The sequence below is a fragment of the Nyctibius grandis genome, chromosome 10 (genome assembly GCF_013368605.1).
Source record: "Nyctibius grandis isolate bNycGra1 chromosome 10, bNycGra1.pri, whole genome shotgun sequence".
Classification (NCBI taxonomy): Eukaryota; Metazoa; Chordata; class Aves; order Nyctibiiformes; family Nyctibiidae; genus Nyctibius; species Nyctibius grandis.
Window position 1 is genome coordinate 27,639,241 of NC_090667.1, and position 120,510 is coordinate 27,759,750.

The 120,510-nt window shown below is 50.0% G+C and overlaps 1 protein-coding gene across 1 annotated transcript; it reads right to left on the reverse strand.

Moving 5' to 3' along the window:
- Positions 1-3,140: 3,140 nt before the first annotated feature.
- Positions 3,141-110,753, reverse strand: PRICKLE2 (prickle planar cell polarity protein 2). The gene is made up of 9 exons (XM_068409412.1): positions 110,680-110,753; positions 110,262-110,347; positions 35,521-35,704; positions 23,334-23,447; positions 21,451-21,588; positions 20,889-21,092; positions 18,319-18,505; positions 15,146-16,009; positions 3,141-4,009 (listed from the first exon to the last, which is right to left on the reverse strand). The coding sequence occupies exons 1-9, from the start codon at positions 110,719-110,721 to the stop codon at positions 3,141-3,143; spliced, it is 2,688 nt and encodes an 895-aa protein (XP_068265513.1). The 5' UTR covers positions 110,722-110,753.
- Positions 110,754-120,510: the final 9,757 nt, after the last annotated feature.

The following is a 120,510-nucleotide window of genomic DNA, read 5'->3' on the forward strand; positions in this document are numbered from 1 at the left end:
CCCCCCGACGGGAAACTGGACCTGCTCACACTCATCCTCGGCTTCAGGTGGTGGCACCTTCACCAAGTTCTTGGAGATGTGAAAGAAAAGGGCTGCACGTGCCCTCATGCAGTGTGCGCAGAGAGGCAAACCAGCGGGGCCAGATGGCGACGGAGCAAAATTTTACAGGCTTGTAGCTCCATCCCTCCAGCTCAGCGGGTTTGTCAGAAATGGTTAATCATACCCTGAATAGGCTAAGGAAAAAAAAAAAGCATTCTTTTTTTTATTAACCACGTATCTCGAAGTGTATGGGACTTCTGGAGCCCATATGAAAAATAAAAAAGGTTTGGAAGCGGCATTTGCGCTTTTATTGCTGAAATTTGTATTGACTCGTTATTTTGCCAGCACCATCTTTCTTACAAAACATGACCCGAGCCCTTTCTGCAGCGCTGGTGAAGGGCCCGGCGTAGGGGAGCATCGCCTAAGGTACCCTTCTCTCCGCAAGTGGTTGCCTGTCTGTTGTGATTCCAGTGTTGCATTAAAGCTGGGTCACACATCAGCAGGCTGCAGAGATGCTCTCTGGTGAGAACCGGCTTTTGGAGAGCTGCTTCCAGCAGCAAGACCGTCTTGTGCACAGGGGCACCGGGCCCTGGATTTCGGTACAAAATGGCATGGGAAAAGGTGCTGCAATTCTGCTGCAAGGAGTCTTTAAAGCTCCTTACATTACCCTGGGGAGAGGCAGCAAGCAGTTACAGGGATTAGTTTTCAACCATTTGCCGAGCGATTCAGGCTCCCGCTGTACCAAGAGCAGCTCAGCTGCACTAGAGCTGACAGACAACATTCATTGTGCTTTTAATCACTGACAACGAATTAAATTGTACATATTAATTGCCAATTATATAATAACCTGTAGTTAGCGTCATACTTGTCGCTGAAAGCAATACCCCTACCCGACTTACCAGGTCTGTTTTGGAAAACACAGAAAGATCTGTGATCTTGCTAAGAAAAAGGCTGTTATTTATCAGTTACAGGTCGAAGCCTCGCCCAGAATAAGCCAGAGACCCATGAGGGGTTTCGGCTGAGCTGCACTGACTTACACCAGGTGAAGACTCGACTTTTTTAACACCAAAAAATGGGTCTGGGTCACCAAGGCCGGGGAAGGCACATGGTGTGCAGGAGATGCTCCTCCGTCGGCTTTCCCTGCCCACCTAAACCGTGTTGGAGATGGGGCTGAGCTGGTTCTTGGGCTTTTGTTGCAAGACCAGCTAAATGAAAATCCAGTTCTCTACTCACAATTAACCAACACTCCTTAAGAGGAAAAACACACATGAGACTCTGCCCTTTGGATGAATACTTCCATTTATTCCAACTGGAAAAAACATTTTTTTTAAATATACTTAAGTGTCATTTCTTTTTTTTCTGTTTTTCTTTTTAAAGGAATAATAATTATCACATTGTCCTTTACAAACAACAAAAGAATTCCTAGCAAGTCTGTGGTATGGAGACATCCATCTTCAAGATTTTTCTGCATCTGCTGCTTTGAGTAGGCAACGGGGTGTCCCCGTGTGCGCCCAGGGGTGCCGCAGCGGGACCCTCCTCCCCGGGGTGCAGGGGCACCCTGAGATGCCGGCAGCGCGTGGGGCGAGGGCGATGCAGGAGGTTAAGCCTCTCAGCCCTCCTGCAGCTCAAAGTCCAGCTTTATCTTAACACCCTCCGGCACCAACCCACATCTTTGGGTGCCAAGAGCCCCTTTTGTAAACCTGCTCCTTCCCGGGAAGCACCGGGACAGCCAGCATCAGCTTGCAATCCTCTGGCGCATCCCCAGGAGGGTTTAAAGCATACAGAGAACAAACTCACATCCACCATAACACAATACAGCTGAGCCCTATTTATAGAACGCTCCGCCACGGCGAGGATGCTGCAGGGCTGAGCCCACCCAGGGACGAGCCCCGCGGCCACAAGCGGCCTCGAAGGGGCGAGGGTGTCTCACCAGGGGAGCAGTTCGCAGTCGTTCTCTTACGTGTTAGGCAGTAGGCAATATTGAGACTTCCACTTGGTAATGAACAGCAGTTAACATAACCCAGGAGACTAGAGCACCATAAGACAAGTCTATATTCAAAACAACGTCATGCTGACATCACACAATTGCACCATTTACACTTTTATTTACTCCAAATAATAGTTCAACGTTTAGTAACTTCAGCGTTCTCTACAGAGGTGTAAAATTCCTTCTCTGGCTTTGGTCATTTACAACGTTGCAGACATTTGGTAGTTCTGTTCTTTCCTATTTAATAATAATAATAATTAAAAAAAAAAAAAAGTCCTTTTTGCAGCTGTCAGGATTCCTCTATCTGAGATGGAGCATACCTGAAAATCACAGGCACGAGCAGACTTCAAAGTGCCACTGAGGCCTCTTCAAGATTTAATGAATCAGAAAATGTTCTCTTTATTTACCAGGAATGAAACAAACAAACAGAAAAAAGGGTTTAAAAAAAACCCAAACCCTCAAAACAAATGACAACTCAAACTCTCACTGATATACTTAAGAATTTTGATGATGAAATGGAAAGGGGGGGTCCAAAGTACTGTTTGGTTAGCTCTGGCTGAAAACAACTCTGAATGTGCATGCATTGTCCCAGTGACTCCTAAGATATAGAAATTCCTCTGATATTACAAAATACAAAAATATTTTCTCCAAACTCTCATTTACATTGCATTTACAACAATCATGGAAATAACTTAGGCTCCCACACTGTCCGAGAGAGACAATTACCTACCAACGTGACTAATGGAAAACAAAAACATGGTGGAAAGCAAAAGCTACCGGCAAACTGATGCTGAGAGTCAACAGTGGTAACCAGAACGTACGGACAAACAGATCTCAAAAGGCTGGCAATATTTGGGAGAAAGAGGAAAAACTACCAGGTAAATATTACAGGCTAAAGTGAACTGTTTTTTTTTTTCTTCTCTAAAGTAAGATGTGCAAAATATATTCACCGTGCCCAGGATTATGACTATTTATAGAAGCCAGTCTACAACCTTCTTACAAATCCCTACTCTGCAGGTCTTTTTTTGTTACAATAAAAGCGCTTACATGATCTAAAACAGTGCAAGTTTGAGAGTTAATTTACATTCTCCCAAGGTGCCCGGCAAGGATGCCGTTAGGATATGATACAGTTTTTGCTCTTCTGTCTTTTCCGGCTGTGTAACTGTCCCCTGCCACCCAGCGTGGAGGACTTGGGCATGCTGTACGAGCCGTACTTGTGCAGGAGCTCCTCGCTGGTCACGTACCGCAGGCGGGCGGGCTGGGGAATCGGCTCCCCGAGGAAATAGCCCTCGTTGTCGGACTCCGAAGAGGAGGAGCAGGTCGAGCACCAGTCGTATTCGGCGAAGTAGGGCCCCCATCTCTCGCCCAAGTGGTTCTGCAAGGCGAGATCCGACACCGTCCGGGGACAGTGGCCGTAGACGTCCCTGCGGGGACCCTGCTCCACCGTCTCTCTGCAGCTCCTCTGCTGCAGGAACTGGTCGTAGTCTTCCCTGGCTCGCAGCGAGGGTCTCTCCTTCAGGCGGCAGCACTGCTCGCTGGCCAGGTGCAGGGCGTTATCCGACCGGGAGCGGCGGGACCGCCGGGGCCGGTGCGGGCGGTAATGCCGGTCATCATCCCGCAGGTTAGTTCGCCGTCGCGTGCGCTCGCTCATGGGAGCATGCCTGGAGCCCTCCTGCACCCCCAGCTTGCCCCCAGGCACCCCGCTGCCATAATCGAAGCTCTGGTGCATCCGCCCATGGGACGGCCGCTCGCGGTACCCCAGGGGGCTGGCGAGGTCGTGCAGGTTCGGCTCCATGTCCTGGTACTGCTGCACCGACAGCAGGCTGCGCACCGACTCGGCGCTTCGGAATTGCATGGAGGAGTTCAGGGTCCCCATGTTGCTCATCTTCTCCGAGACGTTCATGCCTGAGTCTTTGCTCAGGTCAGGCATCGAGAACCTGGAGAGATGCTCCTGGCGCTTGGCTCCACCGTCTGCAGAGAGGCCTTTGCAGGGAAAGGGGAAAGGAAGAGGAAAAAAGAGAGTTAAGAAGGAGAATTTTCTATCAGCAGAGATGCAGGGAGAAGGCTGGGTTTAGCCCGAGACTTTTGCTTTAAAAAATAACTCGGTAGTTTAGATGCTGTCCTGAAGAGCCCTTCAAGAGGATGACTTTTTTTTTTAAAGAGCAGGCAGTTCCTCCTTTGGGGAACTCACACCAATTTAAGGTGTTTTGAGTTGGACTCCAAGTTGCTTTTCACAACTTCCTTCCCCATATGTCTACGCTGTCTGCGACTTGATAGGAATAACTAGTGATGCCAGTGAGAAATTATGCATCAGAGGTAACCTGAGGCCTCCTGCACGCTGAGATAACTAGGGTGCCATGATCTGGCACCCACACCTTGTGCAACAACGATGTGCTTTGAAGGACTGAACAACGTCCAGGGCAGCTGCAAAATGGGGCCACTGACTACTTCAGGCTTGTCACCACACTGGTCCCAGAATGACACCCGTGGGGGGACCGAAGGCGCAGCCTTGGCTGTGTACATGCAGTCAGGTTTCCCAGGAGGTGAGGAAACACCCGAGCCCCAGAGGGTTTGCCGGAGCTCCCCATAAGCAGTGCGAGGGTCAGGCTATCCCTGTGGATATCCAGGGAGCTGCATGTGGGCAGGAGCCAGGAACATCAGCTCCAGCTTGATGGGCTGCTTTGCTTGGGAAGGTGGCTCTCTGGGTCACTCTCATGTGCCAGCCAGCCCTGAGCTCCTACAAGGTGCCTTCCTCCAGCCCAGAAAGCCTTAACTCGGCAGCAGAGAAGTGGGGTGTCTGCTCAGCACCTGCCCATCAATGAGAAACTCAACATACCCCACATCGCTCTAGTCTTTGGCCTGTTTTCTGGGTGTTTTCTGACTATTTTCAGACTATCTCCATGTTGGCTTGACAACCAGCAGCAGTCAGCACTTGCTCTGGAAGCTCAGGACATCATGTTTCGCAAGCCGTTTCAAAGGAAATCCATTTCATCCCAAATCAAACGCAGAGTGTTTGCTTTGGCGCTCTTCTCCCCGTCCCTCTCCGACAACCTCCCCGCGCAGACCGAACGTGGAGAGCTCTGCACCATCAGCAGGATTTTCAACATGACGCACAGCCCTTATGCAATCACCGAGAATTTACGACTTTGTAAATTAATTTGCAAAAACAACCCAGTCCACAATTCAAGAATAAACTTCTTTCCCCCTTAACAAAAGCTGCTCACATTTCATTGAGAGCTCAGCTCCTTCGGCATCTGCCACTGCCTGCCAAACCTGAACAAGAACAGGGGCTGCTGTCACTGACCCTGCTCACAAGCCGCTTCAGCGTTTCTTTGGACTCAGCCTTAAAAAGACCAACAGATCCTGCAAAGATGGGCAAGGTTTTCCAAATCCTCCCCTCGGTGGCACCAGAGAGAGCTTTAGCACTCGAGCACAAACTGCCGCGGGGTCTCGCATGATTTGGCTTTGCTCCCCGAGTCCCAGCCGCCGCAGCCATTTCTCTCTGCTCATCTGCTTTTAATGGGGATGTTTCTGGAGTTTATGATTACAGAGGAAGGTAAAGTGAAGACGATCTCTGAACGCCGCAGGAAAAGGGAGAGGCTGGGTTAAAAAAAAAAAGTTAAAGCCATGTTTTGTTTCGAAAAGGACACGCTTTTCAAGCCAGCTTCATGCCTTTTTTTCCTAACCCATGGTGATCTCGAGGGGGCTAACCCAGCCCTGGCACTGCCCTTTGGAAACAGTCCCACACAGGCTCCCCGTCCCCTCTGAGGACCTGCCCGCCCGGGCTCCCCGCTCCCGTTATGGGAGCGAGCGCTTCCCAGCGCACACCACCTCCCCGCTGGAGCCGTGATCGTCTGCCTTTGGTCCCAGTGATGCCATCCATCACATCAGGCACTGCTCCCCACGTCCCTTCTGTGCCACCACAGAGGAGCCCAGCAGCCTCTCGGGAGGGAAAAGCAACTCGGTAACATGCACAAAGGCCTCCCGAAAGGCCAGAATAACAGCGGGATTGCTGGCGGAGCTGATCCGAACGTGAATCACAGCCGCTGACAGCCAAATGTGGCCTTAATCAGATCTGTCAGACAATAGCTGACGCCAAAGAAAATGAGCCCTTGGTGACATTTATGCAGCCATTCGTTAAGAGACCCAGTGCGGCTCCACAATAAGAGCGAGCGACGGCAGCGCCGGGCAGGAATACAGCTCCAAACGCCACGGGATGCTTCTGCAGTGTCAGCACATCGATTTTGGCAGCATCGTTTCAAAGGGGCCGAGCTCGTCCTGCCTCGCAGGGCCACGGGGCGAGCCGGTGCTTCGCCCCAGTGCACAGCCAGCCACACCGGGTGGTACCCACAGGTCTCGGCTCCCCCACCGCGGCCATCTCTCTCGTCTGGTCCTGCATCCAGCGAGAACAGAAACGAGCATCTGCAGAGAGACTCTGGAGACGTGCAAAGAGCAGAACAATATTTTCAAATTAAGCGAGACATATCTGCGTCCTCTACATCAGCGGCAGGAGCGTTGCATGGAGCCGCGGTGACCGAGGAGGACGACCTGCGGTGAAACCTGTGTTTCTTTATGCCGGGAGTAAAGCAACCTGCAATAAGCTGGGAGCTCCGGGAAAGGCAGAGCCAGTGCTTCACAGGTTTAGTTTGTGCAGGCTGAGGGTCTCCAGCCCCTTGCACACACCTCCGGGAGACACCGTGAGTGCTTTTGTCAGCACCGGGTGCAGCGGTTTCAGACGAGGAGCCTGCGATATATGTACGGCTCGTGCTCGGAGCGCAAGGTTTAATCAGCGATTATTAGGTCCAGGGAATGTTCTGGCTGTTCATCCAGACAGCCTGATTATAATTAAGCACACACATTTTAAGGTCTTGAATCGCTGGGAAAATGTGGACTGTAAGAGGAACCCAGCATAGAGCACGTACACCACCATCGCCAGCGCACGCTCAGGGCGCGATGGAGCCCGTGCTCGGGAGGCTGCAGCGAAGCCACCCCGAGACCCAACGGCTTCACTTGAGTGGGAAACACTCCTTGCTGAGGGACAAATGCACCCTCCCAGGCAGATCTGGCAGGCTGCACGTGCACAAGCTTTTTTTTGGGAGCCACACCAGCAAGTGACCCAGCAAGCAGCGCAGCTTGGCCAGGGAAACTGTGCTTTATCTGCTCACGGTGGCAGCGAAGGATTTCTTCCGCTCACTCAGGAGCAAAGCTGTGCTTTTACAGCATCACTGAAGGCATGGAGAGCTCTGCACAGCTCTTACGGTGCCCGGAGCAGGTACCAGGTTGAGGATGCAACTTCCAACCCACGCAAAACACAAAGGTGCCTCTAGACTTAACTTCACATTTACACCAATGCAAGGTGTAAAGCATCATGGGGGGGTTAGGCCTAGATTAGTCTTTCAAAGCTCCCCAAATGATCCTGCCCCTCTCTGCGGAGCTGCAAAGCCTCAGCAAGGCATAGTGGGAGGAAGCCAGGAGCGCTCCAGTCTGACCGCAGCGAGTTCAGAGGACAGCAATAACTGTTTGTCTAAAAAACTTCATCTAGAAAATATAACATAGGAATAAAGTTTGAAAGCGGAGGGGTTGTTTAGTCTAGAGAAGAGAAGGCTGAAGAGAATATAATAACAACCTTCAGATACTGAAAAAGATGCTTGCAAAGAGGAGAGGATACGTTATTCTCCAGGTCTGCTGAACTCCTGCAAGGAGAATTTCAGCTTGGAGAAGAAGAAAACTCTTCCTATGCAATCCCAGCAGTCGACTGGGAGCAGCCCCAGGCCGGGGCAGGCTGCGGCACCAGAGGGTTTCGCAGGCACCCAGAGGCAGTGGATGCCCAGGCGGGCACATGCAGGGCAGCTCCAGGTCTCTAGCCCCACACCGCCCTGGACGGGGCGAAGGTGGCACTGACCCTCCTCTCCTGCAGCCATTTGCCATTTCAGAGCTACACCAGTGCACTGAGGCCCAATCTTCTTGAATTACCAGTTATTTATTTACAGCCGCTGCAGCTCCCTCTTAATGAAGTGTTTCATCTGGGAACACAGCTAATAACCCTGCGAGGTTAATAACACAGTGAGCCCTAACCTGGAAGAAAGAGCAGGCGAGGCGAGAGCCCACCACACAGTGATGATTTTTTTCTAACAAGGAAATATGAGAATCTGTTTCCCGAGGCTGTCCAGGGGATCAGGAGCTCTGCTCTAGCCCACGGTGGTTGTTACCACCTCACTGAGCCCTTTCCAAGGGTGCCAACCTGGGGGTGACGTGCTGACCCCACCGACTCTCCTTCTGCAAAGTGATGCTCTGTGACACTGAGCGCATCCGTCAGCAGCTGCCCCAGAGGTTCTCGTGCTGGAAGAGGAGAGATGGCACCTGCGGTGTGTTGGCCCGTGGCTGTCCCGCGGCCAGATTGGAGCCCGCACCACGGCACACGTGGGCACAGCAGGTTATTTGCTGCCATTCTCCGCTGCTGGGGCTGCCAGGCTCAGTATTTCACCCCAGAGCCATGGAAACGCACGGCGAGCGTTCGATATACAACTCAAACTGGCTACAGTGCCAGGAACACAAAGCAGGTTTCTGGTTAACATTAAGGTCTGCTAAGAACATACTGTATGTTCCCCTCTGAAGTCCTTCCCCACCCCTATTAAGAGCCATGTTTATCCCATAAAACATTGCCAAGGGAAATAACAACCCAATAAACAAAGCGATGGCACAAAGATATTCCTTGTGAGCATCACCTCTACAGCCTTGCCACAACAAAGCACTCGGAGGAGCTTAAATCTCACTGTGTGCTTTGCTAAACCGGGGCTGCAAGTTGCATTAATTATGAATTATTAAACCGCTCGGCAAATGACAGTGGAGGGCCCGCAGAGAGCACATACGCTGGGTGTGAGGCTGGGAACGAAGCCCCCTGTGAGGGGAACCAGCTCCCGGCCCCCATTAAATGAAAGTCCCCATGAGGCTGGGCTAACACAGGGCGAGGCCCTGCCGCAGCAGCATCCCACTGCAGAGACAGCATCAGCTGCTTCACCCCGGCGGGGGAACGCAGAGCGCCCCGACTTAGGGCACTGCACACAAACAGGGCTGTGCTGATGCTCTTCTCAGCCTGGAGAAGAGAAGGCTCCGGGGAGACCTTCTAGCACCTTCCAGCACCTGAAGGGGCTACAGGAAAGTGGGAGAGGGGCTTTTTACAAGGGCATGGAGTGATAGGATGAGGGGTAACGGTTTTAAACTGGAAGAGGGGAGATTTAGATTAGATATTAGGAAGAAATTCTTTCCTGTGAGGGTGGTGAGACACTGGCACAGGTTGCCCAGAGAAGCTGTGGATGCCCCCTCCCTGGCAGTGTTCAAGGCCAGGTTGGATGGGGCTTTGAGCAACCTGGTCTGGCGGAAGGTGTCCCTGCCCATGGCAGGGGAGTTGGAACTAGATGATCTCTAAGGACCCTTTCAATCCAAACCATTCTATGATTCTTGCTTTTACATTGATCATAGTGCACACACATACCTGTGCACCTCAGCCCTCACCACCCCATACCCACATAGGTGCCTGCCTGCAGCAAAACCCTGCGCCCACCCAGCCAGTCGGTGTTCAAATGCAGCTATAGAGGCACAGAGGGGACGGTGCAGCATCTCTCGTGTCCAGCCCCCTGTGTCAGAGCCTTCTCTCTCTCATAGCATCAGGCAGGCACATCCTCACCACCCCTGGAACAGGGTTTATTTCAAGTTCAACCCCAAGAACTAAAAAGGAACTTAAGGAGGAACAGCCTGCGCAGGGCTTTGTTTATATCTCGGCCTCATCTCACTTCTGAGCGACCTCGGGGTGTGCAGAAATAAAGCAGAACCCTTCTGTAACTGGAAATCATGGGAAGGAAACAATTCAGGGGAAAGCAGAGCGCTCGCCAAGCGGGTCGCGGTGCCGACAGCCTCCCCGGTGTGCCCCCGTCTGCCATCCTAAGGGTGTCAGGGCATATTTCCTACCTGATCAGTCCCTCTGTCTGGCTCGCTGAAAGAAGTCCCTACACGGGTGCTGCCTGAGCAAGGGGTTGGATTTTAGCCTAGCAATGTTCCCATAACCCTGTCACGGGCACCACCAGCTCCTACGCCCTCCCCAGACAAGGCAGGATGGCCAACACGCCGAGTAGGCCGTGACGTGCTATTGCTTCCCCCGACATCTTCTTCCAGAAGTCCATTTTGGTTCTGCCTCTGGTTTGGTCGTTACCCCACATGCTTTGGGCACATCCCTGTGTGACACCGAAGGGGTGAAGGTGTGCACATGGCCGGCCCTCAAACTTCCCACTGCTGAGCAGCAAAAGGCACGCGAGGGGGAGAAGAAACATTCCTGGCAGTTTTATGATGTTTTGGCATTAGCCCTTTGGGAAGGAAAACCTCTATCTTCACAACTTGGGCTTCGAAATGACCCACCTTGGATTGGGGAATGTTATACTTGGGTCTCAAAATTGCAAGAAATCCCCCTAGGCATCCCATCTTCTGGCTCAGAAGCAGTTTTATGCTGCCAGCGTCTGAGGGAAAGAGGATGGTAGGAGCGTGCTGTAGAGCTGGGAGCCTCCTTTTTCTTAGAAAAAGTCAAGAACAGGCAATGTCTCATTTTCTGGCTTGTGTAACTTGGCTGAAGCACCCGGGGCAGCCGCCCACTTCAGCCCAGGGGGGAGAGGAGCATCCATGGGATGCTGTGCTGCTGAGAGCACGGGGATGGGGACCAGCCCCTGGACCCCGAGCCCTTCACTGCCGTCCCTGAGGGCATTCAGCAGCTGGCCCCAAGCCCTCGGTGCAGGAGAGGCTGGGCCATCGCCTAGTTGAAGATGTTCCTGCTCACTGCAGGGCGGTTGGACTAGATGACCTTTAAAGGTCCCTTCCAAGCCAAACTATTCTGTGATTCTATGATTCTATTGTACACTTCTTGGAAAATATATCCTGGCCCTGAGAAACAGGGTTTTTTCCTTCTCCCCCTCCCCCACCCCGCCACAGCTCCAGCCCTCCTCAGGCAGAGGAAGAAGAGGGTACTGGAGACAGACGATGCTGTCAGGTCACTCTGCAACTCAGACGTGCAGGGATCAGCGCTGACCCACGTGCATAGTCATACGTTTTTTTCCTCTGCTTTCTGGGTATATCACCGTTGCTGTCTAGTCCTGGCAAAACAAGCTGCTTGGGGCCTTTGGGCACCTCACTACACAGATGACAGGAGAAATGCGTGCCATACATGTGAAATCACATTCTACCCTGTAACGGCACCAGTTTAACATGTTTTTTTTTCCCTGGATTTATGCCTGTGACAGATGAGCCTGTTACCCTCACCCAAACTCATTTTCTCAAGCAATACTTAAAATCTATTTCTCCTTTTGCACGTGACAGTGTCACCGTTCTCCCTCCAAAGCACTCCTGCCCTCTGCAAGCTACACACAGACGCTGTTCCCAGTGAATGACATTTAGCCCGCAGGTACTTTCCTAAGTGGGCTATTTGACCAGCTGGCACTTTGTGGAAATGACTGCTTGGAATCAGCAGAGATCAGCTCTTGATTTCTAATTCAGCTGCTAGGCACATACAGCACCTGCAAAACCTTTTTAGAGGGCAACACAAGCACAAGCAAGCAAGGCAGAGCAGAAGCACTGGGAGCAGGGCTGTGACGGACCGAGTATCTTCTGGGCAGAGATTAACCTCTGGTAGGACCAGGCTCCTCCCCATGAGAAAAGCTTCCTGGACAAACTCCATCTTAGCATCATCCTGATTGCTTAATGAAGGGAGTCACAGGGTAAACATTGCTACAGCATCCACTGTTCTGTATTGTTTCTAGTGCCATTAAAAAAAAAAAAAAGCAAAAGCAGCCAAAGGAAATAAAATATAAAAGACAATATAAAATCCAGCAAAAATGAGCTCTCTCTTGGAAAATGTGCTGGGAAATATTTTTTGCTCTTTGCCTCTCTATCTAATGCCATGTTGGGCAGGAGAAGGACCAAGTCCCCAAGAAGAAGCTCTAGCGAATTGGAGTCAGAGGAGGGCTACTCAAACAGAAATGCGGGAAGGAAGAAGAGATGCCCTCCACCAGCAGGAAACTCTGCCCTTTGCTGGTGCCCCTGTTCAAATCACATCAGCATTTGTGGCAATTATACCAGCACAACCAGAGGACGGCAGAGACACTCCCGTATAATTCGAACCCTGAAAGGGAGCACAGGGAGGGTCCCAGCTACTTCTGCAACTCAGGTGTCCGCGGCTGCACGACTGCCCACGGTGAGACAGCAGAGCACAACCGAGAACTTTAAGGGTTAATATGGTGTCACACCTCTTTACTAACCCATGAGGAACTGCCTTTAAAGTGATTAAGTAGAGCCTGGTTCTTCACTGAAAGGGTTATCAGGCATTGGAACAGGCTGCCCAGGGAAGTGGTGGAGTCACCATCTCTGGAGGTATTTAAAAGATGAGCAGACGTGGTGCTTAGGGACGTGGTTTAGGGGTGGACTTGGCACTGTTAGGTTAGCGGTTGGACTTGATGATCTTAAAGGTCCTTTCCAACCAAAATTATTCTGTGATTCTGTGGTTGGTAAGGTGAAAACCTCGGGTCCCACAGGACACTTGGGCTGATGCAGATCTTGACCCACCCAACAGGCGACCCCTGGTCTGGACAGAGAAGGAGGCAGCCTTCTGGCCAGGGGACAGGGACTACTGCTGCACACCTCGTGAGTGATCTGCTTTTACTGACGTCTCCAGCTAATTAGTAGTTAAGTTGTAATAGAAACATCACAGCAAAATCTGCTGCCAGGGAGGAACAGGCTTTTAACGTGTGCTCTGCAGGTCAGGGACTGTTTGCCCTTCAGCTGCCTATAAAAAAAGAACGTTTTCAGCAATGCCATAAAACGTCAGATGGATGCAGCGCTCATTATTTCACTTTATAAGGTGGAGCAGCTGTGCAGCATCAGTAGCTCAAAGGGACCTTGTATCTGGATGCCCGGGAGTTTCTTGCAAAGCAGAGCTGGGGTGTGCGGGGTGGAGGGCACGGGGCGAGCCGGACCCCGGCTGTGCTGGGGGGAGGCTCGCAGGGGATAAGGGAAGCCGGGCAGCGGGGTGCTGCGCCCTGACACCCCCTGACCCAAAAACCTGCTCTCCCGCAGACCTCAGCCAGGTCACCGAATCTCCCTGTCCTCAAAACGCTGCCAATTAAATGGGATGATAATTGTGACCTCCATAATTGCACACACGGCCCTGGGGGAGCTGCCTGTTACTGCCGCAGTGCCCCCCAGCTCGAGACGAGCCAGGTCCCAGAACAAGGAAAATTATTAGAATTTTACACATTAATAAAAATGTTACCACTTCACTCTGCAGAGGAACTGCTTAAATTCGTTGCAAGCCCCATCATGCTGAGCATCTGCTCCAGAGAGCAGGAAAGAAGCGAGTCGTTAAGGCAGGCACTGCCCGTAAGGAAATTCATACTCTGGCTATGTATGGGGGACAGATGCCTTTGGGAGGTCTCCTTTGCAGCACTTTAAAAAGGGGTTTCTAAAATGAAAGACGGAACAATTTTCACTCTAATATGAAGGCCCTGCCACGTTTTCCGTCTCTTGACCTGTATCCCCGATAACTCGTAACGCTTCAGCTCCAAAGCATGCAACAACCCCTCCAATACTCAGGGATTGCTCATCCGACCTCGGTGTTGCTCAAGACTCTTTGTACTGGTGGGGTTTACACAACATGAGTTTTCAGGAACACGAGCGGCTTTGGCGACGTGGAGCTTTGCTTAGGGAAACCTTGTTTGGAGAGCAATTCCCAACTCCCTCACCATTTCACATCTCTTTTTCCTCCGTGTGTATCTGAGGCTGTGTAAGCAAAACCCTCTCCAGCACATTAGCTTCTCCTCTCCCTCCCTGCTTTACCACTTGCTGGCTAGGGAGATCCTGGCTGAACACAGAGATCATTTCACATCTCAGCACGGGGCTGGCAACTTCCCTAAACAAACACACCGAAACCCAGGAGCGGGGCGAGGAGGCACGGGTGTAGCAGAGCAAACCTGCCCATCCAGGCAAGGCAGAGCACGGAGCTCGGGTTCAGAGGTGCTCAGCTCTCCGGGGGCCCGGCGATGCTCGTCGGCGCATCCCCACCACCCGGTGCCAGCATCCCGCGGGGGGCCCTCGGGATCCAACACCCCACAGGCTGCTCATTGCCTGTGACACCAAGACAGACGGACACCATTTTGCAGGGGCAGGCACAGGATCTGCCCAAAGCCAAGCAACGCTTGGCTTGAACAGAGAAAAGCCGTGGGAGCAGCAAAGAAAAAGCAAGGCAGTATCTCTGGCGAGCAAACTAGGCTCAGTATTTTCTTTTCCGAGATGTTTTCTGCTGAGGGACTCGGAAGCAAGCGATAGCCATCCGATAAGGCACGCTGGAGCAGGCTGCAGAAGGACAGCGTGCGCAGGGGGCTGCGCATCGGAGCCCCACCGCAGGCACGCCTGTGCACGCACACCCAACCCCGCAGCCACAAAATGAAACCCAAACACACTTGGGGTGAGAGGGCTGAGAAATAACGCCCTGGGACGCGCTCATGAGGAATGGGCTCAGCCTGACAGGACAAGCATCTCGCCTGGCTCTTCCCTGCAGTTTCTACCAGAGGACTGGGGAAGAGGAGAAAAAGAGTCGTGCGTAGAGGGGGAAGAATTTCTTTTAACAAGTCACATGCTCGAGGACTGCATAACATGCAAAAGGGGTTAACTGGGCCTATTTCAAAGCATTTGAAAATATTTTTAGCCCCCAAGGGCAGCTGACAGCAGTCCTTCAAGCGCTTGAAGGCTGGAATCTGCCTCTGCGTTAGCAGCTGGCCTTGATTTTTCCACCCTCTTCACAAAAGGGAGGATTAAAGAGCTTGAAAACATTTGTTTTGAGCTACACGGAGAGGCTGGCTGTCTATAAAGCCCTGCATTTGGTAAACAAGCAAGCAAAGCAAGAGCAGGCTTCCAGGTACACTGGGGCCGGGCAGGCAAGCCTGTGGCACCAGTGGTGTTCCCCAAGCTGCCAGTAACCCCCGTAACAGGAAGACACCTGTGGTGGCACTGACCCGGAGCACAAGGGACCCCATCGCACGGAGGAGGTCCCGGGGTTGCCACAGGGTGACAGGAGTGGGGGTGACGTACCTGTTGCATTGGAGAGCGCGAGGGACTCCATGGAGCCACGGGGAGTCTGCTCGGTGGGTGTCAGGTCCTCTGTGAACTTGAGGGCATTGATGGGGTGCCGGGTGCGGCACTGCGGCGTCGGCATCCCACCTTGCTCCTCCTCTTCGTACTTGGGGACTTTAAGACTTCCTCTGGTCTCGGGGAAGCTCTGGTTGGACATGTCGCTGTAGCTCTCCTGTGAGCGAAGCCTCCCCGAGTAGTAGTCCTCTCTGCAGTCCTGGATGAAGCTGCCGCCGTGGCTCTTCATCGCCAGCGAGGAGCTCCTCTTTGGGTTGCTGAAATGTTTCGCCCATAAATCCGGCTGCGAGCCCGGGACCTGGCCGGGGTTATAGGAGGTCCTTATGTTGCACTGGCTGAGAAGCTGCAAAGGGCTTTGGGACTGACTTTGCTCCATTTTGCTGCCATAATGATAGAGCTCGTCCCGGCTCCTCCACAGATGCTCCCTGTTGAGGCTCGGCGTCTGGCTGGCCAGGCTCAGCAAATCCATCTGCAGGGACAGCGGGTCCACGTCGGTGGAGAGGCGGTTGGAGGTGACCTGCAGCTGGTTGCAGGGGCTGCGTGCTCCCTCCTCGCCTTTCCCCTTGTTCTTGCCGATCTTGGCACTGCGGCGGGACTCCTTGGCTCGCGCGCTCTGGAAAGCCGAGTCAGAGGAGTCGGAGCCGTTGGGGTCGTCGCCGACGCTGCAGGCCCTGGAGCAGAAGATCTGCCCCTGCTTGGGCAGGAAGGGCCGTCCCAGCAGGGACTTCTTGCACTGCGCGCAGCAGAAGCAGGTCTCGGTGGCGTGCCAGTGCTGGCCGTCGTACGTCATCTGGCCCTGGTCGATACCTTGAGGGGGAAGACGCACAGCATCACAGTTAGCCCACGTCCATCACTTCACGCTGCACTTAACGTGTGTGTCCTCTATAAGCGACACGCACCTGGGCTCGCTCTCGAAAGCCCTTCAGCAGGGTCTCTCCGATGTGTGAAGTTAAGCCCATTCCTAATTCCTTGCAGGCTGTGTGCCTTTGCTCAGGAGTTACTCAGTGCTGAGAAAGGCAGCAGAACCGCGCCTGGAGCTATTTCATATTAAATGGGGATATTTCCGATCATAAAGCAAAGGAATGCAAGAAGTTCTCCATAAAGTCCTTGAAGTCAAAGCAATAATATGCTGCCTATTTAAAAAAAACCCAAAAAGCCTCCAACTGAACCATCATGAGGAATTTGTGCTGCCTTGGGTAAGTAGGTAACAGAGCAGATGACATCCCTGCCCCTCGCTGCTACTGCAGCCCCATCCTAACTTTATTTTGGCTACTGGGGCCCCTTCCCCAAAAGGGAGCAGAAAGAGCTGGCCCCAGGGATCCCAGCGCACACCCTTGCCTTGCACCCAGCCAAACTCCCTAGGTTGTCCCCACCAGCCCCCCTTGGCTTAAGTAAAGGAACCGACACAGAGGTCTGTCCCCCTCCAGCAAACCCCCGAGGAGCGCACGCCTGCTGCGTGCACATCGCTCTCGGTCAGAGCTGTGAGCAAAGCTCCCGAGGTTTCAATTATAACGTTTATTCACTTGTTTAAGCTGCCGTTCACGGCAAAAGCCCCTGTTACCTGAGAAACTGCCGCGCACGGTGCGGGCTGGCCGGCACGGCGGGGTGCTGCACCCCACGTGTGCGCAGCCGGGGCTTGCACACCCGCTGCGGCCGGCCGTGTCACTGCCAATTTACAAATGAACGGTATGTTAATGGTCCGTTTTATTCCAAGCTAAATTCTCTTTAGTGTAATTGGATTTTTTTTCTCCCCTTATAATGACCAAAATGCTTTTATATAGACCAGAGTGCTATGCTTGTGGACAAAAGAGAGACAAGACGGTGGGTGGGATTTTATCCGCTCCTTTTCCAATGCCCCAAAGCCATCTCGCAGAGGAAGAGCACAGCCTCCTTACTCCGAGCCTTGGCTACCCAGCGCAAGCCTTGCAAGTCTTAAGCACGCACTTACCTCTGATCTACGCGGCTCTTTGCACAACGCTCAGTGACTACTACGAGCCACTTGCAGCAAAATGGCTGCAGTCCCTCCTTTGCTAGAAATGTGCAGATATGCACCAAAACAGGCATTTTGCCCCAAAAACCTGACAGTCGGCAGGCTCTGGACGGATGGACAGAGGGAAGGAGAGCAGATGGGGGAAGCACAAGAGAAGGCAGCATGCAAGAAGTGTTAACAGCTGCTTCTCCACCGCTCCACAGCTGAGCTTTTGGGAAGGATGTGCTGCAGGTCACAGCAAACGCGTCCTCCACGTGCTTCACTGAAGCCCTGAGTTTCCCACCCCCCCCCATGCCATCTGGCTGCTGCACAAGAGCAAAACGGTTGGTTTATTTTTCCTTTCCCTGCAGCCTGTGTTCGAACACATGAGCTCACCTCCACGGACAAAGAAAGGGCTGCCCGCCCGCCCGCCTGTGAGCGCGCGCGAATGCTCAGCCGAGTGGCAAACGGGACCGAGGAGAGCAGCGAGGTGGCTTCCCAGCCCCCCGGGCTGACCATCCCCGAGTGCTGGGGGCACAGCTAGACCCAGAATAAAGTATATTTTAAATCACTGTTCTAGAAATGGAGATTGACTCTGATGTGTTATTTCTTTCTGTCTGAGAACATCTGTCTGTGGGTTGATTTAAAAAGGCAAACAGGAACAGTAATGATGCCTAACGAACAAGCACCTTTGCTGTCAGTAGCTCATTAACTCCTGCGATCCTTCGGTGAGCTTGGCTGGGAATAACCTGAGAGTGGAAGAGCCAGGCTGTTTACAGGAAAATGAGATTTAAAGGAAAAAAAGCATGTGTTACATTAGGCCAGAGAAAGCTTTCACTAGTTGCAACAGCTCCTGAGGCTGCTCTCTGATAGTCCTCCCCTCTCCGACCACAAGAAGGGATAAGCAGTGGTTTAACCGAACAAATTACCCTGCTGGCTCCTTGGCGGGACGCGAGAGGGGCACGAGCCTCTCTGGATGCCGCAGGGCTGGTGCAGACCCCAGCGGCAGGCGGTCCTGCCCACAGCCCCGCGTCATGGTCAGAGACTTAATGCAACAGCTCCTGTTGCCAGAAATGACCTTCCCAGCAGAGGTTGGCCCCGCTCCCCTCCCGCGCTGGCCCTGGGGCTGAGGGATGGTGGCACCTACCGATGTGCTGGGCACAGGTGTCGCAGTACTCGGCGTAGAGGGACTCGAAGCAGCTGCAGCAGTAGGGCCTGCCGTCCTTCATGATGTACCTCTGCCCCCCCAGCACCGTCTCGCATTCAAAGCAGCAGAAGTGCTTCATGTGCCAGTGCCGTCCTTCGGCCTCAGTGCATTCATCGGCAAAAATGATCTGGAGGAGGGGAACACAAACGTGGAGCAGAGTCGGTCAGAAAGGGGACCTGGGATGCGGGCATCAACCTTCGTGTCTCCTGCTAGTGCACAGCACCCGTGTCCCTTTGCTCATACAACCTCCAAATTTTGCAGGTAACCCCCCCGTCCTGCACGGGAAACTCCCGTGGTCTGCCTCGCGGCAGGGACACCCATCACTTCTTGAGGAAACCCATTAAAACGCAGATACCTCAGGACCACGTTAGCACACGGACCACAAAGCGTTAAGGCAGAGCTCGCAGTAACGTGCTCATAAGCACATCCATCAGCAGGAGGGGTCGATCAGGGTAATAAACACGCTTATATACAACCTATCGATCTGGTGGACTTCTGAAGAACAGAGCAGCCACTTACTAAAACACATTTACCCGTCTCTGAAACAGGGACCCGAGTACAAAGGATGAGCAAAAACACAAGGAGAAGTGGCAGCTCTCTGGAGGGGAGAGAAGACGGAGCTACCAGGCTCCTCACCATCGCCTCTACCCCAGCCTGTGTGCTTATAAAGATGATCACAGTCATTATGTCAGTGGGGAAACTGAGGCACGGAGTGCTGTTAAGGGTGGGCTGGTGAAGCAGCCATCTAAAATGTTTTTAGCAGATGTTTTCTTGCTGTCTCTGCTTCCCAACCCCACCCCATCTCCGCTCCCAAAGCCAAGCTGGGGAGCAAGCAGTGGCCCAGCTCTGCTCCCCGGCTCTCAGCCCCGGCACAGGTCACATCAAAAGCTTTTCCTCTGCAGTTTCACTTACCCCTGAGTTACTCTTTCTCACAATTAGTGCTGGATGTTTCAGGGGAAGAAGTGCATGTTAAAGAAGGAGCTGAATGAAAGACTTGTACAAGAATTTGCAAGGATAAAAAGTACATGAAAAAAAAATTACCCAGCCTAAGCCCAAAGGAAATGGGGCCAGTCAAATGGTTAGGAGTTGTTTTTTTACTGGTAACGTTACAAATTTAATTGGATACATACGTCTATGTTCTTTATATTTGAAGTGCATATAGCCTTGGATTTTTACTATTACACGCTTGCATAGATGGGACGTGGTATTTTATAGTCCAAATGGTTTTCCACACTATGGTTTTCATAACTTTAAAAGCCAAAACAAATTCCTTCACCAATCTTTTAAACAGAGTTTGACACTTGAGAAACGCTCAGAGGCGACTCTGCACGGTTTTCTACATTCGTTTTGTATTCCATTTGTTCAGCTTCCTATAGCCCCTTAATCTCCTCTCTTAAAGCCTATTTCAGCTCGGCGTGTACTCAGACACTACTGTCTTGTAGGAAACACCGTACTCATCCCTCCAGAGGCTCCTTCTGAGGAGACAGAGTAGAAGGGAGGACCACCACACACAGCTGGGCTAAAATCACACCGCTTAGTGGAACCGCTCATGAAAGCCTCCCCGGCTCCCTGCAGGTGGACAAGGATCTCTCTCAGAACAGCCCTAGGCAGACTGCAACTAAAAATCCCTGAGATGCTCACCTGAAACCCCAGAAAAAGCTTGCATGAACCCTTGGCAAAGCCGAACCATTGTATTTCTTGGGGGACTTGGGGGTCATGGTTGACAAGAAGCTCACCATGAGCTGGCAATGTGCACTCGCAGCCCAGAAGCCAGCTGTATCCTGGGCTGCATCCCCAGCAGCGTGGCCAGCAGGTCGAGGGAGGGGATTCTGCCCCTCTGCTCCTCTCTCGTGAGACCCCACCTGCAGTGCTGTGTCCAGCTCTGTGGCCCCAACATAAGAAGGGCACGGAGCTGTTGGAGTGAGTCCAGAGGAGGCCACGAAGATGATCAGAGGGCTGGAGCACCTCCGCTATGGAGACAGGCTGAGAGAGTCGGGGTTGTTGAGCCTGGAGAAGAGAAGGCTCCGGGGAGACCTTCTAGCACCTTCCAGTACCTGAAGGGGCTACAGGAAAGCTGGAGAGGGGCTTTTTACAAGGGCATGGAGTGACAGGATGAGGGGGAATGGTTTTAAACTGGAAGAGGGGAGATTTAGATTAGATATTAGGAAGAAATTCTTTCCTGTGAGGGTGGTGAGACACTGGCCCAGGTTGCCCAGAGAACCTGTGAATGCCCCCTCCCTGGCAGTGTTCAAGGCCAGGTTGGATGGGGCTTGGAGCAACCTGGTCTAGTGGAAGGTGTCCCTGCCCATGGCAGGGGGGTTGGAACTAGATGATCTTTAACGTCCCTTCCAACCCAAACCATTCTGTGATTCCATGATTCTGTGTGCACGCCTCTGTGCAGTGGCCAGGGCACATGGAGGGGAAACACCATCCAGCTGGCAAGGGGAAACCTCTCATGCTATCCCCGCGGGCAGCAGCCGTGGCAGAAGCCGGGGCAAGCTGGCTCTTACCTCGTCGCAGGCCGCGCAGCGGGGCTTGAGGCACTCGGCGTGGTGCCTGCCGCAGTAGATCTTCCCGTCTTGGTAGAAGTAGATCAGGTCAACCAGCAGCTCATTGCAGACACTGCAGATGAAGCAGGGAGGGTGCCAGCAAATGCCGTGTCCCGCTCGCGAGGCGAAGACGGCCATGTCCCCTCCATTGATCTGGCCGCCGCACTGTCAGAAAAGCCGGTGTTTAATGGGGGGTGGGTGAGCCCGCTGCCGCCCATCGCCAGCCAGCTGCCTTCACAACCACGGCAGAAGAAGGTGCTGATTCACAGCTCCTTTCTGCTGTCTCTTAATCTCTCCCCATTTTGTGGCCAGGATATCAACGGCCTCCCCCCGGCACGAGGCCAGGAGATGGAGTGACTGCTCCACACCAAATATTGCGGGGTGCTCTGGGCACGCGCCCCGAGGGACCCCAGGGCTTGTAGCTGGCAGGGAGCACGGGGCGGGTGCTGATCCCATGAGTTTCGCTTGACTTTGGTGATTAAAAAACTGTCCTGCTCGTGCCAGTTCGTCAGCCGCTACCCACCTGCTCACAGATGGCCCCCGTCATGGTTACAGGGAACGGCCGGACATTGCCTCTCCCTAAATTCTCCCTCTTCCTTTGATTGCTGAATAGTTTGAGCTCCCTCTTCTCCTCCTCATCCAACGAATTGCAATAGCGGACCTAAAAAACACAAGCGATGCTCGGTGTTAGGGGTGTCCCTGGCTCCCCGGCCAGCGAGCCGCAGTCCCACGGGCTCTGCAAACCTCTGCAAGGGGGTTACACAAGTGGACTCTGTCCTTGGCTTGGGGGAGGCTGGAGAAGCGCAGCTGTCTGGGCTTCAGTCAGCCCAGGGTTTGGCCAGAATTTCAAGAGGTAGAGATGAGAATGGTGGGCAGGAGGAAGGTTGCTCTCCAGGAGCCACGCTTCTGGGAAAGTCTTAAAAGTTGGGTCCTCAGAGTCCCACCCAGACCCAGCAAACAGACTGATGGTTTTCCTGCTTTCTCCCTACAGCAGAGGCCTTACAGCAGCTTCAAAATATTTTATTGGCATTTCAAGAGCACCGCCGGTTTTCCCTGTGCAAATGAGGGAGTTCCAGCTATTTGGGAACTCCAACTATTCTTCCAGCGTAGGGTCAAGTTTGCATATTTGCAACACCTCTGTGTTGGAAGGTAATAAGGAAATAAGTAAAATAAAAGGATATAAGCAATGAACAATGCAATTTCCCCGAAGCTTATGAAAGTCTGAGGTTTTCCCGGCTATTTTCATCCTGCAGGCTTAGCTCTTGGCCGATGGCATCTCAATGGAGAATGCGACTGAAGAGCCAAGGGGGCCACGTGTAGCACCAGTGCCCAACCCAGCCTCCGTTACTTTGGAGAGCAGGCTCAGGGAGCCGAGCAGGGTTATTCACGTGAGCAACCAACGCACCGCAAACTTGCAAAGAAGCAAAACTGAGCATGAGGGGGAACTGGATGCAAAAATCTGCCAATTTGCAGAAAATACAAGCAGGCTCGTGCCTCCAGCTTGCAGCAGCACTGGCTGCAGTAGCAGCATTCGTGTGTATTTATTCTTACGTTTTTTGGCTGTTGGAGGCTGTGGATTCTCAGCAGCTGCCAGGGAGGGCAGGTTGGGGCCCGAGGGTGCACGGGAAGAAGCCCCTGCCTGGTGCCTGGAGCTCCCCCGGCGCTGGCAGCACCGCGCTGGGCCCGTGGCACCCAGCCACGCACAGGCAAACTCCTTAAAATCTGACCTAGATCAAACAAGTTACCTGCACGTATTTTCCAGAGCGGCTTCTTCAGAAAGCAGCACGAAAATCATTTGTTTTGTTTACACAGGGAAGTTTTGCGGGCTACCAGAAGCCAATGTTCTCACCCGTGAGAACGGGACGTCAGAGACCGGACCCTTTTTGCTGCCTCACATCTTTCTTGTGAGACGTAAGATGGTTTATTTGCTCTGACTGGTCTTGACTCAACCTCTAGCTTGCCCAGCTTGTGAGGCTCAGCCCGAGCAAACCCCTCCTCGGCACACGCACTCCCACTCCCAAGTAAGTCGGAAGCAGCACTCGGGAAATGGCTTTTGCAGCTCTGGATTTGGCTCTAGCTGATCTCAACAGCACTTCAAGCCACTTTTAACGTGGCTTTGGCCTCCGAGGGCTAAGAAAGTGCTTTTATTTCAGAGAACTGAAGAAAGATTCCTTTAAAAATTTTAACTTTAGAACAAACAACTCCCTCCCCACCTTCGACACAATCCAAGCAGGGAGTAAATACGGCACTTAAATAGCAACACGACCAAACTCCAAGTAAATCCCCCTGAAAAGCAGAAAGGGCTGAGAAAGGAGCAGTCACGCTTCCCACAAGCAACCCCCGGAGGTGCGTCCCCCTCCCCACCCACAGCCCTGACGGACGTCTACCCACTTTTTGGGTACTAACCTCATTGTCGTGCGGTGGCAGCTGGTGCAAAAGCTGCTTTATGCGAGATTTTTCTCCCGGGCTGTTGACGTAGGGGACCTTGTCCTCGGGCAGGCAGCTGTAGTACTGGTGCACCTACGGAGTAAGAGAGGGGACTGCAGTGGGGCTCCCCGGCCGAGCCCGTGCCCGGCCAGCAGCCACCCCCCGTGCCAGCGGGTGCCGGGTCTTCCCGATGATTTTGAGTGGGGAAACGCAACCACGCGCTGCTTCGGTTTTATCGCCTTTTCTCCCCCGAGAAAGAGGGGTGGCAGCCCCGGAGCTCGTTACCGTTTGCTCGGTCAGCCTCCATAGCGTTAGCATGTTTCGCCAGCTGCGGGGATGTGTCGGCACCTGCCTTGGCAGGGGAGGTTAAAAAGGCTGCGCCCCGGCAGCCTCCGTGTTGCCGGCTATCTCAGCCTCCACCTCCATCAAAACCCTCCGGGCTTTTTTCTGCAGCAATTTGTGGAAATAAACAGCAGATAAAAATCTGTTGGAAGGCTTGGTTTTTCTCTTTCGTCTCGGAGCGTATAATTAAAATCAGCTATTAAAAAGGCAGCGCAGCGGGGCATGGCGTGCCCGGCGCTGGAGGAGCCCGGTGGCAGCCCGGAGAGGAAGCACGCCCCGAACCCCAGCGTCTCTCCTCCGACTGCCACACCTGGGACACGCACTCAAGGGCTGTGCCAGGCACCGGGATGGGACTCCTTGGCTGAGGATCAGCTCCCAAATGGCCATGGTGACGCTGAACAGCTTGGGAAGAAGCAAGAGAAGGCAAAGGTAAGAGAAAGCTCTTGCTGCTCAGCTGCGATCAGGAGCCTCTGCATCCCCGGATGCCTCCAGATGCTCAGGTAGGAGCAGGGGCTGGATGGCTTCCTTAAAACTGCGCTTGGCTAGAAAGATGCAAACCGTTTTCCCACTGCATACAGCTTTCTGCCTTTGCCGTGGCGGCATTAACCCCCCGAGATGCTCCCCCAGCTCTCACACACTGCTGCGGTTTGTTTCAGAGCAGCTGCACTGCCTGCAGCTTTCGCAGGGCTCTTCCCGAGCGACACTTGCTTTGCCGTGGCTTCTGATCGACTTTTTCCCTCGCTGTACGTTTTGGGCTTTGGCCTAGAAAGCACCATCTGGGCTGGCTTTCCCCAGAGAAGCCCCCTCTGCCCGCACAATCCCACAGCATCTGCGGGATGACAAGCTACCGCGTGTCACTTCAAGGGACAGGGATGGCGAGGCAGGTAATGGGGCTGGCTGGCAGAAGAGCTCACCTGCGAGCTTGTAGGCTGCTGGGGTTGGTTAATACGGGCAGTTACCTTCATCAGGAAGAAATCACTTTTTATTCCAGAATAAATATCCCAAACTGGCATTATTCAGGAATAATTACTCTGCATTCAGCTCACTCCCTGGTCTTGTTCAGAGCTACTTGCAAGCAGAGCTGCTCCAGTGCTTGCAATCGCTTTTCTTCTCAATTTATGGTTCCTCTCCAAACCGACCCTAACATCCACCTTTCCCATCATCAGGTTTTGTGAAAAGCGAGATTTTTAGCAAATTTCTGCCCATAAGTGCACTGCTGACGACAAGGGAACTGCCCGCGTCACGAAGCTGAGGAACACGCTGAGCCTAAACCCTAAACACCACAAAACCTTAAATTTGTTTTACTAAAGCACAGCAGAAACAGACCCATCACCTATGGAAACTGTCAAAGAAAGAAAGGCTGCTAAGTATTTTGTTATGTTAAAAAGAAAACAAAACTACGTACATTAGAATACTTACTTTGCATTTATAGAGCATCCTTCATCCAGGGACATCAAAGCACACTAAAAACACTTAAATTCTTACGACATGCCACACCAGGTAGCAAATACCTGCACTGGAAAGGGCTATTTTTGCAGCAAAACGACGTTAAATAAGCTCCCTGAGTTCATGCAGCTAGTCCGTAGCAGCTGAAAATCTCCCGACGACGCCCCAGCTGCCATAGCTTTTACTGGGCTGCCATGCTGCACCTTCCTGGCTGGTACAGACGCCTGCTGACTTCTCTCAGCCAAGTTCCCCACGTGCGATGGGCTGCTCGCTTTCCCCGGCGCTCAGGTTATTGGTTTGCGTTTTTTTGTTGTTGCAACTGAGTCCTTGAAGTTGGCGGAGACCAGAAATGACTTTTTTTTTATTTTCTGAAGAGCCGCCAAATTCCATCAGGCTGCTCCAGTCCCTAAAGCAATGAGCTGTAAGACGCTCACCCTAGGCGGAAAGCAGGGATGCGAGTTTTCCCTTTGGCAGCCCGGGCGCTGCCTTCCCGGAGCCCGACGCGGTGGGATGTACGTGCCCAGCTCTGCTCCTGCTTCCGCTGGGAAGTTTTTCATTTAGCTCAGCAGGTCCGCGGGAACTGGCTCCCATCGCACCAGCAGCATAGCTCAGCAGGGATGGGCAATTTGGTTTGAAAAGCAAAACAAAATAAATATAACAGGCTCCAACCTGTGTTCTGTTGCCTGAAATAACCTGAAAAGGTTTGCTTTGGATCTGCACCAGCCAAGGGGACCTTCGTGCATGGGTACTCATGGAGTGGACGGAGTGGAGGCAGCTGCCGCAGGACATCTCGTGGGGAGAAAACCCCTTCCTTATGCCTGTCAGTGGCTTCCTCGCTATTGCCTTTACACCCACCTTCCCTCCTGGGGACAGACATGAACCAGGGAGACACACATATCCTTTCACCTGGGGCATCACTCCTAAACTGAGAGGTCCAGCCAGAGCGCAGGTGAAGAGCAGAAGGATGCCCCTTGCCCAGGCTGACGTTAACCCAGGCTTGTGCAAATACGCTGTCTCATCCATCGCCGACTCCCTGCGGGATGCGCCTGGTTCCCTGCATGGGAGAGCCGAGCCCAGGAGGGACGGGGTGCAGGCTGCCAGTGTCCCCTGCCTCCCCAGTTGGGATGCTCAAGAATAAGGAAAAATGAAGGAGGACAGGGGGGATTCTCAGATCAGTCTGGCTTTTCAGGGAAAAGGCCTGCCGAAGATGTTAACTTGCTGGAAAACTAAAACTGCTCTGTCTGCACTTTGCTTTTGTACAAAAGGTCACTGTTTTCCCTGAAAACAACTCCTCCTCTGTCCAGCTCTGGTTCAGAGCACGCACAAGCCTTTGTAGCTAGTGAGCCTTGCAGGGCCACTGCGGCCAAAGGGCCTGATCCAGACCCCCCAAGCACCGGCGGACGGCTCCTCACTGACCTTATGGGCTCTGCAACATGAGCTGCATCCAGATAAAGAAAACAGTGTGGGGCAACGACCCAGGACGGATAACATATCCGTTTTAAATCATGTGCTATCCTTAACTGTTTTATTATTAAATACTTCTGCCGTACAACACAGCAGCTCCACATCCTGCTATTTCCCCTTGCAACAGATCTGCTCTGCCCACGATTATCCTAACAAGCATCATTAACACACACACGAGCCACGTGTGGGGCCGGGCTAGGTTCCATCCTCTATCTCCTCGCTTGCCCCTCTTCGCTCTGACCTCTGCTCACATCTGGATGGGAGAAATCCCGTAGGAATCTCGAAAACATCAGGCTGAGTTAAAATAAGGCTTCAGACAATGTCACGAGGCCCTGGTGCCACGGGGACGGGCTGGCCAGCACGCTGGAAGCCAGGCCGGCTGCGGGTGCTGGCTGCCGGGGCATGCTGGCCGGCTGGGCGAGCCCCGTCCTGCCCCGGGGAGGTCGGACAGGCTCTGCGCCGCGAGAACCTGGTGCAACAGATATCCATCTTCCCAGGGTGCTATTCTCACCTTCAAAAGGAAAATGTCCGAATGCCAAGTTCTGCTAACGAAAACTGATACACGTTTTGGAAATTAGCAGCTGCTTGGAGCTAAAAGGGGAGGGCACAGGGGAGAAGACAGAAATTAAAAAAGAGAGAAACCAGGAGAAAGGAAAGAACATAAAACAAGGGTAGGAAAAAGCCTTTAAAGTGGAGCCAACTTTATTCAAAGGCACTGAGGAAAGTAATTACATTAGTTTACAAATGCCTTTGTGTTCTACAGTCTTCCTAGGTTTGGGGTGTGTTTCCAGTTTAACTTTGACAGTTTACAAACCTACCCGGTCCCTGCTAAATAAAGGCAGGACTGCAGCTTCTCCTGGCAGTCCCTGGGTGACCAAAGACAAAGCCCACGCCAGCACCTTTGTCCTTTGTCGGCAAAGTCTTACACCTTCTCCTAGGATGAAAAGTTTGCAAACAACCTGTGAATTTAAGCCGTTGATGAAGGATCTCTTTGATCAATGAATTAAAGGAGGCAGAGGGGAAATATCATGTTTCTTACGCCATGAATTGCTGTTGGGAAGTAGCATTCGGTTGTACTCACCCCAAGTACAACACTCCCACCGAAAGCACCCACCAAACCGGGCTGTTTGGGATGACTGTACGGCTGGGACGGACTACAAAGGAGCACGCGGTGTCCTGGCACGGCTCGGCTGATGGGTGCCGGCTTGCTCAGCCATAACAGCTCCGGCACATCCAGCTGGGCAATCCTGCCTGGCTTTCATGAAACCAAACAAACTGCAAAACCAGCTGCAAGGCTTTTGCAAAGAGCTCTGCGAGGGCAGTACGTGCTGGCCTGTGTGCAGCAGAGTGCCTAAACACGGATGTCCCCAACAAGGGGACCTTGGTGGGTCAGCCACCACTCAGGCACAGCACAGTACATCATCACACGCAGTGAAGTCTGTTCGAAATCCATTCTGCAATGTCCCTCTGTGCCCACAAGAGCATCGTTCCCCTGGGACCATGCCAGGGGTCCCACAGCCCCGGCAGCCCACCCGGGGATGTACCACGCCGGTGTGGGGAGCTGCCTGCACAACGATGTGTGGAGCAGTGGCTGCCGGTGCATGTATGCCTGCACTTACCCATGGCCCCATCCCTTGCCTCGCTGCACGCGAGCTCCCACGAGCTTTGGCTGCAGTGGGAGGAAGGTGGCCAGCAGCTCCGACAAGCCTGTGCTGGCCCGGGCGAGCAGGGCTGCTCCTGCAGCTCGCCTGTTCCTCCCCAGTGCTGGCTTTTTAACCGCACGTCAGGCATTAAATGATCTTTTACACGGAGCGCTTACAACCGACAGAGAAACAAATCTGGTGTCTTCAGTATTTCTCTCCTTCCTGCTGGCTGCCCTTGGAAAAGTAAAGAGGAACAAACCCCAAACAAGCCACACGCAAATAACTCTCTCAACGGGTCTGCAAAACGTTGCAAGTGCTTGTACACACAGGCTCGCACATGAGCTCCACAGATGACAGCACGTGTGAAACTGGAAAGCGGGTTCAGCGTGCTTTGGCCCGAGTCTGGCAAGTCCTCCTTTTCCGTGGCCGTTAGGATACAAAGCACTTATTTACTTCTTGAAGCAAAACAATCCTGGCAGCAAGGTCAGATGCTCCAAAACGGAGAGAAGAGTGGGAACTGCTGGCTGGGTCTGCCGAGCGTGGGGATGCAGCCAGGCACGTACACTGGGAGGGAGCAGGCGTCCCCCCAAGACCCCACAGCCCCGGCTGGGGGAAGACCGTTACCACCCCCAGACCCCCGAACGCGCCTGGTGCCAGCACATGGCGGCGGGAGGCGGATGCAGTCCCCGGCGCCGGGCGGTCCGGCGCCCCGCAACGCTGGGTTTGCTCTCGGAAACCCGCTCCCAAGTTGCAGGGACAAAGGCAGGGAACAAAGGCAAAATCATTTTCCTAAGTGCTATTTGTTCTGGCATGCTCTGCGGCTCTCCACGCGCTCCTCTCCCACGGCTAACGGCAGCCGAGGCGTTTGAGCGTTGCTGCTCCCCAGTTGCGAACGACATCCATTCCTGCCAAGCCTTTGGAGCAGTTCTTGGTCTGAAAGCGATCCCGCGGAAGCGTTGCTTCCTGCTGGCATCAAAGAAGAACATTTGAATGAAGGCCGTACATCCACAAGTTTCAGACTTGCGAAAGCACATGCCATGATTTTTCTTTTTCAAGCAGAAATCGAATTTGGATTAAAAGGAGCTAGAAACTGTGCTTTCAAAAGCATCTGAGAGTGGTCTTTGTGCTGGGAGGTACTGCCGGGCAGAGCCACTCTCCAGCCGCTCAGAGTCCCCTGGAGCACCAGCAATTGTAGTGATCATCTGCTGCATTGATCGTAGCTGATAATTCCCCTGGGTCTGCCACTTAAAATGCTCTTGTATTTATAAAGGCATGAGGTAGCATACTAGAATAATGCTGCAACAAGGAAAAGCTGTAACTGCACGCTGGAATAAAGCTCCAGGACAAGTTCATATTGTGTAGTCTGGCATTTCTCTGTTTTCTTTTCCACTCCTTCCTTTTCCCCTCCCTCGTACCTCTGCTGCCCACCACACGGCTACTTCAATTTAAGAACCAAGCAAACCCCACTGGGTGAGTGGTTTTGTTTCTGTGGCCCACCAAAAGCAGCTGATTGTCTCCCTGATAACAAGATTGTTCAAGGATTAAATAATTTTAACAGCTTCCATCGACCCACAATGATCAGGCAAACACCCCAGGACACAGAAATGGAGCAAAAGCTCAGACACATGGTTTTACCATGTTGTTTTTTTTTCAGCATGGGATGCACTCACACCTCCTCCATCTGCTCCGCTCCAGGGTAGAGGGAATAGCTCCAGGACCTCCTAATCCACCCCAGCTGTCCCCAAGTCACACAGCACAGGCATTGCACATGGAAAAAGCATTTCATGTGGAGGATTGCTGCTCCATCCAGCTAGCAAGCATTCGGCACGGTCCGATGCCCGGAGGCTGGAGTTCGACAGCTCCAGCCTTGAAATAAGAGCTGCTAACTGCCAGGCTACTTAGATACTGAAAGAGTTCGCTGGGGAGGTGATGGACTTACCGCTACCTCAAAGCGAAACTGAAGAGCTTTTAAAAATGTGCTGAAATGCAGCTTTTGGATAAAATACTATGGCGTGCACGTGCGCAAGAGCTAGAGGTGGCCGCCACTTCTGGCACTGGCGTGCATGAGTTACAACTCCTCTTCACCCCCCTCGGCTCCCCATCCGGCGTGCTCTGCTCTCTGGATCAGGACCAGGATCTACCACGGAAGGTAGAGTCCTTCACGGGGCTTTTGTCCTTCCTCTGCCTGGCCATAAATTAACTTATCTGCTTGCCATTACTACACAGGCTTGGGGCACAGGGTTGCTTTGGTCTGTCTTGCTCCTTCCTTGTCACACTCAAGACTTCAGTCTCATGAGGTGTGAAACAGTTTGCTGAACTTATAGGGCTCAAGAAAGGACAAGAAGGTAATCATGACACATAGGCAGAAGTGAGGCACACATCCCCCAGAGACCACTGGCCCAGATAATGTACTTTCTAACCACACCGAGGTGGTGAAAGCGGGTATCTTTAGGTAAGGTGTAAATGCACATTCAGCGGAGGTTCGTCTCCGCTCTCCTTTCCTCAGTTCGTGACCTGAACAGCAACTGATGAAGCTTGGAGGTTTTATAATTCAAGCCCTTGCTATAGGTCTTGCAAAAGATCCAGAACAGGAATCAAAACGTACATTAGCCCCTGAATAAATTCCCCATGACAGCTACAAGTTTCACACCACACTGCAAAGCTCTCGAGGTCCAAGCTCTAACAGCCGCCTGAGAGGAAAATGGTCCCCTGAACCTTCATGCTACTAATTTTAGCTCAGATGAGATTTTCATAACTTTTTAAGGGACTCGATCAGAGCAAGTGTGCTGACAGCAAGAGGGAATTAAGTTCTTATGGCACATACAAAGGTCTTGAATGTTGGCATGCTGGAGCCATACAGAAAGCCGCACTGCAGCTGAAGTAGAGCCCCATCTTTTGTTTAACTGGAAATCTGTGCCCACAACCAGCTGCTCCTATTATTGAGACACAATAAAGACAGAAATCCTCAAAAATCCCTTATATTCAGAAATTCAAGCTGGCATGTTACAACCCCTTTGGATTTCTCCAAACCACAGGCCCAAGGAATTCAAGGCTGCGCATTCACATGTACTTACAACACGCCTTGCCTAAAAATGTGAAAAGCACATCATAAAAGTACTCATTTTTAAGCATCTGTCCTCAAACTTATGTCAGTGCAAGGAGGATCAGCTGTCAGAGTGCCAGCCCCAGCAGACAAACTGGCTCCCGATGTTGCCTTCCCCCGTCTTCGCAGCCAGGCCCGGTCTGGGATTTTGTTTTGCTGAGGACATGGTTCTACTGGTGTCTGCCCATTTCAAGGCTTTTGCACTTTATTTCTTTATCCGACCATTGAAGGGCAGGCAGGAAAAAAAGAGTATTTCTCAAAGCCCATGTCCCGAGCTTCTGCCTTGCCTCCCATACAGCCACCTCTCCCATTCCTATCTGCATCCGTATCTTCCAGAAGAGAAGTTCCTCTTCTGCCATAAGACAACTTCTCACAGAGTCACAGAATGTTAGGGATTGGAAGGGACCTCGAAAGATCATCTAGTCCAATCCCCCTGCCGGAGCAGGACTGCCTAGACCATATCACACAGGAACGCGTCCAGGAGGGTTTTGAATGTTTCCAGAGAAGGAGACTCTACAACCTCTCTGGGCAGCCTGTTCCAGTGTTCGGTCACCCTCACCGTAAAGAAGTTTTTCCTCATATTTATGTGGAACCTCCTGTGTTCCAGCTTGCACCCATTGCCCCTTGTCCTGTCAAGGGATGTCACTGAGAAGAGCTTGGCTCCATCCTCATGACACTTGCCCTTTACATATTTATAAACATTAATGAGGTCACCCCTCAGTCTCCTCTTCTCTAAGCTAAAGAGACCCAGCTCCCTCAGCCTCTCCTCATAAGGGAGATGTTCCACTCCCTTAATCATCTTCGTGGCTCTGCGCTGGACTCTAGTCTCAATGAGGTCCAGTCTGAGCTGGATGAGAGCCTACAGAAGCCTCTTGGCCATCCTGTATAGCTGACTGCTATTACTAGAAACCACATTTTCTAATCATGTTGTAATTTATGGAGTTTAGTCTTGGGTTTTTACCAGTTGCTCTCCCTGTTGGCAGGTTACCACTGAGCCTTACACCTCTGATGGTTTGAAACCTCTTCCAATTTCCTGCCTGAATGCATTTGGAGCCAGTTTATATCTATGTTTTTGTGCCAAAGTTGGAGCTTGAATAACTGCTCTTCCTCTTCTAATGCACAGGGAGTGTTCATAACCCTTTGATTTGCTAGGCTGAACAAACCAAGCTCTTCTAGGCTCCTCAATGAAATAACATTTCCAGTCTCCTTCCAGTTTATACCCCTCTTCCTTGAGCAGAGCTGTCATTTTAGACAGTTTTCCAGATGAATTTTTACCATACCTTATGCAGTGGTATTATAACATTTTTCTATATTACCATCTTCATCCCTGTGTTATAAACCTCATTAGAAATATATAATATTTATGGCTGTCGCATAGTAATACACCACTTTGTCATCCTGCACACTGATGAGCCATAGTACAAAGAATTCAGCTCCACTCTTCAGTGCAATGTCTGGATCATTATCTGTAAACACCAGACCAATGCTGTTTCTTCTTCAAGTCTGGGCATTAAGTAACCAACATGATTTTCACAGAGTTGACACGTACCACAGAGCATCTGATGCCTGAACTAGTGTCCAGGAATCCAGTGAGACTTTGTAGGTTTAGGTCAATTCCCCTTTAGATTATACTTAACATTTTAAGCTACAGATTGAAGGGACTCTCCAAATTCTGAAACGACCTACAGTAACTGCCGAAAACCGATGTCATGTTTGTTGGGCAACTCCCCTCCCGAAATCCTGTAAATTGCTGCACTGAGTGAGATGTGAATGCTCTCTCCCAAGAATAGCGAGGCAGGAAGGCTGCCGTCCAACTATAATAAGAAAACTGCATCAGTCTTTCAGGGGACCACTTACCTCCCCAGCTCATGCGCTGCACAGAGATTTTAATAAAGTAGAATATTGCAGAAAAAGTTGTTTCATTTCGTCTGTTTCATGTCAAAGAAATACGACAGTGAAACAGCGGAAGGCAAAGAAAAATTCACTGCCTGCAAAACTGTATTTTCAGCCCAGCCTGACGGCAGTGTCCTCAGCCGGAAAGAGGCCCACCAGCTGCTCCACAGCAGACATCAGCCTTCCAGAGACTCCACATCACGTACACACACCTGACTCATCGACCAGAAAGCCACACGTCTGTCTGCAGCCTTGCACAGCTCCAGTCAGTTGCTGCAGAGGTACCTTCTACCCCTGCAGGAGGCAAATGGCAGCTTCCTGCACCCGGGACACCTCCCAGCCCTGCGACATCCTGGGTGCATGGTAACTCCTGCAGAAATTCAGGGTGCTGCTCTTCACCCAGGGACAACCCCCAGCCCTGCATGGTGGCTCTTTCACAGCCCAGAGAAGTCACACTTTGCTTTTGTCTCCTTAGTGGCTCATCTGATGCGTGAAAGGTCCCGAAAGGGCTGGCAGATGAGCTATGCTGGAATGATTTCAGTGCCTGTCTTAGGCTCTGCTTAGGGCTGCTCTTCATCTCCATGGTGATTAGAGACAGGTCTGAAGTGGCAAATCTGCTAAAAGGCCCAGCAATGCAGACAGAGGAGTGTAATCAGAAAGCGGGCGTTCGTAAGGAGGAGCACCATAACCTCTGCAAGAAACAGATGCTGCAAGAACCTAAAAATACATCAACCTGGGTAATGCATGAGATGTTAGTACCTACTGCTAGAGCTAATGGACTTTTGTTTTCTTCTGAGCATCCCAAATTCCCTGATGGCACGCTATTTCTTAAAAAGCACCTGAGGGATCAAAGAAGCATCCAGGTCTTCTGAATAGCTCACCACCATGCTGGAAGTGGGTTACAATTGGTGTCCATGGCATGCTGTACTCATCAGAGACCATGTCTACCCAGGTCAGGTGCCACCTGTCACTAAATATCTGTATTTCCACCCAAAGCTACAGGGACATGGACCAGTTTGGGCTCCAGAAGCCACCGACACGCCTGGACAGAAGGCAGTGCTGAGAGCAGGTGGCACCAGCTCTCTCCTATGGTCCTCCAACAGGCCTCCCAAAACCCAACTGGTTCGTGTCCCCGCAGCATGAAGGACCCTCAGAGCTACTTCAGAACCATCTGCATCTCTCCATAAACCATGTCTTGTACCTCCTGGGAGGCACAAAGGGAGCCTCTGACATAAGGAAGGTGACAGAAAACAAGGCTGCTGCCTGATTTGCATGGTTAGGTGGCACAAGATAAAACACATGGTGCTGTGAAGTTTCAAGCAAGCACTGAGCAAGGCTTGTAAAGACAAGAAGAAGGGAAAAAAACCCACCAAACAACTGGATTTGCTCTAATCAGACAGATAATATTTACAGCCTGTGGTTGGTGCCAAAATATTTCAGGAAATGCCTAAGCCCTTCTGAATAAAAGCTGAGGAAAACACAATATTTAAGGACAGCAACTACAACAGTAAGAATGAAAGCTTTCCACCCTCTCCCAGCCTCCCTGCACAGTTTAAAATGATTGCCATAGCAATTATCAAGGCTAAGCTCATTTTGCAATCTTCTCTGCAAATTAAATTCTGAGTTGAACACGTGAAGGACCAGCATAAAACCCAAACGAATCATGTAAACTGCAAGGAGCAGAAATCAACATGCGCTCTGCACAAGCAGCACGCTGAGGTCTAATCCATCCCGCTCAATCCCTGTACCGAGAGACCTGAACTTCCTTTGAGCAATTCCTTCCAGTAAGGCACAAACACCATGCTTGAAAAACCCGACCCCAAAGACTTTGGCCTGTTTTTCAGAGTCATCTACCAGCTTTGACTGCCTGCCCTGGACATCCCACAGAGCAGAGTGGTCCAGGAAGGCAAAACATGAGCATCACGTCCTCAGCCACATTGGAGACTTACCACCTTTTTTCCCCATGAAACACTAGTAGGTACGTCTATCTATTCCCTTGCACAACCACAACAAACCCCATTCTGGAAGTATTTTGTTTCCCCCCCTCTCAATTACATCTACAGACACAGAAACCCACAAGTCAAGCAAGGACCACATCTCTGTTTTGTTTCATTTGTGTGTTCAGGCCAGACCTGTCTCTGCAAGTCTCTATAGCACACCCAGAAATAGCCACATGCAACAAGTGCTCGCACCCTAGAAGAAAAATCAGGGCAACTATTTCCAAAGAGCATATTAAACCAATTTATTTCTGGTAATTGAGCGGTGTCATCGTTACCTGCTCGGGCTTCAGGCCAGGGGGGACCCACGCGTACTCTTCCAAGGCACAGCCCGAGTCGTCGTCAGAAGTCGAATTCCTCTGGAAGTCAAACATGAGCTTTGTGACTGTCTTCTCCATCTCCAGAGGCATAACTGTTACGATGTGCTCTTCCTGGGAGCACTTACAGTGAAGGCAAATCTTCCTGCAAGGTGAGGAGAGAGGAAAAAGAGGAGATGCCCCGGTGAGTTACACTTTAAATAAGCAAGCAAAGCGATTCCTGCCAGTCGCTGCCCTGCAGATACTAAACTCAACCCTTTTTTTTATGCTCAGGCATTTTCTAATGCAGGATTTGTCTCTCTCACAAGGAGGAAATAAAAGTCCGTATTCGCTGTAACAACACTTGGCAGTCAAGCTGAGTCAGACTGCCCAGTGTTTGGGGATATGTAATTGCTTGTCCCTTTACTGCGCCGCGAGGAGCGTTTCCAGGGGCCAGCGCAGGCACGGGCCACGCGCCCGCCTGGTGCGGCTCGGCGTGCCAGCGGTAATTGCAGAGCAGTTACCGAATTTGGGACAGTTGAGCACTTGGCTAATAGAGAAAATGGTGGATTGACTGGGAAGCTGTGAATGACAAGTCCCTTTAGCGTGCTGATAGCATAAATTTGCTTATTAAAGTAGCATAAAAATTGATTATAGTCTGAACATATAAAGCTAAATTAAATTAAGGGAGCCTACAAAAACCGCAGTCACACTACAACAGCATCTTAACCACCCGGCTCGACGGCACATGCCGCGGCTCAGCAGCACACGCTGCCCGAGAGCTGAACGGCAGGGGCAAAGCACACCGAGAACTGGAAGAACAGCCCAAAGGTTGCAATTTAACAGCCATTAGCTTAATTCACTGCAAATATCACTTCTTAGCATTTCTTTTAAGGGTCTGTTCCTTCAGCCGGGGGTCTGTGGGAGATTTTCTTCCTGGGCTTGAACCTGAGCGTTTACCTGCAGGGCTGCTAGGACATCACTCCCCTTCGCCAGGGGTAAGAGCGAAGGACTAACCCGTCTGAAAACATCCCCCAGCCCCATAAAAAGAGGTTAAAAGGAATGCTGATAAATTGGTTTCTATTTCTGCAGATGCAATGCTCTTCCACAATATGGGTCAATGGTATCTATTTTAAAGTAACCACGCAGGATTCTGAATTAATTTGCGCTAATGAAACGCTGCTGACTTCTGAGGAATGAGATACAGTTTCACTGGGGTAGCAGAAATGAGACATCTCAGAAATAATAAGGTACCGCACAAAAGGCAAGGGAGAAGTTACCGTTGCCATTGCAGGTGTCTTTGCTATAAGATAAAGCAGAGGTCAGAGGGTAGATTTAGATGAGATATTAGGAAGAAATTCGTCACTGTGAGAGTGGTGAGACACTGGCCCAGGTTGCCCAGAGAAGCTGTGGCTGCCCCCTCCCTGGCAGTGTTCAAGGCCAGGTTGGATGGAGCTTGGAGCAACCTGGTCTAGTGGAAAGGTGTCCCTGCCCACAACATGGTTGTTGGAACTACATGATCTTTAAGGTCCCTTCCAACCCAAACCATTCTGTGATTCTATGAAAGCAAAGACATTCAGAGAGCAACAGTTAAGCATTGGGGGCTGTAATTTTCAAACACCTTTCCTTCTTTTTCAGCACTGCGTACACGCCAGCTAAGCATACCAGCGCTCTGATCCAGATTCAAGTCTAAATTTCCACTTGGCCATTACAGTACAAAAAATGCACTCTAGCAAAAGTCAAGAGGCTCCGTTAAGTCAAGCCAGGGAGATTTGCCAGATTTTCCCATTTCCTGCCTTTCATCAGATCTAAACCACACAGCAACCCCCACGCACCCCTGGCGTCTGCTTTGCGTCCAGTCGGAGAGTCTCGGCATCTCCTCCGGCTGTTACCTTAAAAAATAATCAAGGCACCGTTTCATGTGAATACTTTAATTAATCAGCTACCGTGGAAGGAAGCTCTGCCTCAGCAAAGCCACTGGTTTCTTTACCGTTTCCATCTCAATTCACGATATGATTAGAAGCAGCTCAATATGCAACAAGATGCTAAGAAGAATTAATAGCTCCAGAGCCCCGGATTCGGCATTGGAGACAGTTATCCTGATGGAGTTTAGGACTTCTCAGTCAAATTTTAATTTTCAGGATATCAATCATAAGCTTCAAAGGGAGACAAATCCAACAGTCCACGCTCAGATAGCAGCGATGCCGGGAGCACGAGCGCTGCGATGGGCAAAAAGCCAGCCCGCACGTTTCTGCCCTCCTCCCCACCCTAGACACATCCCCTCCAGGAGATGGAGGACGCCAGGAGAGCATCAGAGGTCTTGGCTTTTAATAAATGAGATAAATCAGGCCATCGTGAGGGCCTTAAATAATGGTGTCAAAGAGTTAATAAGTGAGATGTATAATCAATTAGACCCACAGTTCACTCCACACGACCGCCATCCTGCAGCTCACACCACGTACAGCCAGGAGTGTGAGGACCATGTGGGAAAGCTGATTTACACCCACCCTCACTCCTGCCCCGCCCCAGGCAAGGGGGTACCACCAGCGGGTGGCTTCTTGCTTCTCCTGGTCAGAAAAGCAAAGGATGAAAAGGATGTCTACTCATCAGTGATGTCCCCAGGCCAGGACACTGGGCCCTGTAAAAACTTTGCACCATAAAAAACTGAGCATCGCCAGGCATGGGGTTTCTGCCACCTCCCTGGGCAAACTGCAATCTTCAAGATCTTGCCCCTGAGATATTCAGTTCTCTTCCCTTCCCCTCATTAAAAGCAGAAGATTAACAGCTTTAATTACAATTATTTTCTTTACATTAGGATATGTTGTTTCATGGGAACAATACTCAGTGTCCTAGGAGTGTCTTTCCACTCCTATGATATGGTTTCCATGACTTCTTCGCATAGGTGTCACTTACTCAACTTTATTTTATCGTCTTCCAGCTCACTATAATTAAAAATAATTCCCCGTAGTAAAAACTTAATATAAAAATGTACATTTCACATGTGAGATGAAATTGAAAAAGCAGTATCCCCCCGCCGCACTCAAAGCGGAGCGGCACGAAGCGAGCCGATGCACGTGCCAGTGCTCGACCGCACGCACGATGACCAGAGCGACAACGTGCCGCAGGTGCCGATGCTACGGCGGAGAGCTGGTGGGTGTTGGAGAGGAGCGGGGCCATGACCAGCAGCCCACCCGGCTGCTCCCACCAGCAACAGCTCGTTAGTGATTAACGCGGGAAGAGCGGCGGAGCCTGGAGATGCTCAGCACATACCTTCCCTTATGAAGGGTGCCGCAGCCCAGGCCGGGTGGCACATCCTGCAAAGGGAAACCCATTAGCTTGGCTCTGGCCAGACGCAAGCCTCAGCTAACCACCACCAAAGCTTCACCCACAACGACTTCTGCTGCCTGTGCAGCCAAGGAGCCACACACAACTTGAGAAGAGCATGGACAGGTTGTTTTTTTTTTAAACAAGAAGAAACTAATGCCAATCACTCTCTGGAAATCACGTCTTCATTCCTGAGCCTTTCCGTCTTGCTCTCATCCCAGAGGAGGGTCTGCAAGCTCGTCTCAGGGAAGTACCTGCCCTGGTGATTTAAGAGAGGTCTCCAGCATCGGGGAGGACACAGGACTGGAGATATTTCGGTGCTGTCGCTAAGAGCTGGGAACATCCTGGAGCATCACTTGACTCCAGGAGCTGAGGGCTGGCGAGGAGAAACCCAGTGATGTGTTTTCCAGTGAAGCGAGGAGAGCTGACAGCAGGACCAGCTTCAGGCACGGAGGGTAAATAAAGGAGCTGTTAAGGAGCTGTAGCTTGTGGACAGGGAGGAAAGAAGAGAGGGAGCCGGCCAGCAGCCGTGCTGCTGCAGGAGGCGCGGGCTGGGGAGCAGCCGGCTGGGCTGCTCAGCACGGAGCTGTGCACAGAGCTGCCCTGCAGCGGGGCCAGGACGGCGGGAAGCAAATGGGGAGAAAAAGAACATTTCCTGGTGTCAGATTTAGCTGGAAAGGAGCCTGCCTTGAATTGACTTCACATGGTACAAAGCAGCAACGGCTCAAAAACACACTGAAAAGTTTGTTCTACTCAAGGCCAGCGCTTCATGGGATGAAGGTAGAAGATGGAGGTATTTTATTTTGCAACTGCTGCTTTTACATGGTGCTCTTGTCATGGCAGCCAGTCCTCTCCTCAGAGGAGGCTCTAACCCCCATCCCTGGATACATCTTCACCCATCCACTAGCACCAGGGGACGGTGCAAACTGGATCCACCACCCCACGCCAGCCCTCTTCTCTCTACGGATGAAAACAGCCACGCAAGGGGAAGCTGAAGCACACAGGGCCCAACACAACAAGTGGAGAACCTGGCTCCCGAGTCTCTCGCTTGGGATGCAGGAGCACGCTTCCAGCCCACCTACGTACAGCTCGACACGAGCCCAACTGACCTGCAGGGTCTCTGGGACAAGGCAGTCTCTTGTTGCACGCCGTGGTTAGCAAAGCACAGCCTCTGCCATCGCGGGAGCCTCCTGCAGCTCTTTCATCACAGCAATGGCACCAACAATAAGTTAAACCACGCTGAAAACACGAGTGCTGTGCAAGAGGCTCTGGAGAGAGCCGCGAGCGTGCCCCCAGCTTTCTGAAGAGAGCCAAGGTCTCCCTGCTGTGAAAACGACTCCAAACTGGGAAAGCACAAGCAAAGCTAAAAAGCCAGGGAAGAAGGACTGGGGGCAGCCTGAAGCCAAGGCAAAGTGGGTCCTTGCAAATGGTCTGTAGCTCCGGCAAAGGAGCTGGCCAAGCTGGCGTCTCTCAGCTACGTGTGTGGGGGGGTCTGGGGCGGCACAGGTAGGACCGGACTCCCCCAGGGCTGTGAGGGCAGCAGATCCCTGCCCACGGGAGAAGATCCTGCCCACAGAGATCTTCTCTTCCAGCCGCAGCTGCCCACTCAGCTGGGTGGGCAGGAGCTAACGCAGCCACCCCCACCAAAGCAAAGCCTGCCTGGGCTGGGCACTGCAGCTGGTTTAAGAAGGGGCAGCTCAAGATCCCAGCCCCTCCTGGCAGCAGCAAGAACGAAAGCAGAGTTTAAAATCATGGCAGAAATGTTAAAATTCCTCTCGGACAAAGGAGGAACTCGGCAAACAGCCCTTATCATCGTCCTACCCAGCACTCCTTATCTCTGCTTCTCACTTGTTTCTTCTGGGATGGAAATCAATGGGCTGTATCAGGGAGCAGCTCCGTTTCCAGACAATGTGAGGAGCAGGAATGCCACGGCCAGCGCCAGGTCACGCAATGCCTCTGCTGTGCTCCGTAATAAAGGATTTGCATACATTTGTGCACACATTAACATGCAAGATTGGGAATCCCTCAAAAAGCAATTGTCTGCTCAGCTTGGACAGGATGTGTAAAAGCAAAGGGACAATTCCCTTCCCACTCAAGGCATACACGGCAGCCTCATTTTTTTCCAGCATCATGCCATCATTCTGATTGCAATGAGGCTTTTGGCTCAGTCGTCAGTCAGTAAATCACAAGACTTCTTGGAAATGGGAGAGGCTGAGGATCTGGGGCAGCTCATGTGACCCCCGAGACTTTTAACAAGGGCTTCTAATATCCCTGCCTGTTATCTCCTCCCCTCATTTGAGACCTAATGAGGCATCTTCCCACCCTCAGTGAGCTCCAGCTACACAGACACGTTTCTCCAGACCCCAGAGGCAAGGCAAACATTTATCTAAACTGAAAAGTTAACATAGTCCTTCACTCCTGGAGGGAGATCCCTGCAGCTCTTCCTCCAGTAAAGGCACTGCTCTCCCATTTCACAGATAGGGAAGCTGAGGCACGGGAGTACCCACAGGCAGCACCCAGCCATGGCTTTCCCATCGACTCCCTGAACATCAGCTTCATCAGAGGAGCCCCAAGCTTTTGTGCTCAAAACAGGCAGTCAGAGCTGAAGCTCTGCCTCCTTCTCCAACTTCTCTAACACTGTGTTTTGAACCAAACTCTCCCAGTAGCCCCCGTCAGACACTGCCCATGGCCCCAGGTCCCATGGACCTCAGCTACAAAGCAGCATCTCTTTGGACAAAACATTTCTGCGACCTCACAGCTCTTCCAGAGTCACTTCAGCCAGTAAACACCTATCAGCACGAATGAATTGCAAAGACTTTGCACTACCTGGGTTGAAAAGGAAGCAGAGTGAAAGCTTTTATCTGCCCGACTGGGGTGCAGGAGGTTAAAGGAGGTGAATTAGACACAGGCATTTACAATAGCATCAATTCAAAGTCTGAGGACAATGTGCCCTTGGTGGCCTGCAAGGACGGCCAAGGGAGGACAACACTCACTTGACCCAAGATGCTGTAGGAACAGTTGGCTTAAACGATCAACATCAGGTGGCAGAAACAGAGCAGGTCGCACAGTAATGCCAACAAGCTAAGGAAGAGGGAAATACTCCAGCAACCAAACTACTCCTACAGATGTAACTCCCCCCAGTCTCAGTGGCCATAGGGGAGCACGTGTAGCTGCACATCACCAGAAAGGCCTGCAGTGGGTGGGGAATGACTGAGAGGATGGAAGAGTTGCAAGTCAGACTCTTCTCCACCTTCCCCATCCATATTCTCTTCTCTACCTGCTTGATGTGCTCAAGGAAAGTCAGCTTTTCAGTGTTGCTTTATTTTTAATCCTCTCTGACCTCCGCAGTGCCAACAGCAGCTATTGCAAAGGTATCCAGGGTGGCGTTGAAGCTTTTATTGCCAACCCCATTTCCCCTCCTGGAAAAATTCTCCTCTCTGGCTGAAGTTGTCCATGCTCGGTCTCAGTCTGGAGACTAATTTAAGACACTGTAAAAATCCTTTACCATTGCAAGAGTTATTCTTGCTTAATTAAGAAAAAGAAGGAAAAAAAGAACTATCCCCAGGATTGCCAGTTGCAGCCAAACGAGAGTACAAGCAGTCTCCGAGGATTTTCCAGCTGGTCTGCCTTCATGGTGAATCAGGCCCATCAATTCGAGAAGCGGGTGGAACATCTGCCTGTGGGTCCCCACCGCCCTGTCCCCAAACCCCTGCTTCCCTGTGGCACAGCCCGGGGCAGCCTCCAGGCTGCTTCCAGTTTTGCTGTCTGTGGTCTCAGGCACCACGTGGCAGACAAGAACCATCAGCGCACAAGGCTGTGCTCCTCTCAGATGAAACCAAGAAATTAGGACAAAACACAACACAATGTGCAAAAAGCCGAATCCCTCATCCAGGCTGTCTTGGTGACCTCTTAGGCAAACAAGGAACCAGGACCACAGCCCAAAACTGTGGCCAGACCTCTCAGGACCACTGTAGGATGAATTAAAACATGACCAACCTTTCCAATCTGTGGCTGAATCACACCAGGGGAGCTGGGGTGCATCACGGGTCATTTTGGGGAGCCCAGGTGCACCCCAGTGCTCTGCAGTGAACATAGGTCCCTGCTCAGGCTCCAGTTTCTCCTTGTGAGCTGGGTAAGAGCCCCAGAGTGCTTAAACACCCTCCTGACCTGAACCACACTGCCAGGCTGCTCCCGTGAGCCATAACCCCTGACACAAACCATGAAAATCCTGAAGCATAAAGATGAGATGTTTAAATTAAGGGATATTAACAACTCGGCAGATCTCAGAAGAACTCTCTATTTGGAACTCTCAAGATGTTTTGCAAAAGACGCAATATTTTTTTGTAATAGATGTTAGACAGAGGTGGGCAAAGTGCTATACCCATGTGAGCTGCACACCAAGCAAGGAGGAGAGAGAGAAAAGAACAAACAAGGTGCAGCGAGCCCCAGCCCGTGCCCAGCCATGCTACCAGGAGAAAAGGTGTCCCACGGGCTGCTCTGTCCCATCCCAGGTGATGGAGCCAGCCTGCCAGCTCATACGTATTTATGTTGGAGGGTTTTCTCCCCCTCTTAAAGGTCCAGCTCTTAGCAGACAGAAATGATAACAACCACGTATTTTTCCCCTGTCATGGAGAAGAAATGCAAACCACTAGTTTCCAATTTGAAGACAAGTAACAGACTCAATAACAGCAATAACAACCCTGAAGCTGGTGGGCAACCAACGCTGAAGCCAACCTCATGATTTTTGCAAGGCACGGAGAGCCATGGGATAGGCAGACCCAGGAGCTGTGGACACGCTGAGGGGTTTGGTGTCCCCTGTGGCAGGACAACCCCAACCCCAAGCCCTCGAGAGCCCAGCTGGGTCCCTGGTCGGCAGGGATGGAGCAGGGGAGGCAGCGGAGGGAGCAGGTACCAGCAGGATCTTGGCCAAACTCCCTCGGGGCTGAGTTCAGACGCGCTCCCCACCCAAGAGCCAGCGTGCGCCTGCGCTGCAAAGCCCCTGTCCTGCCCCATGGGTTATCTTGTCAGATTTTTAATTATACCATTCAGTGGCTTTTCAGCCGACCGATGCAGAGCTGTTTTGCAGGAGGTTTCTTTCTGCTGCTTAACTGAAGGAAGAAAATCACCTCCAAGCCTGGGGTTCTAGCAAGATTTAGCTCTACCTCTGGATCCAAAACCAGCCTCCTGTCTCCATTCAGCATGTGGGTCCTCGCTGTCTTCTCAAGTTTGCATAAACCTGGGCTCTTCACAGGCAGTATTTATCTTCCCCCCACCCTGTTCCAGGCTTGCAGCCCATCTCTTCAGCACCAGTCTCGGACAGACAGGCTAAGCGGAGCGGGTTCCCGGTGATCCACCCCGAGGCTGTAAGGGCTATTTTAAGGGACTTTACCAGTTTGCATTTGCGGCATGACAAGCAGAAACCAGGGGAAGCAGTAAACACGCTGCAGTTCAAGCACCTCCTAGGCCGTACATCCTAAAGGAAAAAACCTGGCTGACAGGCAAAACGCTCGGAAGCAGGATGAGCTAGGCTGAAAACTGTAATTATTTCCAAAGTTGAGGCTCAGACCGCATCCCCCAAGACAGGCAATACCGACCCGCTTGTGAAAGCAATCACTGCCAGCCTGATGTGGGTATGTGCTGGCTAAACCCGAGCAAGTCTGCCAACAGCAAGTGCGCAAGGCTGGGTCATTTTGTTAAGCTGAATCCAGCTGGTAGAAAACACGCGACGGGAGATTAAAATACGAAGCAAAGCATAATCTTGTTAGCTGCAGATAGTTTTACTTTACAAATCTTTATCACAGCCTCAAGCCAGCATCCTTATAAATACAACGCAGCGATGCGAGACATCTAAGTGCTCCCACAGTAGGTAAAATAATAGCAGAATAAAAATAAGTCAGATAAGTTACAAGATACGAGAGCTAAAACTGAAAGGACGACACTGCATCTGGTGTGAATAATTATTTTGGCATTATTCTGTCCAGCGCTAATCCTAAACAGCTCGAAAAGATTCAATCAGTGTTTAGCACCGCCAAGGAATCATGACTACAAAACAAAGAGTAACTGGATTAAAATCTTTCCATGGTCACAGGTCACGTCTGTGTCACATCTGCTTAAGATGTTCCTTCAAGGAACAGGAGGAAAAAAAAAAAAAAAAAGGAAATTTGACTTGAAAAGATTGCACTGAAAAACACAACCCCTAGGTTGCAGTTCTAGGTTGGTTTATAGTTAGGCATTTTGGCATGAGAAAGAAGGACATAGCAAGATTATTATTTTAAAACTCTATCCGCAGGAAGGCAAAACCACGATAAACATCTGACCAGTAACGTCCTCATCCACACCACCAGCCTGCACGCAGTCTGCTCAGAAAATGCCCAGAGAAGCCAGGCTTCTGGAAGCTGCATTTACCAAAGCAATAAAATTAACACTGAGAGATGAGGATTTTTTAATACTTCTTCCTATTTAAAGCCAGCTGAGCCTTCCTGATTATTTTCGAAATGAAAAATCCATTACAGTGGCATTAGCGTTTCTCCCCGACTTCCTGCAGCTGCAGAAATGCAATTTAACAATTAACCTTTTACATCCATAAACAACAAGAACAGCAAAGGGTAGGGTGGGAAAACAGCGCAGCCCCCTTGTCGATCACCACCAACGGTACATCGAGCAAAGTTACCACGCAGCTACGCGCACCCACAGAACGCTGCTTATTCCCCCTCCTCCTCCTCTCTTCTACTTTCTATCCCTCCTAAAAATCCACGACAACTTTGAAGTCGCGGCAAAAGGCAGTTTCTTACCTGTTCCCACCGAGGACGGCAGTGCAGGGGGAAAAAATCCAGCGTGCTGCTCAGCCGCCCGAGCCGTGCCAGTTGCCTTTGGGCTGGCAGGCTGCTCCCAGGACCGCAGTGCCATAAAGCACCCCGCGCTCCCCCGGCGCAGCCCACCTCCCCGACGCCCGCAGCCAGGCGCTGCCGCCACACGGGCTTCTGTTGGAGCCTTTCAGAGGAGACGAGCACGGAAACCTGCCATGGGAAAACGTGCCATCCCTGCCCCACGGCTTAAGCTTTTCGCTCCGAAATCCAGCTCCGGAGGGTGCCCCCCTCTCCGCTCCCAATCCAAACGGATCCAGCAGCTTCCCCCTCAACCTGCCTTTCGCTAAGTGCCCCTTCGAGGTGGTAAGAGGACGTCCAACCCGCTCTCCGAGCGCAAAGCATCAGCAAGGAGAGATGCAGCCCGTGGAGAATACCCGCCGGCGCGGGAGCGGCGCGGGGCTCTGCTGTTGCATTGCTCTCCTCTCCTGCATGCTAATGAGCAATGATGTCAGCAAGCCAAAGTCACCGCATCCCCACCGCCCGCCGCCCGGCCACCCACCCGCCTTATTTACACAGAAATCAGCCCGCTCGTGGAAATCGATAAACCCGGTAAGGCTGCTTAGGGAAAGGGAGAGGGGGGGGAAAAAAACCCTTCTCACTGGCTCGCATGTGCGCGTTGCAAAGAGTTGGCTCCGCACCAGCAGCCCAAATTGAATGGTGTGAAGACACTAATTATCCTTCCTCAGCTATCATCTTATTTGATGCTGACCGAACCGCAACTCGCTGTCAAACTTAAGGCACCGCTTCTTAGTTACGCGGGCTATTAAAGCAACGATCTGCTGGCTCTGAGCAACGTATCATTTTTCTCCTGGCTTTCAATGCCCTCTTAATTATTTTCTGCAGTCATTTGCTATGATTCCCCGCTGGTTTTTAGACACAGCGTGTTTGTGCACCAGCAGGGCTAAATATTCTGGGAAATACAAGTTATTAGCGTGGCATTTTGGTTACCACATATTTTAATTCATTTTCTTTCATACAGCCCCGACAGATGCACAATTCACACCTTTTATGTGTATCTCAGGTGAGCATGAAGAGCCCCAGGAACATGCCACCCCAACAGGGATGCCAAAGCCTCCTTCCCCCGTGTTCCCCTCCCCTCGGAAAAGAAAAGAAAACGCAGAGAAGGAGCTATGCTGCCAAATCTCTGCTGCTGCTCTTAAAGCCCGTTGCTTGGGAATTAGGTGGTCACAAATGACTCTCTGCTTCAAGTCAATTGAAGGAGAGACTACTTGTTAGCTTTTGCATTTGCAAAAACTGAGTGAAATTCAAAAACCTAGTTTCTGTGGGCTCAGAAAAATACAGAAAGCAAATAAAACTTGCCCAACATGTAATGCTTTTGTAGCACGCTCCTGACTTTTGGGGCCTGGCTCCGGATTTCGGAGCCCTTGATTTTGGCAATATTAGCTGTGTTTACAGAACACAGAAGGATGCAGAAGCTACAGCTGCGAGTCTTTCCGCAGTCTCAAATGCCTTAAATTATTGTTATTAAGGCTCATAAATTAGGTTTCATTATATGGAATTACACTCCAAATCTCAAGGGCGAGATCCTCAGCTGGGACAAACCAGCCCAGCTCCTCCTCGGAGCCGCCCCAACTTACCCCAGCCAAGCAGGATGGACTGAGAATATGCACAGTCCTCATCTGGCTCAGACAACTTCAGACAAAAGAAAATATTCAGGGCCCTTGATGAAATATTTGAGCATTTACAGTTCCTTTTAAAATTTCCCCCCCCCCTTTTTTTTTTTTTTTTTTTTTTTAATTAAAAAACCACAGCTTCAAGTCCAAGAGTTGAGCACTGACCCTGTTACCATGTCCAGCCAGGTCAAATCTTCCTTTCACTGAGGCAAAAGCATCGAGGAGGGTCCCCTCCGACTACACAGAACAACAGAACTTGTAGGAAAAAACTCCCCTGACCCTTCAGCTTCCTAAACTGGCACATTTTGTCCCTTCCAGCTTGCATCGGCATTGCGGGCAGGCTGTCAGCTCGCCTGTCTATGGTCAGTGTGTCACGGCCCAAGGTGACGTATTTTTTCCTCTTAAATTCAGAACATGTTAATTACAATACAAAGGAAACTAGACAAAACTGAATTGGGCAAAAGCAAACAAAGAAGGCTGCTTATAAAATGATAATGTTGAGCAGAAACGCTGCAGAGCAGAAATTACCTGCGTTTACTGTAACAATCTTCCCTGGAAATATATTGCTAAAAGCACACAGCAGTGACTAGGGGCTACAACCAGCATGAAGAACACGTCCCGCTCCATATGGCAGGTCCTGTAGGTGCTAATTTTCACCAAACATGAGTAAAATGCCTGACTTCATTTGCTGTAACTTTCAAGGAGCAAAGGCCCTTTAGATATAAACACTTGGGAGCAAAGTGTCTATTAGTGCTCCAAGTACCCCTTGAGCAGGACCGCCAGCGGCCCCATGCTCAGGGGAAAGGTTGGCAGGGCATGAGCCCGAGTGTCCAACCCCACTTCTTGTACGATGTGCTCTGCGTAACTCCATCTACAGTAGGTTCGATCACCCAGCACCAGCCCAGCATGATCCCGATGAAGGGTGGATGGCCCCATGCAACTGGGCAACTGTCTTGGCCAACTGGATCATCCCCAAGAAAGGGATCACACCAGAAATTGCAAATTTTTAAGTGTAAGTTGATATACAAAGATAAAATGAGGGTGAGAATCACGAGCTGATGTTAAAGATCAGTAAGAGCAATGCTTGTAACATCTCAGCTGCATGGCTAGCTACGAGCACAAGAGCTTTGTGTCTCCAAACAGCATGTATAATCGTCATCGCTCCTGGCAGACTTCTTGTTCCAATACTTGCAAATCTAAATATCCAAAAAATCCAATCAACAGGCTCTTCTGAGACAAGAAATCAGATTAGAAGCTGCCACCTTTGGACACATTACTGTCTTAGGAAAGTGGAAATGAGCCTTCCTGCTTTGAAAGCTGCCAGTTCGTTGGCAATTGCTCCCTATTACCGTTACCTACTGCAAGACTTGTGAAAAGGTCATGTGTTGGAATAAATCCAGAAGGCACACAAGATTTCTTGACGGATTCTGCACATTACACAGGTGAAATGGGTGTTTCATTAAGCAGCAAGGAGAATACCGAGCCAGTGGAGCACATTATCAAAGGTCACATGAAGGTCTTGCACCATTATGAGGACGGATGCTGACAACGGCCGGCAATGAAGCAAACGCTCTGAACAACCAGAGGTAAAACCTTAGTGGCTGAAACAAAGAAAAAGTAACTGGATCAAGAGTGGGAAGCCCCCGCTCAGGCGCAGAGGCGTGAGATGGACAACTCTGCTTGTAAATGTGGCCACACCTTTCCGCCCTTTGCTGCTAGATTTAAATACACGGACCCAAACTCAGTCAACTTTAAACTTTCTGCCATTTGCACAAACTCATCCCGACAGCTAATTTAACAAATCACTGTAAGAGCCCACCTTTCATAAATGCTGTATTTTATCACCTTGGTGGATCGATCGGCTGTCAATCAATAAGGCTGCACGTGACGCTGTTGACTCTCCCGATGACAATGAGCTACACAGCACGGACACACACAGTGACAGCAGACCGGCATCCTCGAGGTCATCAGGCTGCTAACCTGATGAATGTCAGATCAAGTTGCCTTTCTGAATTATTTAGTGAGCATCCTCTGCTGCGGCCTGCCAGGGCAGTGTACAGCACTGCTATCCTGGGATGTCACAGAGGCTCCAACCTCCACTGCCCCGAATGCTGCCCACGGGGACGAAGGCTGAGCCCCACGCTGCGTGCACCACGAGCCTGTCCAGGATCGGAGTGGTGGCAGGTCCCCCCCATCACGGAGCCCCTCCGCTCACAGCGACAGGCACAATAACAGATTACTTTCCCACCGCTCTTTCTACCCACAGAAATGCAGAACTGGATATTCACAGTGGTTTTTTTCCCCTCCGTTCCCACGCTCACCCCTGTAATTTGCAGAGAAATCTCTGCTCGCTGAGCCAGCGCTCCTGCCCTGGTGCCAGGACGGGCTGTGCCCAGCGCGGTCCCTGGGCTGGGGGACAGCCGGAGCCCGAGCAGGGCAGGGACACCGGTGCGGCCACGTTCCCATGGCCGTGGGGCAGCAACAAGCAGCAGAGCGAGAGGCTGGGGAGGGCACAGTTTTGCAAACACCAGGAGGAAAGGCAAGGTGATCACCAAAAGCTGTTAGCAGTGAGCAAGGAGGGGGAAGACCCTGCGTGGCAGGGTCCGGCCCCACTCCTCCCAGCCAAAGGCCTGGCTCTTCAGGAGGCACACAGGGATCTGCCCAAGGTGTGGGGAAAGCTCCTGGGAGAATGCGAGTCACGAAATACAGGTCAGGACTTTAAATTAGGTTGAGCGCATGTTTTTCTTCTTTTTTTTTTTTCTTTTTAAGCAAGGCAGCGGACTCTCCCCATACCTCTCAACGCCAGAAGCAGGGATGTCTTATCTCAAAGAAAAATGGGATGGAGGGAGGGGCAAAGAGACCATCATCAGATGCAGATCACTAATCCCAAAAACTTGCCCTCCTCCGCTTTTCCTCAGGGCTGCCATTGGTACCTTCACGCGGCTGCTGCCCGAGACCACGTGAGACAGACCCTCTGCTGCTGCCTTCGACTCATTTTCAGCAGAGCCATGGGTAAGGATCCGTGCTGTCGGTCTGCAAGGAGGAATTTAGTTTTTAAAACACCACTGAGCCCAGCAGCAGCTGACACAGAAGGGGAGGTACAGCCCATACGCACTGCGGCTGATTTTATAGACAATTTTCTGTATTTTCTACCAATTCACCCAGCGAGACAGGCCTGACCCTCGCCGGCATCCTCCGGCGTATGGCAGCAGCTGCCAGCACACCCTGTGCCATCCACGTCCTCCAGCAGCACTGAACCACGCAAACACTGGGGTGATGCCATGGGAGGACCCAGCACACCCTGCACCCCGTCCCCCCCATGACAAGGCACCCCAAAAGGACCCTCACCCACCGACTGTCCCCACCCCACCGCACACCCTGGGGCAGCACGTGGAGCACGGTGCAGCCAGCGCTTCAATCAATCGCTGTATTGTTCTCTTTTTTTATTATTAATCACCTTAATGCAAGAAGCTTTAGAGAGCTTAACAACCATAAGGCTTTTCATAGCCTCTGGCTTTAACTCAGTGCTATGTTTTTTACTTTTGTATGTTGAAATCAAATTTGTAACCGAATGTGAACAACAATCTGGATGCTCACGTGGTTTTCTCCCCTTTGCTAGCCTGATAGTGTTCTCATCTGAAGACTTTTTAATAGTGTCCTTTAATGATGTCTACAAAAGCCTCATTAAAGCAGTGTATTGTAATGTAAGCTGAATAAACTCAACGCAGTTATTTTGTTAATGACATATTTTTCTTGGGGCCTTTCCACGAACAATAAAGCGTTCACTGAAAATATGTTATGAAGGAAACGCATAAATCTTCAGCTTATCTGGTGGTATGTTTTCCAAAGATCTAAACCTTTGATCAGTAACAAATTAATTTTCCATTTACACAAAACGGAAGATGTATTTCCAGGATAACCAAGGAATCCTGCGAGTCTGCACTAACATGTGCCTTGGCAGCAGCTCAGCGCTCCCTCGCTGCCGCCCTTCTTGCTGCCTGACATTGTCACCTTAGACGGTTTTTATTCTATTTTTTGGCTTCAAACCTGTCTAATAGGATGTTTTGGGTCAGTGATTATGCCCTGAGGATTTCTTGCTGTTGCTCACCGAGCTCCCCTCTGCACCAGCCATGCACCACCCAGTGTCCTCCCTCCCAAAAGCTGTGCATCCCCCAGGACCGGAGCACGGTGCTCAACTGTCTCCATGCTCAGAGGTGTCTTGGGCCAGCCCAGAGTCCTGGCCAAGCAACACAAGCCTGGCTTTCACCTCCTTAAACCAGCCCGTGCACATCTTCTCTGGCAGCCGGTGGGATTTTGGCATGTCCCTCACCCTGGCCAGGCACCGCGCCAGCCCCCGCTCCAAGCCAGGAGCTGCTGGGACTGCACAAACCTCCGTCCAAGCTCCTCATAAACCACCGATAGTTTAAACTGCCATGTTTCTGCTCTCACCCAGGAGAGACATAGCTGCTTGCTCTTCCCCAACTAAGAGAAAAGACCTATTTGCTGCTTGCTCCCAAACTGCGCTAAATGCAGGGTGGTAACTCCAGCACGTTTTTGGATCCACCCAATGCTCCTGTGACATGCTGCACTCATCTGGGAGGAAATCATGCACGTTGGTCGTGAACAGAAATGGGCTTTCATGACGCCTTTGAGGCTTTAAAATTTCCCAGTATACTTGCAAATGCTGGGAGATGGGCTGCCCTCAGGAATGCACCTGGGTCCTCACGCTGGGCTACTCACAGCCTCCTAACTGCTCAGGGGGAAGAAAGGTGTCCAAATAGGTTTTTATTTCATACCTGAGAGCATGAAGTAGACCTGGATGATATAAAACCAGCCAGTGTGAGCAGATGGACTGGCGCACGTTGATTTGGTCCACCCCAAACTCCACCCATTACAAGGACTTCTACAATCCAGCTAACCTTGATTTAAAAAAAAAATAAATAAAAAAACCCAATAAAATTATGAAAAGTGGCATCTCAGTTGAAGCCTGGGTGCTTCCCCTGCCCCAGCCCTCTTAGGACCACAGCCCCATGCCCTGCCTGGACCACACAGAGCAGGTCAACGTGCCTCAGGCTACGGCGAGGTTTGCAGCCTGGCTGTCCCACTGGCTGAAGCTGGATGGAGCTCCAGTGTCCCCGAGACAGCCTGGCACCATACACAAATGACAAGAGGTGTTTGCTATTCTTCCCTTTGTTTTAATTAGTAATAACAATTTGTTATCGTGGCTTGACATTCGTTCATACTTAGGAATAAATCGCTTCCTCGAACGATATGCTGAGATTACAGCGGGCTTTCCGTGTTTGTGTTGGTTTTAGTAGCTCGTAACAAACCATGAAATTCATTACTCTTGCCACAAGCACCCATGAGATGTGCCAACCAGGGTGTGATTTATACACAGCTCGACTCATGGAAATTAAAAGGTTTTAATGTTGCCTGCAAGTAGTCAAGGGTTTGACATTTTATACAGCTGAAATGCACAAAAAAAAAATCTCAGGCGCAAGCTACTGCATTGTTTTATCTGCCTAAGGAGACGGAACATTAAAGTCAGGGAAAAAATAATTCACTAAACATTAATTAATTTAAGCATATAGTTTGAGCAGCCTTTTCAGTGATAAGCAAATTACTTCATTCTATATAAAGGAAGACATTTAACAGTAAAACTTCTCTGCTACAATATAATTTGGCAAAACATTCCCACTGAAAAAAATGACCGGAAAACAGCCTGTGCCTCACCACCCCTAATGGGAAAGGGCTGTCAGTCACACCCCAGTCCCATTTCTCCACGCTGCATCAAGCCCCGTACATCAAACCCAACACACACATCGCCAGCCCCACCAAGATCGTTAGAGCCGCTCCGCCCGTCAGGGAAAGGTCAGCGTGTCGCGGCTGCCTGCTCCGAACGCGGCATCAATCACAGCTCTCATCAAAGGCGGCCACGGCGCGCAGCTGGAACCCGCGGCCCTTCCCCGGGTAACCCGTCAGCTCCTAAACCCGCTCCCCTTAGTGTAAAAGACGGCCACACTTTTATCTTATTGTGATCTACAGGGAAATGCAACTAAACTGGCTGCCATACGAACAGTGGGGATCAGGACCCGCGGGGAGGGATTGAGACCGTATCAGGAGAGGGTCAGCCAGAAGCGTGGCCCCTGACTCCAGCCCTCGGCCACAGGGTCCCAGCCTGTCCCCGCTCTCCTGGGTGGGTCCCGTGCAGGCGGTGTCCCCAGATTACCCCTCCTTGCTCCACAGCCCTGGCCCCGCACACCCGGTAACAGGCTCTAGCAAAGGGTCAAAGCCACCCTGGGAGGAGATGCTGGTTGGTGCCACCATAGCCACACCGAGGCACGGCTTGTACGTGTCCCCAGCCAGTGGACTTCATGGGTGCCCCGTGCCTGCAGAGACACCAGCGTCACCGTGCCGGGCTTCTGCCGTGCTCCACCAGCCCGAGCCTCAGGCATGGAGCTCCCAGCTGGTAGGAGCCCACGAGGGCATCCTGCCCACAGCCTGAGCACTGGGAAGGGGACAGAAACCCAATCACTCAAGATTAACGGGGGGACATCGGCATTATCAAATGCTATTGCTCCCATCAGTCATTGCTCATTAAACATGCTGAAAACCACAGGCCATTTCTTCCTCTTTTTTCCCCCCACCATGCTGTGCTGCACGCAGCATTATCTTCAAAGGGTGAAGCAAACATGTTTGCTAAACATGAGCAGACTAAACACATCAGCCTTTTAGAAGCAATTATGGCTGCTAGAGATTTAGCGAGCTGCATTGTTTCGTGGTTCAGAGAGCATTTTGCTGGCTGCTTTGGAGCAGGCTCTTCCTTCAAAGCGAGCGCCTATGACGAGTAACCCCTCCCCGGTGAAATAAAAACCAGGTGGGCATCCAAAGGAGCAGTGCTTTGTTTTTGCTGAGCATTTAACTCACAGTGTCTCCTTGCAACAAAAGGACAGGAATATGGGGGTCAGCTCAGCTGCTGCCAGCGGTTGTACTGAAGGCAAGGTTGGCCAGGCTCCCACAGCAGAGGAGCGAGGAAATTTTGGAAAACAGTGGATGTTCTTTGGGTAGAGCTGGTAACCTCCCTGAGGTGTGCCCAGACTGGAGGGGATTGCTCTGACCGGGATTGAGACTGGTCGTACTGGTACAGGGCAGAAAACAAAATGTGGAGGAAAAAGGCAATGACATAAGTGCTGGACGTTGTCCTCTCCAGACCAGGGTGGCTCACCTGGCTGAGATCCAGGGCAACATCTCACCTTTCCGTGGCCTTATTTCAGGGCAAACAATCCAATCCCAAAAATCCCTTCTCTGTGCAAACCACGATCATTGCTTTGTGCTGGCGTGGGGAAGTGGAGGGGGAGCACAGTTGGGCTCCCTGCGGTCCTAAGCCTTTCAAACACATATCTCAAAAAGATGAGCAACCATGGATGGCCAAACAGACAGCTGGGGGAAGGAGAAGGGAAGCGCACGATACCAGCGAGACTATTACAATTAGCGTAATAAGCAGCAATCACAGCTCAACAGCTGCCTTCCCCTCCCTGAGCGTCGGCTACACGCACCGGCGCAAACCCACGGCCAAGGATTTTGACACTTGCTGTACTCTGAACAGCTCTGCTTTGGAAAAAGTTTTGACTTTGGTAAACTTTTCATTCCACATAAGACACAGAGGAGAGCACTTGCCTGCTTTCCCAGCCTCTCCCCCTTCACCTGAGCAAGCAGCACCCTGTGCCTACACAGAAGGGTCATAAAACTGGGTTTAGTTTTGATATCAACTATGATTTTGTACGTGGCTTAGAACAAAACCTTGTCACCTTTAAGTTGAGGCAAACCTGCCATACTCACCTTTCTCAAGTCCCTGGAGTATTAGAGATGAACTGTTCTACAGAAAATGGCAAAACATGACTGCGTTCAGCCCACACCCAGGGCTAAGCAATAACCAGTTGTTCTATCACCCAAGACCCCTCCCCAGTTGAGAAAGGGAACTGGGAAAGGGAGGGAGACTTGTGGGTTAAAATTTAAACTGATTAATAAAATAAGGAAACCAATATCAATGCTAATACAAAAGACACAAAATTGTACTTAGCCCAGAGTGGTGGCAAGTTGCTCCAGGGATGGCAATCATCGAGGAGAAGGTGGAAAAAGAGGGAGGTAAGAAATGAGCAGAGCAAAGAGCCCCACCCCTCCCCAGCAGCTTCCCCTTTTATAGTGAACCTGACATTGATGTTACAGAACACACCTGTGGGCCAGCCTGGGGCAGCTGCCCTGGCTTACTGCTAATGGCCTTGATCACCATCCCACAGCTGGCCACACACTGAAACAAAATGTAACAGAAAAGTGATTCTATAAATTTTATCCCCACGAAACCAGGACAATGACAAAAATTATTTACTGTGGGCATATATCCATCCTCCTCTGATGAGCACGTGTCCAACATCCTTCTCTGAAGCATTTCTAAGATAAATTCCTTTCAAACACACTTGTCCCCATCCATGCCAGCATTGCAGAAAGTTGGCAGTGAGCACATAGCAGAGAAAAACTGCTCTACAGGCTCACCAAAATCCAAAGCAGCCTTGCTTTAAAAGAGGGGATTTACTGATAGAATATTTTAAAGGATTGGAAAGCAGATACAGTGATGTAACTAGAGTGCAGCGATTTTTTATACCAACAGTTAATTGGTTTGGAAACATATAAAATGGTGGAGAACTTACGGGGTAGATGCTCATTTGAAATCAGCTGGGGATTTAGGTGAAAATGCTGCCTGCCAGCAGCTCACCAGTGGGCCCATGCCACCTGCACAGGGTCCAGGCACCAGCCGTGTCACCACCTCGCACTGCTCCTGGCTGCGGCCACAGCTCAGAACGGCCAACGTCAGATGCGCCCGCTGCTTGGCTTCAGATGTGTGCTATGAAACTCAAGTGAGCCTGCTCCAAGTTTTGGGGAGCCGAGGACTAAGGTCTCCAAAACACCCTCTGGTACCTCGAACGACTGCTTGCTGCTGCTTTTCTCATTGTGGGGAGCCCACAGCAAGAGAAAAGAGTGACCTGCTTTACCCGTGTTGCTCCATCACCCTCTCCCCTAACCACCAGTTCTAGGGGTTGGATCATCACCTGCAGCCAGCACAGGGGTTGCAAAGTCACTTGTGCGACAGGCTCTGGGCCCTAAATTGCAAAATACACTGCGGCTTAAACCCAGACTAATTCTGAATCATTTCCGGGGCTCGCGCTCCAGGGGGGATTGCTGTTCTCCCTTCCTTTCTGGTACCCCTTGGTCTAACAGGGCTGGTCGAGGGAAGCAGTCAGATGCTCAGGGCATCTGGATATTTTGGCAGTAGTTAAGGATTCAGCTCCCGCTGATTTTTAGCGTGTGTTAGACACTGAGAAAGTGTCTGTTGTGAAGATGCTTGGAGGTGTGAGCTCTACGCTCTTCATGCAAGAGACCGTTTCCTACAGTGCTTAAGAAAATGAGAGCATGGAGACAACAAATAACAAGCAGCTCAGAAAGCAGAAATGCTTACTTTGGTTGGACTCGATGATCCCAGAGGTCTCTTCCAACCTGTTGGATTCTGTGACTCTGTGAAATTTAACCCCTTGGTGAAAGAAGCCCCAGCCAGGCTCGGCAGAAGAGCTCAGGAACAACCACAAACAGGCAGTGATCTGCTGGAACCGGGATGTCAGCAAACACCGCACCAAAGGTTTAAAAAACCATGACGTGTGAAGCCAGAACAAAGATTTCTTTAATTTCCCAGTGCAAAGAAACACATTTGTAACTCCCTGACAAGCGGCACGTCAAAGCAGCAAGAGGGGCACGAGCTGTTTGCTGTGACTCTGGTCCTCCCCGGCCAGGACCCGGCTCACCACGTGGACCAGCCGTGGCAGCTCTGGCACCTTCCCCGTCAGTGCACCTTAACGACCAGTTACCCAGCCGAAAGATAGGCGTCGAGTCAACCAAAGCCATCTATGTGGGGTGCTACAAGGCACCGCTTTGTGCCAAGTGACAAGACGTGCCCCAGCAGAGGCCGAGGCACAGCGAGAAGCGCCCCGTGCTGCTCGCCTGGCACCAGCCACGCGACTCTCGCGACCGCGGTCGGGAGCGACAGGGCTCCCTTCTCGTGCACGGTGGGGAAAAGGGTCTCAGAAAGTAAAGAGCATGGGTACGGTCGAGGCTTTCACTTGCCGCTCTGCTGTAAGGCGCCAGTGGAAATTAACAGGGCTTTCAAGTACATAAATGGATTGCAGAGACATCCGCAGTGAGTCTATTAGCTAATTAGTCACGATTAGCATTTATTTTATCCAACAGGCATTCAGGTAAAGGAGGTAATTCTCTTATAGCTGTATATGTCCCTTTTACACTTGTTAAAAAGTAGGACAAAGCTGTCTCCCAGCGACAGTAATACCAAGACGAACTTTCTCTCCCGCAATGGAGGTGCCCGTGGGCGCAGGCTGAGCTGGGCACGTCGCTTGCTGTGGCTAATGGCGCAGGACGGGGCCAGCATCATGGACCTTCGGCCCCAAAGCCCCAGACTTGTGCAACCAGTACAGCCTTTGGCACGAGCCTAAGGCTGGCGCACACTAGTGATCTAGAACAAGGTATCCTAAAATCTGACCCAAGACTGTCTCATCTCAAAGGAATATTCAATCCATCAGGCTGCTACTGCTCCAGACCTTCCTCTTACTGCTGCGGGAAGTCTAACATCCTGTGCTGTGATCCTTTATCTGAGGATGCAAAAGCTGACAAATAAACATATTTCAATCATTTAAGTAGCTTCACTTAACAGACGTAGGAAACGCACTAGATTTATAGCACCAGAGCAATTCGGTACCTTCCACGCTTAAATGAAGCAAGCATTAATAACATTTTATCATCAGGTCTAATCTTCCTGGCATCATTTCACGCCCACGGATAACTCACTCCACAACTCGGTACCTACAGCTGATGTTGGACACAGGCCTCCAGCCACAGCCGATTCCCAGCGCCCTGAGAGCTCAATCTCCGCTAATCCCAGCCCTTTACAGCAACTCAGGCTTGAGCAATCTAAAAAGGAGGCACACGAAGTCACTTAGGCTTATCTCTCTAATTGCCTGCCCACAAATCAGGGGTTCGGTGTCAGGCACTTGCGCTCACATAAGACACGGCAGTCAGAAAAATCAGCCTTACAATATTTACCATGAGCATTTTCAGAACCGTAAGTGAAACTACTGAAATCCTGCTTACTACTGCAACTCCAAGTGCAATGCTGGCTGCGAGGGATACGTTGGGGTAACAAAGCAAGCGTTCATGCCTCTCCTCAGCTGCGGCTCTTTCCAGCTCTATGGCTGTGTAACACAGACTCCAATTCTCTCAGCAGCTTTCCTGCACTGCCCAGTGCCAACACAGGGAAAATGTTAATGAATACCGTCCCGTACATATTTAACGCACATTTTCCTGCAAGTCCTGCTGTGATTAAACAGCCACCTCATTACCCAGGCCCACCTTTCTTTCATTTTTATCTTTGCACAAAATACCAAGAGTTGGGACTATACCCAGGCAATCGAGCTGCTGGAAACACCCCTGCATAAACCAACATCAACAGGGCAAAATCCAAACACAAACTTCCAAGGAATGTAAAGAGAAATCTAACCCTGTCAGAGCAAATATTTCACCTCAGCTACCTCCTCCCAGGATTTGCAGAGAAAGAGAAGCAGAGGGGACAAGCCAGCAAAATACTTTCTGTTTGAGTGCAGTTATTTAGAATCATAGAATCACAGAACGGTTTGGGTTGGAAGGGACCTTAAAGACCATCTAGTTCCAACCCCCCTGCCATGGGCAGGAACACCTTTCCACTAGACCAGGTTGCTCAAAGCCCCATCCAACCTGGCCTTGAACACTGCCAGGGAGGGGGCAGCCACAGCTTCTCTGGGCAACCTGGGCCACTGTCTCACCACCCGTCTGGTTTTATTGTCTTTTTTCCATTGTACTTGGAGGTCCTGGCGACAATGGGATCCAGTGCACGTACCATCCAGATACGGGCGCCCCTGGGTACCACCCTGGGGCTGGCTCTGCTCTGACACCAGCCCCTGAACAGCTGCAACATGAGCTCTACTGCTCTCCTTCCATCTGAAACTTGGAGGATGTCCATGGTTTGTCCGAGGTTACACAAGCAATCCAGGGCAGATGTGGAAGGAAACATGGATCACCCAGAGGCATCATGATCGCTGCTCTGGCATTGCAACATCTGTGACGCTCACTGTGGTGTCCAAAGCACAGCTGACCACAAGATCCACCACGCTTGCATTTGCCATGTCATGACAACCATTTAGGAATCATGATATAAAAACACTAGGCTATTGTTTTCTGGGCCATTAGAACTGATATATTCGAGTCCTTCTCACCAACCCTCAGCTCAGAGGTATTTTGCAAACCAAACCAAAAGCTGCAATGCCCCTGGGAACACCCGAGACCACAAGAGTAACGCCGAGTGCCAAGGCAGGCAGCAGGGCTGGCAGCACCGGGGACGGGGTTTGTGCGCTGCCAAACACGACACGTGGGATTTCGAGCGCTGCCATCCAAGCACGTCCTGGCTGGAGCGAGCGCTGGTGCTAGAGACACGTTCGTGCCGCTACCCGCGGCTCTGCATCCCGGGGCGATGCTCTGGCTTTCACATGGGCCATGGGAAAGGTTTCTTCTGAGAGGGGGAAGTTGTACAGTCCAACTTCTTGCCAAACTGCTAAAAATATAAAAGACTCGAAGGAATAAAACTTGTGTATGTCAGAGCTCTTGGTAATTCCTCCCAAATACATAATTTTTTGGCACAGATGCTAAAATGTAACTGGAAGGCAAGCGTTTAGTTCTGTTCTAGCTGGGAGAGTCCCAACTTGTGTCTCTCCAATTTATATATGGAAGCAGGCTCATTATGCAACACGTGTTTCAGCGAGTTCTGCATCGGGGAGGGTGTGAAACTAAGGCTAACGAGGGGAATATCATTAAGAGTAATAAACAGTACAAAAGCATGAACAAATAGGCTTGTTGGAAGCACAGGCTGCTGCTGCATTCATCACAAGGAGTCTCCGAAGTGAAAAATTTGTGTGTCTCTACTCTGAGATACGGGAGAGAGGGACACAAACAGTGGTGAGTGGGCAATACTGGTGAAGAACTGGTGCCAACTGGTGAGGCTGCTCTTGTATTGCTGTGCAGACACGAGGTGGTCAATGCACTGCTCTGCTTGCGCTAATGCACGGGAAACATAAGGGCCACTGGAGATTAAAAGATGCATTTTTCCCTCCAGAACTGGCCCTGAGGCACCACCCTGTCCCCAGCCCAGTTAATACACACAACCAGAGCATTCACAAGACCACATCGACATATTTTGTTTGCCTGCACAACACTGATGCCGGGAATAAATGTACATCTATACTGTCACATTTAAAATTTGCTGCCATCAGGAGAGCCAGCCCCTGGGAAGCACCAATGCCCATCTCCTGGCGTCACATCCGCCAACACCGGCACTATTTCCACGGGAAGCCTGAAACGGCTGGCTGGATTTATAGGTTACCACCACCACAGATAAAGCGATGGGGCCATTTTGCTCAGCCTCGGGAAGCAGCTTGTTTCCAGCCCCCCTGAGACATCTCTGCTGGGGAAGGGCCCGGCGGTGGCAGGCAGGATGCTCCAGCACCCCTGACCCGGTCCCCTCGTCACCACGCTAACACCATGACAGCCCCACGGACCCCTGATGTGGCTGCACCGGGGAAGCCAGCTCATCTAAGCTCCCTGATTGACCTAAGATGACAGATGCCTTTTGGAGAGGAAAAAAACCTTTTAAAAGGGAAAAAACAGAAGCTTTTCCCCCCCTCCTCTGGGTGAACAAATAGACTCATTTAAGGTGTAAGTAGATCAAGTAGCTAATTAAGGAAATAACCGATAACTTAATCAAGATCATTAGAGGAATCAGCATGTTGCTGCCATTATTTAAATGGTAGCAGAGAAAAAATACAGTCGCTCAACCAGAGCCTTCAAAACCTCCGGGCGGCCCCGACCTACGCGCAGGGAGGCTCCCACGTCACCCCACTGCTGGTGCCAAAGCCCCCGAGATAAATGCTCAAACCTCCTGGTAATTTCCCGCAGACAGAACATTTAATCATCCCCCAGCTGCCACCGCAAAAATCCCAAGTGAATGATTCCCACGATGAGACAAATTTGCCGTAAGAAGCAGCACGGTGTTCTGCCCCGGGAGGCAGCCCCTGCCCGTTCTTGGCGGGGTGGGGAACAGTCCCTTTGCAGAAAGTCAGTCACATACATTGGGCCATATGCATTTCGCTTTTGGCAACTCGTGCTGACTTTGCTCCTCAGCCGCCTGCTCCCAGGACGGAGTCTGAAATTTCCCTAACCCCCTCCTCTCTCTAATTACTCCACCAGTTGCACAGATAAAACATCTGCTGGGAGAGAGAAGCAATCCTGAAGCACACAAATAACTTGCACTGCCTAAACAAAGGCAGAGGATGCTGTTGAACACCCCTGTCCAGACAACAGCCCCAGGACCTCTGCCCAGCGCGGGTGTCCCACAGGCTGCGGGCTCCTCTGCCTTCTCTGGCAGGAATGAATCCTTATTTCCAACTAAACAGCCTCCTATCTGCTAAATTCCTAAAGTATCCAAAAGCAATTGAATTCAGCAAGTTTAAGTACTTAAAAGTCTTTGTTTCACTTAAAAGAAGCCTTTGTTTTGCCTCGAAGAAAATCAGACATTTTCTCCTGAATTCATGTTGACAGAGACAAAAAAAAATCCAACATCCCAAAGTTAAAAATAACCCTTATCCTGTATTAAACACAGCTGCCAAAGGTTCAAAATTTGCATTTTGTCATTCCACACAAATCCCTGCAACAGCTGAGAAGACAAACGGCACGTTTGGAAACCTGGAGCCGAAGATAAGCTCCAGCCTCCCGCAGGGTTTTACTCTTCGCAGATTTTTCAACAGAGTAAAAAAGCAGGAGCAGCTCAGGGGCTGGTGAGAGAAGTCATGTTTGCATCAAGAAAAAGTTTTACCGTGTCGGCTGGGGCAGATATAGCAGGGGATACAGCACATCCCTGCTCCGGAGCGCGAGAACCGGCGCTTGCAAAGGCAGGGAGGAATCGGAGCTGAAAAAGGAAATCATTTCCCAACGCAAACATTTGTACAGCGTTAAAGCAGCTTATCCTTTCATAGGCTATAAATCGGGCGTGATTACTTACCCAGGCTAAACAGGCATTCACTTCGCACGCTGGAAACGGGCAGCGGGAAGGATGGGCAGGCAGGAGGGGCAGCGGCGAGGTGAGCGTCTTCGGGGCTGTGGACTGGGGCGCATCCTCCGGCGACGGCGGTGCCCGGGCTGGGAGGCTGCCTGCGCGGCGGCCAGCGGCTGCGGTCCTTCGGGGAGGGAAGGCTCCCCGCTGCCGGCCCAGCTGGTGGAGTGACGCCCACCCCAGTTTTAGCTTATTGGTGAAAATCGTAAGCCCTAATCCAATCCTGTCCCTTTACCCAAATTTAGCTCCCCGCGGAGCCAACATCCCTTCCAGTTCTGACTAGCGGTATGAAAGCAAAGTTACCTTGCCAATATATAAATCACGTAAAGAGAAGCCATAAAAAAACCTCACGCTCAATTTGCTTCACCTTTTTCTCCCAAAAGAGTTTTTTATCTGCCTCCTTCGAGAGGACCACGGCTTTGCGAGCACACTGAAGACAGCCAGCAGCTCCCAGCGTGTGTCACCCCATTGAAAGTCAATAAGGTAAATATCAGGATGCCAATAAAACCAGTATTTATCAGAACACCTAACAGTACCGCTGACACATCTGGGTCAGGACCGTATCACATGTGGAGGAGGTTTACAGGAACGGTTAGCACATAGTTACTGAAGTTATACCGAGTTTCACAAAGGTAACTACTGAATCACAAAGCACTGCTGGCAAACAGCCTGGCTGGCCAACACATATGGTTTTCCTTTTTTTTTTTTTTTCCAGCCTGGTGCAGACATTAGCTGTAGAGACACGTCTTTCTCTGCTGAGCACAAATCTAGATGCTTGACCAGAGCATTCGCTTCTGACGCTCGGACTAAGGTGGGGGCTACTACACCACGGGCAGCCTCCGACTGCAGGCAGCCACCTACAAACCCTGCCTGCAAACAATGCGTGGCCGCAGATACAAGCCTCTCATGCAACTTGCTTACAGATGTGCAACCCTGGAGCAGCTCCAGAATGTGGGCTGGCGTTTGGGCACTCTTTGAATGCTCGTGTACAGCGAGGGGCCGGAGCGAGCGGTACGCACTCCGGGTGTCCCGGCGGAGCGGCGGCAGGATCCAGATGTGGGCAAGCTGCTCCAGCCCTCGCAGAGGCGAGCAATTCAATGAGGTCTGTTCAGGGAGGAGCGAGCAGGGCTTCCAGGAACACAGAAGAAGCGTTTCTGAGGAGTATTCCCACTGTAAGCCCAATAAGCCCCTTTGCATTTTAACCCTCTCGCCACTGCAAGCTTTAAATATAGAAATAATCAAAACATACATTAAAAGAAGAATTTATTTTGAACTTGGCAGTGTTGATCTAAGAGCCATCTGACTCAGGAGCGGGGCTCGAAGAGCACGGGGCAGCCTCAGGAAGGGCTGAGCCTGGCTCTCCGGGAACAAAAGCAGCTTACAAACCAGGTTTGCCACGTGAGAGCCTAATTAGAGACCGAAGCCCACACAGCAAATAGACACAGTACAGAGGAAACTGGAGTCTAATTTACATGGAGAATGATTACTTATTGCAACCAATTAGTGTCAAGCTGACTGACAGACTACTCAAAATATGTTCTCCCCACCCTCCCCTGCAAGCCTAAGCTTTCCTCGCTGCTTTATCATAGAATCACAGAATGGTTTGGGTTGGAAAGGACCTTAAAGATCACCTAGTTCCAACCCCCCTGCCATGGGCAGGGACACCTTCCACCAGACCAGGTTGCCCAAAGCCCCATCCAACCTGGCCTTGAACACTGCCAGAGAAGGGGCAGCCACAGCTTCTCTGGGCAACCTGGGCCACTGTCTCACCACCCTCACAGCAAAGAATTTCTTCCTAATATCTAATCTAAATCTCCCCTCTTTCAGTTTAAAACCGTTCCTCCTCATCCTACCACTCCATGCCCTTGTAAGAAGTCCCTCTCCTGCTTCCCTGTAGCCCCTTCAGGTACTGGAAGGCTGCTAGAAGGTCTCCCTGGAGCCTTCTCTTCTCCAGGCTGAAGAGCCCCAACTCTCTCAGCCTGTCTCCATAGCAGAGGTGCTCCAGCCCTCTGAGCATCTTTGTGGCCCTCCTCTGGACTTGTTCCAACAATCTTCCCCGGGTCGTTCGGAAGGTGAGCAGTAGCACTTCACCACTAGACATCGTATGGCAAATGGAGACGTTCGGAAGGTGAGCAGTAGCACTTCACCACTAGACATCGTATGGCAAATGGAGACCTTTTGAGCTTCCCCATAACAAACACAGAGTTACGAGCCACCCATGTGTCACCCAGCACGAGCCTCAGCCGAGCTGGAGATAGCAACAGTGGAGAGCAGTACCATGTACTTTCTTTCCTGGTCTTAAATCCTTAAATGACATCCTGAGGGTCCCAACAAGAAATTAATCATTTACAAGAGGTGTTCCCCCTTTCCTGGACATGTATTCTACATGAGGGCTTTCTCCTCCTGGTTTGCAATCAGGTAGGAGACCCACAGGTGAGGGTTGTGTCTGTCTAGCAATAGCCTTTGCAAAGTGCTCAGGCTGCAGGTTTTGGGTCCTGACTCCCATTGCTGGCCTCTGCCGCGGAAGGAAAGCAGCATCCCACGGCATCACCGCGGCCACGGGGCAGCCGGGAAGGACATCGCCTTCGCTCAGGGCTTTCCTCTCCAGCCGCCCTGGAAGAGGACGACTTCATCATGTTTCCCAAAGTACAAACCGTTTGTTAATACTGTGGAAAACCTGCCCCTCCTCCATATCAGATTAGTCCAAAAACTGGTAAATAGACTTTAAAAGCTCCTGGAGCGCACACAAGGAACCGACCAAACGCCATTTATCTTCCTTTCATTGTTAAAGAAGAAATGATTCGTTCTATCATCGTTCTCCCCTTCCCAGCAACATGCTCCTTATTAACAGGACTCTCTAATTGCTGTCCTTTCCTCCAAACCCCCGAGTGCACGTGCATTTTGAATGCACAAATGACAACAGCATTTCAGTGCAACTTGCTACGTTATTCTTCACAAACTTTTAAGGACAGTCTCTCTGAGCTGCCCCTCTGCTCTTCAGAGAGCTCGTGTATACGTATTCAGGCACGCAGGGACCACATTTTGGATATTTAAGACCAGGCAATCAACCCTTCCTTTGAGAAGCACCAATATAAAGCATATTTAAGGACTTTATGGGTCTTCTGTACAGATGAGATAAGCTATTCTTTTAATCTCTGCAGGCTACATGGATATACGGGCATTTTAAAGGAAACATCCTAAAAACTCAGAGGAAAAGCTTTGTGAAGTATCTAACAGCTGTTTGGTAATATCTGGAGACAGCCAGGACCTCAGGTGGTGTAAAGCATCAGCAAAGATCCTTTGATTTCAGTTCACTTCAAGTCAATGGTGCTAAACCAATCTATGTTACATCAAGAGAGGTAAGGCAGGACCATCTCACCTGGCTGTCCTTCAGGTACAGCCACCACAAGGCTGCAAATCCTGGTGGCCCTGCTCTCCCTCTGCTCCATGCCCCCCAGTTAAATCAAAAGTCTCTGCTAATTACCGAGTGGATGCAATGAAAATGCACGTGCACTCACGCTCCTCAGAATTAGGCTGTTAATCTGGTGTTTATACTCCTGGAGTTTACCTCCTCCACCCCTCCCCTCTCCCTCGGGAACGGACTCGCTGCCACTTTATCTGCCACTGTAAAGACAACACACGCTGCTTCGTTTTTAAATTCCCCTCCAGCACTGTGCCCTGAACCAGCCCTTCAGAGAGGGAGCCTCCGCCAGCTGTAATTCCCATTAATTCCTCTTATGATTAACAGGTCAGCTCACACCACCCTGATGACAGCGGGCTTCGGAAGTGCAACTCTATCAAAATTATCTATGCATAAAAGACAATAATTACGGGAGCAAATGCCTCGCTGAGACTTCTATCAGCTGTGCTGCTCGCTTTCGTGCCACTAATGACTTTATAGAGAGCGGGGAAGGCTTCAGCCTCGTCGCTCTGCGCTGTGGTGGCTCCAGGCAGACGAACCTCTCCTCTGCGGTGGGCGAGATGTTGATTACGAAGTCCTGGAGGGGGACGGGGCAGGCAGGCGCAGGGGGAAATGAGAGGAACCTTCTTCTGAGTGCATCCCATTAGGGCTGGTGGCAATTACATGTGCTGATCAAGTGGGTGGGCTTCCCAAAGCCCTCTCTGAAATTACTGGGCGGGGAAGGAAGGTGAAAAAAAGAAGCAAAAAGGAAAAAAGCGCAATAACCCCTCGACAACAGCAGCAGACATCACCCCGGCTGCCTGGGAGAGGGGCACGGAGGAGCAGCCTCCTCCCCGCGGGCATCCCTGTGCTGTGGTCACTCAGGGGAGATCCACAGAGATAAAAGGCAGTAAGACCAGCTGTAAAATACTTGTAAAAACGCTAATGGTCTCAGGTCCTTTGAAGCCATCTTGAGCGCTGCTAAATCACTGCTTTTATTTGCTTTCTGGTGGGATTTGCTTAGGTTTGAGCTCACCACGTTTACGCTGATACGCTGCACATCCTGGTGCGCAGGTCAAAGCCGGCATGGACCTGTGAGCCGACCCACACCGCAGCGATGACTGCCAAGCTCTGCAGACCATCCTTGCCCTTGTCTTTTTGGTTTCTTCACTAGTTCCACGGGAAGAAAAGAAGACACCAACTTAACAACATCTTCCTTTCAACATACAGAATCACAGAATCAATCAGGTTGGAAGAGACCTCAGGGATCATCGAGTCCAACCATTGCCCTGACACCACCATGTCAACTAGACCATGGCACTAAGTGCTGTGTCCAGTCTTTTCTTAAACACATCCAGAGATTGTGACTCCATCACCTCCCTGGGCAGCCCGTTCCAACGTCTAATGACCCTTTCTGAGAAGAAATTCTTCCTAATGTCCAACCTGAACTTCCCTGGCGAAGCCAAACATGCACTAATGGGAGCTATTGTAACAATAAAAACCAGAAGGAAAGGCACGAACTTCAGTCGCAAGCACCGCGCAGCCTTGCAGTCCTGACCCTGAAACTCCTGACAAGGTGACACGTTATTAAGAAATATCCATATTAATCCCAACTGTAAAGCGCAATGTTCAGCCAATTAAACCGCCTGAGCAGCCGAGCGCTCCCACAGACCTTTGTACTCTCCTTTCCTTTCCTTTTCTTTTTTTTTTTTTTTTTTTTAAATGCCCTCTTAGGGAAAGCAATGGCTTCTGCAGACACAAACCGCCCAGCTCCTTCCACCCTCGCCATGTGTGTGTGTGTGTATAAAATGTTCTTGGCTGCTTTCAAACACTGCACATTAATCTGTGCAATGGAGCCTGTCTGCTTCAGCGCTGGGATGATTTCTCTTCAGGATGGGTAAGACAGAGCTGTTCCACTTGGCATCACATCCCCTCCCTGCCCCCTTCCAAGCTTTTTATTTCTTTTTTTCTTTTTTTTTTCTTCGTATTGCCAGAATAGCTCACAAGCCATCACCCCAGGCACGTGTGAACCTGTAGAAGAATATACTGCTGTAGAAGCCCACAGATATATGAGACAGCCAGGATGCTCAGGAACAGAATGGGAAGATTACAGTTTTAATGCATCAAATTATGAAAAATACCACCACTCCCTTCCTGCAGCTTAGGACACATCACTTACAACTCCCTCACCCATTTCTTTGCCTGTGGCTGAACCCAGAGTCACAGAAACTGTTTCTTGAATTAAGGTGCTGGAAACGAAACCCCAGAGTGGTCTATGGGTGGGGATTACTGGAATTTGTTCCCGAGCAACGCGAGCCCCACCGTCCCACCTCGACGAGCTCCGTGCACCAATAAACCAGAGCATCCCCACCACACAAAGGGCTGTCCGGTACAAAGCCAGGCATTTTTATTAACATCACACTCAGGGCTTGGATTTTCATACCTGCCTGCCCAAAATTTACACAAGTGAGGATCTCCGCTGCTCAGGCTACTGCCAGCCAGGCACCTTGCATGTGCGACCGCTGCAGTGGCTGAAGCACGCTCTAAAGTACCCATGTGCCACCAAGGCCCAGACTGGTGAATCATGGCATTTCTTCAAGTCTTCATTAAATATTAAAACGTTCCGTAGTTGCAGTCAACAGGCTTCCCTGCAGCGGAAACTTCAGCTGCAGCTTTGTCTGCCGGGAAGCACAACCTTGGCTGCGCCCCATGTAGAGGAGAGATGCTCGTTACTGGATCAAGCAGTCCCTTGCCACGAGTTATGGTGGACATCTCCCTTCTTCACTCTGCTCTCATCACCTCAGGCATTACGCTCCACAGAAACACCCAGAGCCTGAGGAACGGAGCAGGAGCAGAGCGGAGAGGGACCGCGGACCTCCTCCATGCCTGGTACCAGCAACTGCTTAATTACACCTGGGCTCACCATGAAAGGGATGAGCACCTCTCACCTCCACCACGAATGGGGCTTCTCAGGAGGGCAGGTGGATGGGAAGCATAAAAGCTGTCTAAGGACGTACAAGCACTGTAAACCCTGCCACTCGCTGGACACCCAGCAGCCTCAGGCTTCTGCAGCACATCTCGCATTTTGGAAGCTGCAACAGGAATGCTGCGCACTTTCACTTATTTCCAAGCATCCCCAAAATCCCCGTCTCCTGGCATTTCTACAACGATTAAACACACAGTTCTCAACACTGAAACCCCATAAAAATCCATATGGGGACTGCCACTGCAAACCAGCCGATACCTGCCAGCAGCAGTAATCTTGCTGCCATCAGATCTGCACAATAAATGAGTCCATTTTACCAGGGCTGGGTTTTTCTACAACTAAAATGGAAACAAAAATTGGCTTGCGAAGATGAATGATGCCTGTGATAGTTTTTTGCTGCACTTGATTAAATACAGCACACAACAAACCCATTTTTTCCTCCTTGAACGATAATCTCGATAGTCTAAAATTAAGCACAGCAGGGTAAGTAAGATCCTGTATAGATTTCAAAAGATACCACAATTTTTTGGGAAAGCCTGACTGCACTGTATATACACTTTGCAAATCGCTCAAGTACCTCTGGCACCAAATATAAACACAGGGAAAGCTAAAAATTATGTAGTGTTTTTATCTTGATACAGCCTATACCACAGAGTACAGCCCTGGTTTGCTATTTCACGATAAACCAACCCTTTGCTTTTGATCATTTTAGTGTGTAACGGTGGATGTGAACGTACGATAGTATCATACAAAGAAAACGGGAAGAAAAAGCCCAACGAAGTACACCAACCCGAACCACACGCTCCTCAACCAAAGGGTATTTGCAGATACCAGAATTACCATTTCTCTTCGAGACAACTGATCCCTTCCATGAAAACACAAGAAGCCCCAGAGAAATTCTGGTTGATCGTTATTAAATGGACAGGCCTCACGCATTTTCTTCCAGGAAAATGACTGAAGCTTGGCTTTAGCATAATCCTGAAGATTATTTACATCTTCTGCAGTTTTTTCCACTGCTGCTGAATAATCAGGGCTCCTTAGAAAACCATTGCCAGAGAAACATGAATCCTTCCCCCCCCCTGCTCCTTTCCTCTCTCTTTTACCTGTTTTTATACGTTCTTCCTTGCACAGGAGTGGTGAGGAGGCTAAAAAGACTTGAGGCAAGCAGGCATGAGAGAAACCTCAGGGAGCAGCTCAGAAGGGTCACCGTTCCCCTCAAGCCCACTCAAGGCTGCTGGGGCAAATCTCTTCTCTCTCCTCGATCCCCAGCTTCCAGTGCCATCTGATGAAGTGGCAGCTTGGGTTGCCTTTCAAACACTTTTTTTTTTTTTTCTTCAAAAGAAAGGCCTAAAAGAGGAAAAAAATGTGGCTCCTCAGAAGGCAATGGGAGGAGGAGCCGCCTCTCCGCTCTGGGCTCCAAAATGCTGCAGGTTCCTTGAGTACTGGGATGCTCTGGGGAGGGAATCTTACAGGGATGCTTCAAGTCAAGCACTTTGCTTTCTGCTTCAGCATCCTTATTGTTTCCAGCCACACAAACTCCCTTCCTCTCCTGCTTTTGCTCTATCCACTGAAAGCGCTGCGCACAGGGAATGAAAACACTTAAATACTCTTCAGCAGGCAGGGCTGCAATGGGCATGGTAATGAGGTTGTTATGCTCCTTAATGTGCTTTCTAAAAATAAAATTACATCCAGGTATACAGATCTCCTGGCTGCACCATGCCCAGGGAACCGTCTTAATGCAAATTCTCTAACAGCCTGGTTTGGTTTTGTTGTTTTAAAGCAAACGTTGCCCCATCAGGACAACAACAAGGGCTTGGCTGATGCACAGGGTCCCAAATTTCAGCTCCCCTCAGGTCAAGGGGAAGCCAAGAGAGCTGGAGCTCTGCATGGCCAGACCCTGTGTTAGAGCCAAGCGTCACCTCTCAACACACAGAGCACAGCCAGGCTAAGGGACCTCTGCTCCACAACCAGGTGCCATCAGAGGTCAGGACCAACATCTCGTCCCGCTCGTGTGATGTGCTCCCTGCCACTGTCGTGGGGACAGGCATCGCCAAGGTCTAGCCTGGGAGGGACCCCATCTGGTGAGCAGCGTTGGTTTGAATTACACAGCAGCCTGTGCTGCAGAAGGCTCATTTGCAGTAATTAGAAGCATCATATAGGCACACAGGAGGACTTCAAAGGACGCCGGTAGCCTCGACGGAACAAGTCTCTTTTTTAGTGGTCAAGAGGCAAAAAACTCCCCCGTGCCCTTGAGCATCTCCTAATAAACCAAAATTATACAGAATTCTTTTGAAGGGGAACCAGACAGGTCATTGCAAAACCCACCCCAGGGAAAGTTAAAGGTTATATTTTTTTATATCCCTCTTAACATGTGCAATTCACAGACTCACACGTCCCCCACCCAGACGCGCAGCCATACGCGCTGCTTTGCTTCCACCGGTCTCCCAAACCGAACACAAACGAGGGTTCATGTATATTGAAATCTGTAGGAAGCTTAACATTTACTTGGCTTTTGTGTAAACACTTACGTGAATTACACAAGTTTCAGCCAAGAGGCTGGGCACCCCGCCATGCCGAGCCATATAATTCATTACAATTAAAAGCAGAGAACGAGGCAATCAGGCTCGCCTGACACCGTGCTGGTATGGATTTGCTCTTTCAAATGGTTTCCAATTTGTCTTTGCAGCAGCTCAGCCTCTCCACGAGAAACCCCACTGGCATGTGCCCCGTGCTGCACGGGGATGCTGCTCCTGCACCCCCAGGGCAGCCCGTGCCCTGGGCTTTGCGGGCTGACTTGCACCCATGCCGCTGAGAAACCTGGGGCAAGAATCACAGAATCACAGAATGGTTAAGGGTTGGAAGGGACCTCTGGAGATCATCTAGTTCAACCCCTGCCAAAGCAGGTTCACCCAGAGCATGTTGCTCAGGGTCGCATCCAGGCGGGTTTTGAATATCTCCAGAGAATGAGACTCCACAACCTCCCTGGGCAGCCTGGTCCAGTGCTCTGTCACCCTCAAAGTAAAGAAGTTCCTCCTCATATTCAGATGGAACTTCCCATGTTTCAGCTTGTGCCCATTGCCCAGCGTCTGTTCCCCAAGTCTCTGCCTTCCTTATTCAGTATTCATCATATGCTAAGCTATTAAACCATCTCATGGAAAGTGCTGCGGCTTACAGCGCTGCAGACAAGTGGTGTTATCATTCTGTATTTCTTCTTTTGTTATTACAGTGAATCTTCCTACATCTCTGAAAATAATCCAATTATTGCTTCCCACTGGTAAGGTCACTGTTGCTTTGAACAGAGATTTGGGTAATGCTCTGATTACTCTTAAGCAAATATTGCTGGGACTTGGGCAGAAATTTCAGAGAGACTGAAAATCCATTTTACTGGAAACCACAGATGGAAAAATATTCACACTCTAGAGGATATCAACAACAACAAAAAAGTATCATTTCTCCACCTTATTAGAAAAATATCGGTTTATCTGAAATCATCAGCATAGATATATTCAGCTATTAAAACAATATACAATTTCTCATATCATATAACCTTCAAAATATGGCAATCATCTTTATTAAATGTTCCCATACGGGCTCCAAAAGGTATTGAACTACTTAAGTGCAATATATGGAAAACAGCAGAAGGTTTGTATCACTTGTGGGAACAAAAGAACTCCCAGAGAAAAGCAGATATCAAAGATCAATCTGTAATAAGGAAAAGGAAGTTAACATCCCTCACAGGGGCCTCAGAGATAATTTTTCTGCATTGAGCCAACGAGATAACAGCAAAATAACACAAAATACAGATGATGCCAAGAAAAGGTGTCTATTATACTTCTTTCGGTGCAATTAATCACGGGTTCTTTACTGTCAAACCACCTTTAGGTAATGGCAAAAAAAGGGAAAAAAATACCCAACCCTTTTTTTTTTCTTAAGAAGGAATTAATCATATTGTCACTGAAAGATGGTTTTTCTGACATCACTTTTCTTGTACTGGCCAACTGATATTAAGAACAAAACACTGCTAGGGCTTGCTGTCCTTCTGCTGAAAGACTGCAAGGATGCTCAGAATTAACCCCTGGGTGTCCTGCCATGGGCACGTCCCAGCAATGCCACCAGAAAACCCAAACTGGGGTCTCTGGACCAGGGGAAGGATGACAAACACCAACAGCTCTGGGGGCACCAGGGATGCCTGACCCACAGATGGCTTCTCCTCCTCCTCCTCCTCTCCTCCCTGCAACCGCATCGCTTGCTGGAGAGTTTCCTCCCAACACCCCCACACATCTCCACCCAGGTGGGATGTCAGAGCCGCTGGTGTCACAGTGCCGCATGAGCCAGCCCCGCCGGGCCCTGAGGCAGACGGTGACATCGGGGACGGGGACAGCTGACATGCCACCAGGGGCAGGGAGAGGAGAGCGGGCGCAGCGCTGCGCCGTCTCTCTCCTAGGAAACCTGCTCCGCCTGTCTCAGACATGCCGAAATCCCGAGGGGATAGGGAAGAGTGGAAATAGTATCAAGAAAACCTATTTAAAGTGATAGCCCGCTATCATGCAGCCAACACGCAACGTGAGCGTGTCTCAGCCCTCCCGACGACTTTATTTACTCCATGGAGCTGCCTGCTGAGCCAGTGCAGCCCAGGGCTGGGGGAGATACCCAGCACCAGCGACACGGCAGCACCATTGCAAAGCCTAACACTGCCCTTGCCTCCTGCCTTCCCGTCTTGGACCAAGAAGGGGACCAAGAAGGTTTGGAGAGGAGCGGACCACTGCTGGGGCAGCCTCTGCCTAGAAAGGATGCCCAGGGGATGAGATGCTGGCAGGGTTTTCAAGTAAAAAAATAAAAAATAATAATTAAAAACAACAAACTCAGCTGGCAGACCCCTTTCTAAAGAGGTTTTCACAGATTCTGGAGGAATATCAAAAGTATAGTCGTGTTTACTATTGTCAGTTTACAAATATTGTCAGTTTACAAACAGCACCTGGTAGTGCTGACTGGGTACAACACCTCCCAAACAAACGTTAGAATCAGGAGGACCAAGAGAGGACCATCTGCATCTGCATGCATCTGCATGCATCTGCTTGCATCTGCACTGCTGCTTTTAACCAGGGCTGCTCAAACGAGAGGAGCCTGGGGAGGCCGGTAGCACGAAGAGAAAACAGTACGGGTGGATTAAATGCAGAAACCCAAGACGGCTCATTAGCACGGAAGCGAGCGTTGTCAAAGAGCTCATGTCTGCACCGAAGCACCAACCTGGTGTAATTGAGCCCAGCTATTTAACCGAGAGCGAATAGGGCAGCAGGGAGATGAGAGCCTGACACAGACCCTGTTCTGTAGGTACCACAGGGAGGGGACGGTGACCCTCGGCCACACCTGCAGCCCGGGGTGGCACAGCATCACCACGCAGACCCAACGCAGCCTGGAACAGCCAGCAAGCACCACGTATGGTGGTTTTTCATAAAGCTAGTCAAATGACCAGTTGCATAGAGCAAATGCACGTTGAGGTAACGCCACCCGCGCTACTGAGGTTCTCGTCGGGGACGAGTATGCCATGAATCACTGCTGGAGCCAACATTAAAATGATATTGATGTTAAGAATCCCAGGCGTCCCATTTGGTGCTCATATAACATATGGCACAAGTGAATTTTATAGCTTTTGTATTAATCAGCCCAGAATGCCATCACTTTGCAAGATTTCATGAAATATTAAAAATTACTGAGGATAATTTATTTTACAACTCTAGGCAAAGGCCCTGGGAATGATGAGAACCTCCCCATTAAACTCACACAGGTCTGCGACTCCCAGCCCTAATATCTCGCATCTGTTTGCCGAGTGAGAGAAAGACGCGATGTCTTTTCAACTCGGTTACTTGATGGATCAGCCTGAATTTGCTTATTAAGGTTTCTACAATCCATTATCACTGCAGGAAACAGAGGGAGGGATGATAGACTAAGCATGTTTATCAAACCATGTGAAGTCCAGAGAGACACTCAAAACAAATCTTTACAGCCACTGAAGGAAAGTGCCGGGCATCTTTATCGACAACCCAACTGTGAATTGCACAGCCAGCTTTTAAAAACCCAACAGAAGGCTATGACGTATAAGGGCAGTATAGAAAAAGACTGAGTTTTCATCTCTTATGATAAATATAGCACCACTAGAAGCATTTCTAAAGGGCTCCGGTCACCTGCGTGCAAAACAGTATCAGCAGGTGGCCGAAACGCTCGTGCACCAACGCACAAACCCAAGCGGTAATGGATGGCGTCAGAAAGCATCCTGGGGCCAAGATATTCCCTGCTATAATGATTACCGTAGAAGAGAATGATTTCTGCAATATGTATTAGGAAGATTCGAAGCCAACAGCTGCTGGGAAATTTGAACAACCACAGAATTCAATAGTAAATCTCCGATGAATGGTTAACACCTTGCAAGTTTCTTTTCAAGCGCAGGTAATGGTATAAAACTAGTAGCCTGCTGCAAAACTATGTGTGCACAAGATGTAAAGCCAGTATTTCAACCAACTAATAACAAAAAAAGAAGGGCTCATGCAAGGTCCCTTAGTCCAGCCTCATGCCCCATGGGGTAGGTGCATTGACTGTGTGGGTAATCATGTCTCGGACCTTGGCTGTGTCTGTGCATGCAGGAAGAGGCAGCGGAAGAAATGAACTGCAGCATCACATTGCCAGGCACCAGTGTGTAACAGCCCAGGTTGTGCTGATGTCTGAACAGTTAGTAATTCCTGTACCTTATACACAGCACACGCAAACTTCTGCAAAATTTATTATTCCCTTACTTCTTATTGCAAATTTAGCTTATTGAAATCCTCCAAGCCTTGCTACCAAACAAATCACCCTGTTAAATACGAACTAAAGGGAATGGGTAGGACACATCTGCTTAAACGAGCATACAGTTGGTAGTTACTGAGCATGCAATCATGAAAACTCGAGTCTGTATCTACAGAGATGTTTCCCATTAAAAAACATCTTGGTAATACCAAATACTCTTGGACCGCTTCTCCCCAATGTAAAAAATCATGTGCAAAAGTACATTCTACTTCCAAGATGCCATAAACATGAACAGCAGAAAAACAATATTACGAAAAAGGAATTTCAAAGTTCATATTATTGCCCCAAACAGCTGCACTGCAATGAAATGCACAAAAAGCATCATCCACAAAACAGCCATCATCTGCCCAACAGCAGCCTGGAGTCAAAATCGCAAGTGATAAGGACAAAGATGATGATAAATGAAGTTGGACCGAGAACGGCTGCACTCTGAATTACACTTTGATTCTATTATTTCCAGCTCCCGCAGCACATATGCTAAATATATTGAGAACGTATCATGGTGACATGTGGATCTGCACATCGATTTCAAAGGTATGTGGGTTCACATAAACAGAGCGCGAGCATGTGCTCGCTCCAGCCAAGACCCTCATTTATTCTTCACATGCATTTACGGGTGGGAACGGGCTCGTCAGCATCGCTGCTCGGTTCAGCCGTAACTAACATCTGGATGCCAAAAGAGAACAAAAGCTGACACAAGGCCCGAGTCTTCCAAAACGTCGCGAGCTCTCTGAATCCTTGAAAATTAAACACTGAATTAAATAAGATCTCTCTCAATCTTAAAAGCAGAATTTTCATTTCCATTTTAAACATGTGCTAATTGTGCGTTGGTGCAGGGTGTTGACCCAATGCTTCAGCTGATGAGGGATGACCTAGAAGATGGAGTGATCACACAGCACTGCAGAAATAAGGATTTTGCTTTAACCACTCTTTTCTGGGAAACGATCAAGTGGAAATAGTCCCATTAAACTAAGGAGGGCTGAAGAATAACAACACAGGAAAAAGGAAAAAAAATTAAGCTTTTATGCACCACCAAAACATGACAAGGATGCAGATGGCCATTGCCATCATAAATCAAGCCCCTGTTCATCACACCCCAACCTGGGGCCCTGCTCTCTCCCCAGGGTGATCACAGTGCTCAACTGGCTGGGATGCAAAATTTTAACTGGAACCAAAAAATCCTGAATTGGCTTCATAGTTTCACGTCTGGAAACCTCAGAGCAGCTTTGTCCTTCCCCCCGTTAGACAGCCCTGTGCCGCTCATGTACTGTTCCATTGAGTCTCGTTGCTTTTACAGGTCCATCAGACATAAGTAAAAGCAGGAAACGGACAAACACACCTGGGAAAAGTTATTATAATACTTGAAACATTCCCTTAAACATTCGTTGTTGTGCTATGTTGGAGGACACCACATGCTCTCTGCATGCTAAGCCCTCTGGCAAATGAAATCATCCTGGTCCTTCCATGCTTTAACCCACAGCAAATCGACCTGGATCATCATATTAAACCCGTCCTGAGAAAGAAGGAGCTGTTTCTCCAGAGCACTACCTTCTCCTCAGCTCAATTCAACTGGGAAGCCTCTCAGCAGGGCTGGCTGTCCCCAAGCACAAGCAAAACCCCATCGTCCATCCTTTCTGGAAGCTTTCTTCAAGCCTTCAAGCACCAGAGGTCCAGCTGCTGTGATTTCCTCCAGACAAGACTCCCTCTTCACAGCATTGCTTGTTCACCACACCTCCACCAGCAATGTTTCATGCCACCACAACTGTGCTTACGAGACTCCAAAATTACAGTTCTTTTCAGAGTTCCTGGCTAGGGTTTAAAAGTTTATTGACCTAACGTCAAAGCCTCAGCCATCACCTTCACGGTGCAAGGGCTCTCAAACCCACGTTACGCACCAGTGGGATGCGATTATCCGTTGGTAAAACCGAGACGCAAGCAGACATGATCCCTGCTAACGCCTTGGGGAGATGCGAGGTTGAAGCTGGCGAACAGTTTGCTTTCGAGTAGCGGTTGGAGGTGAAACTGTCATGAAGTGGTGGCAGGTGTGACCAGCAGCACTGCGGTAACTGTGAGGTTACACAAGTCCTTGAGATGCATTTTCTCCCCCTCCAAAAAAAAGACTAACCACGGCACTTTTGGCAACTTACATTTCAATTAAGAGGAGTACCACTCTATGAATAAACCCAATTATCACCTACCAAAATCCAAAGCTACCTACACGAGGGGTTTCAGCAAATGAGCAAAACAAAGCCTCACCTGCTGTTAGCAGCAGGATGCTCCATCTTTACCTTCCCAGATGCTCTGAACATTTGATATCACAACCACAATCCAGTAAGTGAATATACATACATACACATATATCTCTCAACACTCCAGGCCTCCAAAGGCATAGGACTATAGACCACTCATCGACAGCAAAGCCTATGTGTGCTATTTTCCACCCAGCTCATGCTTTCGATTTGCCTTGCCTGTCTCAGGTGATTTTAAATAAGAAATTAAAATCTTCCCCCAAGACTGAAGCAGCACCATTGAATTTGTAAATACCTTGGGCTCCATGGAAGGCTGTTGATGTTAATACAGGGAATCTGTTCAATGCAAATGAAAAAAGAAAAAAACCACTCATTACAGAGTTTCTTGTAATGACAGTGTTCAAATATAACCACTACAGTCTGCGTTTGATTAGAGCCAGTCATTTAGTGCCGCCGTCGTTATTTGTTGTTTCTATGGTTCCTCGGGTGTGCATCACTCTTCCCAGACAAACACGGAAAAGGGCTTAAAAGCTTCTTCACTGAAGTAACAAATCCTGCTGGATTTCAGCGAGGTCAAGCCCATGCACCCCTTTGCCCTTCTCCTGGCTCCAATATGGCTTTCCGTATGGGCTTCGCTTCTTTCCTTCTCTTTCCTTTTCCTTTTTGCAGCAGGATTGGGGTTCCCTTACACGTTCATCCACACTGGGAACTTCCCATGTTCTCCTATCCACTTCCAGCGGAAAATGTTCCCATTTTTATTATGTCTGGAAAAAAGTAATTCCCACCTTAAGAAGAATTGTTTGGGGTTCATTTAAATCAGTGTAGTGCCATGGATGCCAAAAAAGGGCCCAGATGAGCACCTCAAATTAAGTGCACGGTCCCCATCCAGCTGTCTCCAAAGCGCATCTTCTACACGGATGGCACACAGCAACCCTGCATGCTGGCAAAGCCATCTTCAGCCGTCACAGAGGGACACTTCAGACTTCTCAACCTGAGGCTTATTTTGGTGTTTTTTTCAAAAGAAAAAAACCCCACAAAACAAAAACCTCCATCAATCTGTCAGGTCAGAGGGTTAGAAAATGGGAGTCCAACTTTAATTAGCCAGTGGTGGTTAACGGCCCCATAAGCATGTTGCGTGCCCAGATTTGCGACCTCAGTTCCTTGGCACACACTTTCGTTTGGCTGCCAGAGATGACACCAACCACACAAAAGCGGCTGCACAGCTACAGGGTCAGCTTGTGCAGTATTAATGATGCAATATAGATACAAAATCCATCCAGTGCCTGGATATACTGCATGCTCGGGGGAACTGGACTCATATTAAACACCAAAATAGTGATCTATTGTGTAGGATGCATGTCTGAAAGAATGGTTTCCAGATGGGACCACATCACTTGTAAACAGATTGCAAAAAGCTCTCTTTTTAAATAAAACAGAATAAAAAGAATAGCATATATACATATAGTATATCTATAGCACACATATATATCGCTTGCATTTTTCCAAGGAGATTTTATCACAGCTCCCCTTTAATTTGTACCTCTTTTGTACCTAGATTCCTTTTTTGAGTATAAGGTGTTTTATCGACACAGAATGGGGCTTTCTACCTTAGAAGAGGAGAATTTAAATGAGAATTGTCACACCTGGCTTTTATCCCACTAAATTCTTCTCCCAGCATTGGATGGCTGGGACGGATTGCGAGGCTGGAGCTCAGACAGCAAGGAAAACAAATGTAAAGTTGTTTTAATTTTTATAGTATTACCATGTGCAGTACATAAACCCCTATGCAGAGTAAACAAACCCATTGCAGAGCTGGAGGGGGTGATAATCAGACTACACAGATCTCAATAAATACGTCAAAATATCAAACTGTCAGACTTGGCTCTTTCCTTTGCTATTTGAAAGGGACCAAACAAACACTTGGCATTAATAAAAAATCATTTAGAAAGGCCATATAATAACGAGGACAGTAATAAATCACATTAGCAAAGCATCCCAGTACAAACTGGCACTTGTGTGTTGGAGGAACTGATCTTGGGAGAAAAATGCTGCTCTCCATCCCTCTGTAAACATTATTAAAAGCTGTTGAAAAATTTCTTGCTCGACAGCGATTTAAAGAAATGTTCACCATGGGTTGAAATTCCCACCAGAAGCCCCCTCAGGTTCCCACGGGGCAGGTCACTGGGTCCCTGCTCCTCCCATCCCTGGATGCTGGACCAGAGGTGGAGGGAAACCAGGACACCAAACAGCCAGAAAACGATTTTACTTACTATTACAACTCCAGGATCTGACTTCTACTCCCTTTCTCACATCTGTTTGCCAAATCCAGCTATTTGCTTATCTGTTTCATTTAAACACTATTTTCCTCTTCGATATAAACAGTTTATCGCTGGAGAGCTACTCTACACCAAACGAGGGCTGTAAGCAATATTCCACCCTCTTACTTATGTAAATACCGTTTTACTAATGTCAGGCACAAAGCGCAATGCCTGAACCGAGGCCTGCGAAGCTTTGCACCCACGTTTTGGCAGACAATCTGAGAAACGTGGAAGGTTTGATGGGGTATAACTCCAAGGGAACCCCAGCCTGCTACCAGGGAGCTGCTGGAGCTCCGAGCACCTCGCCGCGCCAGCCAAGGCTTGTCGTGCACCATGAGCCGCCCAAAAATGTAAAGCTATTTTCTGTAAGTCCCAACCAGTTTCTAAAAAGCCACATTTTTCTGAGTGGAAATATCAGATTGTGGCAAAGTCGGGACAGCTTTTTGCTCTGTGTCACCATTTTATGCCAGAGTGAGATGGAGCCTTGCAAGAGGAGTCGAGTGAAATGACAGCTAAAATATTATGGCAAGCGATTTGTACCGTGGATCAGCTGCTCAGGTGATGAAAAAGAATATTGCCCAGTAAAACGGTATTCCCTGAATGACTGACTGGGCAACTGATACAAGTTTGCTACCAAAAAAAAAAAAATCCACAGGAGAAATTATTTTGAGTTCAGTTTAATCCCTGTTTCCTTCACTAATGACTCCAAACTTTTTCACTATTCATCTGTGTTACTACTTCTGCTTATCAAATATTTCAATAAAGAGCTTTTTTTTCCTCCCCTATTTATTTCTATTTCCTATTTAGAGATTTCAGGCTTCAGCTTTGAACATCAGCTCCACTCCATGCTTCTGATCTTCCACACAAGCAGACCTGCAGCCGATGGAAATAAGGTAACCTCTCCTCTACCTGCCCCTGGGCAGAGCCCACAGTAGGGTGCAGCTCCCTGGATAAACACCCCATGAGTCACTTCGTTACTGAGGCTGGGTGCGAGCTAATTAATTGAGTGTATCTGTTCCTCTGTACTGTATTTATTCAGTGCAGTCTCCCCAGAAAGGCTGGCTGCCTCGCAGTTACAACATTCAGATGTTATAAGTTCATGAGCCAGAATCAGTAAACATGATGCAATTATAAAAATAAGTTGATGTGGAAAATCAACTTAAAGGGTCCTCGAGAGAAAAAGCACTTCTAGATAAAATGCCTCATAAAAATGCACGTAACAGCATCCTGGCTGCAGCACAACCAACAACCCGGGATCGCATCTGATTTCGTACTGCGCGAATTACACCCTGAGACATCTCATTATGCCTTTCCCACCACAACCATGTGTCAGAGGTTCACAGCCCTGGACCTGCTCCCACTTCTCAAGCCGCTTTGACTAGACCAGACCAAGCACTGGCGAGCGCACAGCCGTTCGGAAGATGGACAGAATGGGGCTTCTCCTGTTGTCCTTACTGTTTCCCAGGGTTTCTTTATGATTTTACTGCCATGTTAATTCTCCTACAATCATATGATAATCAACCTTAATCCAGCTGCCAGGATCCCAGGATTTGTTACCTTGCCATTTACTCTGAGTAAGGTGTGAAGATTCTTTATCTCACTAGAGTCACAGACAGATGAGTTTCTAATTGCAGAACAATTCCCAGGTTCCGTGTTTCTACTTGCAAACCAATTTCCACGTGGGAGACGAGAAAGCCTTTGCACAAACCCTGCGCTTTCACATGGTCAGCACATTTCATTGGCTCTCCTGGCAGCTGACAAAACCACTGACCACCAGGTTTACTGCCCGTCTGCAGGACTGGACAAGAGAGGACAGGTCTGTTCACTGATGGCTTCTTTGTTTTTTGGTGGTCTCAAGAAATTTGAGTGGGCAAATCTCTGACCTCATCAGAGGGCTCCTGTGAATCACGGCCTCTCACTCACAGTCTGAAGTCACCAAGATGTGGTTTTGGTTGCAAGACCATCACTTCAGGATGCTCTGCCCTACACCTCCAACAGTTGGTGCAGAGGCTGAAGGGAGGGCATCTACACCTTAGGAGAAAGCCCAGCTGCAAAGCAGGCACCATACAAACACGTGCCCAGGGTGATATCTCTAACCTTAAGACCTCGTAATCCTCTTTAGGAGAGAACAGGTTTATCATACTTGGTTGCAAGGCATAACCCAGAAAAGCAAAAGCAGTTAGGAGCACTCCTCCCTTTCACTTGTACCAGCATCTTCTAAGAGTCCCACAAGCACCGTGAGGAGCCAGGATTACACCCTCCCTGCCCACAGTTCACCCGCAGAAAGAGCTGGCAGAGCGCGTGCAGGGAGACATGCTGATGTGATGATTATCTGAGCACCAGTACAGTCACACAGGTCGGGCTGAAGCGTGACCCCAGGGGTGTCCTGGGCAGGTGCTGCTGCAGAGCACAAGGTTTGGGGTTTCCTGGTGGAGAATCACCCCTGTGCCCCCTCCCCAGGCTCCTCACTCACCTCAACTCCCAGCGCTCTCCTCCTCCTCATGCCGAGGAGCCCCGAGCTCTTTAGGGATCAGGACTGGGGATATTTCCTCTCTCCTGGCTCCAAGCGATGACACAAACTGGCTGAGCATTTGGGCAGAGAGCTAAGACAGCGCTGACGCCAATGTGTGCCAGATGCCATGGCAACTGGTGTGCTGAGCTAATTATGTCCAGCCACAATGCTTAATAACGAGGCATTATATCACCTCATTAGAAAGCCTTGGCCTGGCTCTGTCCCCGCTCCCCATGCTGCCTGCAAGGGGAAGGGACCGCTCCAGCCATTGCTCTGCAGGGCCCTTCCCACCCACTCCTTCCAGCAAAAAGGCCTTTTTTGGGGACAGGCACCCCATGGAGGCGATGGAGCTGGGCATGGCAAACTTTCCACTGCTCTTCTAGGAAAAACTCCGTGCCACGAGAAAAATAGAGATGGGCGAGCTGGAGGGGTGATGCTTCCCCTCACATCCAGCATGGCCTCTTTGCCTCTCCCCACCTTGTGCTTCGGGCAGCTCGGCAAAGCATCCCGGGCTCGGCGCTGGCTCCCACCCGCCGGTATCCACGTGGGACCCTGCTCGGCCAGCCCGGCCAGCACCACTGCTGCGGGTCTCTGTGTGTGGTCCCTGTTTAAGCACCATCTGTCTCGAGTTTAGCACAACAACGCTGCAGCCCCACCAATTAAAACAGGCTGCCGGAGTTAAATCCTGAATAAATACAAAGTTAAGTAAATGATCAGCAGTGAAGATAAATAGCAAGGGGATAGGTCTGATGGGGCCTGGGAGCTTGAGGGGCCAGGGCACCATAGGGGGTGAGGGCACACACCCCAAACCGACCCCAGGTAGAGCCAGTCCCCTTCCCAGCCCTTACACTGGTGACAGTGACACCAGGACATCGCTCGCTGTCTGTCTTTAACGCAGACTTAGCTGTGCCTTGGCTGCTGCATTGCATCTCGCTACCCCAGTGTCACGACAGGAAGAAAGCAGCAGAACGTTACAGGTGAAAATGCAATTTACTGCAGAGCCCCGAGTTAGGGGAAAAGAACCATCAAAACGCAAATCCCTGTCTATTCAAGGGTAGGACAAGCCAAAAGGCTGAAACACCAGATCCAAGGGGTATCCCCTGCACGTTCTCCTCTCTTCACCACGCACCAACAAGAAAGCCAGCAGCAACACAAAAGGCAATTTCAAAACAACGCAACCACGCATGGGCACACCATGAAAGTGCAGCCCTGGCCTTCACCACGTTAGCAGAAGTGACCAGAGCGATACAACATGAAACGATGCCCTCAAAACATAGGGAGTGGACCATCTGCATCAGGCTGGAAGATGAACTTCTCAGCATTCATCATCATACTCGTGTTACCATTTGATGTGGTTTCCACAAACTCTTAATAAAATCCATTGTGCAGCTGACCTCAATTATTTTCTCCTGCTTAAAAAAAAAAAAAGAAAAATCCAGAAACAACAGTTTCATCCACAGCTCTGTGAAGTCTTGAACAGAAAAGTCAGAGGTTATTAAAACGAGCAGAGGGTGGCTTGGGCTTACAGATCCAGAGATAAAGAGAGTGCGTAAAGCAGCGATCACAAAGTGCTGGGCACCAGGCTGACCTGCCAGCTCCCCATCGTCACCCAACCCCTGCAAATTCAGTGTCATCTGGAAAATATCAACTGCCACGTGCTAAAAAGTCTGCAGAAAAGCACACTGTAGTCAGTACACCGGAGTCCGAAGGCTGCTGGCTCCCTGGCTACCCCTCCATGCTCTCAACCCACTGCGTGCAAGCGTCAAGAAAACTTTGGTACGCTGCAGGGCGACCAGGCATGGACACACATAGACACACAGGTGCACAACGGTAAATATTGCACAAACAGGCTAAAGCGTGGATTTCCCATACACACCAAGACCCTGAGCCACTCAGTGCTTGGAAACCTGTTTGCGGTAGCGGGAACGATCTCCATGAGGGACGAGCAGTGGTGAAACACCCTCAGGAAGCAACAAATTTGCCCAGGTACCACAGGACCTATTCCCGGCTGGTGTAACTGAAGCAAGTAGGAGATGAACCCAATGGTCTTTACTCGAGCAGACATCCTCGTGCTGCCGAGCACGGACAGTGGGGAACGCTGGGCCAGTTCCTCTCATGCCCGCAGGCATTACAGAACATTGGGGCCATTGAACTGGTCAGAGGAGGAACTGGATCTGGTGTGGGGTTTGTTGGGAGTGCGTGGAAAATGAATTAGCATTTTCTGATCGTCCTGTCATTACTGCTCCACCATCCACTGCCAGGTCCTGGCACATGAAGTTCCCGTGTTCCACCATCCATGCCACAAGGCTGCGTGCGCATGGATGGGAACGCTTTCCTTGGCTGTCTCCACCAGTACAAGCTCTGGATGCTGTGCCAGTGGGTGGAAAAAAGCCTAAAGCACCCAGCCTGCCTGGTGTCCTCCCCATTCCAGCCCTGGGCCATGTTGTACCGGAGAACAGGGTCGGATGCTCCCAGTGCCTGCATCCAGCCCCGGCTGCGTGCGACAGCCTGTTTCATGCACCGAGCCCTGCAGGTCCTGTCTGCTCGCCCAGTACCACACCTACCAAGGACTTTAGGAGATGCAGGAGCTCTACAAATGCTCTCAGAGGAGCAGCCCCGCACCACGCTCCCAGCGCACCGGCTGCCCGCCTCACCCCATGGTCCATCCACCCCACAGGCAGGTCAGGACATGCATCCTTGCAGGGGCACAGCCCACCAGCCCCACTGGAGATGTCCCGCTGGCTCCGGTGGGAACGGGACCACATCCTAACCCAGGGGATGCAGGTGGAGGCTGCTCGGTGGGGATGGTTTAGATAAACATCATATAAAATAGCTGAATCCCGATGCCTGCGCAGAAATGTATCTGCTTGTATTTACCACCCACACACTATTTTATTAAAACATAATCTCAAACAAGAGTTGTTGCCATTGCTGAAGTTTGTTTTAACACACGGCTAACTGCACCTAAGAAAAACAAGTAAAATACATTTTAACGTGCTATTCCTGCCTAATGGTTTTCATAATTTTTTAAATGCCCAATATACATTTATACATTCCAAACACTGGGGGGGGGGAGTGCATGTGTGTTAAAAAATTATATCAGTCACATGGTGACTGCTAAATGAAAAAAGTACTGTGGTTCCTTTGTATTAGTGCAAAATCACTAGCGCTGTTTTAATTTTCAGTAGGCAAAAGGTAATTTGTGGTTTCATAAATTCTGTTCAAGACATTGTAATTCGTACCTGGTCACAGCTGTCAGACGTTGATACGCTATACCACAGTGACGGGTTTTTAAAACCAGAGATGGATGTCTTATAAAAATCCTGAGGCATTTAAAAGGCAGAAAAATTCTTTCAGTCCAGGAAAAGCCCAGTCGAAGCCCTGGCTGGGGTTAGCTGCTTTTGCTACAGTTCAACAAGATACTTAAACACACGCCTAATATTAAGCACAGGAGCATGCTCTGCTGCCTTTGATAAACCATCCACGTATGCAACTTTAAGCACATGATTTGCCACATAACCACGGATATCAGGACAACCATTAACTGGAAACCGTTTGCCGAATGAGCATCTCCGGGGTCTCCAGCTCCCCCATCCCATTTGCACGCATGTAACGTGTGTGTGCCCACCCCGCTCCTGCAAACGGGAACACTGTTTGCCTCCCCACTCCCAAATTATTCCCCAAGGCCTTTGAAGAGTGTCTGATAGTGCTGATCATCCCCACAAAGTGCAATGATGCATCAGACTGACCACCGTTGGGCTGGCGTGGATAGAAAGGCATTTCCACACAAAAGCAGCCCCTCTGCCCGGGTTGCTCAGAGCTGCTCGCCCCACCGGAGGAGCATCCTGATGAGGGACCGGTGTGTCCCACCCAGCCGGAGGGATGTCTGTGCCTTGGCGGGGTGCAGCCCATGGAGAGAGACTGCAGAGTGGCCCAGGCTTCCCCTGCCAAAGCGTCTGGGCTGCTGTGGCCCTCCAACCCTTCACAGCTTGGTTTCCCATCTGTACGATGCAGATACTGACCCAATCAAGGCTGGCAATCATAGAATCATTTAGGTTGGAAAAGACCCTTAAGACGCTAGAGTCCAGCCATAAACCTAAGACAATGAGTCTTGCTCCTTCCATGAAGCCATACAACAAGAACATGCCAGCCATTCCCAGGTGGAAGACGAGCTCCCAACTCATGATCAACCACACCCAGGGCTGGAAAAAGCCTTTGTCACAAGAGTGGATGAAGTTACACCAAAACACCCCTTCATCAGTCCCTGCTTTTCACGCTCGGAGGGACACGGCCCTAAACGTATTTATCCTCATGTGAAAGCCCACTCTGCAGAATTTAATTGGATATATTCTAAAATACCAGCTTTGTTTCTTCACCAATAAACCAGAAAGCCACTCTCTCACATGTTTATTTGAAATAGGGATTTAGCACGTATTAAATGCTCTCCTCTTAGCTACGGTTCCAGGCCAGGATTTAAGTATCTGTGTTACAAGACGAATTCGAGTTTTAAACTGCAGTAAGCACATTCTAAAAATGGAATAAAATAATCAATACCATGTGCAAATCTCTGCCCCCATAATAACCCCCCTCACCCAAATACAACCGATGCTCTGACCCACACAGGACGGTCCCCTCGCTGCCTGCTTAAAGAAAAAGAAACCAGAAAGCCAAGACAGAAAACACTCCCCAGTTTTTTGCAGTTCTCAGCTGATTTCCCTCAAAGGACAGACCGATGGGGAGGATGAACCCTGCGACCGCTTGCAAAGGCCCCTGTGCACACATGCAGCACTCCTTATGCAGTATTTACGTATTGACTCACGTCCTGTTTTGATGTAAACCGTAATGCTCCTCCACCGCTGTCTGCAAAACGAGCAAATTCCAGCAGATCTGGCAAAACACTTAAGCCACCGCTCAACTTCCAGCCCAGGAGTTGCTCAATGGGGCCATTCATGGCCCTGCACAGACTTTAGCCCTTCCCGCACCGAGCGGGGCTGAGCTCTTTTCCTGGCTGCGATCCGCAGTTCCCGGCAGGAGATTATTTTCACCTCTGCCCTCTGGCTTTATCTCCTCTCTTCGTGCTGCACGTGATGCAATGGCAAAAAAAAAAAAAAAAAAAGGAAAATCACACAGAACGCAGTGACCTTGATTTGTTTTCGGCACTGGCCTGAAGGCAGCCATGGCTCAGCACAAGTAATGGGCAGCAAAGGATGGTGTTGCTGATCCCAGCCTGGCTCACCATCACAAACGCAGTAGCACTAGTATTTTCTATATTCCTGGGACACCATTCATACCAAAACCACTCGAGATTAACCTTACATCAGGTATGGGGTTATCATTTTATGAAATGTCTTTTTTATTTCTATTTTTTTAAGAGAAAAAGAAGAATTATAGCTCTTTACATCCAGTGAATCAAACTCCTTATAAGTAGGGCTGCTGGTTTCCACGGTAACGAGGATCCAACTCCGTTTTATGTGAAATAAAAAAAAAAAAATAGCTCCACTCCAGTTGTCGGTGCGGTCTGGGCACTGCCAGCCGGCAAAGGGATGGTGCTGCAGACGCGGTGGAGCTTGGCAGCACTCAGGGCAGATCCGCTCTGCTCCCGCTGCCCCGGAGGAGGGATTTGCACTGAAACACCCCATCTCCATCCGGCCAAAATCATGGATGTGGGCAAGAGGTAGACAGGGACTTCTCCAGCCTTCCCGCCGGCTCCTGCATCCCCTCACCCCGGGACATCACCACCACCACTGCTCTTTCTGCAAGAGCAGCATCGCCCACACCCTTCCCCAAGGGTTACAGCCTCCTCTGTGATGACTTCACCTCTTAATAACAACTTCCAGGGCCCCATGGACTCCAGAGGAAAATAAACTCGAGTTATTTTTTCCCTTTTACAGTGCTCTTATTTTAAGAATTTGATGTGGGTGTAAAAGAAAAAAAGACACACCTATCGTGGCTGGAATAAAGCGCTGTGGGTATGATGTGACTCTGGCAAGCATGAAAGTGAATCACACAAGTATCTGCGCCGACTTTCTAAAGCAGTAATTTGCCTGGGCCAGGCTTCCGTAACAGATGTTGCCGTTTATATATGTAATTTTGTGTTGCTTTTTCAAATATATGAGAAAAAAACCCCATCAATATAATAATCCTCATCGGCACGCCAGAACTGCTCTGCACATACATGTCTGTAACACTGAAGGTGAACACATGCAAAAAGTAAAACGCACAACGAATGCCTGCTGGTGCGGAGAGGCAGGCGCTGAGCAGCATCCCTGCCTGCGGGCAGCTGCCCATCTGCCGAGGATGCAGGTCCCCACAGCCCCAGCATCGCTGCAGACCTCAGTTCGGGGAAAAAATAGGAGGATTTTACCAAAAGTGGGTGATAACCGACCATGCAGATGCAATCTTGGTGTCACAGCGCTTGCAGTCTGCCCTGAACTCCACGAAAGCCACGTGCAATGGAAAATCGATGCCGGCATCGACTTTCTCCATCAGCTTGTGGCAGATAACGACGACGTCGCCCAAGCCCGATTTGATTTCACAAATCAATACTGAGTGCTTAAGAAGGGAGCTGGCTGGAAAAGGCTTTGTGCGCAGATTTCCACGGGGAAAAAAGGGAATTTTCTGTTACAATTTCAACACTGACATTTCGAACAAACAAGCCCTTTTCTTTTGTCCCCCTTTCATGGAGACGTTGTGGCACACACACGGGACATGGGGCTCAAGGCTTCCCTGGGCCAGGCAGCATCTCCTGCAGAGTAGCTGTGTGTCCCCAGGGACCAAATCTCTTGCAGAAAAACAGGGTAGAAGAATAAAAATAGAAGCTCATTACAAAAAGCCACCACTTTTGAACCAAGACCTGGGCACCTAGAAAGCTGAGGTGACTGAAAGCCTACAAGTCACTTCTGGAAAATGTGGACCTGGTTATTTTCTGTGTGGCTTCTCTGTCTCCTCCTGCTTCTGGCAACCCAGTGTCAAAACCTGTCTAGATAGCAGCTCAAGGGACACTTGGTGATGAGACGGCCCCTCTTGCCCACAGCTAGACTTCGTGTACCCCACGAAGTCTGGAGGAAGCTCCTGGCCTCCATCTGTCACCGAAGTTTGGGAGATAATTTCCAATCAAACTACCATGGACTCATGCAGCCCTCGTTATGTCGTGCTCCAGTGCCAGATGTCAGGCCAGAGTTGTTAATACAGACAAAAAGCCTGATTATGTCCCCAAACCACCGTGCTAACAGGATGTCTCTTGAAAAAAAACCAAAAACAATAATTTGCACAACGTTGGCAAGGGGTTGTTCACTTCTGCTGAAGAATGCCTGCGAGTTTTAAACACTTTCCAAGAAAAACCTTTTCCTTTTTTCACTTCACCTTCGACCAAAAAGCTTTTTCCCTATCAATTAGGAATCCTAATTACAGATAAACTGTTGAGAGAACCAGTTTGGCTGTAGTAAATCTGCTACCGCTACTATACTATAAGCCAAAAGGGCACAAATATGACTTGCTTGAGTTTCTGTGTGCTGCTTTGAGAAGAAACATAGCCACCAGTGTGGCCCCCGTACTGGCATGGACCTGTGAGCAGCCTGGGAAGGCCCTTCCCTCTCATTCCTCAGTTTCCCCACCTGCAGACTGAGGATGGCAAGACCTCACCGAAGGAAGTTAACTGGGTTCAAAGCAACCCAACTAAGGTTAGGTGCCCCAACCCATGCCGGCGCACCAAGCTGTGGGTGCCAAAAATTTGCATGGACTCAAAGGGAGAACAGACAAGTCACGGGACAGAAAGGCACCCGGGGCCACCGAATACCTAGAAATCACGTCTGGCTTAGAAAGTCTCCAAGCTGGAAATACTTTGGGTGTGGGAGAGCACTGGACAGACGTTCACGCTGCTCTCCTCTTCCCGGCGCTGCCGCAAACCCTCCCGTCTACCTGACTCACCTCCTCCCCTCTGCTCTCAGGGTGTGCTCAGCTTTGCGTTCCAAGAACCAGAGCATCTTGTAAACCACCAAATTACTGTTTGTTTCTCTGTTTTTTTAGTAGAAAGAATAGAAACGCTACATTGGAGGAGTCATCCCTTTTGCTTCCAGACACTAGTCGGACCTGTTTTCTTCCCCCAAGTTTTAGCAGGTTACGAGCACCAAGGAAGTTTTGCCAAGGAAGTTTTTCAACCTAAGCCTAACATTAAATAAAGCTCAAATTCATGGAACACTCTACATAAACCCAGCAGGGACACGACGTGGCATGAGGCGTTTGCAAAATCCACTTCGGAAACCCACAGAGGTGCTTACAAAGATATCTACCCCGATCAAAGTGATTTCTATTTTTCACGAGTGAGCAATTCGCTTACTAGGAAAGAGACAAATTTAATTTTTAATTTGATCTCTGTCAAAACAATATTTTCTTGTTGCTATGACAGCTGAAAGGAAAACCTCTTACCTCGGTGACAGCCAGCTAACGGCATTGCCGCACGTCCTCCAGCAGCAGTAGCTCGGGGAGGGAACGCAGCCATGTGCATCATTTTGGCTCTCGGTGTCTTTGATTTGATGGGGATTTTTAAAAGGACATACTGAAGCCAAGGACTAGAAAGCCTCTTTGGAGAGGCTGAGGGGAAATAGCTACAAAACACAGGAGCCTCGTAACGCCTGTGGGACCGGGGACTCACCAAAGCCCCACGGATCCTCCCAGGGACCCCCTGGGCTTCACATCAGGCTCCGGGGACCAGCTGCCCTGCGCCATAACCCGAGCTGCACCTCTAATCCAAGATGCACAATGCTGGGAGGGGAAAAAAAGACATCTGCTGACCATCAGTAGATATGGCAAAAGTCCAACAACAATAACAGAAAGGGCTTAAATACATAACCGTTTCTTTTCCTTACACTCCTCCTCCATGGCTACCAGCCTCGCAGTGCTGAAGAAGTGCCCTGATGAATAAATATCTTCTTTCCCTTAGCAACAGTTAGCAACAGAGTCAAGTTTTTTTTTCCTTGCTCAAAAGAAACACATCCTAAGCTAACACAGACGATTTAAACAGCAATAAATATAGGCCGTGGGTGTAATCAAAAATTGCTGAAACGCAAATCGCACTTTTTAGCCTGGGTTATTTTAAAGCACGAGCAGAGCTGCCAATGATCTGTAGAAAGAGGGAGGAGAGGGCTAGAGGGGAAAGGAAAAACGCAGTAAGATTTTGGGGGAGGACACAAAGATACTGTCCATTCCTCCTGAGCAAAGCCCAGCTCAGGAACAGCGATGACACCCTGACATTTGCCTTCAGCTTTCAGTACAACTTGAGTTTCTGCAGCAGATTTCTCTGTCTACAAACTGAAAAGGTCACATATAGTCAAAAATCTGTTAAATGCATAACCCCGGCACACAGCAAACGTATTCTTTTCACAGCTCTATTCCTTTAACAGTTCGTTTAAGACGTCTGCCTTGCATTTTTCCATTTGGTGTTGGGAAAATGTTTTCTTTCACCTGGCACAGAGCCCGATTCAACAGTAAAAGAAAGCCCTCCCCGATTCCATGGGGCCCTGCAGTATAAGACACGGGACTAACTTTACCCTTAACTGGGCACCTTTCGGCTCTGTCCCCAGGTATTTCATCCCCTTCCCTTTTGCCCAGGATCTTTTCCTCCCCTCGCCATTCAGAGGATGACTTAATCTTTTGCTTGTTCACATCACCCTTTCCCTGATGCTACTGGCAAGGGCAATCCCCTACCACCACCACCAAGTGCCTGCGTGAGCCCTCTCCCATCGGCAGCCCTTCCCCATCCCACCTCTCCAAGCCTTGGTCCCAGAGAAAGCAAACCTCTGCTGCCACCATCACAGCAAAGCACCATGAGACACGGGTCTGGCTGGGGTTTTTGGTGACACATCACTGCTCTTTCTCCACCAAGAGAAACACTCCCAATTTCCATACAAAACGCAATGCCTTAAACAACGGGAATCACAGCTAGACCACAGAATGCAGCCTGGTTTCTACCCAAAACCGAACAAAGCCAAATATCACGAATTGCAAAATAAAACCACGGCGTGGTCCTGCTGATAATGCGCTGCTGGAGGGTTCGATGGGGAAAATCAGCTCTTCGGGATGCCTGGCTCTGGGGATACTGGGAGGTACAGCAGGGAGATGGTGATGGGGCCAGGCAGCTCCAAGGCACCTAGATTTTATTTCTCTAGAGACCCAGAGAGGTAACAGCATTTGGTTCCTGCTGTCTGAGTTTTTCAAGATAAAAGATTGTTTCAATTTTGTTTATTTATTTATTTTCAATTGAAGCTGGAAACGGCAGAAGGCAGCTCCGCAGCCGAGGAAGCCCAGCTCCCCGGCTGACACTGCGTAACGCCACATCCCCTTCTTCACCCTGTTCTGTTCCACTAATGGAAACCTATCAGGTGCTTTTCTCTAAATAGCCATTGACTTCAGAGAAGGAGAAGTTCTCTACTCGGTGATGAACCGAGGGCTGATTCCCATCCCATCCACCATCAGGACAAGCCACCGCGCTGTAACGCACGTCGCAAGGCCATGCTGTATGGATTTGTAGCTAAAATGACACTGGCTGTGCCGACTGAGAAGTGGGCTGCTTCATGTTTATCTATAATATGTAGATATTTAAATCCCTAAGCCTGAAGTAAAATAATTTAGAAGCTCCAGCTATAAAAGACCTGCTCCCAAATCCTCATTGCTTTTCAATCCTAGTCTCCAACACATTATATTCTTTCGGCATTTAATGTGCCCTTAAGGTGGGGATTAGGTGGGCATTTGATTATGTCTTTTATGTTTACAGCAATTTATTTCCAAACCTTTACAAACTTTAATTAAATGCTACATTTTTACCACCTCATCGTGAATTGAGAGAGAGAGCAGCAGAGAAATATCTGTCCTCAAACAAAATTTACATTTCTAAAGCACCTTTTTCTGCGCAAGCACCTCAGGGCTACTGCATAAAATCATCTTGAGCTGCCTTAAGATGTATCAGTGCAGACATCAAAGCAGCTCTAATACCGAGCCTCATGCAGACCCGCAGACAGCTGAGATCACTACGTTCACAAGCATGAAATAAAACAGCTCCTGCCAAAACCAACCATCGATCCCCTCAAAAGGTGGCCGTGGGGAAAGCGAGAGCAGAAGCCAAGCTCCAGCAGTAAAAACCAACCTTCACCTTAGAGAAAGCTCGCAGGAAGGGGCCCGGTAGCCAAAAGCACGGCGGTCAGCACAGAGCTTCACCCAGCCCCACAGCCTATTTTTTTGAGCATCACTATCCACGAGAGGAGACACCATCATATCCCCATGAAGCCAAAGGGGAGCTGAGCATCCCCAGCAAGGAGAGCTCAGCACAGCCACCTCCCCAGAGCTGGGAGTGACCAAGCCATCTCCAAACGTAACCCCACGCGACCGCAAAGACTTCCAGCAATTGGGAAATGTAATGCCATTTCACTAACATCTGGACCCTTCAGAGTTGGTTGCAGTTGGGGTCACCCCAACCCTGGAACAGCGAAGAGCCATGCACCGGCAGACATCGTCATTTCACAGAGAGGACAGTCCAAAATTTGTCTCTGTTCAGCATTTAGGAGCTGAGAAACTGGATTTGAACCCAAATTTTAATTGCAGGTGGGAAATCAGGATTTTGCCCCATTTTAAAGTCTGGGTGCAGCACAAAGCGCTCTCACGAACTGTCAGACCACAAAGACATGGATCTCATAAGATTAGCTGAGCTTTGCCCTTTGTGGCCAAGATAGGAGAATGATATCAAATTTTTATCAGCTAAGAAATTCAAGCCTAGCTTGAACACCACCACATCTCTGCAGTCCATCGGAATAAATTCAAACTGCACAAGGAGAATACTAAAAAGATTTAGTTAAAAATCTCACAGGTCGGGTAGCATCAAGGTCAAAGCTGCAGACGCTCCTTTGCACAGACGTATAAAATGTTGAATCGGTAGCAAGATCCCCGTTTTCTGCTTTCCTGCAACTCCCTGCCTGTCCCTTCGATGACACAAAGCGGTTCAGCCTCCAAGGATGCTGTGCCTCGTTTGCTGCCTCCCCATCCTACAGGCTTCAGGGCAGCACAGGGAGATGAGATCTCTGCAGCTATGGATGGTGCATGAAACCCACCCGAGCTGGCAGGGCTCCCGAGCTCCCTGCGCCACAACCCACCTCAAGCCCTTTAAACAGCTTGAGGGGGATTTAAATCATTGATCAGCCTCGTGCTTGCCCTCTGTGCTGGGCTCAAATTTCACTCGTTGGGTTAGAAACACCGTGCGTGCGTGCACTGTCCCGCTGCTGCAAACCCATCCATCGCTCAAACCCAAATGGCTTATCTTTTCCTGGATCGCACAAAGGCATTTCCCAGAGAGAACCACGGTCAAGCCAACTTTTGGTCTTCTAGCTACAGTTGTTCCCATCAAAGAGCATTAAGAAGATGTAAAGCTGTATTCTACCTTGCCTAAAATTCCCCACAAAGACCAGACAGTTTTTATTCGAAGGCTGTCATCAGAGGTCTCACACTGAAGATCACTTTCCACGTCCCTGGGAAATTCATGGCACATCTCTCAGTGACTTCCCCAGGGCCAGGATTTCACTTCCAAACTTTGAAGAGCTCAGGCCAAAAAGAAAGCTTAGACAGTCACTGCGTGCACTCGAAGAGAGTGGCTGGAGCGGAAAGCCAGCGTTTAACAGCACTAGCAGCCCTGCAAAATTTTACAAGACACAACCCTCACGTTAGAGGATCCATTTCTTTCTCCATAAAATATATTGGGCTTTTCCACAAGCTCCTTTTATTGGTCCATTTGGCTACTTGCTCCTTTTATGAACTACTCAAGTTCCCAGATCATCTGGAAAAGCCCAGGAAGACGGTTGATCTGAACCACAACGACGTGCTAGCCATCGGTAACAACCTCCTCCGCTACCACGGCTTGGGCACCGTGCGTGAAAGCACGGAAGAGAGTAGTCAGCAGACGGGGCAGCTGGATTTCATCACCTGAAAGGAAGCACGCAGCGTCTTTTTAACCCATTTCTTCTTAATGTCTACAAGGTTTTGGATAGAAATACCCCCAAACCATGTACCTTTTACCTCTGCCCAAAATCCACTTGGCAGCAAACAAGCAGTTAAGACTGGGAACCTATTTTTTTACCAGCCTCCTATACCTCTTCCATGGGGGTCCCTTAATGGCTACAGTTAAAGAGCAATCTTGCACGGAGGTCCACATGCTAACATAACAACATATTTTAACTGTGTATTTAAGTAGTTTCATTTCTATTGACATTGGCTAAGGTGAGCCCTAAGGCTTGCCGGTCTCCAGCACAAGGCTGGGCTGCCCACGAGCGCAGCCTTTCGAGCTGCGCATTGCCAAATCTCTTTTAACGACGACAAGCTCCTGCAAAACATTTCATAACCATCTTTTCCCAAGGAGCCAGGTGCCTGAAGCACTCGGTGTGCTAAGTCCAGCACTTTGTGGCACGTTCAGCGCTGAGAAAGGACCAGTGAAGCCTTACAAGAGAGGAAAAGCCAAGCAGCACAAGGAGAAACGTGCCTGGCTCTGCACGTCTGCTCCTGCCCAAAAACCCGGAGCTGGTGGGGCAGAACCGGGGTCCTGCAGTCCAGGCTGTGGCGTTGCATCTTGCTTTTGGTACCAATCCCAGAGCTGCAAGAGTTCATTCCCCGTAGTGTTCTCCCAGTACCTCCCAGTCCACCAGCCCAGGCAGGAGCATCTAATTGGTGGTGACAGCACCAGGCTGTTCTCAGAGCTCCAAAACGTGCAATGCAGGAATTGCCACCATGGGACAAAACACCCCTTCCCAGAGCCCAGCTCCAGCGAGACCTCCAGAAGAGCAATTACCCAGGCACATCAATATAACAGCATTTTTATTCTAGTGACGAGGTGCTTTACAGCACACAGGCCAGCTTGTATCCTTGAAATTATTCATGTATTTTATGTCTTAGCTGTACTAAGCTCTTGTGAAATAACCAGGCAAGGGTGAACGCTACTTGTGACAATCCCATGGAGAGGCTGTTTTAAGCCTTATAACAAGGAGCTCTGCTGCCCTCCCAAATAGCAGGAGCTATTTAAGAGAAAACTCACTATTGTAATCTTGGATTACTCTTACCACCCAAATCCATTTCATCTTAATTAGTGCCCATTATTATAAAGCACCGCCAACATTTCCATATTTCTCTGATCGCTACAGTCTACAGATACTCAGCAGCAAAATCCACCCAGCTGTGTATTTTGCATAAACTGGTTATCTTGAACCACATGCCCTCTCACTCTTGTTACCATCCCCATATTTTATACAACAGTGCTGACACTGCCAGCCTCTTGCAGGAGCATTGCTCTGAGAGATTTAGATTAAGCCCAATCCAAGCAGCTCACTGGGGGAGACAGAGGAAATCTGAATTCCTCTCGAATTAATGACTAAAATCCAAAAATCCAGCATGGTTTCTTAGGGTTTCACCAGGAAACACATTGCCCAAAGCGCAGCACAAAATCCAGCTACCCTGAATATTTTAACAGCGCCACAGCAAAGCCAAAAGCTGAGCATGGACTTGGCATTGGAGTTCTTTATTCCCTCTTGAAAGAAACACAAGGTGCACTAAGAGTTCAATGAGAAACACGTCTTGGTACTGTCTGTGCAATTAGCTACAGGGGAAAAAAAAAAAAAAAAAAAGGAAGAAGTCTGTTTCTGTTGGAAAAACCTTATTACACAAGGTGAGGCCCCAATCTCCACGACTGGCTCTGGACAATTAAGCACATGTATCCATACCTGCAGGATGGGGACCCTCACTACCAAGCAGGCACTTCATCTTCCAACTGATGATGCTCCAGCCAGCATCCAGTCCTGCTGCCTCACTTCTGGGGCCATGGCTGCTTCATGCTCCATCCACCAAACTCAATATTTTAAGTTTCCTTAAACAGCTGTAACTTGTAAGGTGAGGATAAGAATCATCTCAAGGACTTTTGCAAGAGCCCTGCAACTCCACCAGCTTCGGTGCTGCCGGGAACGAGACCACAGCACTGCAAACTCCAGCACAAAACCCCCCAGCCCTGAGATGTGCTGCTTCTTTTCTAGAAGGATGGACTCATAATTTCGCATACCCCAATACTCCCCATCTTTCAAGACCTTTCCTTGACTTGGGGTAGTTCCCAACATCATAAGATGTCTCCAGACTCCACGTCTTTGCAAGGAAGATGAAGATTGCAACCCTTCACTAGCCGGGGCCTCTTCATTTTCCCCTCTCAGCATGCCTCCATCCCCTCCGAAGCTCAGCGTAACACCAGGCTGAGCATTAATCAACACAACATGCGCTTCATCCAACTTCGGCAACCACTACGAATATTTAAGTTTTATATTATGTGCTGGGATTATTTTTATATATATGCCACCCTGTGTCTTTTTATATACACACTCACACACATGCACACACACACACAGAGTATTTCATTTCTGCAAAATATGATTTAAGCACAGGGATTTTGTTGCCTTCAGGCAGCCCTGAGCAGCAGCCTCCCAGCTCGGCGATGCCGAGTGCCCTCTGCTGTACGTGGGGACAAATGCTTCTTTGTTTAAAACCAAGATTTATTATTTTTTTTTTTAAATACTTATAACTTTACTTCAGACAAAATATTTATTAAAATTTCTTTTGACCATTTTGAGCGCAACATGCAATACTAATGCCACAAGATTTCTCCTGTCAGACCCAAAGATTCATGTCTCCTATAGGCTGCATAAGCAGCAAGTAAATAGCCTGGCTGGAACTACACGGGGTACAGCGTGAAAATGTTTGATTTATACGTTTGAAAATAGCAAAGGGAAATCAGAACAAACAATACAGCTTTATTATTCAGGCATTTATCAGATAGCCCTCACACTTCAGCAGACGGCACATCTATTAGAGGTACAAGCTGAAACTATCACGTGGTAACATGAAATCATTTTTCATTTGTAGAGCAGCATTGTTCCTGCTCCTGGAAGGAAAGATAATATTAAAACATATTCAAATATATGTATTTGAAAGCTCTACATCTTGTAATAAACTATGCACTCGATATTAAAATCCAAGCTACACTGCACAAACCCAATTTAAGAATATTAACTTTTATTGTCTTCTCACGTCCCAGCTCTCCTCAATCTGACATTTAAAGGGGCTGCATTTCCAGCACGTGGCCTTTACGGCATTGAACACAGGTTTAATATGGCATGGGCACAGCTCCATGATGAGCGTTCCCATTTGTTTGGCAGGCAAGAAGAGAAAGGGGGTCAGCCTTGTCCCTGCCCCATTGCCTCTTCTTCAAATGCTGTGGAATCTTAAGCCAAAGCCCGACTTCAGCAGAGTTGTGGGTTTTGCAAAAACAGGGATTAAACCATCTGCACAGAGTCAGGGCAGGTTATGAGACAACAAGCCCAGCAGCATCTCTGCAAAGGGGCCCACCACCACCCAAGGCTGATGGGTCAAAGACTGGCCAGGTCTTCCCCCACGGAGCAAAACCTGCCACGACGAGCACCCGATGCTGGGGAAGGACGGAGCCGCGCCGTGTGGTACCCAAACACCCAAGCCCCTGTCACTGGCATCACGATGTATTTTTTCCCCTCTGCTTATTGCTCCTGCAGAAGGATACATCTTTTTTTAACGTGTCTCTGTGCAACACCTCGGCTCCGCGAGCGGGGCCCATCTGCTCCGCAACCCACGCGGGCACACCTCGGAGCACCCACGGGTGCAGCCCCCGGCAATGCCCAGGCCCCCGGGGTGCTCCGACACAGCCACCCCGTCCCCGTAGGTTGATGAGCTGGCTGCCAACCGGCACAGCCACACCGGCACAACTGGTTCCCCATCCCTTCCAGTGACTCACGAAAAAACCTCTCTGTTTCCAGCATTTGTATTCGCTTCACGGGTTGGATTTCCCAGAGGTGGCAGCACCCAGGAAAACCAGTCTCCTCTTATGTCCCCCTGTAAACGTGTCCACATGAAAAGCTGATCAAAAATATTCCAGTTTATTTTTTGAAATGAAATATTTTACCAGCATTTTTTCCCAACAAAATGTTGGTATTTTTTTTATAACTTTTCATCTTGCTATTCTCAGGGATTCTTGTCCTAGATTCCCCGTCTTGGTTGAAGGCCAAGCATCACTAGCTGAGCCAGAGGGAATATAAAAGCAGCTTTCTGAGACGCTATAGAAAGGAGAAGAATTGGACCCTGGGAGCCAATTCACTTTCATGCCTTGGGTATTTAAGGATCAAACACGCATTTGTGAGCTGACACAAGGTAAAAAGGTGGCTTTGAGACTTTATGGCGTCTAAAGAAGCCTCTGAAAGCATCTTTTTACCAACTAGAGTACAAGAGAAACCCAAGAGCAGTGATGCATCCCCGAGTGTGGCTGCCAAGCCCCTGGGGACAGCCGGTGGAGGGGACAGCCGGGCTCACCGGCCGCTCCTGGTGGCACCACGGGCACGGGGCACTCGCAACCGCTGCTCTGCTTGCAAAGCAAACAGCTGAAGGCAAGGAAACAGGAACCACCCGAGACACGCTGGGGAGGTTTCCTATGGTTACTGCTGCCATGGAAATATTTTTTTGTTGGCTCGATCTAAATGATATCTGGCTCCTCGGCTGCAGTACACCTCCCGCAAGGTTGGGTTGGATCCTTAGACCTGCACCCCGCTACCGGGGCGTGACCGCATCGAGCACCGGCCACATCCGAGCTGGCCCAGGAGCATCTCAAATCTGAGCTGCTCGGGGCTCTCCTCCCGGTTCCCCTGAGGCCATGGCTTGGTTTCAAGGAGAAGAGGAGGAGGAGGAAAGAAAGTGGAGGGAGGGAAGGAGGGGGGAAAAAAGGACATCTTTTACTAATTGCTCACAGCTGTGGCCAAGCAGCTCCCATTTCGGCTGCCAGGAGCTGCAGCCAGCGGGGAGCGCGCTGGTCCTGCTCTCCCCGACGGGCTCGGGAGCCAGAGAAACCCCTCGCAGGGAGAGGGACTCTCCTCCATCCATCCACAGGCTCTGTGTAGGGATTTCAATAATTATATTTATATACTCTCCTTATCAGCGAAAGCAGCCATTATGTCTTTTATCACCGCGGCGGCAGCATCTGCACGAGGGCAATTGATAGGGGATGAAATATTTGCCGCGATGGCTGAGTACAAAGTGCCTCCCTCCGCGGTAAGAATAATAATTGTAATACTTAGCTCTCGAAGCCTTAAGCTCTGGCATCAGGGCCCTGTGGAGAGCAAAGAGCCACACACAGGGGAAGAAACAGCCTCTACAGCAGCAGAGAGGAGCACCCTGAATTTTACATACGCCTCCCGGCCCTAGCGTTGGTGAACCTGAGAAAAGCTCTGGTCATCAGCCGCCTCGGGGCTGCGCTGATGCACGCCCGGAGCCTGCGAGGGCATGAGAGCCCATGAGAAAAAAATCCTCTTTACAGCCATGCTCGCAAGGCTTACCCCGAAATTAGTTTTCCTCACATCAGACAATTCTGCTAATGCTACAAATTCCTCTGACATGAGATAGCGACCGCGGGGAAGCGTCCCCAGCCCGGCTTTCCCCCCGCCACGGCCGGGAGGTTGTTCGTCGGAGGAAAAAGCAAATATCCAAATGAGCATCACGAATTGCAAAACCATCTGCCAAAGGTCTCAGCTGATACTATCGGCCGTCCTTAAGCCCGACGATATACTTACAAGCCAGACAATGAAAACGCAATTGATTATTTGAAGAGTGACTCACTGGTGTAATGAGGATGGATTACTGGGCGAGGTGGAAAAATGTCTTTGAAAAAAAATAAAAGACTGCAGATTGACTTTTTAAAGGCACACAGAAAGGGAACAAAACCCAAGAAAAACTCTTGAAAGCACTGAACAGCCCTCTACAGCAGAGAGCAACAAAGAGGAGGGCAGTGCTCGGCGGGCTGTGCCCCGGCCCCCTGCAGCTGAGCATCCCAGGTACCAGCCTTCACCCACCCAGTTCGGCTCTCTTTCCAAATTGGTGGCCGGGAGCTTTTTCCTTCACGCCGCACCGCGCTCGTGACAAAGGCCTGTTGCAAACCCTCTGTTAAAGGAGTGGGAGTTTTCCCTCCCTGTCGAACACATGCCGCGCACCCCGGGTGGGTGATCGTGGCCGCAGGCAGCATCGCTGGGGCTCTGTGCTCGCCTGGGGCTGGTGAAACGTATCCTGCAGGAACTTGTGTCCAGTTCTGGACCCCCAGTTCAAGAAAGTCAAGGAACTACCAGAAGGAGTCCAGCGGAGGGCTACAAAAATGATCAGAGGATGGGAGCATCTCTCTTATGAGGAAAGGCTGAGGGAGCTGGGTCTGTTCAGCTTGGAGAAGAGCAGAGTGAGGGGGCGGATCTTACCAATGCTTACAAATACCTTAGGGGTGAGTGTCAAGAGGATGGGGCCAGACTCTTCTCAGTGGTGCCCAGTGACAGGACAAGGGGCAATGGGCACAAGCTGAAACATGGGAAGTTCCATCTGAATATGAGGAGGAACTTCTTTACTTTGAGGGTGCCAGAGCACTGGCACAGGCTGCCCAGGGAGAGGGGGGAGTCTCCTTCTCTGGAGATATTCAAACCTGTCTGGACACGACCCTGTGCAATGTGCTCTGGGTGAACCTGCTTTGGCAGGGGGTTGGACTGGATGATCTCCAGAGGTCCCTTCTAACCCCAACCAGTCTGTGATTCTGTGAAAACGAACTCTGCATGCTCCCATGGGGCCAGCAAGGAGGGCTGAGAAGGCTGAGGCTGTGGCAGGGCAGCAAAACCCAGTAAGAACACGAGGATGCTGAGGGCAGGGATGACAGCCCAGCTTTGCGTGCCACAGGACCGATGTGACCCTGCATCCCCCACCTCCTCCCTCTCCTCGCACCAGCTCAGCGGAGGCTTTGACAACCAATTTAACCCACTACCCCGGGCTCAGGGAGATGCACGGGGAGCACAAGACCTTCCGTGCCCAGCAGTTCACCCCGTCTCCCTAAATCACGCCCCACGCAGCACCCCAATCCGTAACCACAGCCTCCAGCACCAACAGCTATCTGCTTGAAGGAGAACCCCACTGCAGGGCAATCCATCCTGCTTCTGAGTTCTGGGGGTCTGTCTTGGGCAGCTCCATCCCGAAAGGCTCCGTGAAGGAGCTGTGCTTTGCCGGTGCACGGCAGCACAGCCCCACAGCCCAGGAGCTGACCCAGGCACAGGGAAAACGCTCACAGCCATCGTGCTGCCTTCGGGATGGCAAACCGCATTCGCTCACACCAGGCAGATAACACGTCACTCTTTGCATACCAAGAAGCAGATGTAGTCATTTTTCCAAAAACTTAGTGCAAAAAAAACCCCACCAACTTTTAAAAAGATTTGTTTAGTCTAGGAGTAAAGTATCAGGTAAAGTCAGAACTCGCTGTTTGTCCACTCCCCTCCCTCCATCACCAGTGTCGTTCACGATCACTCCAGAAACAGAATAAATCCCCCAAAGCAGCCCAAAACCCACAAGAGCTTATTAGTGGTTTTTCACCCTGTTCATAAAACTAGGCACAGAGCTGCTTCAAAACAGACAGAAAACATACCCACATTGTCCTTTCTCCAGGAGAAATTCTGCTTTTTTGGCTTTTGCTGGCTGCTCAGCTGTGATGGAGCGGGGCAGAGCCCGGCTGCAGAACAACTCCAGTTACACCAGCTGCAGACTAGGGCTCTGTGTTCAGCTGAAATTTAATCAAGAAGTGTCTCAAACTCCTTTGAGTTCTTGCAATACAATCCTGAGTGGCTTGTAAAGGACTTCAAACAGGCTCCCTGGGCTTGCCCGGATACAAGTACATACCTCACCTGCTCTTTTGTATATCGCATACAAAAAATTAAAGAATTTATTTTAGGCTTTTTGCCAGGGACAACACTGCCTCCAATATTGTAACGCTCTGTTAAAGTGGATAGCGTGTCTCCCAGCCAACACAAACAGGATACCTTATCAGTCTTGGCTGTTCCAAGTGCTGTTTCAGCAGGAGGGCATGAAGATGTGGAAGGGACAGGCCAAAAAATTGGTTGGAGTTCCTTAAATGCAACTGCGCACTCGACATTTATATAAAGATGGATTGTCCCAGGGCAGGACAGCTGAAAGCCTCATGGGGATCCCTACTCTCACACCTACCCAAACTCCCATCCTGATGGCCCGGGTACCCGCAGCAGAGACACTGTGGGAATGGTGGCAGCAGCAGCAGCACGAGCCATCACTAGTTACCCTCCTCTTTCACTACTGACACAGGGATCGAAAACTCAAAGAACAAGTAGACCCTGATTTTTCACACACTTACACAACTGTTTAATCTCACAGGTGTAAGTAAACAGGACAGCTGAAGTCATCTATGCCAAGCAAAGTGCAAGCTCCAGCATCCTCCTGAGCTGAGATTCAGTGCCTACAGCAGCCACCCATGCCAGATCACCCGGGGCACAGTGGCTGCAGGACACTGACTTGGTCAGAGGAACCTGGCAGGGAATGACTTCTCCTTTCTGAACTGTTTACAACAATAACAACAAAAAAAACCATTAAAAACAGGCTAACGACACCAACCCTTTTGTGAAAGGCTTTAAAATCAGCAGACGAAACTCACCTCTCATTTTTTTGCATCCCCTCCACCAGGATAACAGCATCCTCGGGAGCCAGGTGACTCCTGCCCACCCCTGGGGACACGCACAGGTCCCACTGCTCGGCCCCTCCGCGGTCCCTCAGGGACTCACCACTGGAGCACAAGGACGGAGTGCACCGATTGAGTTTTGCCTATTTCAGCAGGTTCCCCGCTGCAAAACGAACAACTCACTAAAACCCCCCGGGCCCGGCGCAGTTTGCCGCTGCGAGCACAAACCCATTCAAGTTAATGTATTGCTACTCTCACATCTCCAAAGCCTTTCAAATAAACACGCAAGGAAGTGTGGAATATCTGAATCCTAAAGGAGAGAGAGGCACAAAGCATGTTATTCATGAAAGGGAAAAGCTGGGAGCGTGTGTGTGAAAGATACATAACCTATGAAAAATGCTGAAAACATATGGAAGCAATAATCTGTACTTTTTTTTTTTTTGGGGAAAGTAGAAACAAATGCTTCAGAATTTGGTGTTATTCGTTCACGTGCTACATTACAAATATTATTGTTTCTGCGCTCTGGATGAGGTACTAGGCATCAACCCTGAGACCCGAAGGTGCCCCGGGATGCGTACACGTGCCTGCTGGGATGTCCCTCCTGCGGGCAGGGCCAGTGCCAGGCAAACGCAGGCTGAGGCTGCAAACACACGGAGAGTTTCTCATTGCACAGACAGTCCCGTCTGCTGCTCACCACACACGAGCAGATAATGTCCAGAGCACTGGGAACTGGACAAACACACAAAGAAAACAAACATCCACTGCCACTAGCAACTCCCTGCCTACAGTCAACAAAGCAGGGACGGGCGTTGCAAAGCGACCTATCCACCATCACCCAGCAACATCAAACATCTCAGTGCTTCTGGTCAACCAACTCCTATACCAGGTCACCATCTCACTACACACATCTCTTTTTCCTTGTCCATCAGCTTAGCCTTGTCTGCAGGTTTTTGTGATCCAGTGGTCAGTCTCAACCGTTTGGGCTGACTCTGCATCACCTCGGATCTGCAGGTGGTCTCTCCTGGGAAGCTGGGAAGTTTGTCCTTGCAGATGCTCCCAGATCCCACGTGGCCAGATGCGATCAGACTTCTGTGGGACTGGCCACAGTAGATTATAGGTTATAGCTGAGTTATGGAAACAAATAAACGCTCGAAACAATTGTATGCACCAAAACTTCACTTGTTAATATGGAATATTACTGAATATTAAGTCAACAGTCACATAAGTAGTTGCCCTGGAAGGTAAGGGCCAGGCATTACGCGCTGTACAAACACACACTGCTGATATTAAGGCCGTGATGTGTGACAGGGATGCATGAAGAGAAGCAGATCTCTTCCCCACCAAAACACGGTTTCAAGGGACAGAGATTACACAGCATATGCAAGAAAAAAAGAGACTCCAAGAAAATATTTAAAACACCATCTCACACTGAAACAAAAAAAACCAGTAAGCCAGTGTTTGTCCTTATGTCATGTTTATCACTGTTATTTAAATGCTTCTGCAAACGAGAAGAATAACTATGGCAACAAAGACTTCTCCAAAGGTTTTTCAGACACTATTTTTAAAATTATCTTATCTGTCACAGCATCTGAATGCCTCCACTCTGCAATCATTTGCACGGCACTGCCTCTGCAGGCTTTGCAAACCAGGTGGTACAACCCCCCTCCTCAAACTAGAGCTCAAACACCGTCTTAAGATTTAGGTGTCCTGCACCTATGGTTTAGCTGGTGGTTTTGGAGGAGAAGGTGGAGAGCAGGGAGCAGCAAGGTCTGTTGAATTGCAAGAGTATCGTTTTTTTGCAAGGCTTTCTCAAGGAGCAAACAAATCACGCCTCTGTGTGCTAAACACATGCCAATCTCCCAACACGACGGATCTGCTATTTTAAATACAGCACTAAGGCTGTAATTTTACTTCGCCCAGAGTAAATCCCAAATTAGTTCTTCACAGTAGGCTTAACAGCAGCAAAAGCCACTCGCTCCCTTCCCAGAGCTGCCAACCATTTGTCACCTTTAAGGTTTGCATATTCACACTAATTGCACCAGGACTAGGTTATAAATTCCCTTCCCTCCTCCGGACCACCTCCCTGGAAGGCTTTTCTCTTCAAGACATTATGCAAAAGACACTCCTAATGGCTATTCATTCACCAAACTCCAGTGACAGCTTTATTTAATGCCAAAGCTTGTTAACAAGCTGAATGGCACACAGTTTAATGTAATGCAGATCTGATTAGAAAACAGCAACTGGGCTCCTAAGGAGTTGGGAGATTTTTATTGAATTTGATTTCACTTTTTCCACACAAAGGCACCTTTCAAGTATCGACCTGTATTAATGAGGATTTGGTTATGTGCACCCCATTGACATCCTCCGGGCCGCAGCCCACACAGATGAACTTTCCAGTCCTTACGTGCTTTACTGACAACCTACCGCAAAAGAAAGCAATGTGGTTGGAGGAAGGAGTCCTTCTGCTGTCCGGGACATGAGGAATTGGAGGTTACACCGGTTACAGTTTGACAGCCGCGTCCTCGCAGACTTCACGCCCAAGGATGATGGAATTCAATCTTCAGTCTTTTCAGACAAACCACTTACTTTCTCCTCTTTGGGGCTAAATGATTTAAAACTGAAAATTGAATTTCTGCCTTACGACAAGAGGTAGAGGGCTGTGGCACGCAGGAGGCCTGAGAGCTCTGAGGGGGTACGACGCAGGCAGCGGGCTCCAGTTTAACTGTGTCTGTGACACGGGGTGCTTTCAACTCCTTGCTTCCACCAAAATAGTATTAAATATGCTGACACTTTTACAGGATTATTCACCCACTACCTTGAACTTGAGATTATAATTTCAGAGCAAAATTAAGAAGATTCAAAAACAAACTCTAAAAGCAGGGACATTTTTTAATTACTTAGCAATCCCCTTCCATCTTTTTGCACATCACCTACAGTACAGAGACCAGTTGTATTCTGAATCTGCAGAATACAATTTGTTTTTGAGTGGTTTCCCCTGGCTCAGGAAGTGTGCATATCCTTCCAGGAATGGCACATTCAACCAACACTCAAAGCCATCTCTCCATCTGAGAAAAGTGGCTTTTAAGGGAACGTCTGGGCACAGAAATCTTTGGCGTCTAACAAAGCAATTCGCTTGCTTGATGGAGTAGCTGCACCGATCACACCTAAAATCACAGGTAACTAGAAAATACAGTCCTGCATAATTACATACACAACAATGCCTGCATCAGCAATGGCTTCAGTGCCTGCAAGCTTATAAATCCTTTTCCTCCTCCCTAAAGCATATCACCAGTTCCCATCTTTGAAGCAAAAAAAGTCCCATTCACATTTATCAGCAAAACTCTGCTATTAAAGGATTATAAAAAGGCTTACAAATCTCTAGTGGTTAATTGATCTGGGTTTGTATCCTTAATCTGTGGACTTCCTTGCAAACCCTTGTTTTCTTCCAACCTCACGCTGGATGTTAAGGTGTCGGTGAGCATCCCCAGCAGGAGCTGGTTACACCGCCCCCTGCGCAGAGGGCACAGGCTCCAGAGCATATTTTTAACCTACAAAACTACTATTAATAATTCGCCTGCTTACATGTCCCTGGCATTAATAGACCACTGGCGAGTAAAAAATTAATGTGCTTCCTCCTTATTGTGTTCTGGCAAATAGGTTGCCTTTATTTAATTGCCTAATTACTCTTGTATCAAGGCAATTAAATGTGAATGAGCATGCAGGAGGGCTCTCGCCTTGTCCAGTCCCTGGCGTAAGGTCTAACTTGGCACTGCCTGCCTGCTCTGCGGGATGCACACCCGGAGCACACAAGCAGCAATGCCCCCGGGGGCTGACCCCCACCCATACCCACAGGGCCCCATCTTTCTCCTGCCCCGGGGGAGGTACCCCTTCCTTCTCGAGAAAGGGCTGCTAGAACAATCCACACGGTTTTAGCCAAAATCCTTGCCCACGTCTGGCGTCCCTCAGAAAAGGCTAGCCAGGAGACAGCTACGGGTGGTCCAGGCAGGCCAGAGCCTCCTGCTCCACCTCCTCCTGCACGTGGGGTTTTGCAGGATCCGGCGCAAGAGGCACAGTGTGCCAGTGCAGAGGGCACAACCTGAACAGAGCCGTGACACCACCTCTCACCTGATGTTCCCCAGGTAACTAGGCACCTCTTCTGCTGGGCCATTTGGCCTTCAATGGGATGCTATCAAAAATCACCTAATTTTTCAAAAGCTGCTGGACAGTTGCACCCTCTGACATAACAAAACTCAAACCACAGCACCTCGTAAGTCCTTGGAGTAGAGGAGAAATAGTTTTGATGACCACTCCTTTTCTTCTTATCCTACAGTTGAAAGTTCTCCTTGACACTTTGAAGCATCACGAAGCACCTCTGTGACAATACCTGCTACCCCAAACTGCAGCTGCGAGGAAACCTGGAACAGCTCAGGAAAGCATTTATAAGCCCTGAAAAGAAGACAGCTCAGGGGCGACTTTATAAATTTATTAACGCACACGTGGCAGATTCAGATTATGGGGAGGGTGTCAGGAGACCACAGCTCCTGCAGCCTGGGAGAAGGAGACACCTTCACCTTCTGAAGGTCTGAGGTGGGACACGGTGCACTCAGATGTGCTACCAGCACCTAGAAAGGTCCAGGCTGGAGGACCACGGCGAGCCCCATATGCTGCCACACATCCCTTGGGGCAGACCTCAGCCCACGGACCCCGTCCCACTGCACCTCGGAGCGAACACCACCAGGAACGATGATTTGCAAGGCTGAAGCTTAAGATACAACTCAACGTGAATAAATCAATCCCCCTCCTCATTCTGAACTTGTGCTTTAATCTGCTGAGACGCAGCTCCGAGAAGTAGGGCAGAGGCTGGGAGAAGCGCCGAGCACGGCAGATGCTAGAGAAAAGGGTACACCCTATAAAATAAGGTTAAAAGGGCGCCAAGGGCTCCCTGGCCTACTAAGTCTGCACCAGCTCCCAGAGCCCACAGCCCAGATTTAATATTGCCAAGTCCCAGATCGCCCATGAGCAGGAACTCATGTCTAGAAGCATGACGTGGGGAGGGGAGAAGGGGCTGACCCAGGGCTCTCTGTGCCTCGTAGGCACCAACACCGTCTGCTTTGTAAAGAGACACAACGGAAATAGCCAAAAATACTTGTTCATTCTTACACACACTCCATCCATTTTAATAGCTAAATCTCTGCTTGGTATCACTGAGAGGGGAGAAACCCCACTGCAGGGTCACGGGGGAGGCAGGAGTTTCACACAGCAGTTTGGTGCAAATCACCCAGACCCCCTTCTGCCCCAATCCCCCCCATTTCCACCCCACCCCACTCAGGCTGTCCCCACCCGGCGAGGGTGGCTTCAGCCCCCAGCGTGACCCGGGGCAGCAGGACGAGCCCCTGATCACCTCGGGGAGCGGATCAGCTGCGAGGTGGTAATTAGCAAACCAGTTACCCCAGTCTTGGGTCTGGATCCTGCTGCACCTTGCACCAGCGCCAGGCACGGGTGGGCACACCTGCGCGCGGCTCGGTGGGGCTGACAAACCCACCCGCATCCCCAGAACCACCAGCCAGGGTGGGTAACGCTTTCAGACCAACACATGCGCTCCCCAAAAAGCCCCAACTACCCCCTGAACACGCACAGAGCTCGAGGGAAACACAAAACCCCGCGAAGGGAGAGCAGGAGGGAGATCCATCGGTGTCCCGCTGCCCTCAAGGGGACGGGGCGGTGGGACGGGGCGGTGGGACGGGGTCTCACCGGGCCTTACCTCCACTTGTGCAGGGCGAAGCCGGGACACTGGTCCCCGCAGGTGGTGCAAGGCTGGCCCCGCTCCGGCTCCCCCGACGCCGTCAGCTGCAACACACCGCAGAGGTCAGCGCCGGCCCCCAGCTGCGGGACAGGGGGGTGCCCGGGGGACAGGGGACACGCACCAGGGGTGGGGGGCACGCCCCGGAGAAAGGGGGTACTCGCGGGGAAAGGGGGAACCCGCACGGCTGGGAGAAGGGGCAGGGGACAGAGCTGGAGGGGGGACGCGCCCGGAGAAAGGGACGCTTGGGGCGGGGGGACGCCCGCACCGCACCGGGGCCGCGGGACGGAGCCACAGGTTGGAGCGGAGCGGGGGTGCGCACCCCGCCGGGACGGGGCGGGACGGGGGGTGAAGGGGGACACCCGCCCCGGGCACTCACCGACCGGCCGGAGAGCCGCTTGCGGGAGCCGCGGCCGAACATGGCAGCGCCGCTCCGCGCAGCCCAGCGCAGCGTAGCTCGAGTGCGCGGCAGCGGCCGCCCTGGCCCGCCCCCCCCGGCGGCCGCCCCTCCGCCCCTCCGCGCTCCCGCCCCTTCACCCGCCCCTCGGCCCGGCAGGCACCGCCCCGGGAGAGCCCGGCCGCCCCCCCGCCCCGCCCCGGGGGCTCTGACCGCCGCGCTGCGCCAGCTGCCGTCACTCCGCTTCAGAGTTAACGACCCTCCCCGGACCCGTCCCGGCGCTGGCTGCTGTCCCGCCGCGCTCGGGAGCACAGTGCCAGCTCTGCCCGGCTCCAGAGCGTTGGCATTAATAAAAAACCTGAGCTCCAGAAGCACGGAGAGGGGATTGTGCAGTGCTGGAGGGGCACGCGCTGAACTTACAGCTGGGAGCACCTTCCAGCCTGCGCTGCTGGGTGGCTTTTACTGGCATAGGCAAAGGCAGGGAGCAAACAGCCCAGATTCCTGCTGGGCGTCTGTTCCCCTCCTCATGGAGGACAGACTGAGTCCACAAACAGAAGGAGGGTGCAGGAGAAACACAGGCAGGTGAAATGTATTTGTAGCCTGAGATGCTGGGCCGGGACACAAAGCACCTGGTACACCCCCGGAGCTCCCGGTCCTCCCAGAGCCACACGTGGGCCAGCGGGGCCATAAGCCGTGGGGCCAAGAGCCGTGGGGCAGCCCGCACATCAGCCTCCTATCACAACATATACAATGCACTACAAAGGGATCCCCACGGCCAACAACCAGCCCGTAGCCCCAGGGGTTTGCGATCAAACAGCACAACTGGGGCAAGGCAGAGCAAAATGAAACACTGGAAGAAAAGGGAGCAGCAAACACGCATTGTGGAGCACAGGGGTCCTCAGAAACTTGTCCCCACTGGGGATGGAGCAGCTTCGCCATTAGCATTTCACAGCTTCACCCCGTGGTTGTGGTTGTTCGCAGAGCCTGTCATCTCCTTCCCCTCCTTCCCTGCCTCTTTGTTCGTTTGCCTTGCTGCCTCACAGCTGGTTAAAACCGTAACGCTTTGATAATTTTTTTCATTTAATCAGTTCTCATTTTTGTCAATTTTTCACTTGTGCCTTCCTCTCCAGGAGACTGAAAGGCTGGGAGCTGTGTGGTTGCCTTTTGAAGAGTCTCAGGGAAAAAGTTTCAGGGAGATTTTCACTCTTTCCTCCATAAATGTTGGGGTTTCTTAAAAAAAAAAAAACCAAAACCAAACCAACAAACAGGGAATTTTATCAAGGCGAAAATTTACTTTTTCATGGGCTTTCTTCATGTCAGTGGGAAAATAGTGACATCCCTCTCTGCTCTGTTTTTCTGTGGTTGCTTTTTTTACCCTTCCAAACCCCTCCAGCTTCCCTCTATTTCTCCCTTCTGCTAAATTTCCTCATAATTTTCCTCCTCGTTTTCTCTCAGTTTCCAGCTCATACAGTGGTGCACGAATATGTTATAACTCTTGAGGGAGGAGGTGATCTCTTCAGATACACACACGTTTCATCACATGGTGGGCAACTGGTTGCAGACTGGGATTTGACCTCATATTGAAATATCCCTATACGTAAGCTGTATCTAATGTTGGATACAGGAATATCAGGGGTGCTGAGTTCCTGTTACCTCTATTGAAGGTCAACGGGATTTCAGGGAATGAGCATCGTGCAAGAGAGGGCCTGAAAATCTCCAGCACTTTGGGTGTCTTGCGTAAGATTCAGAATATTTAAAACTCCAATTAAAACTGCCGAAATAAAAGCATTATTGGATACAGGACTTATAACAAGATTCAACGTGCTGTGGGAAATGCTTTAAAGGTGACCTGCAAATCCTTTTTAATTGCTTCACTGTTGCAAGAGGTGCTGTATGCCCTCAAAAACAGGGCTGGTGAGGACATCTGCTATGAGTTTAAAACAGCAAAAGTAAGTCAAAGTTGGAGGGTAAATTCCTTGGAGGTGTGGCTGTGCTGAATCACGGCTCCAGTCTTCTGATGAAGAGACAGGTCCTAAATCGCTTCTTAAAACAAGGCAGGTTGGTCCCCTCCCTCCATCCCAAGCTGTCCATGGAGCCATGAAACTTGCCTGCAACCTTATACAGCTTGTATTCTCCAGCCTCATTTCAGTAGATACTGCAGATGCTGGTGGGCGACTCCTCCATATGCAGGCAAAAGGCACGGAAGGCTCTGAGCATCGAGACTTGCACCAGCGTGTTTGAAAGGCGAGGGAAGATGAGGGCTCAGTCAGGTCCTTTGTGACTCCCAGGCACCTGAATATCTCACGGGGACAGGAGTTTCCCTCTGGTCCAAGACATCCAGGGCAAAATGAAGGGCTAGTCAGGAGGACTCAGTCCACATTTTTGGGATGATCAGATGCTGCATCCACACAAAGAAGCAGCCAGGCCAGAACATCATCTCTGGCATGTATTTGGGAAAGGGAGTGGGAGACATTATCTCACTGGCCTGAATGCTCCACTTCTCTTTCCTCCCCCAGAAAAGCTGCCAAGAGTGAAGATCTCTCAGGAAATAAACTCCCACTCCCTTGTTCTCACCGTGTTCAAAGGGGATGAGGCACACATCCTGGCATGGCTGGGCGGGCAGGGGACAGCAACGCAGCTCCAGCCCTACCTGTGCTACCACGAGAGGTACTTTCAAAAGGGATTTCTGTCTTTAGAAACATGTAGTTCTTCCTCTTGAGAGGAGACAGACTCAGCTTGGAGGTGGAGGGTGTCAGATACTGCTGTCAAATAGGCTCAGAAAGGGAGACACATGGATAATATATGCCAGACAGTTTGTCTGACAAATTATTGTTTCTGCTGTCACTTAAATTGTTCCATACATTATCTTCTCCTCCCATTTCTGTTTCAACCAAGCCTACCTAGAGATGACACTTCTTCCAGCCCTTCTCATGACTAAACCAGTTTAAAACACAGTTTTCTCCATTCGTGCACCACGAGAAGGACCTTGTCCCTGTTGAAGTTATGGATGACTTAGAGGAGGAAAATGACAGGGATGTTCATCTTTTCCTTCTCCCTCTTGCACCTGATACTACAGAAATAAATATGATTGAAATCTGAGAGCTCAGGGAAAGGTAAAATGCAGCTCCTACGCTGGCTCTCGGTAATGGGATAAGTGGTGCAGGGCTGACATGGGATTCGTGCAGGAAAGCGGCCCTGGACGCAGGGCAGGCACTGCAGTGACCACAGGGTACCCGGGCTGCATTAGCCTTCGTGGCTCAACGGGTCTGGCCACAAGCCTTGCAAAGCAGCTTAGTCCAACATGCACATTGTGCCATGCCTCCTGGTCAGGTAAATGAGCTGCTTCAAGCAAATTCAGCCTCTGGCAGCAGAAGGTGGAAAGAAGAAACCCATGTTGCTGCAGTGCTGTTCTGCTTGCCTGATCCCAGGGTATGTGCCCAACCTCGCAGCTCTGCCAAGTCTCACCTTGTAGTGTGCCCCACCGCTGCACGTGGGAGAGAGGAGATGCCATTAGGGCTCTGCTCACCCAGTGACTTCCACCCCCTTTGGAACACCACCTTGAGCAAATAGCAGGAGCGAAGTCTCCGTGTCCAAGCCCAGTGGGCAGCACTTTCCACCTGGGAAGGGGAGCTGCAGGTCCCACTGCCACAGCTTCAACCAGGGGATGGGAAATATGGGAACAACCTGTGTCATCAGAGACCATGGAGTCTGTGCCTCCAGCTCTGGCCCAGCACTTCTGGATGAGAGTTAGCTGGCAGACACAACACTTCTGTGTACGGAGCCAGGAAAGTTTGCTCCTCTTTCCAGGGAAGTGCCCCCAGCTCTTCTGCTGTCCTGCAAACCATTTGTTAGGAAATCACCTCCAAAATACCTGCAGAAAACTCTTAGCATCTCTCCATCAGCTCTGACACCCCTGTGCCTCCCACGCTCCAGCCCTGACTGTCAGCGCCGGGGCAGCAGTACCACCAGCAGAAAACACCGCAGTAAGGCAGCAAGCAGCCCTCATTTTGCCGGCTGGACCCACGTGTTTCTCCCCTCTGCCATGTCAAGGTGAATTCGGCTGTTAGGGACGGAGTCAGTCCCCTCGTGGTTCCTCTTGCCAGCAGCCTGTGCAGGTGAATTACAACTCAACATGGATCCTGTCGCCATCTAGTACCCTGAAGGTAATAAATGTCTGACTGTTATTAAACAGTTATTGTCTGAAGCTTTTCAACAACAAAAGGAGGGCTTAAAAAATGCCTCTAAGTGCCACAGATGCTGAAGGAGTGTGCTAGGGACCAGGCGTCTATTTTATTGCATAGTTCTTCCACCAAGCCTCCTCCATCCTGGGTAAACGTGCCTTCATGAAGGTCTTTTAGGAGGGAAATAATTCAGTGTTTCCGCTCATTCCAGCTTTGAGATTTGCAATTACTGCAGGCAGAAAAGGCTACACATAAACCCCAGTTTGAGGTGGGGATATGGAATTTCAATCTGTGCTGTGCATAACAGGAACCCAGGCCGGGATGAATCATGCTATGTTACTTCAGTTTTAAATTTTTTTTGCACTGCGTAGGTTTTTCTAGGGCATATTCCATCAGGCACATACCGGTCAAATTCACTTTGAACATCTATTACCCTGTTAGTCTGCAGTACACACACTTCAGATGTCAGAAACAGTAACAAAGTGGGCTTAGCAACTTACCAAAACCCTTCCATCATTTCCACAGATCGCTGTACATTTTCCAAGTGCTCTTTATCACAGCCATTTGACTACTATTTTTTTGTTAGATTTGTCAGTTCTGAGGTATTTTGATTAAAACTGTACTGAGTAATTTCACCTTTTTTCCTTCATCAATACAGTAATTTGTAAATATCCCAGGATTTTTTTTTTTGTCCTCCCACCCAGGAATGCAAATAGCCATTAGGTGCTCCCCAAGGTATCTCCAAATAACCCTTCTCCTTTTAACCTTAGGATTTTATTGTGTTAGTTGCTAGGTAACTGAGTAAGATTTATAGCCACCTATTGTTATTTTTGAAGGCAGTCTTCAATTTCCCCGTAAATAGTATTTGGGAGTTGGAGTCCACACCAATAAAAACTTGCAGCCCAGTCCTGCTCTGTGGAGAGGAGGACCTGCTATGAAACGCAGAGTCAAGTGGGTATATAAAGCTTACCCCTCCCAAAAAAAAAGGGCCCAGCCCCTCTCAAACCGGGCAGGCTGAGCACTGCTGGGGTGCTGGAGGAACCCCGGGCTCTCCTGGATGCTGGTGCTGGTGTGGTGATGTGTCAGTGCTGGGGCACAGGCTGTGCTGGGCGCTGAGAGCATCCTGGCTGCCTCTTCCAACCCCCTCCCCGTCCTTGCAGGCTGTTACTCACTCCCCGAAATGACAGCGCTGCAGCTTTTTCCCAGAACTGGATTTCTTTGCTGTCAAGCTCCAGCCTCTCCAGGCGCAGCTCTACCTCGCCTCTCTCTTTGAGCGGAGGTGGGTGGTAGATGGCCCTGGTTCATGCAGTTCCTTAACGCTCCTCAATTTGAGGCTAAACAAAGCAATCAAGTGGGGCTCTGCCAATTTGCACAAAACCTCCTTGTGCTGTAGCAACAAGTAATTTTCTGCTATCCCTCCCTCCTTCCCTCCAGCTCTCTTGCAATCCAGCAGAATGATTTGCTTTACGCTGTAAATCCACACTCCTTCCATGCTAGTTTTACTTTTCAGGACCATTCCTGAAGATAAGAAAAAACAAACCTATCTGGGGTAACTCGCAGAGGGGCAAGTGTCAGCAGCCGAGGCAGGAGATGAGCTGTCGGGAGGGAACCACCCTGCCCTTCGCTTCCAACTGCACTGGAAGCATCACAGGTGTTGTTCAGTCCCTCACATTAATCATGCATTTGCCATCCCACAGGCAAAAAAAAGGTCCTTTTTATTTCTTTAAAGCTGCTTCATTGTCTCTTCACATTGGGGGAAAAGAAAATAGCCTTTTCCTTCCCATTTCACATGATTGAAACCTGCTGGTAAACAGGGGAGTGAGATACCTGACAAAACCAGGCTGCCAGTGGTTGTGGCGGGGTGGTAGCGCAAGTCAGGCAGAAGTTAGGTAGCTGCTCTAAGGGAAAATTCAGAAAACTATGTCTATGGTCCCTGAGATGCCAGAATTGCTTTCTCTTCTGGCTACAAATGTTGTCAGGTTTTATATTTGTGCTATTCTTACCTGCTGGAAATGCTGGTTCTTTGGCCAATGCAAACAGCCCAGGACGTACCTGCTGTCTAAAGCTTCCGATACTCCCAAGTTAAATGCTTCCATACATTTAGGCTCTTGAAAGGCCCAGGCCATTAGGAATGATCAAACGGGAAAAAGCCATTAGTGAAATCTGAATGCAAGTCATACCTGGAAAGCTTCACATACCACTCACACGAGGTGGAGGAACGCTGATGAAGAGGAGGATATTATCGGCTTATCTCAGGCACCTAAGGAAGGCAGCCTCTCGCAGGGCGGGCGCACAGCTCTCGGGGGTCCGGGTGAGCTACGCACCAGCACAGGGCACACCCGCTGCGTTTTCCACGTAGGGCGGGATGAAGCTGTAGATGTTGACAAGAGCAGTTGGAAGGACTTTAGGACACCCCATTTAACGCAATTCAGTTAGCAGGATTTAGGAACATCTCTAGAAAACATATCTGAAGGGCAGCACCTCTCCATTTGCCCCAGCTGGATGGGGACAGCAGCTCAAGTGGGAGACAGCAGAGCGGTCTGCTCTAATGCCTGTGGCTTCCTTAGATCATCTGTGCCACAGATCTGCGGGGGTTGTTCCCCGTGACACCTGGATTTGAAGAGACCCAGTACGCTCAGAGATCCCCGGGGAAGAGAGCAGTGAAGGAGGGAGGAAGACAGCCAGGGCTTCCAGCATCTGAGCCCCAGCACGGGCGGGAAGGACGGACACCAGGTTCTGCTCTCACAAGGCAAGGCTTAGACTCACCGTGTCGTTCCCTGCTGCTGCCAGGAAGCAAACCTCCGTGGCAACTGCCGAACTACGCCTCCTTCCAGCAGCTCGGCCTGCGCCATACGCGGTTTATTATTTCAGAGCTCAGTTATTTGCCGGTTCAGCTGATGCGGGCAGGTTTTATCTGTAGCTGCATTTTCTCAAGCAGGGCTGGATTGCCACCAGTGCGTACGTGTTTGCTCTAGCTAAGCTCCGGCAAGGTGCCAACTCAGGGGCAAGTGCACGGTTGCATGCTCCCAACACCACAAATCTGGTTCCTGCTCCAAAGGGCTGGTCAAACCTGAGCCCTGCAGTTGAGACAGCTTCATCCAGGGAGCCCAGGCCATGCATGAGGCCAGAGCTCCAGCCCCTGGCAGCACCTGATACCTGCTTGCATCCTTTGCTGCAGGAGGCTTCACTCACGCCTGCAGGGGGACTTACAGAGGCAGGGGAGAAAATAAGCCCCTGCTTGTATTTGCCAGTCACTAAGACCTTTAACGCCTGCACAGGAGCTAACCTGGACACGTTTGTTCTTGCCAGTCAGTTTGCAGGGAGCCATCCCCTCTTCCCTGCTACTGTGAGTGGGAGCAATTAAAACATTTCACAGCAAATGCTCCTTTCTGCACAGGGTGGGGGAAGGCAGGCAGTAAGCGGTGAATAGCTTCAAAGAGAAGGGTCAGCAAGCCAGCGAGGATGGATTAGTAAAGGACAATGCAGCACAGACCTGATTAATTTAATTGCTCATCTGAAATGTAGTCACAGATTAAAGAAGGATGAAGAAATTATAAGCATATGAATGGAGCCAAGTAATGATTTTAAGGGAGAAAATACGCAGAGCCCTGCCTCCCCCTGCACCCTCTGCCCTGCATACAAAGGGGTTTGTATTCAGCGATTACCCCAGACTTCTGGCTCTTCTCCTCACGCTGTCTTCTCAGAGATGGAGACACCGACTACCAACAAATGTTTAAGTAGCTGCAGCTTGATATCGCTGCTGGCAGCTCAGATTGAGCAGGAGCATTAAAACTCGGCATGTGCCCGAGCTGGCGAGGAGACGTAACGTGGAAACCATTTGGGCTCTTACGCTCCCAGCAGAACAGAGGTTTTCCTGGTGGAAACGGATTGATGTGCACGGCCTCAGCTTCTGCGCTTCATACCCAGCCCCTGCCTTGAAGGACCTGAATAAGCTCCACAAAGGAGAAATGTATTATTTCCACCTTCCCTCAGCTTAAAATGGTACCTACATCAGATCTCCCTGTACTTACAGTCAACAGATCATGTCTCCAAACACTTCAGAAGTAATATTTATAACTAAAGAGAGGCAGAAGTCATTTCATGGAAAATTTCACAGGTTTGTTGTTTTTTTTTTAATTGGAAAAAAAAAAACAAACCAAAAAACTCCCAGGAAATAAAGTATAAAAAGCATATGGGTCAGGTCAAAACACTTTTCTCATTTTGATTTTTCAAAAACTGTGCCTTATGTTTAATAATATAAAATAGCTGAAAAATTAAGCCGACTTCGAAGCAGAAACTCAGACTCTTCCGTGAAGGTCAAAAATAACTTCTTAGCATTCTTCGTCTTGGGATTGCAAAGAGAGGTTAGAAACTTGTCAACTAAATCTGCTTCTGGAAGGCTACAATTCCAATTGCCTGGATCACTCCAATGCAGCCAAAAAGACTTGGAAAATACTGGAGTGAGACTGACAGACACCACTTTTGGCGGTCGGCTCCTTCCTCCTGCACAATGCAAGCTGGAGGGCTGCCTCCAGGAATTTGTACCGCAGAGGGACTCATCCCCTCCAATAGATACTAAGGTTAGCGACTTCTGGATGAATTCAAGTGTATTTCTTAAAAAGACTTGATTTGAAGAGTTCTCGATTTGAAGAGTTCAAACAATGGGAGAACTTACTACGTGGGCTGAGCTGCTTCAACTGTTAATGACTCCTGGGTTTGGTTGAATTTCTGTGCCTTTGCCTGGTAGATAGGAGAACTGACTCACCTCAGTGCTGTTCCCCTGGCAGAAATGCTTTCTCTAAGTGAGCCCTTAATCATCTGTTTGGGAAGAGGAGTCATGTTGGAAACAGCCAACAGATCAGGTCTGAAAATGCCTCAGTGGAAAATCGTCTTTCAAGCCCAGACTGCCCCCCTTGGTCTTTTCTTCCTCTCCTCATTTTTCAATATGATTTTCAAAGCATGGCTATGCAGGAGAAGAAGGTTTTCTAGCAAATGTCCTGATTTAAGACTAGCTCCTTGAGATGTGCGTTTCCAACAGCCCTCAATAAAATGCATTTATTTTTCTACAGAGGAAAAAAATGCCCATTACTGGGGCAGAAGGGAGTGTTGAAGAGATGAAGCAATCACCTCTGTCTCTGGAGCAGTTAGTCCTGACAGGCCATACAATGAGGCTGAAGAAGAGCACTGTAATTTTCGTAGAACAACTGGACCTAAGCATCCAAAGTGTTCCAATGAACCTTTCATTATTCAAGGGCTGTGCACAGTCCCCCCTCTTGGCTTAATTCCACAGCAGCCCACATTTAAAGCCTTTGTAATCATTTATTAAAGATAAATGATGGAAAAGGAAGACACCTTTAAGATTCTGGTTATTTAAACAAAGAGTCAAGTTTTTAAAATACCAGGTTCTGTTTTCTGCACCTGACTGTTTTGGACAGCATGAGAAAGGTGTCCTCTCTCCTTTTGGATTAAAAACAGAGAAGCTGAAAAAGGCTGGAGCTGCCAGCACTAAGAGGTTTGCTGCATTTTCTGAGACAAAGCAAGAGGAACATACAAGGAAGGACAGACAAATGCAACTTCTTCACTCTTACCTGCACTCTCTGGGGCAGAGGTGATGTAAGACCAGCTGCAGTTT

Coding starts and splice junctions, on each gene's coding strand:
- PRICKLE2 (XM_068409412.1), bottom strand. CDS start 110,721: ATGTTCGGCCGCGGCTCCCGCAAGCGGCTCTCCGGCCGGTCG. Junction 21,589..23,333: donor TGCCACCGCACGACAATGAG/GTTAGTACCCAA, acceptor TGTGTTTTTTAG/GTCCGCTATTGCAATTCGTT. Junction 16,010..18,318: donor CACCTGTGCCCAGCACATCG/GTAGGTGCCACC, acceptor TTCCCCCTCAAG/GTATCGACCAGGGCCAGATG.